Source organism: Lampetra fluviatilis, chromosome 6 (assembly GCF_964198595.1).
Source record: "Lampetra fluviatilis chromosome 6, kcLamFluv1.1, whole genome shotgun sequence".
Classification (NCBI taxonomy): Eukaryota; Metazoa; Chordata; class Hyperoartia; order Petromyzontiformes; family Petromyzontidae; genus Lampetra; species Lampetra fluviatilis.
The window spans coordinates 12,007-153,739 of NC_136280.1; the positions used below are offsets into that span (position 1 = coordinate 12,007).

Genomic DNA, 141,733 nt, shown 5'->3' on the forward strand with positions numbered 1-141,733 from the left:
GCTATACTTTATTGAAGGGATTTTGGAATATAAATAAATCCCCCCTCGTGCTATCCTATGCTTACCTATGTTTTTAGTACAATTCTTGGATGTAGAAATTGAAAATGCTTTTGGCCACTAACTTCACGGTGGAAATATTTTTTATCAAACCCTCCGGACAATTTGTAGCCTACAAATGGTGCAGTCAGGAAATGTAAAAACTGACGCTGTCTTTTGGTTGCAGTGTTATTGACTAGTAAAATAAAGGCTTTTTAGTAATATTTTGCTTCAGGTTTGACTTTTCCTAAGGGAAATTGTATTGACAAATTGTCAACAATGAACCTTAACAACATTTATTCTGAAATACATTTCGGGAAATTTTTTTTGGAGGGGGGGGGGTTAAGATTGACAATCACTGTCAGATTACACAAAATGAACAAAACGATCGTAGGGAAGTACATTTTTTAAAACCCTCGCAAAAAAAACAATATTCAACGAGCATGGACTTGCCTAAATTACGCATAGGCTGCGGATAATCACCACGCAGGCTGCAATCTCAACACGTGTTGATGCACGATGTTCAACTTCATCCCTGTTGGGGATGTGTTACAGCCTCCTCCTCGCCTCATTACAATGAAAAACAATCTGAGGATTTTGCGCTTAAAATAGCTTAAATGTTTCGCTTAAAAAAGCAAAGGTCTACGGGTCTAGCTATTACTAACTATAAACACAAGACAGGCCTCGTGACTTTGTGTTGACAAAACATTCCACCGAATGAGCTGGTAACTCACCTTGAGGAGCTGGGAATCCACCTTGACAAGCTGGTAATCCACATGGTCGAGCTGGTAATCCACATCGTCGAGCTGGTAATCCACAACACGAGCTGGTAATCCACATGAACGAGCTGGTAATCCACATGAACGAGCTGGTAATCCACATCGTCGAGCTGGTAATCCACAACACGAGCTGGTAATCCACAACACGAGCTGGTAATCCACATGGTCGAGCTGGTAATCCACATGGTCGAGCTGGTAATCCACATGAACGAGCTGGTAATCCATATGGTCGAGCTGGTAATCCACAACACGAGCTGGTAATCCACAACACGAGCTGGTAATCCACAACACGAGCTGGTAATCCACATGGTCGAGCTGGTAATCCACATGAACGAGCTGGAAATCCACAACACGAGCTGGTAATTCTCATGAACGAGCTGGTAAGCCACAGGGTCGAGCTGGTAATCCACATGAACGAGCTGGTAATCCACAACACGAGCTGGTAATTCTCATGAACGAGCTGGTAAGCCACAGGGTCGAGCTGGTAATCCACATTGTCGAGCTGGTAATCCACAACACAAGCTGGTAATCCTCATGAACGAGCTGGTAATCCACATGGTCGAGCTGGTAATCCACATTGTCGAGCTGGTAATCCATATGGTCGAGCTGGTAATCCACAACACAAGCTGGTAATCCTCATGAACGAGCTGGTAATCCACATGGTCGAGCTGGTAATCCACATTGTCGAGCTGGTAATCCATATGGTCGAGCTGGTAATCCACATGAACGAGCTGGTAATCCACATGGTCGAGCTGGTAATCCACATGAACGAGCTGGTAATGGAGCGTCTATTTAAGCTGGGATGGAGGGGGGAAGAGCGCCTTGACAAAATAATTTGCATATCAACAGGGATTTAGCATATTTATGGGAAATGCAGATATGCGATTAGTACTACTTTTGAAAAGCGTAGGGGGTTTGGCAGGGGGTTTAAAGTCATATTATGCCCGTGCATTATGCAGGATTAGCAGCATCAAATGGAGGGGATAGGGGTAGCATTAATAAAGCGAAGGAATGTTAATAGTATGTAGCTGCAGTAACTAAACCACCACGTAAAAAACTAAAGTATAAACTACATAGTATCATCAGTATACTAAATATACTCTCCAATAAGCTGAGCTACTAACAGTAATACATTACAATTCTATGTCGCAAAAAATATAATATGCTTCCAGCTAAACTTTATTCTCTTACATCACACGGGTCTACACCGTACTATATACTGCCATAGACAAACCCAACATTAAATGATATACTGTATTACGATACACCACCCTATACCTTATACATTGTAATAGTGTATAGGCAATGGTATAGTGTATAGCAGATTGTATAATAATAAATAGTATAAAATTGTAATGTTTAATACAATGTATAAGGTAATATATAGTATTATAATTGTATAGTGAATATACAGCCGTGGGATATACAGTAGGGTGGGTAGAATAATACATAGTGTAATACAGTGATCCCTCGTTTATCGCGGTTAATGGGGACTGGAACCCCTCGCGATAGGTGTGTCATTCAGACTGTCTTTTCGACAGACCTGTTCTCCACCTGAAGACGGCTGCTTGCGTTGTGGTTGAAACGTCGTGAGAATTATTGTATTATGTTATATATTTTTTATATTTTTATTTCCATTCTACATGACTTTACCGAAAGAACCAAGAAGATGCATCCCTGCAGTTACGAAAGCTTTAAATCGAAATCTTAACACCAGTTTTGTTGCCAGAAAAAAAGGTGAAAACCCTATTATCATATTTTGGTACTGGCAAAGGAGATCCCATGATGAATTGTGTTATGTTTTTAATTAGATAATTTTATTTCTTCATTAAAAGCTTATATCTTTTACATCTGGAAGACTTCATTGAAAAGGACATTTCACGTGAATTTTCTCTCGTCGTTAAGTAGAAGGCCTTCCTGGGGGTTCAGTTCGATGTGATCGAGATAAGGCGACATGGAGCTGGCCGTGCGAGAAGACCGCCATCTGCATTTCATTAATCTCCATATATATAAAAGGCAAAGTTGTGATTATGTGTCTGTTCAAAATGTTTAGCGTACTTCCGGACATGCAACAAACTTGAAATTTTCCAAGTGGGTACTTTCCAGACTGTACACCGTGTAAATTTATTTAAAAAATACATGTGGAAGCGTCACGCAGTGTGCCTGCTCATGTCACGCACCCTCCCTCCAACCCTCCGCGGGTACAGTGCCATACAAATGTGTTGCAGGTCTAAGGCGTTCTTCGCGCAGCATTGCTGCTTTATTATTTCAGTCGTTCACTGCTGTACGCACCCTGAACGTTGTGTGTCTGCAGCAGGCGCGTGTCTGTGTACCTATGGACGTGTGTGTGGGGGAACGGTAGTGTAGTGGTTAGTGCGCTGCGCTACGAACCCGGCGAACCGAGTTCGATTCCCGCTCAGGGCCACCACCGGTGACGATTTGAACCGGTCCTGGGCCTCCCCTAGGTAGACTGGTGTGGGTGTGTAGCAAACATCGCCACTGGGGAGACAAAGGCGGTAGGGCGTGGTGAATCCAAGTCCCGGGTAGTAAAGCTAGTTATCCATATAACATTGTTTTTTACCCAAAGTGTTACACGTGAATGCAGCTGCGCTTATACAATACACCACTAGAAATAGCAAAAATGCCGATACATGCAAATCATGTAACGAATAACATGACTCGGTTACTTAAACGTATTTTTCCGCACCGTTTGTTTAAAAAAAAATGTTAAACTACATTAAATACAAAGATGTCAGATCTTGTCATCATCATAACAATCGCACGGATAATCAATGCAGCATATTAAGGTGCAGCAATGCATTATGTCAATTAATATTTCTTTTTTGGTCTCGTCACTTATTTTCGTTAAAGTACGCATCTTTGTTTTTCTCAAAAGGCAAGGCACATGATGTGGGTGCCTTTCGTTTTTTTCCTTTAAATTCATTTCCCGACTACTTCGTGCAAATAAAAAAAAATTGCTTTTGTTAATCCAAATCCATCATATAATAGTGCCATTCGCAACTAGAGCCCCAACATCTATATATCGTACATATATTATACATATATAAAATAAACTCCTTAAAAATTTTTTTTTTTTTTAAACAACGCTTTTATTCACAACTTAGTTCAACTCACGGTCGAAAAGTACGCCAATGATGCGGCGCCTGCTCCCACATCAACGCCGACTTGAATTGTTTGATGACTTTATAACTGCATCTTGAATGTCCAACTTCTGTGCTTGTGTGGAGCGATGGCGGCCGTAACTCGACCACGCGGCGCGTGCGCGCCTGAGGCACGCGGCGCCGGCTTATTGTGCGAGCCGATTCCACAGTTTAGGGACCGCGGCGTTTTTTGACCTACACAGATATATAGTTAAAAAGCCGTCCATACAAACATTGCTTGAAAGCAGGCATGCATTGTCTCCGGATCTGAGTACTTGTGCAACATTTGAAATTGATTGGAGAACAGGAAGTAGACTAACTTTTGATTACAAGATTTGATCACGACAAACACAAGTGAAGTTAAATAAACTCCTTAAAAAAAGTAAAAAAAATACGGTTTTATTCACAACTTAGTTTAACTCACGTACGAGAAGTATGTCAACGATGCGGCGCCTGCTCCCACATCAACGCTTACTTGAATAAATTGATCTTCATGGTTCTTTCGGTAAAGCAATGTAGAAGGGAAATAATAAAATAACAAAAATTAAACACAATAAAATAAAAATTCTCACGACGAAATGTTATAAATGAATCTTCAATGTAAAACTTTTGTTTGCGTGGAGCGAGGGTGCCCGTAACTCGTTGACACGGAGCGTGCGCGCCTGAGGCACGTGGCGCCTGCTTCTTGGGCGACGCGATTCGAGAGTTTAGGGACCGCGGAGTTTTTGACCTACACATATATATATATATAAATAATAAGGCGTCCATACAAAATGTAAATTGCTTTAAAGTAGCGAATTAATTTATGAATTGATGCCGATTTAGATACAGGCATGCATTGTCACCGGATCTGAGTCCGTGTGCAACATTTGGAATTGATTGGACAACAGGAAGTACACTAAATGTTGATTACAATATGTGACCACGACACAGGAATAAAGTTAAGTAAAACCGTTGAAAACCCTCGACTTTGTACTGTAGTTGTGCATTTGTCCACACGAGGGAGATACGTGACTTGTGTAGAACCTCTCGCCCTGACCATAATCTGTAATGCTCATATAGCCACCTCAAACCATATGGCCTTGATTGAATTGAATATCTGGCTTGCATGCCACAATGATTGTTATAATTTCAGTTGCTATACTTCAGTTATTTGAGGAAAGGGATTTTGAAAAAAAAATGTCCCCCCCCCTATGCTATCCGATGTTTGCCTCTGTTTTTAGTACAATTCGGGGATGTATAAATTGCAAATGCTTTTTGGGGGCTCATTTCACGATGGAAGTGTTTTTAAAATCCCTCGGGACAATTTGTAGACGACATATTTTTAAATCAGGAAATGTTAAAACTGACTCTGTAAACCTTTAGATTGTTCAGTAGTCAATGCCCAACAATCTTTGATCTGTCAATGAAAGTCTGTGAAAGAGAATGTCATTTTGAGCACAGAGCCCCCCTTTTTGGAAAACCATTCAACTCAGTGGCTCAAATGCAACTGTTTTTGACTCGGGGGGCTTCGTTGAGACAAGGGGTGACTCGGTCAACATCAGTTGCAGTATATACAGATCTTCCAGACCATGTGTAAGTATGTTTTTTGTGCAATTTTGGGACGCAGAAATTGCAAATGCTTTCGAAATGTTTTTCGTCAAACCTCTGGACAATTTGTAGCCTCCATATTCTGCAAGCAGGAAATTCAACAACTGGCTCTCCATGTCTATTGGTTGCAGTGTTATTAACAAGCAAAATTAAGGGCTTTTTAGCAATGTTTTGCAACAATTAGACTTTTTCCAATGGAAAATTGCATTGAAAAATGGTCAACTTTGCACCTTCATAACCCCTAAAAGCTAAACCTACCCCTAATTCAATTGGGTTAGTGCGTTGATTTTTTTCTCGAGAAAAAATATATTTGTATAATCACCCAATTTTATTTTATATATAGCATAGCATGTCTCAAGGCATTGGAGGAATGAGCTTCTAATTGTAAAATGACATGTTAAAAATGTGGCAATTTTTTTGCAAAAAAACACGTAGTACGTTTAATGTAACAGTTTTTGTTTCATACATCACGTAGTAAGACTAACGTCAACGGAATAATTCACAGTGGCAAGAATGTAACGACCTTGCCTGGTATACAGGAGGTCGTAGGTTCAGCCCCGTCCCTCACACCTGCTGTATGTTTGTAGTTTGAATGTTCTCCCCACGGTCGTGTGGCTTTTCCCCTCCACATGCGTTTAGTGTATTTGACTGCTATGTCGATTTTTCACGCAGAAAAATATACATGTTAAATTCCCCAGTTTGTATACAGCATTGTAAATTCAATGGAGGAATTCACTTCTCATTGACCCCTAACCCTAACCGTTTACCATAACCCTGACTAGGCTAACAGGGTATATGGATTATTTTGAGAGTCCCTATTCCATTTCCGTGAGCCCCATAACCACTTCCTTGGTATTCATATTCCCGGATGAGGAATCGGAACTCCGAGATTTAGCATTGAGACTCCTGCTTTGGGAATTATGACTTCTTAGGATTGCAAGTGAGATGTCTCAAATATGCCTTTAAACGCGTCTCAGCGAGATTAGTTGAATCGTATATGGCGCGACTCTGTCGAGTAGAGTCTCAGGGCATATACCACTTGCCTGTGTGACTTGTTGGACCAGGGCGGCATTTTGCTTTAAAGTCAATGATTTGAAGCGCACTGTTTGGGAATGCAGTGCATTTCACTATTTAAGCACCGATGTTCACCAAATATTCAACGGTGTAAACGTATGGAACAGCTTGGGATGTCAATGCAGTAGATTGTTACTTGAAAATCCGTGAAGAAATACAGAATTGCAGTGCGAATCGGCCGCAGAGTTTCGTTTATTTTACCGGCGCCGGACGTGTTACGTGTGTCCTCTGGTGGACAAGTGCAGTACTACAAGCATTCAATTTGTGGTTTCGTCCGCTATGTGGTGGACATGTGCAGGTGTAGGCCAACAGTTCGCCAGCAGTTGCCGCTGTCAGAAGTCACCCCGCGCGTTCCCCGCAGTTGTGAGTCGCTGCTGCTGCTGCTGCGGCGTCCTGGCGTTAGTCCCAAGCGGGTTGGCGGCGATGAAGCCGTGAAGACGCCGCACAGTGACACTGCTGCTGTCACCGCGCCAGGCACTGCAGTGGTACCACCTGACCACACGGTGGCGCTACAGCACCATGTTGGTTAAGTTATTTAGCGAGTGTCCATGTTGGTTAGGTTATTTAGCGAGTGTCCATGTTGGTTAGGTTATTTAGCGAGTGTCCATGTTGGTTAGGTTATTTGGCGCGTGTCCAGGATGGATAGGTTATTTAGCGAGTGTCCATGTTGGTTAGGTTATTTAGCGAGTGTCCATGATGGTTAGGTGATTTAGCGAGTGTCCATGATGGTTAGGTTATTTTGCGAGTGTCCATGATGGTTAGGTTATTTAGCGAGTGTCCATGATGGTTAGGTTATTTAGCGAGTGTCCATGATGGTTAGGTGATTTAGCGAGTTTTTATGATGGTTAGGTTATTTAGCGAGTGTCCATGTTGGTTAGGTTATTTAGCGAGTGTCCATGATGGTTAGGTGATTTAGCGAGTGTCCATGTTGGTTAGGTTATTTAGCGAGTGTCCATGATGGTTAGGTTATTTAGCGAGTGTCCATGTTGGTTAGGTTATTTAGCGAGTGTCCATGTTGGTTAGGTGATTTAGCGAGTGTCCATGATGGTTAGGTGATTTAGCGAGTGTCCATGTTGGTTAGGTTATTTAGCGAGTGTCCATGTTGGTTAGGTTATTTAGCGAGTGTCCATGTTGGTGTGTGTATGTTGATCTTCTTTCGCACCGTAAATAGCCAACCATGCTCATTGGAGGTGCGGGTCAAGGACAACAAACTAAGCACAGAAAGCAGTTCTAAAGAAAATGAATTTTCAATTCAGATTTTGAAATGCGTAGCTCCAGAGACTTTCTAATATCGGAAGGAAGAACATTCCAGACGGCTACAGAAGTGCATCTGAAAGCGTGCGATGCAGCGACCGTCTTTGTTCGATGGTTAGCCAAAAGCTGCTGGGAGGATGACCAGAGTTTGCTTGATGGTTTATGCTCCCTGATGATATTGTGAGGGTCGCTCGCCCCCGAGATCCCTCCCTCGATAATGCTAACGGCCGGGCTAACATCGTCACTCGCCCCCCCGCTGCTATGCGAACCGCTGCTGAGTTCCTCACCCATGGTGTGGGAGCCGTCGCTCGAGGATTCCCCTCCCCCGCGGGTCCGCGTAGTAGGCATGGTCAATTACATACGCGCACACCCACACACAGCTCTGCGCGGCACTCACTCAACCCTGACCACTCACGTTAGGATCGCGCACCTGGGGTACGCCGATTACGCACGCCGCGAGCTTACGCATACACAGTACCACACGCGTTCGCACTTATAACACGAGATCACACGAGGCCACGATCAGCTATTAATGATTTATTATCCGCTACCTGGAACTAGATGTTAAATCAGTGAGTCGACGAGGCTGGCCTACGCTGATACCTCTGAATCTATTCTCTATTTATCTGCTATGATTATAATTCACCTCCTTACTCACTGTTAGGTGCTCACGGCGGTCCGTTGATCCCCTGCTCGCAGCGTACCTCGGTGCGTCTCACGGACGTCCGGGTCGCTGGGCTGGAGCTCGTGATGTCGCCTGGTGCTGGAGTCAGGAGAGAGCCCGATTTCCCCTTTGCGCCCACTATTTATCCTCCCTACCTCAAAGGGATGTGGCTCTGAACAATGGGCTCGCGCCCCTCTGGCACGCACACCGCGGTTCCGGGCGCCTGTGATATGCTAATTAATGCTCAACCTGCGCGGCGCAAATTCCAATCAATCCCTTTCTCACGCAGCCCCCCCCCCATTATCGCAGTTTATGCGGCGGCGTCCGTCACAAAGGTGCGCCGTGGGAATTTGTGCACGGCTCCCCGCGTGACCCCGCTCTCCCGATTACTCATACTAACAGCCTTATCCTTTAACTCCCCTAACAATGGTGCCTGCATGCCCGCGCGTAATTATGCCGTCCCTCCGCTCCCTGTGCGGGGGGTGCCTGATTATGCAATTCAGATGCGCTGCGTGTCTTCTAATAATGCTCCTCCATCACAATGCTTATTCCCTCTGCCTGCCCCGTCGATACTTGCGTGTGTGGGGTGTGTGGGATGCGTTTCACCCGCGGTGGCCGAGTGGCCCCTCGCTGCGACCTTGCAATCTTAAGGCCGGTCGCAGCGCCGCGGTGCAAGGTAGCGTCGGGGGAGGTCGTCCAATTCCCTGGTCGCCGGAAACCGTGAAAGTTTAATCCCGGTAAGGGCTTCTCGGATAAAAACCGGTCGGCCAGGTGACCTCCCCTAGGAGCTCTATGGGGGGGGGGGGGGAAATGCGTGCGGGTGTGTTCATGTGAGGTGAGGTGAGGGGGACGCGGGGTCGGCTCCGTCGCTTGGTGGTGGCGAGGTCGGAGATGGGGCGCCTGCTGAACGGCTTCGTGGCGGCGGCATGACAATATTGTGGTTCATTTGTGGCAAGCGCTTTGTATGTAATGCGCGCAACCTGAAAATGCAGCTCGATGAGCACTGGACAGACATGGTCGGATTTTGCAGTACCCGTCATGACGCCTACCAAATAGTTTTGTACACGCTGCAGCTTGCTAATGTTTTTTCCAGATGTGTCGGAAAGTAGTGAGTCGGAATAATCGAGCCTTTGCGATACTATACTACTATTTGGCTATGTGATGTCTCAATAGTGGTCAAATGTGTCGTAAAGACCTAATATTAAAACATAGATCCTCCCACAACTGTTTTCGCCTGAGCACCAACCAGCAGAACCTTCTATTTTACTGGATTAAGCAGCATTTTGTTTTGTGAAAACCACACGTGCACCGCTAACGTGCAATCTTCAAGGTTACCAAGGCTTTGACTTCACTGCAGTGTACAATTGTGCACCATCAGCATATTGATGGAACTTTATGTCATGCGATGAGATGACATCAGCGATTGGAGAGACGCATGTTGAGGATGGACCCCTGTAGTACGCCACCGAGGCACAGCAAAGGTAACGACTGTTCGTCACCCAGCTGGACGAACTATGATCGACCATGTAAGTGTAATGACGACTTGACACACTACTCCTGAGATAGCACTTTATTGAAGACACGTTCACTTGACATCAGGCGTAGATCCCACTGAAACAGCCCCAAGTCTCCCGCGCATATCCCATCTATATACCAACCGAGGCTACGCTACCCTTCTCGATCATTCTCGCTGACTCAAGACGCTCTACCGGCAGACTCTACCGTGCTCTTTCCGTCGTCTCACCACGCTCCCTTCTCGAACATTCCCGTAGCCACCAGTCCCTCCGCACTCACAACTGATACCCATCATTATCTCCCGTGGCCACGAGTGCATTTGTACTGGAGGCTGACCTCCCTGTCATTACACCTCCCGTGGCTACTAGTCCCCTCACACCGCATGCAGGCTCTATTGTCATTAAATAAGTATGACTCAATCCACCCAAGTACCATACCTGATACACCGAACCTTAATCTTAGCTGCCCGATGAGTATCTCATGGTCGTTGATGTTGAAGGCGGCTGAGAGATAGTGGCCAGCCAACTATTCAGCACACCTGTCATCCATGATCTTGTAGAGGTCATTGGAGATCTTTGTGCTGTGGAACTTCCGGTATGCCAACTGCAACAGGTTGAATCTCCCTATCGGAGCGATGTGGGTAAGTAACCGCTCAGGATTGAGATCGGACGATAGTTTACAGGATCACAATAGCTCAAGCCAACATTCTTCAGGAGCGGTTTTACCTGCGACCTTTTAAACCATATTTTTTTTTTACCAGTTTGGGAAACAGCCCCCACTAAACAAAAACATTGCCAGGTGGACAATTAGTGGCACGAGCACTTCCGAGCATGAATGTAAGGTTAATGACTGGCCCCGGAAGGTTTAGGGTTATGACTGACCCACAAAAGCGGATATCACATCTTTTATCTCTTTCGGCCACCTCTGATCCACAAATGGAACAGCGTCACTTGCCAACTCTCTTTGCGCATTAAAATATTCAATAGCATGCGAAAGAATTTCAACATTCATACGTTAAGTGATCATTGTTGACCAAGATGAGAGTATTAACTCACGACATTAGAGAACCCAGTTTAATAACTGTTGGCTGCCTAGATTTGAACTTTGATCCTCCAAGCCACCTCTTCTACTACCCATCATAGTGATGAACAGTGAAAAGGGAATTTAATGATTCTAGCTAAGCCACAGATGACCTAAGTCTTGACTGAGGGTTAACATATCCAGACATTAGCATTAGCTCTACCCCTTACAATTATTATCAATTATACGTGTTTACCGAGGAAAACCACACCGAGTCTCAAGACCCTTTTTCAGGAGAGTCCTGCCAAATTTTACCAGTCGGGGGGAAATGTTGCTGCCGCTATGCATAATCCCAATTGAGTCATTTGGAGGTATGTTTTCAGCATTGGGATGTTTGGCCAACACCAAATGCATTGTGGGGAGTGTTGTTTAGGTATAGAAGGAAACGCATGCTGAACAGGGGGAGAACATATAAACTGCACAATGAAAGGTACCCAAGTTGAGCATTTAACCCAGGATCTTCTTGCTATTACCCCATGTACCACCCATCAAAACAAACTTCAAAATAAGCCCTGTCACTGATCCTAATTACACTCATCAGAGGCTAACCTTAACCACACTATTCAGATTTTAGTTTGAGTACCAACCTTCACCATACTTAAAAAACAATAATCTCCTCTGGCACTTTCCCTCTTCCTAATCCTTAGCACATAACCAAGCCCTATTTTACCTTTCGTTTACATTGGGTGGAAAGGTGGTGTATTTGGTAACACGTTGGCATCACAACAAGAATGGTCTGGGTTCGATTCTTAATTTCACTGCCTTCCTTCGTGGAGTTTGTTTGTTGAGAGTGTGAATAAGTGCGTGTGACTATAAGACCTACATCTCTGCTTTATTGACCTGGTCAACGCCTTATGATACCATCAGTAGGCCTGGGCTCTGATTTGTTCTTCGTGCTTTGGGAGTCCCTGACCCGCTGCTCACGATCATTAAGGACCTTCATGATGGTGAGCGGGCCTGGGTAAAACTACGTGGCCGGGAGTCGGAGCCATTCCCTGTTCACTTTGGGGTGCGACAGGGATGTCCTCTGGCTCCCACATTAATTAACATCTATTTCGACCACGTAGTTCGTGAAACCTTCAATCGCTGTACCGGAGGAATTTCCATCTGGTACAGATACAATGGGAGGCTGATCGATACCCCGGGTGCGGTCAAGGGATGGCTCCCTATTGCTCAACCATGTTATGTATGCCGATGATCTGGTAATTGCTGCTCACTCAGAGGAGTTGGAGGCGCTGCTGCTGAACCTGGAGCTTTCCACTAAGAGGTGGGGACTTACCATCAGCCCCACCAAAACTAAGCACCTGCCTGGGTATTTTGTACCATCGGACACTCCACCAGGTCCGTCGCCTCGACGGACCTGGTTTTCACCTGAGGACGGCTGCTTGCGTTGTAGCCGAAACGTCGTGAGAATTATTTTATTATTATTTTATTACTTCCCTTCTACGTGACTTTACCGAAAGAACCAAGATGAACAAACTGCATGTACAACATTCTTTGGCACGTGTTGTGACGGGTACTGCAAGATCCGACCATGTCTGTCCAGTGCTCGCTAAGCTGCATTAGCTTCCAGTTGTCCAACGAATACATAAGGTCGCACTCAGATACAAAAAGTGCTTGCCACAAATGATCCACAATAATGTACTTTATCTCATCAAGGAACATAAACCCCCACACAGATTCTGATCCTCGCAGTACTTTGGGCTAGCCATCGAACAAAGATGGTCACTGCATCACGTGCATTCGAATGATCTTCCTTCCGATATTAGGAAGCCACTGGAGCTATGCAATTCAAGATCCAGATTTAAAACTAATTTCTTGAGAACTACTTCGTGTTTAGTTTCTTGTCTGTCCCCTGCAGCTCCGATTAAGACGGTTGGCTACGTACGGTGTGAAATAAGTGAAACATACATACATGCTAAGCCTAAGCATAATGGAGGAAATCACTTTTTTGTTAAACGCTATGAGAATTTTGCAAGACAATGCTTCTTCCTGGTTCTTTCGGTAAAGTCACGTAGAAGGGTAATAATAAAATAATAAAAATACAACATAATAAAATACAAAAAAAGACAATGCTTGTCGGATAAATGCTTTAATGCAAGGACAGCAGCAGCCAGTGCTTTGAGAGCACGCCACAAAGTATACGGCAGCACATGAATTAACAGGGTTTCTTCACCGAATTTCTTATTAAGTGTGGATCACAAACATAGATACTGCCAACAAAACACAACTTGGAAAGTGTGCCAAGCACGGAGAGATGCACACTTGGATTTATACTGAGGCAGCAAGCCTGCGAATGTCCAATGAGAGACGGAGTGAGGACCACGTTTGCGGGAGCGAGGTCCACTGTAGCAGCAGCACCACCGAGCGGCTGTTGGTGGTGTGGGGGGCCATTCACCCGACAGTGGAGACCACTGTTGGAGGTTTAGTTTACACTGCTCATCACAACACTGCGAAAGACTAGCCACTGCGGAACAGTTTACATTCCCACAATTCCATATACTGCAATCACATAACCTTGCACAATTCACTAAAACCGTTTCGTTTTTAATGTACAATCGCCCCAGATTTAACACGTTTGGACATTTATTATCGTGCACAGGAATGTTATATTTGATTTCGCATCAGTTTAAATTTGTAGCATTTATACATAGATTGATATCAGTTCCAGAAACAAAGAATGTATATAAACTGTGCAATTATTCACATTATAACATTGTTTTAACCGTAGTGTATCGACAGAGATTAGGGTCTCCTTATGTATCCACATATCCATGTGTATGCATGTTGAAATGCTTTCACATCATATGTAGCCAACCGTGCTAATTGCAAGGAGTATATATACATGTGCAAAACTCCTTAACGTGCAAATGTGAGCCCTGTGTCGGAACCCGCGTCGCACGTGTGCATCACGCACGCACCGCCCTCCGGCCATGACGAGACTAAGCCTCTAGCTCCAGGCCCAGCCCAAGTTTGTGACCGCCAGAGTTGATATTCTTGACATCGAGTAGTCCACAGAAACTCAGTTTCACTCCTACACGCACACAAATACACAAGCACACACACACACAAGTGAACGTCCGATACGAACACGCTTCACCAAGGCACGTCGGCACGTGTAGGCTGTGGAACCGTGCACAATTAGAAGTTACCAGGCCGCAGGGCTTGTGTGTAGCTCAGTCCCAGCAGGCTTGCACTGTTCATCTTCCCCTGCAACACAAGCACGACTGCTGACATCGTTGTAACAGATGCAGATGTTGTGCGAGTGAGTTATAATTAAATATTTAAATTTGATGAGACTGGCGGCACATGTCGGCGAGTCTGGGAGATCGTTCCATGCTGAAGCAGCTCCGTGTCCGAGCGAAAGTGCCTGTTCGGGTTTTTATTCTGGCGACAGTTAAAACGTTATAATTTTTGGACCGAAGAGCTGTTATCTTGTGTTTTCATGTCTTTAAAATCACCTGAATGTTCAGCAAATAAAACTATCATGCTGCATCCCCAAGTGTGTGCCAAGTCCATTTCAACCCTGCCTAGTGCAAGCACCCTTTACAAACGTGCGGTGCATGCGGGGCAGTGAGTACCGACACGGAGGCATTCTGGTCGATCTTGTAGGTGCCCCCCAAAGTGAAGCGTGGGTGGGGGGCACCGGCACTCCAGGCGAGACGCACAGCCGTGTCGAGCCGCTCGCTCACACGCTGGAAATAGGAACCCGAAAACTCCACTCCGTCAACTCTGCAAACACGCGTAGTGGAAGCCAAGCACATGTGTTGGCTACAAATGTTAACAGCAACAATAGCATGGAGCAGGGATGATTTTCATGAACATAAAAAATTAGGATTTTAAAATTTCTAAGGAAACTTTGTAACCCATTTGTATTTTTGGATAATTACCATCGTGTACTATAATCTGACTGGATGGTTCAGGAGCAGAGCAAGTGCCTAACAACTAGAACGATGCCAGTCCAAATCCTGGTTGGGGGTTGAGTTGGCCCATCATACTGCCAAGGCAATACAATTAGTACCCCTTTGTGGGGTAAGAAAACAGTGGTTGTCTTAAAGATAGACTTAGCCCTGCCATAAGAATGAGTAATTTCCACTACTGGGTCAAAATTGTAAACAATAGATGAGCAGTGGATAAATGGTCATTTGAGTGGGAAATCACGTGACTGATGTAATGTGCTTATGCTCAAAAGCGATGTCACCCAATGTCACGTGACGCCCGCAGAACTGACGCAACATCAGTGGCGTAACTTTGGTTTTCAGATTAAACCAAAACATTGTCTAATCATCAAAAATTTACTCTGTAGGCCAAATTAATAGATTATCAAGATCATTCTGAAATCAGGAACACATTCCGAGTGTGTTACGGGTGTACAATAGACATTGTATTGCATCACCCTGCGCTGAAACGTCCTGTATTGTTACTCTTGAAACCACGTCACATTGTGAGAAACCAGCGTTTCCCATCCAATTGAACGTCATCCTGCTTCCGTCATAGAACACAACATGTCTCAACACACAACTTGGCCACGTGGCAGACGCATACTGGGCGTACACGTTGGTAAGAAGTTGGAAGTCCTCGGTCATGTATCCCAGCGAAATGCGGTTAGAAGTGATCTTCCTTTTGCCAACGTCGAGCCCCATGTGGTACCCGGCGAGCCAGCCTCGGGCTGCGAGCACCACGGAGCTGGCCACAATGGGCCCTTCCAAGGACACATTCACGTCCGTTGTGGCCGAAACAAATGGTCGTGCATACAGAACCTTCACCAGCCCAGTCTTCTTGCTACATTCACGGACAAAACACAAATTAACGACAGCAAAATCACTGGAGAAATGCAGGTCTCACCACCATCCATAATTATAAATACACTTAACCAACAGTTTGTTATTATTGCACTTGTTGATCCAGGAAAGTTCCACTGAGTCTCAAGACAATTTTTCATTGAGGGTCCTGCCAAGTTGTCGTGGTAGTAGGCGATGTTTCTGCTATGTGTTATCCCAATTGAGTAATTTGCAGGTATTTTTTTAGCATTTGGATTTTTGTCCAACACCAGTTATGTTGTAAATTTTCAGCTATGGTAGGAAACCGGATAAGCGAGAAGATCCACGCAGAACAGGGGGTAGAACACACTCAGGACCTTCTCGCTGTGCGGTGCGGGTGTTGCTCCTGGCTGCCACCATCCTGCTGCCCACTGCTGAGTGGAAGCTCCCCTAAGCCACTGCCATCACTTCTCACGGTCTTGCACTGCCACAATACACCCATTAACTAAACTTGAACTTATTTCATCGCTGCATCTCTTCGGTGAATGTCCCGACGGATGCACTGCATTACTTGGCTGCCACTTATTATTTCTGACCATCCTTCATCATCCCTTGCCGCCAAGCTGCATCCTTCTCAAGCTCGCTGTGTAGCACACGACCATAGGAAGGCCACAACCGATTACTGCTTCTGCAGTCGCAACTCAGCTTCTTCACCGAACAGTTTGTTAGGCTTTCCAAAGTTGGATCAATAAAATATTTCATTAAACCTCTCAGGCATTAAAGACTGTGAAGACTTCAATATAAACACACATACACGTCACTTACCCAGTGTTTGGAGAAAAACTTGTGTCAAAAACCAACTGCAGCCCCTTTGCCAACTGCAAGACAAACAAGCACTTGAAGTACATAGCAGCTACACTTTGCATGTACACACATGGCAGGTAAGCCGTGGCCTACTCACGAGGTTGGATAAGTTTGGTGTCATGTATCCTTCGGTTTGTGATGAATATCCACAATTCAAGGTAACAGTTCAATTCAATATTCTCTAAAATTTCGCATAATGTTACTCTGGTGTGCCTTGTCTTGTATTGCGCTTGAGGGTGAATTTGTTTAACAAAGAGACCAGGATAAGCCACATTTCCAAGGGCGACCTGGGTCACCAAAATAACAAAATACACAAATGAAGCAAATAGAAATCAGAACAAAACCACGTGACAGGATAAACTGAAACCAGTGCAAATGCTTAATAATAAACACGATAATGTACTAAACAAGACAGTAATGAACAAAAAACAATATAAACACATAAAACATTGTAAATGTTGTGGCTTTGCTCTCCAACACCCCAGTGTGCTGTACTAGTGATGACTTGGCACGCTGTTTATGTGACAACCCTTACTAGTTGGCTGTGTCGGGCAGTGGCGGGTTTTAACGACACATTTATATATTTACGCGATCTAACCCAAAAAAACTATATTATGGACATAACACATAATAAATAAACACAAACGCGATGTGTATTCGGCAATGTGCAGTTTTTGGATGGAAGTTGGCTCAGGCAAGATAATCCCGGAAGCCCGCGCCACCCATTTGTAATCAGCGTTGTTGCCCCACCTGTGTTTAGAATAATGTAAATAATGTTTAAGAAATGTGCACACAGAAAATGATGGATGTTTACACATATCCTTGTGCACGTGCTGTGCGACGGCTGCTTGCGTTGTGGCCGAAACTTCGTGAGAATTGTATTTTATGTTTAAAATTTTATATTTTATTATTTCCCTTCTACGTGACTTTACCGTAAGAACCAAGAAGACGTACGTGTGTATTCGTGAGTAATGCGTGGATGGATAGCGAGCACACGAGGTATGCCTGTGATAGCGAGCAGCGCCGGCGTGATTAGTCGCTGGGCCGAGTCCTTGCACCGCCAAAATGTCCCTTTGCCCCCAGCCGAGTTCGCACTGCTTAGCGGTGAATCGCTGCTGTGTGTGTAGTAGTGAGGCGTGTGTAGCGGCAGCGGTGAGCAGCAGTGACGTGCGGTGAGGTCAATGGCTGGGGAGGCACTGGCTCGTGCCAGAGACAGATTCACACAGAGGGGGGCGTGGCCTCACTGAGGGGGCGTGGCCTCACCGTGGGGGGCGTGGACGCTTGTTGCGCCCGAAACGTCGTGATTTATTTTATTTTATACCTACGTGACTTTACCGAAAGAACCAAAGAGTATGAAGGGGTCTACAAACATGACATTGGTGACATGCAGAGATAGTAACAAGCACGCGCTTATTGCCTGCGCTCCATCCAGTTACTGAGGGGTTGCGCAATCAGAGGGGAGGCTGAGCTCGTCGCTGCCTCACCTCTCGTCTCTTCCTGTATTTGCAGCGGCGCTCCGCAAATTTGGCGATTTTGACTATAAAAATGATTGTAATCGTACAGAAATTACATTTATAACACAGATCAGTGGAAAAATCTTAATATTTATTTTATTAATCTTTTTTACACTTTTCGTAACAGCTATTTTCATTGTCGCATGGCAGGTGAGGCTCTGCCTCCCCCTGCCTCCCCTGGCCGCACGTCGCACCTGGTCGTCCACCGAGATGCGGGTCCCCAGGCAGTTGTCGGTGCTCCAGCACTCGACGAGGCGCAGGCCGCGCTCGGGCCAGCGGTAGCGCGTCTCCAGGGCGCCACTCACGCGGCCAGACTCCGTGTGGGACGCCCCGCGGGTGTTGAATTCCTGCCCGGGGGGGTGGGGGGGGTGGGGGTGGTGGGGGGCACAGAGAGAGGCGGTGGAGCCGTCGTCATCTCGACACCCTCCGCAGAGTCCGATGCGAAGCGCTCTCTCTTGGCGAGGCTTCGTGCGTCTTGGCGCATTTCGCTCGCAAGGGAAATACATCGCTCATCCCCTCTTCCCCATATTGCCTCGTCTCATCACATAGTCTCATCAGCATAGTTCAGCTTGCTTGCATTGCGTGTGATGGGCTGTGTACGATGTACGTCGCTGTGTCTGTATACAAAGACGTGGAGTCTGCTTGTTCTTGTTTCTCGTCTTGCCCACAAGGCCGCCAATGATTATTTTGTGTTAAATCCGCTCGGCCATTCCATGGCGCATCAGCCCTCACCACTCCACTGGCCGCCCTGGTCGTGAAGTCCACCCTGACGAGCCCGAAGCCTGCGGCGGGAGAGAGAACGGCAGCGCCGATTAGTCGGTGCCACGGCCTCCTCGGCTGGCTTCGTCAGAGACGAAGCTTCGTCACTCGCTGACGAGACTTCGTGAGTGAGTGGCGCCGCTCACCGTAGCCCTTGGTGAAGACTTCCCGCGCCGCCTCGCCCAGACTCTCGAAGAAGGGCGGCGCCTTCTCCTCGCACCGCGCCATGACCCCGCGGGGAGGGGACAGGGAAGAGAGGAGAGAGAGAGAGGGGGGGAGCCACAGGAGGGGGGAGCCACAGGAGACCCTCACGGGGCAGGTGGTGGTGCCCCTGGCGGGCGACGTCCCCTCGATGCCGCGGGGTTTCCTGTCGCCCCGTCAACTCGCGCTCCCGACACCGACCGCACACGGACAAGGCGCAGACGCCGCGACAGCAGCGCCTCGCCTGAAGGCGGCCGCAGCTCCTCCCCAGTGCTCGCGTCGGCGCCGTGTTGATGGCGATCGCGAGCGGGGGGGGTCCTTCTCACGCGGCGCGCCACTTCCGCCGCGTCAGAGGCGGAAGTGGCGCGCTGCGTCATCACCCCCCCCCCCCCCGTGGCGCTGCGTCATCACCCGCCCTCCCCGCGGTCTCCCTGCTCAGCACGGACGGCAGCACTCGTGCTCCTCCTGCAGTACAACTGCAGCACTCACACGCTCCTCCCTGCAACACACAACACGCTCCCTGCAGTACAACTGCAGCACTGCGAATTGTGCGTCCCCGACCTGCCCTTGCAAACGAGATGCTCTGTCTCAAGGGAGCAATTGAGTCGCATTTAACTAAAAACGATTGCACCCACGCGTCGATGATTACGGGGCCCAATTGGTTCGAGTGACAGGGAAGCAGGTTGCAGGCTGTAATCGCTCTCAGAACAGAAATGGCAAGTTGGCACGGGATTTCACACAGACGCGCTCTCGTGCCTCCCACTGGCCACTTATGTAACCCCCCAGGTATTATTCATAGCGACGTCAAAGATCACCACCACCATCACCAGCAAGTTATCGTGGCGCCAAGATCGATGATGCCACCACACCTCGATCCTCCGCCAAATCCCGCAGCTACTGCAGTTGACTCGTGAACCCAAAAATCTGCCCCAACAAGTCTCCCACCATATGGCCTTAGGTCTTCTCTTCCCCTTGATCACCGGGCTCGATAATAAAACAATAATCTCTACAACACTTGGGAATCATCTTCTTGGTTTTTTCGGTAAAGTCACGTAGAAGGGAAGTAATAAAATAATAAAAATAAAACATAGTGTAAATGCGTTTGGTATTACCTTAGAGTCGCGGCATCTCTTCAGAAAGGTGAGAGACTCGATTAGCTGAGCCTTCTTATCACGGAGCTTGTTGAAGGATCTCAAAGTTATGTGGAAACCCTCCCGTAGAGGCGGTTAAATTTCGATTTAAAGCTTTCGTGACTGCAGGGATTCTCACCTTTCTGAAGAGATGCCGCGACTCTAAGGTAATACCAAACGCATTTACACTATGTTTTATTTTTATTCTTTTATTACTTCCCTTCTACGTGACTTTACCGAAAAAACCAAGAAGATGAATCCCTGCAGTCACGAAAGCTTTAAATCGAAACACTTGGGAACGTTAAAACGCTGCAAGTCCAAAACGCTGTAAAGTGATTTGACCTCCCTCTTATGTACTGCACACATCTCTCATGACTCAAATGTATTCGAGCCTGGTGGTTCAATACTTTGCATTCTCCATGAGCCCAGACCATCCGAAGGCAGTCTACTTTTATTAATTTTTTACCTACGTGACTTTACCGAAAAAACCTAAGAATATGAATCCTTGCAGTCACGAAAGCTTCAAATCTAGAAATATATTCTTAGGTTTTTTCGGTAAAGTCACGTAGGTAAAACATCAAAATTAATGAAAATAAAATAAAACAAAAATCACGACGTTTCGAAGGCAACACAAGTCTCCGTCATCAGGTGGGACCGTCACAGCCGAATTAGCTGCATCAAGTGAGGCAATGATTCAAGATGTAATCCCTACTGTTAAAACATTTTTTTAACAGTACTCTCTTCATTGTTCAGCCAGCATTGGTATAAACATGGGCATTTTCGTTCTTTTGTCTATCATGTGTATCAGACCTCCCCTCCCCCTCTCTGTCCATTGTGTTGGCGTGTGCAGCAGCAACCGCGTCCAAGCCGTCGTTCAATTTTTTGGTCCCCTCCCCCTCCCGATGAGTTGTGCTAACATTCTGATGAGCTCCCCCCCCCTCTCCTCCCCCCTTCAACTTGCTTATAAGGGATTACATCTTGAATCATTGCCTCACTTGATGCAGCTAATTCGGCTGTGACGGTCCCACCTGATGACGGAGACTTGTGTTGCCTCCGAAACGTCGTGATTTTTGTTTTATTTTAATAAATTTTGATGTTTTATCTACGTGACTTTACCGAAAAAACCTACGAATATGAATCTTTGCAGTCACGAAAGCTTCAAATCTAGAATCTAGAAATATGTACACGGCTCGGGTATTGACCCATACGCAATGTTCACTTATCCACACCAATTGGATCAGCTGTATTGCAACTCCACGTGCAGTACCTCCAATCAGCAACCACGCTATATCCACTGCTGGATGCATTTCTCTCCAAGCGGTCCTCATCCCGATGCAGCAATCCATCTCGCACACGTGCTCATGTCATTGCTCCATCTCAACAGCAGTCATTCTCTCGAACGTGTTCGCTCATTTGAATGCCAGTCCTTAGTTTCGACCACTGGCCATCACGCCTTCCAGAGCACCGTGTCCTGGCCTAGGGAACTGTTATTAAATCAGAATTATGGCTCTAACTTGTGTCTGCTCTCTGATCAGTGAGTTTATCTGTTTCAGTGAAATTCCAATCATTAATTTCTCCATGCTGCTTTGTCAGTGCCCATGTTTCCCATCCACGTGTCACAAGGTAATATGCAATGATTGAAAACTTTCTTCTGTAGACAACCAGATGGTGTAAAAGTCAAAGGAATATCAAATATCATTGTGCCTACACCTTTGCAGACTAGAGGCAATTTTACTTTGTGTAAATGTACGCAGTCATCCAAGCTCTCAGAAACCAAGGTGTAAATAAACATGTTTACAATTAAACCAATTTACAAATATATAATAGCTGCACTAAGGTTGTATGAAGACAACACATCCTTGAAAGGGAGTCAGACAAGGAGATGAAATTTACCACATATATTCAGAGCAAATGTACGCTTTTTTTATTGGATTGGAAATGTAAAGGTATAAGTTTAAGTGAAAATAAATATTAACCATCTCGTGTACCTCTCATGAGATCAAACTATTTTTGATAGATAGTATTATAGATGTAAGTGTACACAATTCATGTGTTGTGTTCTTTGCAGACCAGTAGAATCAAAGCAGACCAGTGGAGTATACTGTCAAGTACAGCACACTCGTTTTACGTATTATCGTTGCAGGATAAAATTTGGTTTTCTATGAATTCCAAATGAATTCGCTACACCACTGGCTTAAATATTTCAGCAGTGACAATTTAACAATGACGGTTATTCCGTAATATTACAACACTGACACTTGCAATGTTAAGAAAAAACTAAACTTTCAAAAACGTGTCACAATATTTAAACGAGAGCAATGAACACAAATGCTGACGTGAGTTTGATCACGGAGGGAACAAAGTGTCTCGTCATGTCGTCTCAGTCTCTGCCACGTCCCACAATAATTCCAAGGCTCCAGGATTCTCCTCTGTCTGCTCTTCCTCTGATTCATATGCCGATGTCGCTGACATGAATACACACAAATATACATGAATGTGAAACATTTGTTGAAATCCCTATCATACGTACGAAAATAAAATTATGAGTCTTGACTTACAGCTTTCGTTACTGCAGGAATTCATATTCTTTGGGTCTTTCGGTAAAGTCACGTAGATAGAAAAAATGAGAAAAAATTTAAAATGAAAATAAAGTGAATACAAAATATCACGTTTCGATCGCAACACATTTTAATTATTTTTGTTATAATTTTTTCTATCTACGTGACTTTACCGAAAGACCCAAAGAATATAAAATTGAGGTTTCAGAATATGTACACAAATCCCTTATAGTATATCTTGGGGCAGGAATGTGGTATATTTCAGAGCGCTCTACAGAACATGACATTAGGACTAATTTCGAGTGAACTCAATAATGCATTGGGCTCGAATTGATGCAATTACTGTACTAAAGTACAAATAACGAAGTCTTCAAAATTATCGTGAATAATACGTCAATGCTCATGGTGATATTGTTACATAGTCCTCCTCCTTAATCGTACCGGACTTCCCACTCAGTTTTAATAGAACATGAGATTACTCAGAAGTTTCTCAGAAAATGTGGACATCGCACCCAATTCTCTGCTTACCGGTCGCCGTATGCACGGATTTGACGTCACTAAAGAGATCGATCAAAATCCTCCACTCGTTCTTTCCTTCATCCAGCTTTTGCCACTGCTATGAAATCATGTTTACACACACGAACGGTTAAATGTTAATGTTTTTTTCTATATAATTCATGAAGGTAAAAGTTAAAGGGACAGTTCTGCTGGTGGAAGAGCCTCCACTAGAGGGCAGTTGGTCTACTCTTCCACGCTGACCAGACGTGTTAAAGGAAGTGGGAGTACCTACTATACCTTACCTAATCGACTGTGGGGAACCCATTTAGACGACTGGGTCGACAGAGGCAGTGGGTAGATCTTAATAAACTTGGCCCATTGTTTAAACTGCCACACCAGAATAAGAAATTTAGCCGATAACCTCTTTTTTGTAAAACCAGTGAACAAACCATTACACCACGGCAGCTCTCATGAAGATACTGTGAATTAAATGGTGAGTGTATACGTACCAAAGCAAATATACAATTGTATCAATGATATGTTGAATAGTTAGTCACGCCTTTCCCTTAAACGTCATTACAGTATTGTACTTTTGACTTGAATAGAAAATTTGCTGATTGTGTTATGTCAACAGTTGCAGTACTTTGTTACCACATCATGTTCCACTTCGTGCGTCTCATTTTCCCAAGGCACCCAGTCATCCATGTGCTCTTTGATTTCTTTAAACTCTTCCAAGCCTTGGTTCTCTTTGTCCACTTCCCGAACATCTTCCACATGCGACTGGTAAAGTTAATGTAAACAGTCATTCGTACACTAACATGAAAGCAATTAAAGTAAGGATTTTAATGTGTATAGCTTTAGATGTTGTGCATACAGGCGACAAGTATTTAGTGATAAAATTTCAGTACTTAAATGGATGTATAGTTGAAATTCATTTAACAAAATGAAAAACTCCTGTATCACTTACGTCTGAGTCTGTCGTGGAGAAATTAGAGCTCTGGGAGTCTATGTCCATGTTTGAATCATCTGCATTGCATGTTTCTGCACACTGTCCATGAAGAAAATAATTGCAACTGTCCTGGTCCGGACCTATCAGAGTCTCACATGTATCCCAAGGCGCCTGTGTGTGTTCCCGGTCAGTACACCGCATCTGCTTTTCGAAGAACCCACCAGGAATCATTTCTGTGGCTTGCAGGATAGTATCTTTCTGGTACCCTTGGTTCTTTCTATCCTGTGATGTTTCTCTTTTAAAATCCTCATCTTCTGTCACATCTCCGCAGTGCCTGGCCACCTGAAGCAGTCCACTGTCACCTTCTGCTGCCTCACACACCTCGTCTTGCTCACTGATGTTATGTTTTTTATCCTGACCTGTTTGGATCTCATTATGAAAAGGAACAGAGTTACTTTTATCATTATTGCTCGTTTCATGACATATTTTTTAATCTTCCTGAAAAAGCACTAAAATAAGGAATTTAACCAATAACCTCTTTTTTGTAAAACCAGTGAACAAACCATTACACCACGGCAGCTCTCATGAAGATACTGTGAATTAAATGGTGATTGTCTACGTACCAAAGCAAATATACAATTGTATCAATGATATATTGAAATGTTAGTCACTCCTTTCCCTTAAACGTCATTACAGTATTGTTCTTTTGACTTGAATAGAAAATGTGCTGATTGTGTTATGTCAACAGTTGCAGTACTTTGTTACCACATCATGTTCCACTTCGTATGTCTCATTTTCCCAAGGCACCCAGTCATCCATGTGCTCTTTGATTTCTTTAAACTCTTCCAAGCCTTGGTTCTCTTTGTCCACTTCCCGAACATCTTCCGTATGCGACTGGTAAAGTAAATGTAAATAGTCATTCGTACACTAACATGAAAGCAATTAAAGTAAAGATTTTAATGTGTATAGCTTTAGATGTTGTGCATACAGGCGACGAGTATTTAGTGATCAAATTTCAGTACTTAAATGGATGTATAGTTGAAATTCATTTAATAAATGAAATACTCCTGTATCACTTACGTCTGAGTCTGTCGTGGAGAAATTAGAGCTCTGGGAGTCTATGTCCATGTTTGAATCATCTGCATTGCACGTTTCTGCACACTGTCCATGAAGAAAATAATTGCAACTGTCTTGGTCCGGACCTATCAGAGTTTCGCATGTATCCCAAGGCGCCTGTGTGTGTTCCCGGTCAGTACACCGCATCTGCTTTTCGAAGAACCCACCAGGAATCATCTCTGTGGCTTGCAGGATAGTATCTTTCTGGTACCCTTGGTTCTTTCTGTCCTGTGATGTTTCTCTTTTAAAATCCTCATCTTCTGTCACATCTCCGCAGAGCCTGGCCACCTCACACAGTCCACTGTCACCTTCTGCTGCCTCACACACCTCGTCTTGCTCACTGATGTTATGTTTTTTATCCTGACCTGTTTGGATCTCATTATGAAAAGGAACAGAGTTACTTTCATCATTATTGCTCGTTTCATGACATATTTTTGAATCTTCCTGAAAAAGCTGATTGTAATATTGCGTTTTAAGTTCTATATCTTTACGAGTCACTTTTGGTGAACGAGTGATAAGAATTGATTGTTTTTTGAGGTGACGCTCAGAATACATCTGTCCAGCCCCTTTATGAACTATACGCACTGGTTTTCTCTTTTGCATTTCCCCCAGTTGGCTTTTCATCAGATTACTCACATCGGCATTCACGTCCATAGTATGCAAACCTGCATCCATTTGCATTCTGCAGTTGTGGAACTTTCTTGTGAATTTACCATTTTCAAAGTTTGCAGTCCCTATTTTTTCATTTTCGGAGGAAACTTCGTCATGATTCCTCATGGCCCTTTTAACTCTTGTTGCAAGATCTATCACTGGGACATTATTTTCATCTTCCTCGAAACTGAAGGGTGTATTCATGGCCGTGTTTGTACAGGTCGAGGTGGCCAGTGACTTTTTACCACACTCTTTCTCGTCCAGCTCCAGGAAAGCCTGTGCCACCGCCGGTGAGGTGTTCTTGATTGTTGATCTTTATGATTATGTACAGAAAAAGAGAAAACTCTCATTGTAGAAAAACAAGTTGAATTGTAAATGTGATTGAAATGTATATTTTAAATCTTGACTTGAAGCTTTCGTTACTGCGGCAATTCATATTCTTTGGGTCTTTCGGTAAATTCACGTAGATCGGTTAAAAGGAAATAACAAAACAATACGTTTTGACCGCAACAAGACGACCGCTTGTGTTGAAACGTCGTGGTTTTTTGTTATTTTCTTTGAACCAATCTACGCGACTTTACCGAAAGACCGAAAGACCCAAAGAATATGCATATTTTAAAACAAGTGTTTTATGGGAATTTGCAGTGTTAGCTTTGCCACCTTTTCTAATGCAGACCAAACCCAGACACAACTTTCAGTTAGCCTCGGTCTTAGTAAACTGTAATAGAGTTCAACACACAAGACCGGAACTCGATCTCAGTACAACTCAATTCTTTCTTCCCACCTGGACACGAGAGCCAATTCGCGGACCCCACGCAGCCGCCACGAGCTCACCCACCGGCGGGGTTCGCGTGAGCCGGTGGAGGAGAGGGCCGCCTCTCGGGCCGCCTCCTCGCGGGCGCGCCAAGCCAGGCGGAGCCGAGCTCGCAGCTGGGGTCTTCTCAGGAACGGGAGCCATCTCCGGAGGCGGCTCAGCTCCTTCCCCTCGAACTCGCGGAAGGCGGCGCTCTGCATTCTGCCAGCAGCGTGAGGAGGGCAGTCTTAGTAGCACCAACTAACACCAACACCACCACGACCACACGACGCGTTGGCTGGGCAGCGATCCACAGCACATCCTTCCTGCAATGACGGTCTCAATAGGAGTTAAATGAACACTTCACTTGGAGTTTATGTTCTCTACCCCTGTTCTGCGTGGGTTTCCTCACACAGCGAAACACACACACATATATATAATGTAATGGCACAAATACCTACAGATTACTCAATTGGGATAACACATAGGATCAATGTCGCCCCTAGTGCGACCACTTGGCAGGATCCTCCTGAGGAAAGTCTCAAGTTTTCCCGCGGAAACAAGCGACGTGATAATAAAGACAAGCTAAGTGATGATAAAGGCAAACTAAGTGATAATAAAGACAAACTAAGTAACAAAGACAGCTAAGTGATAATAAAGACGAACGAACCCGTCACACACACAGAGGGCGACCGCGTGCAGTGCCGCAGCGCCCCGTGTGGCTGCAGGGCCGCGTATTTATACTAGAGGGGGGGGGGGGTGTTAGAGCGAGTAAATATAAACACAAGAACCCTCCCTGCATTATGGACATTGGTCGCGAAAGCCTTCGTGTCCCCCTTGTGCCCCCATTACAAGGATCGACATCGACACGTGAACCCAACGCGGCGCTCTGCGGCCTCCCTCAGCCCCGCGGCGACTCCGCGGGTCGCGAGGCAGCTTCGTTGCGAGGCGCGGGCTGCGTCAACTTCAAACTCCGCACGATCAACGCCGCTTGCCGCTTAACGGGGTTTCATACTAATTGTACAATGCGGTTTATCACCAAGTCGTTTTAACACAATTCTCTGAAACTACAATGATTATTAATTGCGCTTAACGTAGACGCGAGCTCGTTACCCCTGAGACGCCACGCGGGCCACGCGGGGTCCACATCACGTGTGCCCCACGTGACGTGCCACGTGACGTGTGCCCCACGTGGAACAGCGGCGATGAGGTTTAGGGGACCTCTCAAGTGCCGCACCACGGGGACCTTGGCCACGGGGACCTCACGGTGTGAACCTCACGGCGTGGCCCACGGGGAGGTCAGTGTTGACCACGGGGACCTGACCCCCACCTCGCTGCGAACGTGAATCTCGCCAAGGCCCACCACGTTGTGTGCGTGCGGTTGCAGAGAAGAAAGGCGCTCAGGGGACGCGAAATAAACGTGACACGGCCATCGTTGACCACATGACATTTAATGCAGCATTAAATAGTGTAAGCGATATTTACACACACACACACAAGTGTGGCGGCCACACCGCCCAACAAGGTTGACATGCCGGCATGTGCTGGCCAGTGGGTAAACCTGCCCATGGCGTCAGGGCACTTGCACATGCACGACCAGCACTCCACTAATGGCTTGCATAAGGGTATCAAACAAAATGTTACTACGTCGCATGAGCACTCTTAAGTACTACGGTTCGACAAACCAGGGAAATCGCCAATGCCGACAGGTGGAGTTCACCGAGATGTCACTTCCACGCAGGTCAGATCCAGACCTGTTCCGCTCCCGGCCTCCACCACCCTCAGCATTGTGAAGGTTCATCATCAACACGTGACTTTTTAAAACATCATTTGACAGTAAATTAACATGGGGCATGCATAACATATAAAACTATTAAAATATACCTCTGCAGGATATACAGTTGCTTATGCTATAGTTGCCGAGACAACAAGAACTAGCTTTACTCAGTAGCATAGGAATTCCCTTTCGTCAGTTTCCATAAGAGCAAAAGTGTCCAATGAACCTTTACGGGTTTAAAAGGGACAGTCAGGCCCGTGTTGCTCAGAGGGGTTGTCGGGTATGAAAAATAAACACTTAATATATAATAACTTTCAAACCATCACAAGCAATCGAATATAAAATGTGGTCAGGTGTGCAGAGCCATTCAATAAAATCCAATTTGTAATCATTGCAGATGCATCCGGAGGGAACAAAGATCCCAACAGGCGAATGCGTCTGTACCGCCCAAAGCGGGCTACTATTGCACATTGCTGACAAGAAGAAAGCCGACTGCGGCGGCCTTGGTGAGGAACCTGAAATAATACTGGCCCTAACAAACACAACCACACACACATGCTGGAACTGGGATACTTTTAAGAGTATTGTCCCTCAATATTTACCATTGCAACTGAAACTGCATAAACATTGACGTAATGAATGCTAACATACAGAGGAGGAATGTCAGGACGATGAGCCAGAAGACGACCATCGCGACGCGTTTCCAGAAAGCAGCGGCAATGAAAGAGCAAGTGGTCGACGATAGAACACGTTTCCCGTCAAGGTATTTGCACCCTGAGCTAAATAACATCTCTCCAATGGCTATTGTTGGGCCTCAGACTGCGCTGATGGTCACCATTTCCTCATGGAGTGTTATTTGGCAAATTCAATACGACGAAGCCTGACATTTTACACACAACTCACAAGATGACAGCAGCATAATAAATAACCGCGAGTGGGGTGGGTGGACTAGAAAACAGAACGCACCAAGGTAATCGGTTTCCACACGAGGCAGTTGCAGAATGGAACAATTCCATCTTTTGCCATGAAGAACACGGCTGGGCTCCCCACCTGTTTCTGTCGCATTGCCATCTGTCCCATGGCTCGAACCGGACTCGGCGGTTACAATGCCAGCTGCCCCCATTGGCAGGAGATTCTTATTGTTCAGACGCTCAGCGATGAGTCGTGTGGCCACATGACACAAAAAGGGACGTCTCCACCGTGCACACCAGTAGTGTTGCATGTGTACACACGCCACACTGCATATGCCCAGCACTGCCTAAATGTACGGTGACCATTTTTGGTAGTTTAGATTTTACACATTTTGACCATAATTTGACTGGTTAAGATAAATGCTCCAATTTATCACCGTTTTTACACAATCGTGTATTTTTATTCTACAAACGTGACGAGGCATTTTCATTGCAAAGAAATGCAGGATATTTTTTTCTCATGCTCTTGCAGACAGAGAATGACACAATTGTCGTCAATTCGTGAACGCAATACGTGCAGCAACTGCACTGGCTGCTTTGCTGTAATGGGCAACATTTTTTGGCAACGTGCAGAAAGTGAATACGCGTCAACCAAACATTTCCATTTTACTGTATTTTTACAAAAACCCCAAAACGAGTAGTGACTGTGTTTTAACGAGTACGCGTGAATTTGAGCTTTTGGGAAACATCACCTTGACTCGTAGCAGGTCATGCTCATTACACAGTAGTTAACTTAAGAGATGCAGATATTTTAAAATTAAATCACGACATGAGTGCACACCGGGGCCCATTCTCGTGCACACTGTGACCTGGCCACGTCCTCCTTCACGCACGCCGAGAGGGCCGATCGAGCGGCAACGGCACGGGCGGCGTCGAGCGCCGATGGCTCGCGACCGCGTGCAGGGTCCTGGGCAGGAGTCTGGACGGCAGTGGCCGCCGCACCCTGGCGCTCGCCCCGCTGCACCGTGCACACTACGCGTATATACAATTATACTTTACGCAAACCATGGTATTGATGCAACATAATGACATTAGTGACAATAATAATAGAAAACGGAGATTATATGATATAAAACTTTAAAAATGTCAAACCCGTCATTACCCCATACGAGGTATGCTCCTGCAGGTGCCATGCAAATTGGATCCAGGTGATCGGGCTGCGCAGAATCGTTCGTTAAGAGGTTGAAGCGCATAAACTGTACACGTACGCGCTTATACGGGTTACTATATATAATCTCACACACATATATATAGTATGTATAACATGTAGGCTGTAGTATATGGTGTTGGGAAATTACTCTTGATGTTTACCATTAACTTTGCGGTCTCGTACACCGGTAGCCATATAGTTTTGCATCTCTGTTCTATCCAAAAATCAGTTCACGTCCACATTCACGTATTCTGCCAAATGAGTCTACCGAGTGCAGACACGAACTATACACACCAAGCCAACTTGTTCCTTTGGGGTGACCTTGAAGATGGAACGCCAAGTGAACTCGATTGTTTTTCTCCCAACACCAAAACCATCTCCCATATTTAAAGACTCGGAGTTTTGCGACATCATCACGAGGGACTGGCAGCGTCGCGTAAATACTTTCAGCTGTCATCAAATATTCAAACACAAGAGATAGAACTCGCGCAAGAAGCATGACTAATTCACTTTTACTCTCATTGGACATCAGAATATAGTTATTGAATACAGTACTGGACTTCTAACCGGGGACTATTTCACGAGAGAGACCGCCCCAACACCTCCTCCCAGGCAGCAGATCATCATCACGGCAACATGCGACAGTGACCCACCACTCCCTCCTTCCCCCACTCTGCCCCCACAGTGCCACTGGGCTGGCTCCATGGTACCGCGTGTCTTCTGAGTCCATGTAACGAGGCTCCATGAGTCTAAAAACCTTCATTCTCCACGCACGTTTCTGAATCCTTCAATGTACTGGCTTTAAAAAAGATTGTATATAAACCATAAATAAATTTGTAATGTCACGAGTTTGTCGTGCTAACATGACATCGTTAGTGGTCACGGTCACAGAGAGGAATGTACTGCTGTGTAAGAGCGACGGATCCATTGCAGACATCAAGTTCTGCAAAACACCATGCGTGAGGAGCATTCTACTACCAGAGTTCTCAATTTAAATGTTCCCAGTGCAACGTGCTTCCAGCCCAACGTAAAGACAATAAAGTGGTTCCTATGCTTTGTGATTTTGGCTCCTATCCATGCGACAAAAGCACTCATTTACCTGCATCACAGCAGCACAGATCTACTGAAATACCTCCACAGCTCCCCAGCCCATCCGTTCACCATGTACTCCCCTGCTTAAACGCTGCTCTCCAGCCTGGGCCCTCCGGCCGCCCCCGGTGGTCCTGTGCCGCTCCCTGCAGGTCCGGACGATTTGCTCCAGCAACCCGCGGCCACGATGCTCATGCTCCGTGCTGTCACGCGCTCCTTCTGTTCTCGCTCCGGCTCGCTCTGGCTCAGCGCGCGTTCGGGTGGCGCCTTCCCAGCCCCCGGGGTTGCCGGCACTCCCGGCACCACGGGTCCGGCGACCCCGCCAACCCCAGCGGCCTGGTGAACAGATACGGCTCGGCGCAGGTGACCACGCTTTCTAAAGGCGTCGCACTGGCCTGGCAACCCGAAGCTGCCCTTGCGCAGCACCATGCGCGCGTTGCTCTTGGCTGGCCGCGAGCGGTGGTGGTATTCCAGCTGTGCCAGGTGTGCTGCATATCCGTCGGCGAGGAACTGTGGGTACACACCGCGAGCAGGGACAGCTCAACGCAAGTCATGGGGAATGCTGGCATGACGCTGAGAAGCCCACGAAGAGCATGTTTGAGACAGCAGGTTCAGAGCGCAGAGCCAAGTTTATTTCGCTTCACTGGGGGAGAACTCAAGAGATCGACATCATCTGTTTCATAAGTCACCTGGGTCAGCAACATGACAAAACAAATAACATAAAAACATTGTGTTACAATGAAAAAAATAAAAATCAGAGCAAAATTAACCGAAGTAAAATCAGATAAAAAGATAACTATGTTAAAGAAATTCAAACAGTGGAAAGACACGCATTGATATTACATTAAATTAATTATCCTGCAATGAAATGGGTTCAGATAAATTACTTTAAAAACCTTTCATTGTAAAGGTGTCTGTCATAGAAACATGAACACTTGTCAGGGTGGTGGGAACGTACCTGACATAGGTGCTGGTATTTCTTGGTGGGGCGGCCCACAATGTAGATCTGGTTTGGGGCCAGGTTCAGAGCGCTGTACACGGCAATGTCCTTGGTTGATCCATAGGCAGCGTGCACACGCACATGCTTCTGCACACGCGAGCACACAAAGAGCACAGACTGTACCCACACAAGCACTCTCCGGCATCTCACATCATCTTGGTTCGTAGGGTTTCTGCCGCCGTGCAGCGCGAATTAAATTGCTGCACCGCACTGCGGCCCGACCAGTGTGTGGCTGGTGTGAGCGTTGTTGTATACTAACCCCTTCTTCCAAAATTGATATTAATAATATTTGATGATATTTTTATATATTATCTTTTTACTTGTTTTTTTATAATGAATGAAAACACACCAAAGCGCAGCAAACTGCAAAACACCAGGGGTTGTTAAGTAATGAACTGGAGGAGGGCTAGGATGGCAGAATTTGCAACCTTGCTTCAAGGAAAGATAAGGCCTGATGAACGGGCACATGTCACCCGTGCAGGCGGCAGAGACAGTGGGAGAGTCAGCCAGACATAGTTAAGGCAAAAAGCCCAACCATCCTGCATGGTTTTAAAGTAACGTCAAAATTCGAAATTCAACAACAGAGTAGGCTAAATTATCGATCCTCGCGCTCGCTCAAATTGGAGACCAGGCTGCGAGCTACATCAATGAACCATTGCCCATTTGCTAATCCAATACTGAATGTTAATATTACTGAAGTCAAAACGAATTCTATGACCTCAGCACATGGGCGAATAATAGGGCAGTGTCAACTCAAAGGCAATGGAAGGAAGCAGAGGCGCCTTTGTCTAAATCACAACCACAGAAAGCCAGGAATCATCACTGATTGTGTGTTTAGGGATTCCGAGCTAGTTGGAACACGTGCACACAGGGAGGAGGTAGAAATACGCCTTGTCCTCCTGCAGCTGAGGGAGCAAAGATAAACCCAAAAAGGCCAAGGAAGTGGGTCAGCTCAAGGCTGTGTGCACAGGGGAGGGAGCTGATTAAGAATAACACTCCCAGAGCAGAAGGTTGGATGGCCACAGTGAGACGAGAATAAGAGTGTTGTGTATCTCTCAAGGATGCAGACTCAGCTGAACAACACGGCTGCGGGGGTCACCAGAAGTTCGCGTTCGCCTAGTTAAGACAAAAAGCTCAATTATTCTGTATTGCTATTAAAGTAACGTTAAAGTCGGAATTTAACAACAGGGTAGGCTAAAGTTATTGATATGAAATGTTATTTCCATACTTTAATACTTTCTATACAACTCGACCCGAAGCATATGCGGGATGAATCACCACCAGGTCGAAATAAAATACATAATAAAAGAGCGATGTTAAACCCAGGGTCGGAGAGAAAGGGAGATCCCGGCCGTCTTTGTATCCCCGCAGCGCGGGATAGGAGTGTGTATACGCTCGGGGAAACACCTCCACTTGAGTCAAGCACCACGATGGGAAACGACAGACCTTAGGTTACATACAGAATCATAACTGTGAAATGGTAAGGGACAAATGTTAAAACTTTTTAACCATTTCTTTGTGCGTCGGTGAGGGTCGGAGGGAGTGTTGCCCCTCCCTCCAGGTCGTGCAACACGGACAAAGACGCCTATGAGACGATTTGTAACGTCTGTGTTTTGGTTCATGAAGAAGGCCAGACAAGAGATAATATCGCACCCAGACAGAGAGACGACTTCGAGGCAATTTGTAACATCTGATTGTTTGCTCGTGGATTTTATGGAGGGAGTATGACAACGGAATATACCGTGGGTGATGCACACAAGGACATACGGACGTACGGACACACACATGGACACACCTACCTACAGACAGATCCTGACACAGCAAAAATCGAAAGAAACCCCGCCTTGTGGGCAGGATCCAAAAGGGATTTTTCGGCATAAAAGAGAGGACCCTGAGCATTGGAAACCAGCTCGACCGGGAGGGTCGACTCAGGAGCGAGCTGCGACCAGCGGGTCGGCTCGACTCATCTTCAGCTCGTCTGGGACTCAGCCGAGTTCGATCGGCTCACCGGAGCCGGCTCTCGGGGCTCGACTCAAGCGGCTCCCCATCTCCTCTGCAGGCGGGCAAGACCCGCTTGACAGCTCAACTCGGCCTGCGTGGGTCAACCTCTGCCGAGTCGGAGGTCTCTGCTGCCGCCGGAGTGGTGAGGGTCGCGGTTTGGCGACGAGGCTCCGTGCTCACCCTGGTCGACGACCCAACACTGCACGCTGCGAGCGAGCTGTGGGCGCCACCTACCGACCGGGTTCCGAACTGCGACAGCGTATCAACGGGCATCCGAACCAGTTCACCACGGTGACAGGGGAGCGACTGATACGTATGACGCGCACCGCCCCCTCACCACACGACCACCAGGCGTCTGTTTGACATAAAGAACCGACTCCGAACACTGACTATTCAAGACAACTCTTACCACTCAAACACACTCGAACCCATAAGCCATCCGTGGCTGTGAAGGCATCACAACGAGACCGAGTGATGGCCATCCGTCGTTTATAAGTGTATTCGTAATTTTTATCTTTAATATTTAGTGGGCTGTACTCTTAATCGCATAAATTCCCAACAGATCCATCAATACGAATTGATTCTTGGCACCTCCTTCCGCCGAGCCACGCTCACGTGGGGAGTGGTGGCCCACCAGATCCTTATCAGGTGATCTGGTCCCCAATTAGTAAACTTGGTATAAGATAACGATCTTCGGGAAAGGAGCACCGTCGCAGGCCCTTACTCCGAGCCATTCTGTTGTCAGATAACCTGCCGATGTATCTGTTGAGATTGGTGTCTTTAAGAATAATAACTGTTTTTGATTGTGTTTTTTTTATCGCCGTACAATCTTTCAAGTATCTTTCAGTCATAATCGCCGCACGTACTCGCATCCTCTACAGAATATTCAACTGTCCCGTGACCCAAGGTGCTAACAACGTGATAAGGGTTGCGTATGATCAATAAGGAGTGCGGTACTGCGTGAACAATATTGAGTATAATCATTCATTAACGTTAAGGTTTTTCTTAGCATAGTATTTGCATATTTTAACGACTCTCTCTCTCACTAACAACCATCGCGTTATGCGGGATCCATGTGCCGTTGTCAAAGTGAAATCAGACAATCGTTGATGATACTGTATTGATGCCGTGTTGACGTTCCGGGATTGAGAGTTCGCATACTATATCATAGTTGAGGTTGAATTAGTAATAAATTGATTAATACAGAAGTGGTTGTGTGATTCTTTCCTGAAATCTATGCATAAGATCTGCTTCTGCGTTGAGATCTGAACTTGGTGACCTTAATAAACACACTAATACATACTCAGTAAATGTTAAAGCGATAACGGGGTGAACCGGGGACCTAAAAATAACCACGAAAACCCACTCTGGGAATGTTAAAGCGAGAATGAGACGAACCTAGACAACGATGCCGAGTTAATCTAAGTTAATCTTGCATACTTACACCACACCTGCATAACTGCATACGATTAATTGCCTTATTCCGATCGATAACCCACCCTCGTCACCGAGGCGGGGTCTGGTTATCATAACGACTTGCATTATCATAATTACACCCACTCGCATAATTACTACGATTACCTCTCGAATTGGCATAATTAAATGTGCATAATTACATAAATTAACATATTTCCGGATAATTACACATTTGGCCAAATTTCATTTGATTATTATTATTTTCACCGAATATTCATAACCCACATATACAACATAATAATTTCACCCACGCACGCATACAACATAACAAATTTTGATAACCAACATATACAATAGCGTGATTGACCCGTGTCCCATGCTCGACGTGCACCTCCATCATGAGCGATCGCAGGAAGTTGGCCTTGTGCCTTAGAGGGTCGTGCACCAGGCCATCGCAGAACGACACCAGTCCGTGTGGGAAGTTGTGCTGCGCCAACCAGGCCACAACGCGCTGCTTTTGCATGTCAGGCCGGCCGGTCACATAAACTATGAGGTAGCCCAGGTCTTGCCAGTGCCTAAACGAACCACAGCACATATCAACGACACAGTGGACAAGAAAAACCGTTGCACCCCAGTGCTTTAACGTGCAAATTTTCCTAACTGCTTATAATCCGAGTTCATTATTGGGTTTGACTGTGTATTGTGCATTGCTTCTCTTAAAACTCGCACTACGCACCACTGCGGGAAACTTCAGGAGTTGAACCTTGGCACTGCCCGGCATCAAAGTGCGAACAGCAGACTGTACTCGGGTCAGGATTCACCTTCATTGAACAATTCTAACTCTTGTTGCACTAGATTACTCATTTGATTTGGAGCTTTCGTGACTGCAGGAATTACTCTTTGGTTCTTTCAGTAAAGTCACGTAGAAAGAAAATAAATTAAATAATATAATACGACGTTTCGATTGCAACACAAGCAGTCGTCATCAGGTAGAACTACATTTGAGAGACAAACACAGACACGGAGACACACAGACATACACACAAGCAGAGAGAGACAACACCGAGAGATAAACACAACATAGACACAGAGACCCAATGCCTCTGTGTCGTGGCCTTAAATAGAGAGAGAGGGACGCTGTGGGGCAGAGAGAGAAGTGGGTCTGCTGGAGCAGAGAAATTAGCATGTCAATGAGAGAGCTGTGTGGAAATCCACCCGCGGCAGCAGGGGGAGAGAGAAAGACCCAGCAAGTCTGGTACATTTTTTAGAGAGAGTTGTGTGGAAATCCCCCCCCCTGCTCTCTCTATTTAAGGCCACGACACAGAGGCATTGGGTCTCTGTGTGTCTATGTTGTGTGTCTCTTTCTGTGTCTCTGTTGTGTTGTCTCTCTCTGCTTGTCTGTCTGTGTGTCTCCGTGTCTGTGTTTTGGCTCTGAAATGTAGTTCTACCTGATGACGACTGCTTGTGTTGCAATCGAAACGTCGTATTATATTATTTAATTTATTTTCTTTCGACGTGACTTTACCGAAAGAACCAAAGAGTATATTACTAATCTGCAGCACACAATGAGTACATATATAGCTGAAAACAAACAACGCCTTTCCATCATAACTGCGAGCTGTCATGGTGTAGTGCGGTGGTTGGTGGCCAGAACAATCCATTACTGCAAGCGACGCTTCGCACTTCCTAACAACCCGTCACAAACTGCTGAGGAATCTAGATTTGAAGCTTTCGTGACTGCAAGGATTGATATTCTTAGTTTTTTTCGGTAAAGTCACGTAGGTAAGAGTTACTTGATACAGCAATCGTGCTGTGACGGTTCCACCTGAAGACGGAAGCTTGTGTTGCCTCCGAAACGTCGTGATTTTTATTTTATTTTTTATTTTACTTTTATTAATTTGAATTTTTTACCTACGTGACTTTACCGAAAAAAACCTAAGAATATGCTGAGCAATCTGCCTGACTCGTTGCTTTGACAAACTGAGAACTACCTCCATCCAGGGCTGATCAACACGGCGATAAGATACACCACGAAGGCAAGAGCTTGGGTCAATGCAGTCAAATAATTCACAACGAATTGCAGTATCGCACCATTGAGAAACTGTGAAAGTGTCTGCTTCGGTCGTCCGGTACGTAGCGCAACGTGCCAACTACTACAACAACAGTTGTCATTTGCCAACGAGTGCCGGGAATGCCACTACGGTGCTCATTCCAGGCTAGATGCACATTGAGGCCACGTGAAGTGTGGAAGGCCCACTACGGACAGGAGGTCACGGGACAGAGATTCAGTGTCATTGTTTAACTAAGATGACTGGCACATGCACCACCTGTGCTCCCTACTGTTGTAGCTGCCCACACTCCACTCGTTATTGTGAGGATCGTTCCTCTGCCCTCCGTTGTTACTGGAGAGTGAATTCCTCCAACCGTCCAGTAGCAAACTTCACGAGCCTCCTCTATAGAAGTCGATCATGACACCACTTGTACCGGTCATCAGCAAGTGCACTCAGCTCCACATTCTCCTGTACCGCATCAGTCCATCTCTCCTCTAACCTATGCCGTACTCATTTAGACCCCTCTATCCGAGTTTGCCTACTGGGTCTCTCTATATTCACAAATACAATACGGATGCCGGTTATGTCACCCAACGCCCACGCCGAAAAAGCAACTGATACCTGACAACGTCGACGGCGCCGGCGCGCACTTTGGGGTCGCTGCCCATGATGGAGACGCTGGCCGCGAAGGAGCCATCGATGCTGAACACCACGCACTCCGTGCCGCGTGGCAGCACTGTCAGGTAGCAGTCAGCAAAGGTGTGGTCTCCCCTGAGAAGCACAAATGCACACCGAACCAACACCACCACCACGGCCATGAGACAAAACTGCGCTCCACAGTAATCACCAGGCAGCTGCATGGATGAAACCAAGGTCAAATGTGAAAGTGATTTCCTGCTCAAATGATGAGGTCGAGACACATGTAAGTGGTGGGAAAGACTGCTCAACCACCATTGTCTCCCCAATGTTGGTGGTTATTGTGTAGTTTAGCATGAACTGACCTCAGAGGCCAGGTGGCTCAGCGGTAAAGCAAGTGTCTGGCCACGCTGGTGGCAAGTGTACCAACCACCAGGAGATCTGGTCACCCCAACGCGTGTAATAGATACAAACATGCATTCTTACCTAACGACCATCTTGACCGGGTACATGCCGATTCCTAATCGCCTCGATTCTGGAATCAAATAATTTATCCGGCCGCTGCTGTTCGTCACCTCCGTGTCAAAATGCACCCACTCGCCAGCGGGCGGCTGAGTCATTATGTGAACATCAACCTACCCAGGAAACACAAGGGTCAACCAGAACGTGGATGATGCTAAGTCAGCACACAGCAGTCAAACCCAACAACGGATCAAATTAATAATTCGTATGTTCGGTATTCGCGCCATTCTTACAGTGAAAGGCTATGGCGTACGAAGGCACTGCTGCATTTCATCGACGGGTAGAGGCTGCAGCGGTTTTACAGGAGAGAGTGATGTTGCAATGTAGCTTTACCAAATTAAGTCATTTGTTAGAAAACTTATTTTTTTTTACTCTGATGTCGGAACACAATTGCCAATTCTTTTAGAATGACGTCACAGGATCTTTAACATCCACTGTGAAGCAGACGGCTCTGCAATAAGCTCTGCAAAACGACTGGAGACTTAAGGAACACACATTCCACTGCGCACAAGTGTAAGGCAGTGTGCGCCAGTGTGCTGCGCTTGGCAGCAGCGCCCACACTCACCTTCTCTCCGGTGAGCGTCACCATATCAAGTGGGCCGTACATGAACCGTCCAGCCAGGAGCTGCGGACCGTCCTCCACCACCAGCACGTCGCTCGCTCGGTGATTCGCCGTCACATTCTACACGACAACATTACGATTAATACATGGCCTACATCCAGGCGACAGCCTAGTGCATGAACATAAAGGAATCGAAATGCTTCGTCCACGCGCATTACCTGCGAGAACAGGGTTCAGAAACGCCGCGGTCGCGAACGAAAAGTGCAACTGAAGAGTGCACAAACAAATATGGAGAGACGCATGCTTTGATTTACACTCGCAGATAGAGGAACACGTGGATTAGAGAACACACATGGGATAATGACATCATCCAAATTGTAAAAAAAGTGAGTGGGGCTTTGGCAGGATGCATCCTGGCCAGAAGGGATGAAGGACGATGGTCAAGAATAATAACAGTGGCAGTCAAGGAATGGAATGCATTCGAGAGGACGTCCACCGAGAAAATGGAGCGATGAAATAAGTTCATGCTCAGGTCCTGGATGGATTATTGCATTGCAAGATTGTGAAAGGTGATGGTGGTGGCTTGATGAAGCCATCATTCAGTAATGGACCGATTGTGGCTGATGCTGATGAGAACCCAGTAGATTTACATGAACTGTTTTGGAAATACAGGCAGTCCCCGAGATACGAACGTCACACTTACAAATATCGACACTTATGAATGAACCACCATAAGATCTTATTATGTTTAAAAATCCAGCTTGTGAACGTTCGATTGTACTCATGAACCGAACCGCAAAACTATTTTGTCCGGCAGAACGATCCTCCGCAAGAGGGAATGAGTCCGAGCATCCCGCGTGATGCACACCCCCCCCCCCCCCTTCTGACAAGTTACTTTATTTTTTGTTTAATTTTATTTACTATACCGTATTTATTACAGTATTATATGAACGTACAATATTTCTTCATATTTATGAATTTAACAATCCTTCCCTTTTTGTTGAACCGTAATACATTTTATGACACTGACTTTATGTAAAATTAATTATTGGGTTCTGAGATATAAGCAAATCGACTTACGAACGGATCTCAGGAACGTAACCCGTTCGAAAGTCGAGGACTGCCTGTAGTACCAAGGTAAAAAAAAAACCCATGAAGATTAGTCAAGGATGCATCTCACAGCAACATCTGTACAATAATTATGAATAATTAAATGTATATTTAAAGTGTTCTCTCGTGTAATTTCATGCAATTCACATTTCCACGCAGATGTCTGTCAGCGTGCATGTCTGCGTGCGTGTCTGCGTGCATGGACGTGCAATTGCGTACCCGCAGCTTTACGTGCGTGCGTCGACGGAGCCACTTCTCTCTTGGTTGACTCGGACTGAAGGCTGACGTCTCTCGCCCATCCTGCTCCAGGACACCCCCGCTCTCATGGCGCACGATCTTCGGACGCCCGTGAGTGCCCGCACACACAAACACATGCCGCACGCACACCGCCAGCACGCAACCACGCACACAGGGGCTCCAGGTCATGCGGCAGCAAATGAGCACAATCACTGTGCCTTGTGCCAGGGATTGGGGTTAGGGTTATGGCCACGTGCCATTCTTGGTTGACGTCTAACTTTGGATCATGGAAAAAAAGCCTTGAATCCTTCACTGCTGGCGCAGAGCACAAGCCCAAAGGCCCAAAGGTTCAAATCATCAGGCATCCAGCAACAAACAGCATCTCGTTGTTGTAATCAATAAGTCGACACGTTTCATGAATTTTCCAAGATTATTATGAGAGTTTGGGCAACGAGACGATGATGGGAAGGAGTTCCAAAGTGGAGATATGAAGATGGGCTGCTGTTCGAATACCTGTGGTTGGTGTTGACAAAGCAGTCCCCCCCTACGAGTCCCAGCTGCTCAAATGGATGGGCAAGGAATCCTACGGCGTCCGGCTTGCAATCTCTTCGTGGACATTTATATACACCCGGTATACCATGCACCCGGTATACCGTGCACATAGGTAAAGGTGCAGTGCTGAAACTGCTTGCTCACACTACTTCTGGCAGAAGGGCCTCCCCAGGAAAGGAAACTCTCGGGCTTATTTGGTCTACTCTTCCTCGTTGACCAGATGTGATGGACGAGGTGGGAATACCCACATTTTACCCCACCACGCGCGACCTGCCCATCGACTGTGATTAACCTTTGTATGCGGCTGAATGGGAATTTGAAAAAACTTGCATAATTGTGGCAACTGCTCCGCCAGCAGATGGAATTGAACCGCGATTTCTGGCACGCAAGTTCAGTGTGCCGGCCTGGTAGCTCGCATTACACTAAAGAAATGCAAAAGTTAACACGTCAGTGAAACTGAATGGCCAAGTGGTTTACGCCATTATCTGGCAAGAGGCATGATATTAGCTGGAATAGAGGGGAATGGAGGGGAAGGGAGCAGAGCAGAAGTGATGAGTGGGGAGGGGAGGAGAGGGGTAAGGAGAGGAAAGCAAGGGAGCCAAGGAGAGGGCAGTAGAGGGGAAGGGAGTAGAGGAAATGGGATGAGAGGGGAGGTTACCTGCCGTAGGATGAACGCCACGACGTCTGTGGACTCCCAGTAGCTGGCGTGGAACAGATGTGGCAGGGCCATGGTGGGAAAGGCGGTGAGCGCGTCAGGACAGTAGAGGGCGAAGTCAAGGCGCTTGGTGCCCCACCAGCGCGCCGTGACTGCAACCGCACACACACGCGATACACATGCGTGTATACACACGTGTATACACGAGTGTGTATGCAACACAGCCGCTATTCGTCATTACGTGGCTGTGAAGTCGTCAGCAGGCAAGGCGCACTTTGAGGGTGTCATGTGAAGGTTGGAATTCTCACTGGGAGGTCATGGAACAAACCCAGGTGTTACGAGTCAACGCACGCATAAAAATAAAGCTCCCCATATAGCCTTAAACAGGCTGTTAGGGCAAGCGCTATTAGCGAGCACCTACGAAGGCCGGCACGGCACGCAAAGGGGGTGGGTGGCCAATACCACGTCTGGCCGCCTTTGCCTACCCAGTGGTGATGTTTACACACCACACCAGGTATTCATTTGAGGTTGAGTCCACCTAGGGGAGGCCCAGGACCAGTAAAGATAATCGTCACCGTTGTTGGTCGTAAGCGGGAATCGGTCTTAGGTTGCCGGGCTCATAGCGCAAGGCACTAAATGCTGCACTACCAAACGACACACATTCACACACATTGAGACGAGACAGGGGATGAGCCACACACTGGAACAGACGCACACACGGGGATGAGCTGCACGGGGGGAGGAGGCTGCTGTGGTGCTGTGCGGTGGCGCCACATCTCGTGGTGCGAGCCCATGCTCACCATTGGCGATATTGCACGCAGTGACGCTGTCTGCCAGACCCGACACTTGGCTGGCGATGCTGACCTCGCTCCCACGCCTCGCGCACACGCGGATGCTACCGCTCCCGCCGGAGCCACCGTGCGACGCCACTGCCCCTGCTTCGCCAAACACCGGCGCGTTGCACTGGATTGTGTCAACTTCAACACGTCACACGCGCACACGCACAGGCATAGAAAGGTTATCGCACGCCACGACACGGCCAACTACGGCACCGACCGCACAGAGCATCGTGGTCACAGCACACGTATTGATGTGAAACATGCGACATATCGGTCGAGGAAGCGCATCATGCACACCGCACCACGAACAAAATCACTCCATGGCCTACAAGGGCCTTTGGCCATGCCGGAACATTGGTCCCCATCAGAAATCCGTGTTAATGCACGGCTATGGTGGGGACAGCCACTCTTCAGCAGTCAAGGGGAGGCTGCACGTGCTGCCGCAATATGTGCGAGGTCACCATCTCCTGACTTGCCATAGCATGGTGGGACAGTGAATGGATTAAATCCATCTGTACAGGGATTGAGCGTTACCCCCTCCTCGCATTCGTGGGTTTTCTCCGGTTCCCTATCACATGTATAAACACTCATTCATCGGTGGAGTTGGCCAAACATCTCAATATAGGAACAGAGAGCTTGGGTTATTGTTGGTCACCTTGGTTCTGGCTGCCTCCGCGCTTGTCCCACGCCTCTGAGCAAATAATTTGCGCGTGAAAAATTCTGCAGCATTTTGAGATGCATTCATGATGTTAAATAAAAAACTGAATTTATATTTCCGTGCTCTCACCTCCTCCTCAGTGTTCGCCTCTCGTCTCCAAAGTCTCACATTTGCGGACATCTTACTCTGCTTCTGAATGGGCCCTACAAGGGCCTTCTCTGGGGCTCTCCTCTCATGCCGGGTCCTTGACTGTCACCTTCTCCATCCATCTCTGTTCTCTGCCCTTCTCTTCAATTCCACAAGCACTCCTTCCTTCAGCATCATAAACCTCGGCCATTTTTTCACTCTTGTCCCTTCCATTTTTCCTTCTACGATGTCCTAAATCAAATTGCAGGGGGAGTAAAAGCTAAAGTCTCACACCAAAGGAAACATGAGTGGATAGTCCGCAAATTACGGGAAGATTGACGCCGATGTATTTGGCTCGTGCGGACACAAACTCAGAGGCACACGGACAGATGAACAGACAAGTGCACCGACATGCAGCAGCCATGCAAAGATGTGCAGTTACATGGCAATGACACGAGCTACGAAGAAGCAAGTGGGCACCGAGTGGCAGGCAGACAGGCACACACGTGTGCACGGAGGATTGCGGGAAGGCAGAGGAAGCAATCTGCAGGCGAGCGCATAAACAGAGATGGGCGTGCATGTATGGGGGCGTGCGGGAGAGGGCGTTACAGGCGAGGTCGGGCCAGCTAGGCACGGGGAGGCAGACCACTGCCTCCTGGGGGCGGAAAGCGGCGAACGCGCTCTCCACGAAGAGAGATGAATTCGACTGCAGCGTGTCGGCTAGAGACGCACACGGGTTGGGACACACACAGGGATGCACAATGGGTGGGACACGCACAGGGGGCGGGACACACACACGGGAACAAATACAGGGAAGCATGGGAATGAGACACACATGGGAGCACACAAGGGGGGCACATATGAGACACAGGGGGGAACACATGGAGACACACACACACACAGGGGACACAGACACACACGGGAATAAACAGTGAGTACAGAAATATCATGCCAAGTTTGGACATGCTCAAACAAATGAGCGGAACAGAAAACACCGGAAGTCACACAGGAAACGTGAAACACATCGCTCGGTGAAATCTTGGCGGCGAATTCATGACATCTGACAAGAGTCAAGAGGGTTAATTGTGAGAGCAGAGTGACGAGGACGAGTCGGTGCTCCCGGAGAGAGCAGTGGGAGTCGCGGTTTAGGAGGCTGTTGCTGATGGTTTAATCAAGATGGTGCTAGAGCTGATTCCTGAGCACAGACTGTGGTGATACAGAGTAGGCACACGACAGAGACACACAACATAGATACAGAACTGAGAGAGACGGACACACGACAGAGGCACAAACGAAAGATGGAGACACGTAACAGAGAGAGACACACAACACAAGAAGTTACCGAGTGTGGCGGTCTTGCCATCGCCTAGCGGGAAGCGCTGGTAGCGCGCCACGGCAAACGGGGCAATACGGTGAAAGCGCCGTTCCAGGAGGGGCTCAAGGCGGCACGCGGACGGATCGGCGGGGTGAAACAGGTTGAACACCTGCTGGCACGCCGGCCTCAGCGCAGACACTGCGGTGGCACAAACGCCTCGCATCAGGCCGAGAAAGTGGGGAAAGGCTGCCGCAAGCAAGGGCCCCTCATGGCCGTGCCAGCTCTGGAGGGGAGGGTGGATAGCTTGGACACTAGCAGGTCCCTTCCGTTTACATTGGTTGTCAAGACCACACCGTCATCGTGGCCAGAGCTGTAGATGCCACCACCGCACCTTCTCACTACCAACACTGTGACCTCCGTCAGATCCCGCAGTAGCTGCACAGTTTACAAACAGCAACTTCCAAGATCTGCTCTGACGGTCTCCCATCAGACGTCTGCCCTTAGGCGTCCATAGAAACATATCTATTCACATAGAGAGCCATAGACTCACACAGAGAGCCATAGACTCACACAGAGAGCCATAGACTCACACAGAAACCCATAGATCTGCCTTAACAATATCCCACACATGATACATTCCCACCACTGCTACGCATCTCAGCGATTGGCCCTCCCCATCCTGCACACACACATCCCACCCATGCAATCATTAATCTTGTAGTCTAACACACTCATTAGAAACGATGTCAACAGCTGCGAATCGAGAAGTTATCTTATTGTTGTTCCTTGGCGACCAGTGTTTCACATCACGAGGCAGTCTCTGCACTACTGCCAAGCTAAGGACCGACCGCATCAGGCGCGCCACATCGTTACCATCGAGGCCTGGCAGCACGGTGCGGCGCAGCGCCAGCACCAGGCCCAGGGGGGAGCCGAACGTAAAGAAGTCAGAAACGTCAAAGTCGAGTTTGCTCGCGTGTCCGTCCAGCATGGTGGAGCTGGAGGATCGGCGCGACACCGCGTCGCTCCCACTGCCACGCAGCAGCACACTCGCCTGCAGGCTGTGACGCACGCGCACACACAGGCACACGCACACAGGCACACGTGCACGCACACAAGCACACGTGCACGCACACAGGCACACGCACGCATATAGGCACACGCACGCACACAGGCACACGTGTACGCATACAGGCACACACACGCATACACACACAGGCACACGCACGCATACACGCACACGTGCATGCACACACACACACACAGGCATGTGCAAGCAGCGCAAATGTCAAGTTTGTTGTTTAACCAGGTGAGAACTCAAGAGACCAGGATGTATCATATGCAAGAATGATCTGGGTCACCAAAATGACAAAATCAAAAACGTTAAATAAAGTGCAGCAATGATGCCATAAAAATCAATACCAAAACAAACATAAATATGAATAATAACAATCACGTCACAGAAGATATCGATATTGAACAAAATAAATGTTATTTCATGGAAGTCGGCTTGAACAAATTACCATCAAGCAACTACATGAACAAACAAAATACGAAAATCCCCCATATAGCCTTAACAGACTGTTGGGGCAAGTGATGTTAGCGAGCACCTATGAAGGCCGGCATGGCACATGAGGGGGTGGGTGGCCAATACCACGTCTGGCCGCCTTGGTCTACCCCGTGGTGATGTTTACACACCACGCCAGGTACTCATTTGAGGTTGAGTCGACCAAGGGGAGGCCCAGAACCGTTAAAGATAATCGTCACTGTTGTTAGCCATGAGCAGGAATAGAATTTTCCAGGTTTGTAGCGCAGCGCGCAAACCACAACACTACCACTTCCCACAAGCGCAAACACACCAACACGCACACGTGCACAAACACACGCAGCAGCTCCGCCTTCAGAGTCGTGGAGGGACACACGCCAAGTATCGTCTGATTATTTGATTAATATTCTCCACATTGATGCAAATTATTCTCTTCAATTTGCATGGAGCTCGATTCATCTTCGATATGAATCGTTCTCCATGTGTGTGGAGACCGCCTGGGCCTCTCTCTTCCCCCAGTGCCTTTATCCAAACTTCCACCTCGGTGACCCTGGTCAGCCAGGCGAACCCGGTGAACACGGAGACCCCAGTGACCTATATAGGCCCAGTGACCTCTATAACCCCAGTGACCTCTATAGGCCCAGTGACCTCTATAACCCCAGTGACCTCTATAGGCCCAGTGACCTCAGCGACTCCTATGAGCCAGGTGAGCTCAATGAGGCCGTGAAACCCGGTAACACCGGAGACCCCGATGAGCCCAGGGAGCCCTACCTGGACAGGAAGGCGTGGTGCTGGCGGATAGTGTCCGGCTCGTAGGTGGAGGAGTCGCTGCGCTTGCGGGGCAGTGCGTGTTTTGGGCTGTCCAGGCTGCTGTGCGGGATGTCGATGTTGCTCTTGCTCAGGTGACGGCTGCAGCCCAGGCCCAGCCCGGCTCCCTGGCCCCCACCGCCCCCCCCAGGGCGTGCCCCGGGCCCCCCACTGCCCCCCCCTCCCACGCTGTTTACGACGATCCCAGGGGACAGGAGATCCGTGTCCTGCAACGCCATCGTGCAGGGTGTGCTGCAGGGTGTGCTGCAGGGTGTACTGCAGGGTGTAGTGCAGGGTGTGCTGCAGGGTGTACTGCAGGGTGTGCTGCAGGGTGTGCTGCAGGGTGTGCTGCAGGGTGTGCTGCAGGGTGTAGTGCAGGCTGTGCTGCAGGGTGTACTGCAGGGTGTGCTGCAGGGTGTGCTGCAGGGTGTGCTGCAGGGTGTGCTGCAGGGTGTACTGCAGGGTGTAGTGCAGGGTGTACTGCAGGGTGTAGTGCAGGGTGTACTGCAGGGTGTACTGCAGGGTGTGCTGCAGGGTGTGCTGCAGGGTGTGCTGCAGGGTGTGCTGCAGGGTGTACTGCAGGGTGTACTGCAGGGTGTACTGCAGGGTGTGCTGCAGGGTGTGCTAAAGGGTGTAGTGCAGGCTGTGCTGCAGGGTGTACTGCAGGGTGTGCTGCAGGGTGTGCTGCAGGGTGTGCTGCAGGCTGTGCTGCAGGGTGTGCTGCAGGGTGTGCTGCAGGGTGTGCTGCAGGGTGTACTGCAGGGTGTACTGCAGGGTGTAGTGCAGGGTGTGCTGCAGGGGGTGCTGCAGGGTGCGCTGCAGGGTGTAGTGCAAGGTGTGCTGCAGGGTGTACTGCAGGGTGTGCTGCAGGGTGTAGTGCAGGCTGTGCTGCAGGGTGTGCTGCAGGGTGTAGTGCAGGGTGTGCTGCAGGGTGTAGTGCAGGGTGTGCTGCAGGGTGTGCTGCAGGGTGTGCTGCAGGGTGTGCTGCAGGGTGTAGTGCAGGGTGTGCTGCAGGGTGTGCTGCAGGGTGTGCTGCAGGGTGTAGTGCAGGGTGTGCTGCAGGGTGTACTGCAGGGTGTAGTGCAGGCTGTGCTGCAGGGTGTAGTGCAGGGTGTGCTGCAGGGTGTGCTGCAGGGTGTAGTGCAGGGTGTGCTGCAGGGTGTGCTGCAGGGTGTACCGCAGGGTGTGCCACACCTGCACGCTCATGAGGCTGCCTCGGCGGCTGCTGCTCTGGCTCTCCGAGACGGCCGTTGCGCTCGTGCACAGCGCGTCAAACCCCAGGACCCCGCCAACACAGTCGCCGATGAGACACACCTAGCGCACGCGCAGGCACGACACGCCAACCACAGGTATCCACACGCGTGACGGGGTGTGGGGCCACTAACTGGATTACACATCCTGAAAAAGTGTCCTGAGAGTCGGTGAGGTTGGCCTGGCTAAAGAAGCATAGAAATGTGAGAATTACACAAATTTTTAATTGGTAAATATTCCCATCACATGCATCAATGATGTCCTGCTGAATTGGGCATTTGAGCATTGGTGCTCATTTCCTGTTTTCAATCCTGAGCCAGTGATGAGAATTCCACGTTCCTAAAGAGGGGGTGAGTCCATCCATAAGACTACCACTGTTGTTGACTTCTCCAAAAAGTGGTGCTCGTTTTATTGATGCCAGAGGAACGAATGATGGGCCGAATCAACCCCGAACCAGGATTTGAACTCGTAACCTGATTGCAAGCCGCTCGCTCTGCCGTGGAGATACCTGGCCAGATACTGAAACTCGGCCTCTGATCCTAAATATCAGAATCAGAAACGGTTTTAATCGCCATGACAGTTTACACATACAGTACACCCTGCAGCACAGCATTAAGCCAAGCACAAAAATTTAGTTTAATTGCACGGCCACTTCTCTCCGGGATGGCGTGACTGGCGTACGTGCGACCAGCATGCCCGCCAGTGCTCCACCCACCCCGCACTACCTACCCGCCCGTTGAAGGCATTGCCCTCAGGGCAGCGCAGGAAGTCGGCGTGGGCCTGGTTGGCACGCGCAATGACGGCCGCCACGGCCTCCTGGTACCCGGGGGACGACGTGGCCAGCAGAGGGAGCGCAGCCAGCGGCACGTGTTCCTGGCTGGAGGAGAGGCCGCCCTCCTCGCAGCTGTACGGGCTCAGGCTGCGCACGCCGCGCGGGGCACGGGTAGAGACACGACGCGCAGACAGAAAAACGGGATTGGCACGGCCTGGAAACGTAGCGGTGTTCGGCGAGGTTGGCGAACGTGGCCGTGGCTGCGGTCGGTGGGTGTAGCTGACCCCACGCACTTGGACACGAGGGAGAAGGCCTCGGCGCACACCGGCGGGCAGGGCACCAGTCGGATGGCGACGTGCCCCAGCGCAGCCGGGAAGTGAGCACGCATCACCGTGTCGAACACGGCCCAGAAGGTGTTGAGGTCGGCCTGCTTAGAGGACGGGTCCCCGCCGCCGCCGTCTAGGATGGTGCCGCCGTGAAGCAGCAGCACCAGCATATGCACCTTGCATTGCGGCGCCACGGCCGCCTGTACGCCGGTGTCGGTGTCCTGAGAGTAGCGGGGGTGGCACGAGGGGCAAGGTGATTGGGGGGGAGTGGGGAGAAGTGGAGGTGAAACGCACGAGGGATGAGGAGGTGAGGGTGAGATGCTGAGGAGGGGTTGAGGTGAGGTTGAAGTACATGATGGGTGTGATGTGCAAGTGGGCGCTAGGGTGGCAAGATGTTAACTACCTCGCCTGGTATACAGGTCATGGGTTCAATCCCTACCCTGAAGCCTGTATATTTGGAGTTTGCATGTGTAGTGACATAGAATGGTCACTACTGTGTCGGCCTGTACGAGGGCTGGGGGCCCCAAGGGGGTGCCTGGGGGGTCACGTGCTGGAGGGATCCGGACCTTCCCAGAGGTGGGGGAAGTGAGGCGTGTCCTGGGAAGGGAGGCGTGGCCTGAAGAGAGCCAGCCACGCCGGGGCGGAGCCAGCCATGCCAAACCAGATATATAAGCGTGGTGTGAACGCAGAGCGAGGCTGTTGTACTGTACTCCAAAGTGAAGACATCATCGGTCGTCAAGTCCCGAGTCATCGTCCTGGGCCAGGCAGGCCGTTGCCTGCCTGGTCCAGTCTGTGTCGTGTTCCAGAGTGTTAGTGAGTTGAGGAAGGTGGTTACCACCTTATGTACAGTGTTATATTACTTACCGTTTAATAAATAGTGTTGCCTCCAAGCTGCGTGTGTGTGCACCTAATTCGGTCTTACTACATTTGGTGTAGAAGTGGTTATCGAACTTTCGCTGATTAATTTGAAGAAGCTGTACCCTTCGCTGCCATGGTGTAAAAGCTGGCAGCGAAGTGCAAGACCCAACCGGAGGTGCGGATGGACGGTGTGGGTTGCACCTGGCCTCTCCCTGCGACGACCCCGGAGTCCGGGGCCCCGGTGGTGTGCCCCGGGGGATGGGCGACTGCAGCCTGCATGGGAGGAGGCTGCGGGCCCGGGCTGGTCGCCATCGACGGCGAGTTGGAGCGACGTCGCTCGTCAACTCGACCAGCTGCTGGTGGCAAGGGAGTGGCCGGGTGTTGGTGAGTGATGGCGAAATTGCAAGATGACGCAGCTGTGGCGTTCGCGCCGTTTCGGCGGTGCCGGCGTTCCTGCCATTTCACTGCGGCGGCGTTCCCGCCAGTTTCACAGTGCCGGCGTTCCCGCCATTTGCACCATGCCGGCGGTTCCCGCCACTTCAACGTGCCGCCGTTCCCGCCATTTTTTTACGTGCCAGCGTTCCCGCGGCGGCGGCGTTCCCGCCATTTCAACGTGTTGGCGTTCCCGCACTTCCCACAGCCGCGTTCCCGCCATTTTCACCGCGGCAGTGGTTTCGCGGTGGCGGCATTCCCGCCTTTTGCGCCTTGTGTGCTGCGCCGGCCTGGCGGCGCGCCGCTGCAGCCCTGTGATTACGGGCCTCCGTCCCCACATTGAAGTAAGAAGAGCGGGGGAGGGCATCGGTGGTGAGAGCGAGAGGGGCCCGTGATTGAAGAGAGGGTTTCGACGTTGGAGACACTGCTGGGAGGGACTTTTTCAGTTTGACTCTCCGGTTTTGTGTTCCTCGCGGACGGTTTTTCCCTCTGTTCTTTTTGCATTTTGGCTTGTGCGAGTGTTATTTGGTGTTATATTGTTGTTGTGATGTTGTGGCCAGGAAGAGGTTGGCTTAGGGCTTTTGGTTTGCTATTCATAGGGATGTTAGTTGGGTGCTTGGTGTTGTGGTGTGTTGCTGTGTGGCGTTTTTGATGCTTGGCGTAGGGGTTTAGGATTGGTTTGTTGTTGCGGTTGTCTAGGATTGTTGTTGTTTATATGTGGGGACTGGAGGAAGCATTGCGCCAAATGATTGACTGTACGAACTTCGTATACTGCATATACTGTATTAATCAATTCGGCGATTTTGGACGTTTGTGTCTAGTTTTTTTTTGCTCTCAAAATTCGATTGCCCTGAGTCCCATGGTTAATGTTGAAGGGGATTTTGAAATGACAGGTTCGGTTTGTTTCAAACTCACTGGTTGGTTCCTGTCCGTTGTTGCACAGATGATGTCTTTTGTGCGGGAATGCTCCTTGTGTTCTACGTGGATCGGGGGTGCGTTTCCGTTAATTGCCGTCAAATTGCGTTGCTCTCTCCACTCGGTTGGTACAGCTGCATGCTGCAATGCGAGTCTCGGAGATGATGTGTACGGATACGGGATGTGAGGTGTATTGTTGTGACCATTGAATATTCGGGATCGTCACAAATTGTGCGTACCTGTTCGGCATTGGATCAGTTCTGTGGGGGATCATAATTCAAATTGTATGTGTTGTGATCGTGTTAAATTGCGATGGTGACATGCTGCCAGGGATTTGGAATTGTGCTGCTGGCTGTCACCTATCTTGGGGCGCAGGTCCTGACCAGGATGGCCCAGTGAGAGTTGCGTGTCTAACATGAACGTTGTGGTCCCGTCATGCTATGGCTGACGGCTTGACCTGACAGCCCGGAGATTGAAACACTCCGTGGTATGTCTAGCCTAGTGGGCTGTGCGCTCACAGGGCTCGGAGAGTGTGGTCCCGTCATGCAATGGCTGACGGCTTGACCTGACAGCCCGGAGATTGAAACACTCCGTGGTATGTCTAGCCTAGTGGGCTGTGCGCTCACAGGGCTCGGAGAATGTGGTCCCGTCATGCAATGGCTGACGGCTTGACCTGACAGCCCGGAGATTGAAACACTCCGTGGCATGTCTAGCCTAGTGGGCTGTGCGCTCACATGGCTCGGAGAGTGTGGTCCCGTCATGCAATGGCTGACGGCTTGACCTGACAGCCCGGAGATCGAGACACTCCGTGGCTTGTCTAGCCTAGTGGGCTGTGCGCTCACATGGCTCGGGGAGTGTGGTCCCGTCATGCTGTGTCTGACGGCTTGAGCTGACAGCCCGGAGATCGAGACACTCTGTGGCTTGTCTAGCCTTGTGGGCTGTGCGCTCACATGGCTCGGGGAGTGTGGTCCCGTCATGCTATGGCTGACAGCTTGACCTGACGGCTCGGAGGTTGAGACCCTCCGAGGCGCGTTGAAACAGTGGGCTGGAGATTCGTAAGGTTCAGGTGGAGTTGTCCTGTTACGTTGAGACTGTATCCCTCAGTTGTTAGGGTGCATGTTGTCCAGTGAGTGAACGATGGGTCGTCTCAGCTTGGTCGGTACAGCTATATGCTGCGATGCGAGTCTTGGAGAGAGACTGGGTCGTCTCAGCTCGGTCGGTACAGCTATATGCTGCGATGCGAGTCTTGGAGAGAGACTGGGTCGTCTCAGCTCGGTCGGTACAGCTATATGCTGCGATGCGAGTCTTGGAGAGAGACTGGGTTAAAATCCCACCGATATGGCCGACGCGTGCTGCTGGTTGTGACGCCGCGTCGGAAAGGCGGTGGGGTGGTAACATGGAAATTCCCCCCCCGATATGGCCGACGCGTGCTACTGGTTGTGACGCCACGTCGGAAAGGCGGGGGGGTGCTAACGGGTGACTGTCATTGCATGCGTGATTCTAACGGGGGGGGGGGGCTGTGCTGGAGCGTAAGTGGGTTAGCCAGTTTTCATGTATATTTGTTGTTAATTCCCCGTTTTCTATGCGGTTCCCTTTTACCCTCGTCGATTCTGTATATATTACGTGATTGTATTTCTTATCGGTCGCCGGTCATTTATTGATGTTGCTGGTTCGGAGGCACACCTTTTCGATTTTTCACAGTTGTGTTACAGCCGGGGACGGCTGTGTGTTTATACAGGGGGGGGTGATGTAGTGACATAGAATGGTCACTACTGTGTCGGCCTGTACGAGGGCTGGGGGCCCCAAGGGGGTGCCTGGGGGGTCACGTGCTGGAGGGATCCGGACCTTCCCAGAGGTGGGGGAAGTGAGGCGTGTCCTGGGAAGGGAGGCGTGGCCTGAAGAGAGCCAGCCACGCCGGGGCGGAGCCAGCCATGCCAAACCAGATATATAAGCGTGGTGTGAACGCAGAGCGAGGCTGTTGTACTGTACTCCAAAGTGAAGACATCATCGGTCGTCAAGTCCCGAGTCGTCGTCCTGGGCCAGGCAGGCCGTTGCCTGCCTGGTCCAGTCTGTGTCGTGTTTCAGAGTGTTAGTGAGTTGAGGAAGGTGGTTACCACCTTATGTACAGTGTTATATTACTTACCGTTTAATAAATAGTGTTGCCTCCAAGCTGCGTGTGTGTGCACCTAATTCGGTCTTACTACACATGTTCTCCCCATGGTCACGTCCTCTGGTTTTTACATCCACATTAAGAAACATGCATTTAGAGCATTTGGCTGCTATACATTTCCACATGATAAACCACTTCGTTGTGGCCAGGTCACTTCTGAAAAAGACCAGCGATATCGCTGAGAGGGCCTTACCTGGTAAAATGAAAAATTGTTTAGTTTTTTTATTTAGTTTAGGGTGTGGAACGTAAGGCGGATGTAGTGGCTGGTGAGGTGGCTGCATGTGGGTGTGGTGTGTATGATGTGTGCTGTGGGGTGTGTGGTATGAGTGTCGGGCGGAACGGTCGGTGTGGTGAGCGTGGCGCGTGGTGGTGGGCATGGTGTCAGGAGCAGCATCCTCACCTCTGGCTCCTCCTCCGCCCCCTCCATGCTGCTCTGCGTGCTGTATTCGGGCAGCTCCATGCCGCTTCCAAATAGAACCGTCCCTGTCGCACAGGAGTGGAGCATCGCTCACTCACCCATTTATTCTTACACAGTTTCTGAGCACGGGCCCAAAGGCTCAAAATTCCAACAACAAACAGCACTTTCAAAGTCGTTATAGGTGAGAGTGAACACACTTCTTGAATGAAACAAGTTCATGATAAGAGCTTGGGAAAAGAAAAAGATGATCGGAGGGAATTCCAAAGTGTAAGTCGGTGGGTGGGTGAGTGTGACCTGCATTGTGGTGGTTGAACACAGTGTAGATAAGCCAAAACACTCAGTATGGTAGATTGAGTTCTCGACACAAGTGGAAGAATAAACGGAAGATATTTACGTGAACATCAGCCCCTGTAGTAGCGTTAGAAGAGAGCCGAGGAGGCAACTGACCACCGGAGTGTGTGTATGTGACTGGAGTGAGTCATGTAAACGGAACCGAGAAATGCATTTTTGAATGCTGACACGGGGTGAGCGGCTGTGCTACCAGAGTCCTGATCGCGCTGCACGGTGGCCTCCATCAAGTCCATGAGTTCCGTTGAGCTCCATTTGCTGATCTCGGCAGGAAGGAATGGCTCCCCTTCCCCCTCTACATCCGACAGGTCCTCTGCTCACACCGCACGAGACACAACAGCCCACAGCATTGGCGTCACCACATCTCCCACACCCACACTGCCACGCGGCACTAGACACTTCGGCTAGCTCAATGAAGCGGCCACTTATTGGAACGACGAGTACCTTGAGCATCGAAGAACTCCTCTTCTGAACTGTCTTCAGACTCCCGCGCGATACTTTGCATCCTCCACTCGCACAAGCTCTGGCTGGATGGACTGCCTGTCCACGCACGCACCGCCACACATCACAACCCTTACATTAAATCGAACCAGTGTCCAAAAAACCTGCAGGTGCACTCGGAGCGGACAAAATACCAGATGTGCTAACATGATATCTTCAAATGCACTTTCTTATGTCACCACAGGACGGTGATGTAGCCGAGGGTAGTATGTTTGCCACTTGTTACAGAGGTTCTTGGATTCAATCCGGTATGGTACCATGGTTAATAATGCAGGGTGCAGTGTGTCTGCTTCACAGTGAACGTTACAAATCCCGTGATGTCATTTGAAGAAAGGTGGGCCATTGTGTGCCGGAATTACAGTCCAATCTTCCCAAATTTGATGATACTGCAACTCACTGCTTTTGGGAAATTGGTAACGATGGTCGACCCTAAACTGCGAAAACTTGGCAGGACCCTCCTGAAATAGTCTTCAGACCCAGTGAGGTTTTGTTAAGTGTCAGAATAAAAAAAATAGTGCTATATTTAACAGTGCCAATCCTACAAATCACATCTCATAATGCTGTAGAATTTGTAAGGAGCAGTTTTTGCATGGAGACATGGGAAACCAGAGGCCATCAGGAAGGCAGCCAGAACAGATGCCAACAATTGTGCAAGCTCTGTGGTGCTATATTAGGATGTTTAGCAAACTCCATTAGCGAATGAGCTTTTGTACATTCTGGAAAAAACCCCACATGAGCTATGACAGCCTCAGAGCACACAGGCAGGGAGGGAGTTGCACGAGTGTGATCCGCCAAACGTGAACGTAACGATCACTTGCGGTGCGCAAAAGGGGGCTGTGGACGACGCACCCCCTCGCTTTGAAGAGCGCGAGGAGCGGGACGAGGACGACCACTGCTTGGTGAGCGCTCGCTGGGTCCTCTTGTCAGATTCGCCAGGGGGGGTCAGGGCACCCTCCTCGGTCCGCTCAGGGGGGGGGGGACCCCGTGCTCGGCTTCTCCCCCTCCCCCTCGCTGTACTGCGCCATCTTCTGGGCCAGCGCCAGCTGCGTCTCGCGCTCCAGGCGGCGGATGTCGGCGATGGTGAGGCCGTACCACTCGTCCTGCCAGCACCACGCCTGGCGGTGGGCCCGCACCATCACCTTTCGCAGACCTGTTCACCGCATAGAAACCGCAGTGTGACCGCACGGCAACCACAGTTCAACCGCCATTGGCGCAGTCCATCGTCCCTCTGGGCCCTCTGGGTTATATAAAAGGGAAACCACATTCTCTTTGGTTCTTTCGGTAAAGTCACGTAGGTATAAAATAAAATAAATTAAATCACGACGTTTCGGGCGCAACACAAGCGTCCGTCATCAGGTGGGACAACCACAGCAAGAAACACTTGATGAAGTGGGCAAAAGGGCTGCCGTGACAAGAGGCTATATAGGTAAGAGAGGGGGGAGGAGCAAGGGAGGAGAGATAAAGAGGGGGGTATGGGGTAGGGGAAGTGGAGCGCTGCTAGAGGGATTAGAAGACGAGCAAGGCAAAACGCTGGGGGGGGGGGGGGGGAAGTGAGCGGGGCTGGGAGTGGGAGGCTAGTTTTCCCACCTGATGACGGACGCTTGTGTTGCGCCGGAAACGTGATTTATTTTATTTTATACCTACGTGACTTTACCGAAAGAACCAAAGAGTATGGATCCCTGCAGTCACGAAAACTTGAAATCTAGATTGGAAACCACATTGTGAAGAAGTCAACGGTGGTTGTCGTATGGAGGGACTCGCCTCATCACCGGCTCAGCAGGGCTGTGAACAGGAGATGAGCACCAATGCCTCAAAACGTATTTGAGTAGCAAATCACTCAGACGTGACTTGTAAGACATTCTGATTTCTATAACTCTCCAACGTGAATCTGCGGTGCCTGCAGTGTCTGCCCGACACGTGTCGTGTGTAACGGGGTAGTACCTGCAGCATGTAATTGGGTGGTGCCTGTATTGTGTTTGTGCAATGCCTGTGTTCCTGTGTTGTGCCTGTAGTTTGTTGCTGTACGATTCATGTAGTCTTACCGTATGGTGGCTGTGCGGTTTGCACGTGCCTGCAGCATGCTGCTAAAGGTGTTTTCCTTTCTGGCTGATCGTGTATATTTTCCACTCCTCTCTAAACCCCTTACGTCAGTGCCCTCCTCCCTCTCGGGTTCCATGGCAACAGCGTGACCATGGCGATGGGGAAAGCTGCCTCGTGCTGTGCAGACAAAGCAGCGGCCGCGCAAATGCCAGCACATGCCAACTCCTGGCACTCACCTCCACAGACTCCTCCCTGCCCTCACTCGCCGACTCCTCCCACTCTCCTCCACCCTCACTTGTTGACTCCTCCCACTCTCCTCCGCCCTGACTCGCAGACTCCTCCCACTTTCCTCCACCCTCACTTGTTGACTCCTCCCACTCTCCTCCACCCTCACTTGTTGACTCCTCCCACTCTCCTCCGCCCTGACTCGCCGACTCCTCCCACTTTCCTCCACCCTCACTTGTTGACTCCCTCCCACTCTCCTCCACCCTCACTTGTTGACTCCCTCCCACTCTCCTCCACCCTCACTTGTTGACTCCTCCCACTTTCCTCCACCCTCACTTGTTGACTCCTCCCACTTTCCTCCACCCTCACTTGTTGACTCCTCCCACTTTCCTCCACCCTCACTTGTTGACTCCTCCCACTCTCCTCCGCCCTGACGTGGCTAGAGCTGCCCCGCACCCTGCCTCCCACCGAATGTGCTCATTCATTCTAGATTTGAAGCTTTCGTGACTGCAAGGATTCATACTCTTAGTTATTTCGATAAAATCACGTAGTTAAAAAATTAAATAAAAATTAATAAAAATAAAACAATTAAATCACGACGTTTCGGATGCATCCGAAACGTCGTGATTTTATTTTTTATTAATTTTAATTGCATTTTTACCTACGTGATTTTATCGAAAGAACTAAGAGTATGTGCTCATTCATGATCCTCATTAATGACGACGCACTGCTTAGTCATTTATTCTTCCCAAAATCATAACTTTTTAACTGTCCCGATATGCACTCTCGCTCAGACATCGAGTTGCTTCAGCATGGAACGATTTTTTCGGTAAAGTCACGTAGGTAAAAAAATACAATTTAAATTAATAAAAGTTAAATAAAAATCACGACTTTTCGGAGGCAACACAAGTCTCCGTCATCAGGTGGGAACGTCACAGCTAGATTTGCTGTATCAAGTGAGGCAGGGATTCCAAGATGCAGGTTCTTAAACACAAGTTAAGGGGGAGGAGGGGGGGGAGCTTATCAGAATGTGGTAGCCAATGAATGGAACGTATTGGGAGGGGGGCAGGGCTAAAAGAGAACAAGAGGTGTAGGTGAACGTGGACGTGTTTGTGTGCAATCACCTGTTGGTGCACATGATAACGTATTGGAAGGGGGGGGCGGGGCTAAAAGTGAGCACGAGGTGTACGTGTACATGGACCTGTTTGTGCACAAGCACCTGTTGGTGCACATGATAGAAGAAAACGAAAATGCCCATGTTGTTTTTACGCAGTGTTGGCTGACAATCAAATACGATTCCTACTTGAAACCTGATTCCCACCACCACCCATCTCAAAAGAATTCTCTTATCAAAACGCTATACCACAGAGCTCATGGCATTTCTGACCAACACCACCTGGCCAGTGAATTAAGACATGTACATCGGGCCCTCAGGATGAACGGATACTCTGACCGCACTATCCGCCAAGCTGTTTCTCCCACCATACAGAAACAGCTACTTGAAACTCTGATCAAAACTATCACCTTGCCATACATAACAGGCGTGACCAAAAAGATCTCCAAAATTCTAAACAAACATAAGATCCAAGTCCGATTCAGTACAGTACATAAAATCCGTGATCTAATTCCATCTGTGAAGGATGTCATCCCTGACTTGCAATACCCTGGAGTCTATAAACTGAGTTGCAGCTGTGGTGATTGTTACATTGGGGAAATGAAACGTCATGTCTCTGATCGTGTCCGCGAGCACAAGTCAGATTTGAAACACGGCAAAATTGAGTCTTCCGCCGTTGCCGATCATTGCTACAACGCGGTGGGCTCTCATGATATTGTTTTTTCCGAGACCAAGGTGCTCTGCAAACCCTCTGGCTACCATCAAAGGTTTGTACACGAAGCCATTCAGATATACAAACAGACATAATTTCAACCGTGATGATGGGTACAAACTTAGTAATCATTGGAAAGATGGTATTAACCATGCAATAAAAGATTTAACTACACATTTTTGGACCATCTTATTTGACAGGCACTATTTTACTTTAACGAGTGTTAACATTCCCAGCGTTTAACAGTACTCTCCTTTTTCATATTTGATTGTCAGCCAACACTGGGTAAAAACATGGGCATTTTCGTTTTCTTCTATCATGTGCACCAACAGGTGTTTGTGCAGGTCCACGGACACGTGCACCTCGTGTTCTCTTTTAGCCCCGCCCCCCCTTCCAATACGTTATCATGTGCACCAACAAGTGATTGCACACAAACATGTCCACGTACACCTCTTGTTCTCTTTTAGCCCCCCTCCGAATACGTTCCATTCATTGGCTACCACATTCTGATAAGCTCCCCCCCCTTCCTCCCCCTTAACTTGTATTTAAGAACCTGCATCTTGGAATCCCTGCCTCACTTGATACAGCAAATCTAACTGTGACGGTCCCACTGATGACGGAGACTTGTGTTGCCTCCGAAACGTCGTGATTTTTCTTTTTATTTTACTTTTATTCATTTTTATTTTTTACCTACGTGACTTTACCGAAAAAAACCTAAGAATATGAATCCTTGCAGTCACGAAAGCTTCAAATCTAGAATGGAACGATTTCCCAGACTCAGAGATGTGTCACCAGTCTCACCTTATTTCAATATTTAATTAAAACTCAATCCCATAAGACCTACATCTGCTACCACGACAGTGTGGTTTCCACAAGCCGGCAAGGGAGCTAAATTGAATAATGAATGCATGCATTAATTTCTTGTGTTTGATAATGGCAAATTGGATGTATATCACAAGATAAAGATTAAAAATGTGCGTATGTACATGTCCGCTATATACGTACGTGTGTGTGGATGAGTGTGGGCGAGTGAGCATCATCTCAAGCAGTCAACCCATGAGACCTGGGTCTGTTCCGTGACCTGCCAGCCGGCCTTCACGTGGCCTCCAAGTACACCTCGCATGGCACAAGCGCCGTTGTGACGTCACTGCCACTGAGTGGCGAACAGCAGTTATTGTAAGTTGGTAAGTGTATGACTCAATGTATATGTGTGTCTGGGTGTTTGAGTGTGTCTGGGTGTTTGAGTGTGTCTGGGTATTTGAGTGCGAGTGAGTGAGTGGGCATGTGTTGAGAAACGTGGACCCCCCTAATGGAGCATCTTCGCCGGTTAGAAACATTTAGGCTGGCCTGCCTACGATCCATCCTGGGTTTAACCAGGCTGGATTGTGTGAGGAGCTCACAAATCCTTGAAGGATCTGGGCAAAGTCCCATTGGTGAGCTCGTCCGGCAGGCAAGGCTGCGTTGGCTGGGTCATGTAGCCCGCATGCCCAGCCACCGCATGCCTAAATAGCGTTTGTTCGGCCGGATCGAGGGGGCTAAACGGGCGCGGCACGGGCTAGAGAAGATATGGAGTGATGTAGTACAGGAGGACGTGGAGCTGAGTGGACTTGCCGATGACTGGTACCAGCGGTGTCAAGATCGGCCTCTGTGGAGGAGGCTCGTAAAGGACGCTACTGGGCAGTTGGAGGCAATCGCCCTCCAACAACAACGGAGGGCGGAGGAGCGACGCTCACAACAACGAGCGGAGCGCCGGGTGGCTAATGCACAGCAAGTTGGCACAGTAGGGGGCACAGGTAGTGCATCAGCCAGTCATCTCGGTCATCTCAGTCAGTCGACCCTTGGCATCTGGGTCTGCCCCATGACCTCCTGCCAGCGGGCGTTCGACACTTCACGTGGCCTCAAGGTGCACATGGCCTGGCACAAGCGTCGTGGTGACGTTACCGCCACTTAGTGGCGAATGGCGGTTGTTGTTGTGTGGCTGAAATTTTGCGTTAACGCAATTGACAAATTATGGACACTTTTCGATAAACTACATCGAATTTCCACATTAAGGAAAATTCACACGGCACGCACGATGCGGTCATCAAACAAGAAGCACCCGGGAGGATCCGTCACCCACCCTTGACAGCGTCACGGTGTCCCTACAGTGCAACAGTAATGCCTCACATCACCTTACTCGTCATTCTAACATGCAGCAGATCTTTTGGCGAGTTTCCATGAAAATATAAATAACTTTCGTTTTCAATGAATTATTATTTAAATCGTTTTAATATTTACATTCTTTATTGGTATTTTGTATTGTGAAAGTGAGATAGATTTATATTTTTAGATTAGGAGTAGAATTAGAATGACTGTCAGTAACACATTCCTAATTGCAAGACTTAAATTCATGGGAAAAGTTATTCGGATTCACAAAATTGAGTTTTACGGGTGTTTTTTAAAGAACGCATTCTTTTCGTAAATCGAGGGATGTCTGTACTTACGCCAACAGTCTGTTAAGGCTATATGCGGGATCTTTGTCATTGTTTTTTTTTCATGTCATCAGATATTTGCTATACATCTGCCAGTTGATACCCGCACACCCATGTAAACAAGATGCTCCTCCATCTCACGGGATTGTCCAGGTGAAATTAATTAGTTTTAATTTCTCACACATGGGTCTTCAGTCCACTCCAGTGTAATGCACTATTAATCCTCATTCATACAAAAGCATTAGTCAATCACTAGTGCCGGGGCTGCACTGAGCACATGTAAAGCGAAGGCTTCCCATGCTGTACACCCACTCTGCACGCACACACATCCACGTGTGAACACTCACGCACGTTTGTTAATAACCACCACCTTCCTTTCGTGAAAACTTCGACTTTGGACATCCGGTAGTGCATTCAACTTCTCTAGGTAGGTGGGGTGTGGTGAGTGGGTTGGGGTGTGGGGTTGAGATATGTCATGTGAGTGGTGATTGTGGCATTATGTGTGGTGGGTGTGGTATAAATAGTAGGTGTGGAGAATGTGGTGAATGTTGTTTGTGGTAAGTTTCGTCAGTGCAGACCGTGTGGTGGTAAGTATGGTATTGCGATGGGTGCAGTGTGATGGGTGCGATGTTGTGTGTGGTGAGTGTGATGTGAGCGGTGGGTGTGGTGGTTTCTGTGGTGAGTGTGGCGTTGGGATGGGCTAGTGGAGGGATCGGGAAGGATGGAATGTTGTTGGTGGGGGGGTGAGGATTGGAGATCAGGTTATGGGGTGGTTTGGGATGTGGGGGGGGGGTCACGGTGAAATGGGGGGGGGGTGGGAAGAATGGGCTGGTTGGGGAGGAAGGCTGTGGGGCCTCGTGGTTCGTGCTGGATCAATATTTTTCTGCTGCGATGGGTTTTCCTGTCGTTTATCGATCTGACCGTCACCCGTCCGTCAAACTCTTGAAGTTTGCGGACGACACCACCCTAATTGGGCTCATCTCTAATGGGGATGAGTCTGATTATAGGAGGGAAGCTGACAACCTGGTGACCTGGTGTAGCCAGCACAACCTGGAGCTTAATGCTCTTAAGACCGTGGAGATGGTTGTGGACTTCAGGAAGAATACAGCCCCACTCACCCCCATCACCCTGTGCGACTCCCCAGTGAACAATGTGGAATCCTTCATCTTCCTGGGCACTATTCTTTCCCAGGACCTCAAGTGGGAACTGAACATCAGCTCCCTTATCAAGAGAGCTCAACAGAGGATGTACTTCCTACGGCAGCTGAAGAAATTTAATCTGCCAAAGACAATGATGGTGCGCTTCTATACAGCCATCATTGAGTCCATCCTCACCTCCTCCATCGCCATCTGGTACGCTGCTGCCACTGCCAAGGACAAGAGCAGACTGCAGCGTATCATCCGCACTGCTGAGAAGGTGATTGGCTGTAATCTACCAACCCTTGAGGACTTGCACACCTTGAGGACCCTGAGGCGAGCGAGGAAGATTGTGGACGATTCCTCTCACCCTGGATACTCTCTGTTCCAGATACTCCCCTCCGGCGGAAGGCTGCGGTCCATCAGGACCAAAACCTCACGTCATGAAAACAGTTTCTTCCCATCCGCTGTTGGCCTCTTCAACAAGGCCAAGGGCTTAAAATGACTTTTACACTTAAAATTACTTTTACACTTACTATAACATTTTATCTACATAATTACACCTAGTCAAACTTACAACGTGTTATCTTATTTGTATTTTTGTATTCTAAGATTGTATATTATGGATAATTCACATTTTACATTTCACATTTTACATTGTCTACTTATTCATAATTTTAAATACTTTAGCCCGTTAGTATTAGTTATACTTTGTAACGTTAGTATAGTTAGACTGTATATCACCTATTCGAGTTTTTAAGATTGCTCAATGTTGAATGTATGCACCTTCCGGCCATAGTAAATTCCGTGTATGTGTAAACTGTCATGGCGATTAAAACCGTTTCTGATTCTTTGCCTTGTGCAGGCAGCGGCACTGACCCACGTCGTGGATGAAGCGCTCGATCTTGGACTGCATGCCCCAGTAGCGAAACTCCACCTTGCACAGCTTGTACGCGCACATGATGGGGCTGGGATTCAGGGAAGCCCAGTCGTCCCCGAGAGGCCCGCGGCCTGTGCGCTCCGAGCGGTAGACGCGCGGGTCCTCGTCCACCACATACTCGTGGGGGGCCATCGGGTCCCGCACGATGTCTATTGTGTCTGCCACGGGACCCGCACACGCACAGAGAGAAAGATCCTCCATGTAGCCCACAAAGGCTGTTGGGGCAAGTGCTGTGAGCATCTATGAAGGCCGGCACGGCACAGTGCCACGCCCGGCTGCCTGTCTCCTTAGTGGCGATGATTACACACAGCACCATGTACTCATTCGAGGCCGAGTCGACCACAAACGTGAGCATTCAAGCACTCAAGTGGGCATACACGCGACAGCTGAATAAATGGGTACACCACAGTTAATCGATTGGCAGGTCACGTGTGGTGAGGTAAAGTGTGGGTACGCCCACCTCTTCCACGACGCCTGTTCAGTGTGGAAGAGTCGACTAAATACACTCTACAGCTCCCTCTAGTGGAAGCCCTTCTGCCAGCAATGGCACGACCAAGGTAATTGCAGCGCTGTGCCTGTGCCTTTGAACTGAAAGGCAAACATACCACACGGTGACTTACACCGCCATGCTGTTTATACGTTCCTAAGAACCGCGCGGTGAAATTGTTGCTACCATTTAACTGGAATATTTTGCGAGTTACTGACCGTCGGAAGAGATAATCGATTACTAAAATGGTTACTGGTTTACCGGTTACCGTTGAACAATGCTAATTCAGGGGAAAACTTGGCGGGCGGGTCGGGCGAGTGAGGCAGGGAGCGAGCGAAAGCGGTGCTGACCGACGCTGCACTGGCGCTTCTCTGCAGCGCCGAGGTTGAACACGTTCAGCTGGTCTCCGCCGTCCTGCTGGTAGTGAGTTTCGATGTCGATTGAAAACTTCTCCACAAAAGGGCACGTGTACCTGCACAGCAGCAGCACAGCAGCAGTACGTTTAGTTGTATTTCTGCACAATTCAGGAGACACAAGTTTTAGTACGTAAAATTGTGCACGTGTTTTTGTGCAAGAGGGTGCCTTTGTGTACATGAGTTGTATTACTTTTGTGTGTGTAAGAGCATACATGTGTTGAGGTGCAATTCACGACTCCGAGGCAGGTTGCTATTAGGGGCTCACGCCACGTTTATTTAAGGGCTTCCGCCAAGTTGATAAGGCTTACGCCGAACCAACACCCCCCTAGACAATAACTCCCCAGGGGACAGGGTACTGGGATCCCTATACCCCGGCTAACTCGCCTCTCCACCCTGCCCCGGCCCGGGACCACCCCCAACCTCGGCCGGTCGGGCAGAGTAGCCTCCCCTAGCCTCGTGTGAGGATCAACTCACCGAGTCCCCACTTCTACCCCCGACGAACCCCGGTTCCATCCCGGGTCCCCATTTAAATACCCCCCTGGGGGCATGACGTCACCATCCTCCACGGCCCGCCTGACGTCACGTCCCGCGACGCCACTCTTTCCGACGGTGCGCGTGACGTGATGTCACCCACTACACCTCTACACATGTATCTGTGAATTTGCGTGGGGAGTGGTGGTGGAGCGTTTCACGCGATTCGGTACGAACCCGACGACCCGAGTTCAAATGCCACTCACTGCTATCACTCATGACGATTATCTCAATCAGTCCTGGTTCTCTCCAAGGTCGACTCAGCCTCAAATGAGTACCTGGTGCAACGTGTAAACATCGCCAATGGGTAGACAAAAGTGGTTGGGGACGATGCTGGCCTTAGTAGGTGTTCGCTAACAACCCTTTCCCAACAACAGTCTGTAAAGGTTATGTTGGGGGATCTTTTACTTTTATCTTTGTGGGTGCACGTGTGAAGCTCACCGTGTGCGTGTGTAGGGGTAAGCGTTCCACGACTGCTCCTCTACCCGCAGCGCGGCCTTGGGCAGGATGGCGCGGAACCAGCCAGGGATGTGCATGCCGATGTGGTAGAGCTTGTGCGTGTACTGGCCCCTGCCCCCCGGGCCATCCTCATATGGCCGGTTTTCCAAGATCTCCACTCCGCTGCCCTCGCCGCTCGTCTCATCTCGACTCTTTTTCTGAAAGCCACACGGTGTGCTGTGAGAGGGACTGAATGGCTCCGCAGTTCTGGGCCTCGCAAGCAGACAGCGTGTTGGGCAGCAGGCTGGCACAGCGGCAAAACTCGTGCCTCGCAGCACTCAGTGCCTGGGTTCGATTCTCGACTCTGGCACCTTTCTGTGTGGAGTTTGTATTTTCTCCCCCTGTTCTGCATGGATTTGCAACGTGACTGGCATGGGTTAAACATCCCAATACTGAAAAATTACCTGCAAATTACTAAATTGATACTACACACAGCAGCAACATTGCCCCCAACGATGACAACTTGGCAGGATCCTCCAAAAAAAGTCTTGAAAATCAGTAGGGCTTTCCTGGGTAAACACGCGTCATAATATTACCATATTTGACAACAGCTTTCACCGTATCCATTATAACCAAAGTACAAACACAATAAGGTCAAATGCAAACACAGGACCCAGAAGCTGAAACTACCGGGGAAAGCGCCCGCTCAGTGCGGTGCAGCAGAACCGCACTTTGTGTATCTGCCAATGCTGGTGTTTACACTACACCAGGTTCTCATATTTGGCTGAGTCGACCTAGAGGAGGCCCATTACCGGTTCAGTTATTCATCATTGATCTTGGCTGTGAGCACCATTTCAACGTGGGTCACGGTATTTGTAGGCCAGCAAGCTAACCACTGCACTACTGCTCCCCAGAGGTCACAATCAAGTACCCGATACCTGTACCTTACCCGAAACCCGGCTACCCATACCCGATACCCATACCCTACCCGATACCCTACCCGATACCCGTACCCTACCCGATACCCGGCTACCCGTACCCTACCCGATACCCGGCTACCCGTACCCTACCCGATACCCGGCTACCCGTACCCGATACCCGTACCCTACCCGTACCCGATACCCGTACCCTACCCGATACCCGGCTACCCGTACCCTACCCGATACCCGGCTACCCGTACCCTACTTGATACCCGTACCCTACCCGATACCCATACCCTACCCGATACCCGTACCCTACCCGATACCCGGCTACCCGTACCCGGCCGGGTACGGGTAGCCGGGTACCCGTTTGCGACCCTGGTGCAGCCGGGTACGGGTACGGGTACGGGTAAGGAATCAAAACCCGTTTGCGACCTCTGCCGCTCCCCTACCCGGGAATACAACCGATAAGCACATACACATACATGAAAAACACATAACACACGCGTGCGCACGACACGCACGCACATACATGACACACTCACGCCCCACCTGAATCATGTAGAGCTGAGCAATGCGGTACTCCTCCACACTCATGGGCAGCGGGATGCGGTACTCCTTGATGAGCATCTTCTCTGGCGAGCAGACGAGCGAGAATGCGCGCGAACGCACGCACGCACTCTCAGGCACTGCCTGGACCAAACCGCGATTAGGACGACGTCTGCTCGAGGCTCAGTGTCCGCCGGCAAGGACAGTCTTCACCCCTACACACAGAAACACAGGCAGCGCACATGCGCGCGCATACACGCACAGCACATACACCACTTTAGCATGGGCATGCGGTCAGCCGGCCATTGCAGCGCAGCAGATGACAGACCACTCAGCTTTAACCATTGGGATCTATGGATGGAATGAAGCTTACAAATTGAAATTATTACGAGTAACAATTTGTGGGGAAGAACAATAGTGGTTGTCCGATGGAGAGACTCGCCCCCACCATAGGAATGTGGAGTTTTCACAAGTGGCTCAGTGCCGTAAAGAGGAGTTGAGCACTTAGCTTCAATGCTCATTTGAGCAGGAAGTCACTTTGACGAGATGGCAAAAATAAGCGCAACACCACCATACACACAAACAAGCAAAAAATGCCGGTATGCTGTCTTAAAAAAGACATTCATACAAACCACCCGTACCTATCTAAGAAGCTGTCGTGGTGTCACAGTTCGCACACTGGGCTTGCAGTCCAGGTTCACCGGTTCTGGCAGGGCAGTTGAACCGATGCGGCAAGTTTCTCAAATCCCCCCACCGCCTCTGTCCACCCTGCAGTATTACTGGGTATGCCATACTTAGTTGATCAGCAGACCGCGTGTGGTGGGATGTATGTATATTGAACTTCTTTCGCACCGTATGGAGCCAACCGTGCTAATCGGAGGTGTGGGGGAAGGACATCAAACTAAACAAGAAAAGCTATTCTAAAGAAATTAGTTTTTAATTTAGATTTAAAAGTGCATAGCTGCAGTGGGTTCCTAATATCGAAAGGAACAGCGTTCCAGATGGCCACAGAAGCGAATCTGAAAGGGAACAAAGCAGTGACCATCTTTGTTAGATGGTTAGCCAAAAGCCGCTGCGAGGATGACCGGATGAGATCAGCAAGGTGAAAAAGTGTGGGTATGCCCACTTATTCTAACCCTGTCTGGTCAATGTGGAAAAGTAGATCAAACAATATCTAGAGATCGCTTTACATGCAATAAGCAACTTTCATTTTATCTCAAGCGTTTTAAAGGGCACCCCTAGTGATAGTTGCACCTGTGGCCACAAGGTGACTCAGTGCCTGGCCTGGACTCAGACATCAGCCTGCCAGTAGGGGGGCAATGATTGCTGTGTGCAATGCAGTTTGAGTTATTTTAATCTGCAATTGCAGATTACCTTTACCATCAGACATCTAAAGCCGAGCAGAGTCAGCCTAATGTTGGTGTCTGTCCTGCGCCCCCTTGCTGTCGACACCACGACTAATGCTGCGGTGTAGTACACGGTGTGCATCTCCGCAAGTGCCATGTTCCAGGTGGACGGCAGACAGAACTGGTCTCGTAAACATGTTAATGACAATCTTTGTTTAAAATATTCACACGAATTCATATTTCTTCAACCCCACACAAGAATGCAAAGGAACCGGTCTGTGCACTGTGCGGCTGAGCACCCACCGTGCATCCAATACACGACACACACACCACATATACTGTATAACAACAAACACAAACACGCCGTGTGTAACCAACACTAAACACATACCACAGATACAATGCACTCAATACATACAATACACACCAACATTATATATCTATATGCACACACACTCATTCGAGTTGTTTTTCCTCTTGCTTCATTAGTGTAGGGGACTTTATTTCAAATGTTTTTATTTTATTATTTCGGTGCCCAAGGCCACTCTTGCGAATGAGACTTCCATATCCTCTTCTTCTGAGTTCTCACCGTCTGGTGATACAAACTGGATTTGACAAGCTCCTCACACCACATCAAACCCCACACGCACATCCACCATCACTCCCACACTGAAAGCATCCTATTGGACCCGAACATCCCTGCTGATTAATGTCCCATCTCACGCCTCATTTACTGTGAGAAGACCTGGAAAGGGTCATCTTCTCCCAGCTCTCCAAACCTCTCTACCTTCATGGTCTCCACCACCCAGAACAATCTGCCACCAAGGCCGTCCTCCCGATACCGCTCTCCTGCCTGTGGTGGGAGGCTGCTCTGCTGAGAACATGGATCCCCCTCCTCACTGGGTTCGCACCCACACGCGTCTGCTGCTGCTGCTGATGGCACCACGGACCGCCTCTTCCTCGGCAGGCGTCCCTACATGACGAAGTGGATTCCACACATCCCCCGTGTAGCCTTTACCAGACTGCTGGGGCAAGCCCTGTTAGTAAGCACCTATGAAGGCTGGCACGGCTAACAAGGGGGTGATTTAGCCAACACCACACCAAGCCGCCTTTCTCTCCCAAGTGCTGATGTTTACACACCGCACCAGGTACTGACTCGACCTAGGGGAGGCCCAAGACCAGTTCATATATTCGCCACTGTTATTAATCTTGAGGGGGAATTAAACTCAGGTCGCCGGGATCGTAGTGCAATGCGTTAACTACTCCACTGCTGCTCCCCACTTACACACAAAACACGCCCCTTCACACACACCATACATACCTGTACACAACACAATTTCACACATACCCACACAAAAGCAAAGATCCCACATATAGCCTTAATAGACTGTTGGGGCAAGTGCTGTTAGCCAGCTCCGAAACATAGCACACATACACACCATCACATACACACCATCACACACCCACATCACATGAGACGCACCCACCATACGTCACACAGCACATACAGCATGTTGTTGAATATCTGCCACGCAAACCACCAGAATACATTACCGTAGTAAGGCCGCCTGGCATGAACTCAAACCGAAACACCGTCCCAACGGAACGCAGTGCGAGCCACGTTGACCCCAAGCCAACCCCCCCACGCCGTCACACAGCGACCTGCTGCTCGTCCTCGCCGCCAGCCGCTGTCACGAGCCTCTCGCACGTCCAATTCCACACGCTCCAGAATCGTGTCATTTTCTCCCGAGCCGCACACACCGGCTCGTGATGAAAATAATAAAATAACGTCCCATTTATAACGTACACAGAATTGGTGCCACATCAAGCCACTAACGCAAGCGAGGGGCGTGGATTGTCGTCATTCTAGCAGCATGTCAGCGTTTACTCTGCAGCACAGCAAAGAATGCTGGGCAGCTTCTTGCACCAGTGATCTGGGAGCATTTTTTTGGCTAAATATGGCCTAAGGCGAGGAGCACCGAACGCCGTGTCGGCATGGCAGTGGTGGGAGGAAGGGATGGTGTCGGCTCCACTCCCATTTTGTGCTGCCACCGGTGAACTCGACCCGCATGTCTATCGAGGTCTCCCTGGTTGAGAGGAGGATGTGTGCGTGTGTGCGTGCGTGCGTGGACGTGTAAGATTAGGTGGAAGCAGGAAGACACATCTGTCTAAACATGGGCGTGTATTCATGTCTGGGCAGTGGCTGTGTGCAAGTTAACTTACGTAAGCGGACTCGAACACGTGCACGCCACACGCACGCTTTCGCACGCGTCCGCACGCGTTCGTGCGTTCGTGCACTCACGCCGACCGCGACTCCCCGTGAGTGCACAGAGCAACTAGGAGATGACCAAGCCCCGGGTTAGCCCAGGAGGAATCTCAGAAGCTCGTCGTGAGTGCAGCGTCTGTCCTTCTTAAACACCGCTTGAATTATACATGCAGTAATATGCATTACAAGACATTGGCTAAGTCTACATGAATAATGTATCCGGTTCACCTTGCCCATAGGCTCCAGGTGCATTATTTAAATGGAACCGGGGCCTGTGACACGTGCCCGTCACGGGAGGACGCGGCACTCGAACGCATCACCCCGAGCCCAGAAGCGCCACTGCGCTCCTCCTGTTGACGACGGTGCAACGGGTGACGGAGGAGCCAGCGTCGGGCGTCATTTCAGAACGTACCCTCACGCCTCCGAGACGATCCTCCAAAACACGTGGAATAAAAATAGCACCAGCAATTCTGGTGTCCAGGCCCCGTGCTCTCCGATAACGACGCCATCCGTCGCCCTCGTCTCCCGATGCCACGGCTCCCCCTCCTCGGGTCCACATCTCGCCACAAATCCTCCGTGAAAAATGCCACCAACGACGAGGCAGGCAGCCGGCCGCCTCAGCCGCCTTTCTCTGCTCACAAGGTCACCGCTGCGGCAGTGCACTCATTGTTAATGCGTTTCTAAAGCGGGAGATTATGAACCTTGATCATTTGAACTGTACTGTGTTCCTAGGAACCCTGTAGTGAACCAGGAAGGCAAAGGTCTGCAGGTCCCCATCGGCGCCGTGCAGAGCGGCCGCCTGGAGGCGGTGGTTACGCGCGGCCACGTCACACGAGCATCACCCGGTGGTCGCCATGGAAACCTCGGCTCAGAGGCAGCTGCGAGAAGCTGTTGCAGGAAAACACCCCCGAGCAGAACGCCCCCCCCCGCCCCCCACAGAGACAGCGGCCACACACACACAAACCCACGGGCACCACACACATCCACAATTGCATGCACGCGCCCCCCGTCTAGCGAAATCCCCAAGTGGTGGTCCTCCTGGTCCCCGTGGGTAGGTTGAATACCCACGGCCACCGATGGGGCCACTGCCCACTCACGCAAGCAACCACTAATCCACTGGCCACTGTAATCCTTAGCAGTTACCAAGGACAGTGCTCACACGCACATACGTGCATGTGCACACACTCACGTGACGCTAACCCCTTCTGAGGACAAATAATGTTCAAAGAGACGGCATCATATACAATCACGTGGATGAGAGTGCAGTCATCATTAACCTTGCTCTGACATGCCCTCCCATCACACCTGCACCCATCACAGCTGCCCACCCATCATGCAAAAGGTGGGGAAATGACAGGTGCCAGAGGCGAACGAATAAGCAAAGCCAAATTTGCACTGGATTTTCTTGAAGACAGCTCTGCAATTCCAGAGCTGGTTCCCCACAGCACCAGGAGGTAACACAAGCTGACGGTCGCTCCATCAGCGAGGACAAGCACGGTTCTCGACAAACATTTAAAGTGGCTGCACATGCAGCGCTGTGGCACCAGTCACTGCCATTCCCCACAGAAATGCACGAGGTTGCAGTTTGTGCAAATTTAGTAATGTTTATTGCAATGTATTTTTAACTTGGTTATAGAAACACTGGCAAGTTAGAATGTTATTGGTGAAAACGCAAGAACCATTCTGTGTTTTTTGGTGTACGCAGACCGCAGTGTTTACATCGTCAGCTTTTGAGCCCAGAAGATGCCATTCCCTTACTGACCCCTTGTCCATTAGCATAATTGCCTCTTGGGACCTAATAGAGCTTAATCGGGGCGCAGCGCCTGATCCCACGTGCACGTAGGCCCCAAATGCAGAAGGGCCTCCATGCAAGATGACGTAGCGAGTCTCCCTAGCATTCTGCAGATGCATGGGCCCTCTCGGGTCCCATGCTGTAGTTGAGACGACCAAAAGGGAGGTCATTAGAACCAGGGTTGAGCAAGTCACCGGCCGCTCTACGAGCTCGTTTTACAGTCGCAGCGAGGTTAAACATTAAATTGGTCAGAGTAGCGTGCTGGACCATTTCCAGGACACAGTAGCAATCATCCGGCGTGGTAAGTGGGCGCCACAGCTGTCGCTCTGGCACAGGGTCAAACACGCGGGGGCCGCACGTGGGTTTACACGAACAGCGGTAGGTACTGCAGTGCATTAACACTGTCATCGTGCCTAAAATGTTAGCCCATGTATGAGGCTCAGAGCGATTGGGCACGACCACCATGATGATCACAACAACCGTAAAAACCCCACACTCCTCCTCCTCCCGGGACACATTTCAGGAACTCGGCCAATGCATGTATGTATATATGTTCAACTTTTTTAGTACCGTACGTAGCCAGTGTTATGTGACACGGAAACAAGATCGCTACGCATTCTCCAGGACACATCTGTCGTGAGCTGCGTCTGGCTATAAATAACGGCAGAATTTTGATTTATGTTAGTTTCTACCACAACAACCCAATCCAAATGTTCACTATAGCTGGTCCAAAATACCACAGCCCAGGTTATTTTCTCCCATCTCCATGGTCTCACTATACCAGCTTCCATTCACGACGGTGTGGACGACAATATCTTTGAGCTCACATTCAAATTCATCCACGGCCTTGACCCTCCTCCTCACTACCCCTGCAGCCTCCTCCACTGCATGTCCTAGCAGCTCCCTCTGGTCCATCTGCTCCACGAATTCTGGCCACCTTGTTTCCAGGATCCACTGCTTTGCCATTTGTGGAGGCTGTTTTAGCTGTAAGTCTCTGCGAGTGTATTTGCCTTAATGTGGGTATTTGCGTCTCTCGTGAATATACTTGCCTCTGGGTTGGTGGGTTGCTCCTTTAACCACGACACTCCCCCCATCCTCTGGAACTCCCTTCCCAGGCAACTCCGCCTGGTCCTCTCTCTTGATTTCAAGTCTCTCCTCAAAACGTCTTCGTTTAATCCTGCCTTTTGGACCCCATTAATTGCTTCCTTTTGGTGAGTGGATAAGTGAATAGGTGAACGTGTGGGTAAGTGGATGGGCATGTGGATGAGTGTGGGGTAGGTGTGTAGGTGAATGGGTGTGTGAGTGAGCGTGTGGGCTTCGCTAGGTATGTTGAACTTCTTTCGCACGTCGCCTACCGTGCTCATCGGAGGTGCAGGACAACAAACCCAGCGACCCGAGTTCGATTCCCACTTATGGGCAACACCAGTGACAATTATCTGAACCGGTCCTCGGCCTCCCATAGGTCGACTCAGCCTCAAATGAGTACCTGGTGTGGTGTGTAAACAACATCACTTGGGAGACAAAGGCGGCCAGGCGTGGTGCTTGCCACCCACCCCCTCATGTGCCATGCCGGCCTTCATAGGTGCTCGCTAACAGCACTTGCCCCAGCAGTTTAAGGCTATAGGGGGACATTTGGCATTGGTGAGTGGGCAAATTGCTCTCAAAATCTCTGACTTAGTCGCCTGCTTACACGTGGAAGTCTCTGGTTGAAGAGGCGTCCACATAAGCGATTCAGTTACATGCCACGAAGTTGTGCAACTTACTGCTCAGGTGTCAACCTGCCAATTTACATCCCTGACAAGTCAAGTCCTGCACCCAGCTCACGCGTCCATGAGTCAGCTCAGGGCGGCTCAGCAACTATGGGCCGGCTACACCAAGCAGCAGGAGGAGCAGCAGCAAGAGGATGAGGAGCAGCAGGAGGAGGATGAGGGGATGCCTCTGCAACAGCACGGGGCCTTGCACCGTCCACTGCTGCTGGTTGCTCTCAGCGAGGGGGCGCGGGTCCCCAACTCTCAATTTACAACAACAAATCGGCACCTGATTTTGCTCCGGTTCCACAGCGATAACCCTGGACCTGGCGGCCTCCCACTTACAGCTCTAATCTGATTACGCGGCCATAAACTTCACTTTAACAGCCTAACAGCCTCGCGTCCCATCACTCACACCGCGCTCGACCACTCTCACACACATTCACCTCGCTCCCACGCATCCCCATGCACCCACCCCTCACACAACGCGATTCACTCTCCACGCCAGTCCCGCACAGAATTCACACCTCAACGCCAATTCCCAGGAACGCCTCCTGACCACCCCCCCCCCCAGGTCGCCCCCTGTATGTCAGATGCCACAGGTCCCCCTTGTTTCCTAGGTCCCCCCGACTTCCAGGAGGTCCCAGGTCCAACCCTGACCTCCCAGGTCCAATCCTGACTTTCCAGGTCCCCACTGGCTTCACAGTCCCCCCCCCCCCCCCCAGGCTGACTCCAGCAGACAGCGACAGGACACGGCGGGGGGGGGGGGCTCTCTATGGCCCCACGGCTCCGCCACGCGTGGACGAGACGATGGGAGAGACGCTGGGGACAGGGGCCGCGCCTGTCTTTCCTGTGAAGGAATGATGACCCCCCCTGTGAGATGATGACCCCCCCTGTGAGATGATGACCCCCCCTGTGAGATGATGACCCCCCCGTGAGATGATGATGACCCCTGTGAGATGATGACCCCCCCCTGTGAGATGATGACCCCCCCTGTGAGATGATGATGACCCCCCCCCTTGTGAGATGATGACCCCCCCTGTGAGATGACCCCCCCTGTGAGATGATGACCCCCCCTGTGAGATGATGACCCCCCCTGTGAGATGACCCCCCCTGAGATGATGATGACCCCCCCTGTGAGATGATGACCCCCCCTGTGAGATGATGACCCCCCCTGTGAGATGATGACCCCCCCTGTGAGATGATGACCCCCCCTGTGAGATGACCCCCCCTGTGAGATGACCCCCCCTGTGAGATGATGACCCCCCCTGTGAGATGATGACCCCCCCTGTGAGATGATGACCCCCCGTGAGATGATGACCCCCCCTGTGAGATGATGATGACCCCTGTGAGATGATGACTCCCCCTGTGAGATGATGACCCCCCCTGTGAGATAATGACCCCCCCTGTGAGATGATGACCCCCCCTGAGATGATGATGACCCCCCCCTGTGAGATGATGACCCCCCCTGTGAGATGATGACCCCCCCTGTGAGATGACCCCCCCTGTGAGATGATGACCCCCCCTGTGAGATGATGATGACCCCCCCTGTGAGATGATGACCCCCCCTGAGATGATGATGACCCCCCCTTGTGAGATGATGACCCCCCCCTGTGAGATGATGACCCCCCCCTGTGAGATGATGACCCCCCTTGTGAGGGGATGACCCCCCCTGTGAGATGATGATGACCCCTGTGAGGGGATGACCCCCCCTGTGAGATGATGACCCCCCCTGTGAGGGGATGATGACCCCCCCTGTGAGGGGATGATGACCCCCCCTGTGAGGGGATGATGACCCCCCTGAGGGGATCAATCCGTGCATGTGGCGATCAGCGGCCCTGACCCACGTAGGAACGGCATCCCTGCTCTCCGGACTCTCCTCTTCCATCTCCGCTCCTCCCCCACCTCCTCCTCCACTCTACCAACACCAAAACCCCTTTCCTGTCTCCCAATGGCTGCTGCCCCTACAGCCCGCGCCCCCCGCTACCCGCTACTCCACCACCGCCGCCGAGCCCCGTTATGATGGTGGCCGTCCACGTACCGAGATCCCGGGGCCGCGCCTGACCGCCTGGAGCGACCCGCGCCTCCCGGGCCCCCAACCCGCGGGGCCCGAGCGCGGAGCGGCCCCGGCCGCCATTTCAAGCCGCAGGCTCAGGGATGGCTGCCGCTGATGATGCTGCTGCTGATGCTGATGCCGCTGCTGATGATGCTGCTGATGCAGATCCCGCTGCTGTTTGTCGGGGCGGCCCCGCTCGGCGGCTCCAGCCCCGACTCATTCAGGCGGGGACTGAAAGCGACGGGGATAGAAAACTCCCTCTAGTGGTGCAAGTGTGTGCACTCACCCAGCGTGCAGAACACACCCCCCCCACTCACTCCCCCACCACACACAACACTCACCCCCACCCGCAACACTCACCACGCAGTACACTCACCATACGGTACTCACCACACAGTACACTCACCATACAGTACACTCACCACACAGTACACTCATCACGCAGTACACTCACCACACGGTACACTCACCATACAGTACACTCACCATACAGTACACTCACCATACAGTACACTCACCACGCAGTACACATGTTTGTGTGACGTCACGTCCGTCCCGGCGGTTGTTTCCGGCAGGATTCTTAGGTTCCCCGAACTGGTTTCCCCAACCTGTGGTCGGCAGTCTCCAAGTCTCCCTCCCGCGTCTCGCGGCGTCTAACCAGCGCCCTTCTCTCCCCGGTGGTGTCCCAGTCCCAGCGGTGTATCTGTCGCAGGCTGATCTAGCCACGTTATCGGTGACCGGAGGTGGCCTCCATGCCTCCCCGCATTCTTTGGTGGGGCCCTTTGGCCTCCTGCCGCGCCGTCTCCTCGTTCTTCAGCTTCTGTTCCGTCGCGGCCCGGGGCTCGCGGGGGGCCCCCGTGTGGGCCCCCCTCGGCCCCCGAGGGCCGGGGGCCCCCCGAGGGAAGGCGTCAGGGCCGAGGTTGGAGGAGCTGCGCGAGGAGGAGCTGAGGGAGCAGTTCGTGCGCGGGAGCGGCCCCGGGGGCCAGGCCACCAACAAGACAAGCAACTGCGTGGTGCTCAAGCACCTGCCCTCGGGCATCGTGGTCAAGGCACGCACGGCCACCCCCCCACCTCTACTCTGACAGGGGCTCTCTCGCCTGTGACATCGGTGCATGGTAGTTGGCACCGGTGTGTCCGTGTGTGTGGTGCATGGTAGCGTGTTGTGTATCGGTAGATGTTCGTGTCTATTGGTCACCACACACAAACGCGCTTGTGTGAGGAGCGGTAGTGTAGCGGTTCGCGCTACGTACCCGGCAACCCGAGTTGGATTCCTGTTCACGGCCAATACCAGCGACGATGATATGAACTTGTCCTGAGCCTCAAATGAAAACCGCGTGCAGCATGTCAACAGTCCATTACAGCTATACGGGGGGATCTGTGGCAGTGTTTCGTGCACAGTTGCATTAACTCTAAGCCTGCAGTACGAGTTGGTGTGACCGGCATTGACCTCTACTGGACATGCTAATTGCAGGACACGCCGCACCATCAGCCCCACGAGCAGCATTGGGGGAGGACGCAGGCAACCCACTCACCTGGCCAGGGAAATTATCGGCTCTCCTGTCCACTTCCTGGCCACCGAAACTTAACCGCAGGCCACACTGTCAATCCAACCTAAAAACTTAGTCCAGGTATCTCCTATACCCACTCTTGACTCAGACCATGATCCCTTTCTCTGGGGTCAATAAAATGACTGCCATTTGTATATAGAACTTCATTTCGCACCATACGCAGCCAACAAACTTTGTGGGAAGCTAACAGTGGTTGTCCTGAATATTCTCACCCAGCCATAGGAACGTGGAATGTCCATCACTGGCTCAGGGCTGTAAACAGGAGAGAAGCACTGCCGTAATGCTCATTTAATTAACAACTAAATTTGACTCTTGAAACTGCTGATGGGTGTCGCTCGTGACGTTTGCTCAGGTTTTTATGTCGTCAGTAGCCTGCTGTAGGTGGCACGATAGCTCGTAAGAGCAGACGTACGAGCCTCGGCGAGAGGAGGAATATTGGATGTGGTGTGAAACGATGGCTTGCGTGCACCCCACAGTGCCACCAGACACGCTCGCTGGAGACCAATCGCAAGCTGGCACGCGGGATTCTGCGCGCGAAGCTGGACGAGCACACCCATGGGGACGCGAGCGCCGTACGGCTGCAGCGGCTGGAAGGCCAGCGGCAGCGCGCCGCTGCCAAGGCGATCAGCCGTCGCTCGCTCGAGCGCAAGCGGGCATTCCAGTCGCTCGACCCAACCAGCACGAGCCCCTGACGGCACCTGCGCTGCCGGGATGTCACTGTGGGCAATGAGGCCACAACGTCCAAAGAACTTGATTGAGAAGTATATTTTAAGGCAATGTGATCTCCAATATCCCAAATCTCAGAAAAGCATAGGAACGGCTAAATCACTTACAATTCAGTCTCTAAAGGTTGCACTTGATTTGCCGTATGTGAGAAGAAGAGTGAATAGTTCACTGGTCAACGCAGAGAGTGGGGCAGCCTATGAGAGCAACATCTCTGAAGAAGCACCGCCGTGTAGCCATGAACTGCGCTGGATAGGAACCGCCACAGTAGTCTGTCCTCGGTGAGACGCGAGACAAAATGTGTTGCGACCCCGTGACATTGGAAACAATCGGCCACGTGCGCTTGCGTCGCAGTCCAAATTTGAGAATGACCGGCAAATTCCAGTTGAGAAACAGCAACAGCCGTCCCCGACTGCGTCGCAAGCTTGCGAGAGGTGGCGGCGACGTGGAGAGGGAGGCCTTCATGCAGCAGTGGATTGCTCGTGGCTGATGATGAAGGCATAAAACTTAAAAGTTGGAGCAATTTATTTGTATGGTTAAGGGCATTATTTGATAACGCATTTGAATATTTACGTAATTCACTTTTACCGCATAAGGATATTGGAACTGCTAAAGTGATGCCAACAAGGGAGATATCTGGTCTGAGCCCTCGGACTTAGGCTGTTGCCTTGCTTTGGAGTTATTGCATAACCATGTTGGATATTTACCCAGGAAAATATCACCAAGTCAAAAGACCTTTGCAGGAGGGTCCCTGTATCAGGATTTGATCCCAATGTATTGCATGTGTTAGAAAACTGGAGCCAAAATTGAAAACCCATACGGGGAGGGGTAACGCAGAATAGTGCAACTTCGTGGCCAACCTTATGGCCCCAAGCCCCCTTCTGGCCAGACCTGCGTATCCTCTAAAATATGACAAAATCATGCACATTTAATGCAGTGTGATCGTAAGCAAAAGCATAAAAAACAATTACTCATCAGTATTTGCAGTTGTTAGAATATGTACACGTATTACACATGTACTTCATTTCCTTTAAAATTTTCTTAGGTGTTCATGATCGTACATGATATCTCCAAATGTGTCGAAATGGAGCGAAGAAAACAGTCCCATGACGAGTGTATACACAACAATGTCTGTGTAATGTTCTTCGTAATTGTTTATGACCACAATGTTTGCAACTTGTTTGTGATTCAAGCAATCCAAAACATGCAGAAAAATAACGACTCTTCACACCTTGATGCAACAGTGAAATAAAAGGAACGTTTGAAAGTATTACTTTATTTTGCAAAAGGTGTTGTATAAAAATGAGACAGACCGGGCTTAAATTACACAACCCTAATTAACACAACATCCACGGTGGTCGGCAGTCGCCTCTCAAGGCTGCAGGAGCTCCGAGCTGGTACCACGTGCCATCTGCGAGTGCACTTCCCGCTAAGACGGTAGGGCACCCGAGACCATAAAAAGATTGGCGCTTGTGGCAAGACGTCGTGGAGACGGTGAAAACCGGTACCCAAGTGTGTGCCGAACCTTGCCTCGATGGGCGCTGTTTTAGGAACGCGCGGATCGTTCCGTCTCGGCCAGACACTCGCGCACAAGCGCGCGCGCGTGCATGATGCCTGGAAAGAAACAACAAGATCCCTATTTGCGAGTCCATGGGTTTTTGAGTCTTTGCAAGTCTAATTGTGACGACGGTGGAGTGAAATCCATCGCTCGGATTGCTGATCATGGCCAATCACACACTTGCAGTTGGCTACGAACGGAACCATCTGGCGTCCCCAGATACGAACGAGTGTCTTCTCCAAACTTGCATCGCACAGCTCCAAACTATATTGCTTTCAATAATACACGAACGCAATCCACCCAAGTGGCTCAGCGGTATTGCGAGCGGCTCGCAACTGGAAGGTTCTGAGATCAAAACCTGGTTGGGAAGGGACTGACTTAACCCATCATCAACTCCCTCTGAGGTCAATAAAAAAATGGCATTTTGTGGCAAAGAACTGTTTTGTGCTGTCAGGTTTTCCTCCAGTGTCTCAAGAGACGAGCAAAAATGCCTTCTCACTTCAGCAGGTACTCGCTGTGACTTTACATTTGTGAAGATGCGCGATTGGTGAGTGGCGCTGGCCATGCGAGTCGCACTGTGCTCACCGCGCTTGAGCCGCTCCGTGGCGCTCTTGCTCCCCGCGTACGTGGGGCGGATGTCGCGGCCCAGCTCCTCGATGACGGCCAGCAGCTCGGCGTATTTGCTCTGTGGCGGCTGCTGTGGGCCCCCTCCAGCCTCAACACACGCGGTCAACACGCGCGTGTGAGCAGCACACCAACCATTCCACATCCCCCAACCCCGCGTGGCGACCGGAGCTCTTTGGCCGATGCACACCACCACCAGCTCAATAACTGTGGCCATGTTTTGTCTTTCAGACAACCGACTCCATTGTGTGTTGAAAAATCGGATTTGCCTGCAAACATGTTTTTGTTGCAATCGGTTCTCAACTGATCGATTTACTCATTGGACTCGCTGGCCGCTGCCAACCTGCACCTCCGATTAGCATGGTTGGCTACGTACAGTGTGAAAGAAGTTTAACAAACATACAACCTCCATCAATAATTACTGTGTCAGGGCCCATCCGTGCATTAGCAGCCTACAAGTCTATTGGACGTGACCGTCTCCCTCCTTGCCAACCAGCCACTGACGTCCACGAGAGCACATCCCTCGCATGTGCGTGGGATCCAGACACGGAGGGGGGGGTGTGACGTCACTATGACGTACGCGCACCTGGCAGGCAGACAGGAATCCAGGGCGGAAGTTATCCAGCAAAACTTGTTTCTCTTATCGTATAAAACTGCTCTAAAAGCGCAGTCATTGTATTTATTTAAAGGGCATGAGAATGCCGAACTTGCGTGTTACCGACCGATCTAAATAGCTGTGAAATGGGCAATATAAATTATTTGGTTCTTTCGGTTAAGTCACGTCTAAAGATAAAATAATAAATTAAATTATTTAATTTAATTTATTATTTTATCTTTAGACGTGACTTAACCGAAAGAACCAAATAATAATTCCTGCAGTCACGAAAGTTCTAAAATTAAGATTGGGCAATATAAAATTCGGTGTCTTGTGAAAAAAAACGCTCACATTGACTTGCCGGAGAGCAGATCCATTCGTGACCCGCGACTATGAATCGGTTTGGCAGCCTTGTGACGCATTCGGCCAGAGGTAATTACAGAGGTCAAACTCCGAATTGTGATGAGGAATGACCCGTCAGGGTCCGCGTCACCAGGGACTCACCACGGAGAGGTACCCCAGAGAGGGGGGGCCGTAGTCGCTGAAGAGGGGGCGAGGGAGCGGCTGCGCCGCGGGGCCTGGGGACGGGACACCGCCCCCCCCCCCTGCAGGGAGACCACGAGAACCAGGACCAACCGCACTCACCAACCACGTCTCTAAATGTGGAGGGAAAAACCGGAGGACCCGGAGAAAAGTCAACGCGGACCACGGGAAGAACACGCACACCCCAAATACACAACAGGCGTCAGGTTCGGGATCTCACCCACGCGTCCTGCATAACAGGCGAGGGAGTTCACATCCCGCCACTCAACATCCACCAGGCGTCCCACACTCACCAACCACCACCATCACACCAATCACCACCATCACACTCACCAACCACCACCACCACCACCACACTCACCAACCACCATCACCAATCACCACCACCACACTCACCAACCACCATCACCAATCACCACCACCACACTCACCAACCACCACCACCACCACACTCACCAACCACCACCACCACCACACTCACCAACCACCACCACCACCACACTCACCAACCACCACCACCACCACACTCACCAACCACCACCACCACCACACTCACCAACCACCACCACCACCACACTCACCAACCACCACCACCACCACACTCACCAACCACCACCACCACCACACTCACCAACCACCACCACCACACTCACCAACCACCACCATCACCACACTCACCAACCACCACCACCACCACACTCACCAACCACCACCACCACACTCACCAACCACCACCATCACACTCACCAACCACCACCATCACACTCACCAACCACCACCACCACACTCACCAACCACCACCATCACACTCACCAACCACCACCACCACACTCACCAACCACCACCACCACTCACCAACCACCACCACCACACTCACCAACCACCACCATCACACTCACCAACCACCACCACCCACCACCACACTCACCAGCCACCACACTCACCAACCACCACCACCACACTCACCAACCACCATCATCACACTCACCACCCACCACCACACTCACCAACCACCACCACACTCACCAACCACCATGATACTCACCAACTCTCCCACTCTCACCTTGACTGTTCACCGGGAGAGGCGCGGGGGACGATGAGTTGGGCTTGAACGACATCGCAGCGCAGAGCCGGGGCGAGGCGGACGATGATGAAGGCGTCAGATGATGAATAATGGGAGAGAATGAAATGTGGATGGGATAGTGAGACAATGGTAATGAAGCGCGAATCGTGGAAAAGCTGGGTTATATTGTTGCTGCTGATGTTGTTGTTGATGATGCTGTTGTTGATGCTACGGCTGTTGTTGTTGATGATGCTGCTGTTGTTGATGATGATGCTGCTGTTGTTGTTGCTACGGCTGTTGTTGATGATGCTGCTGATGTTGTTGATGCTACGGCTGTTGTTGATGATGCTGTTGATGCTGCTGCTGTTATTGTTGTTGATGCTACGGCTGTTGTTGATGTTGATGATGCTGCTACGGCTGTGGGTGTCGCTGGCCCCGCAAAGCCCCCGGGTCTCGGCTTTGTCGCCGGTAGAAATGGCGGCGTGACCCCGGAAGTCGGCGCGGGGTCCGCGGGAGAGGAAACGAAGCTGGGCACGAGGAGGAGAGGAGAGGGAGCGGAGGACGACGCGAGGGGCAATGAGGAGAGGGACTGACATTTAATAAAAATAACAGAAGTGAAACTCCGAGGCACGCGTTCAGGGTTTATCTTCCGCTTCCGGGTGGCCCCACCCCCCCGGGTGGCCCCACCCCCCACGTGGCCCCACCACCCTGTGGGATTTAAACCTCGCACGGGGAGAGGCAGCGAGCTCCAGGGAGCGCTCTTTGAGGTGGTTTTGGTTTCCTCTTCCACGTTGGCCAGGACACGTATTGGAACAGGTCTCCCACTCTACCCCACCACACGCGGCCTGCCGATCAAACACTGCCAGGAAACCATTTGGACACCGCGGCAGACGGGGTGAAGTGTGAGGGGGGGGGGTTAAATAAAGAAGAGTTGGCTGACTGTGTTGTGATCTGTAGTTGTTAGATGATCAGTGACGATGAAACGAAACAAGCCTGGTATAGAGTTTCTCTGGGCCATTTGGGAAGAGGCGGCATGGAAACATGGAGCGTTTAAACCCTCGCGCATTTAACAGTGCCTGTTGGAGGCCCCCTTACACCAGCGTAGGCCTCGGCAAGGCAAGGTAAAAACAACGAGCCTACCTTTTACCCTTACCCCATACAAATTACCCGATTACATGGTAATTACTGCGGTACTACTACACATGAAAAAGGTTTAACACATTCCTGCGGAGGGAGCTGGTAGGAACGTTGGGTTGCTCGGTCAATGGCCAGGGTCAACGGCGGCGTGGTGTATTCCGCAAATATGGCCGACTGAGGGCATATAGTTGTATCCTCAAATCTTGTAACTCAATTGTAACCCACTTCCCAATGTGGTATCGACTGCAAACTTGGTATACTTATGTCATACTGATGACAACACTATATTCTATCATAAAAATAAAACATTTAAGCATTATTTTTTATGTTATGCTTCAGCTTGGGTCAAATTGTCCACGGTCAATTGACGGCTGTAATTGGCCATGCTCCCTTACGTTATGGCGAGCTTCGGGGACCACTTCCTGGAGTTCTGCCATTACTAGTACATTTAATAAAAGCGTGTTTTAAAAAGTTTTTAAAAAATATTACTTATTAAATGGAGGCCACGGACTGCGCCACGGAGCTTTTAGCGGTAAACAAGGCACCGTATTTACCTTGAAATACTTCGCGCTACCTTTACCCTACCGGGTAATTCTTCCGAGCTACCTTTACCCTACCCTTTACCTTACCCCTTGGCATGTCGACACCTTTACCCTTTTACCCGGTAAAAAGGGTAAATTACCTTGCCGAGGCCTACACCAGAGAGACCTTGGCTCCTCTCGAGAGGGCTCGCCTGGTTAATAATACAAATTGTAACATGCACAATATTTCAGACATAAGTGAGGCACGGAGCCAAGCGATGTCACTCTAAAGCCTAGTAAGTGTCTCTACTCTGCAGACTAAACACTGCGGATGTGAAGCAAGGCATTAAATAACCTTCCTTGACATTTGGCCAGCATGGAAAAGTAGGCCAAAAACACCCTCTAGAAGGGCAGGTCGGGTACCGGCTTCTGCGAGAGCCGCTGTGTAGAGCACCACTATGACAGTGATTCACGACTAAGGAGGGTGAACTCGGGAAGGGGGGGGGCAAAGGGACGTTTTGTGGTGCATGGCCCAACCCAGCACCCCCCACCCCCCCAGCGCCGGCCTTGCACGCGGGGCTCACTAGAGCTCGGTCTGGTCGAGGACAAGGTGCACGGCTGCACCTTTATCTGAGAACATACAGACGCACACCATGGGAGCAAAACGGGCAGCATCTTTTATTCCACGGATTATCTTACAGACGGTGGTGCTGGGAAAGGGGCAGCATGAGTCGAAAATTTACACAGAAAACCTCGGGCAGCTCCAGAGCGAGAGCACAGTGGAGGCGCTGGGGGGATGGTGGAAGGGGTGGAATTAACTTAAACTAAAACGGGCAACGAACTGGACTGACCAACCCAGCCATGGCGACTGGGAGCTGCGGTCGAGAGCTCTCCTCAGATGATTCCCCGGCCTGGCAGTTCCACTCACTCGGCCAATAACTATACACATTCCAAAACAGCCATAGTACTTACCACAGGGCGACTGTTAACGCCGGAGTTTAATTTAAACGAGGGCATAAGCCTTACGATCTCTGCCATCCGGCACTACGGGGACGTCGATTTCTACGCAAGGCGGGCTCTAAGTGTGCGCGGGCGTCAACGCGTGCGATGGCAGCGAGCCAGGTGCAGCTTGCTGCTGCTGCTGCTCCACAGATGCCAGCACGCAAGCGAGAAGCGGCACGCAGCTTTGCGGGATAATCAGCCCTGTGAAAAACACACGCGGAAACATTGAGTCGTTGAACATTGACAAACGCGTCCGGGGCGGTGATATGGCCCACCCAAAGCGCGGTCATCGCCTGCTGCATATGTTCGGGGTTCTAATCCGGTAGGTTGTCCTGGTTAATATTGCGGTGTGTGTTAACCGTAATATACGACGCAGCATCTGCTTCACTTCCAGTGGACGTTAAAGATCGTGTGACATCATTTAAAACGAGGACATTGTGTGCCAGCGTCACGGCCCATCTTAATTGGGAATCGTCGCAAAAAAAGCACCGGCAGGACCCTCCTGAAAACAGTCTTAAGACTCGGTGAGGCTCTCCTGGGTAAGCAAATAGGAGTAACAATAATTATCCACCAATAAAGGACCAGGTGTTTGAGCAGGTCAAGTGGCGAGCGAGTGGGGACGTGACCAGCTGACTTACCCACGATCCTCTGGCCGTCCTCGGTCCGCAGACGCACAATCTGCATCTTCAAGTGGGAGCCACTCACAGAGGTCATGACCCCTTCCACTCGGCTCCACACGCTCAGCACGGAGCCGCAGAGCACGTGGTAGGTTCGGCAGCGCAGGCCCACCTCGCACACCATGCCCAGCGCCGCCTTCTTGCAGTTTCCCCGCCTACGGCACAACCCGACGCGTCACAGTTCATAATCGATTTGTGGGTTAAGCCACGCAATGCTCATTCATTAATTGAGTTCGCCAAACACCCTAATTTAGGACCAAAGAGCTTGCGCAATTGTTCAATATCGAGTGTCGTTGCCCTTGCACGCATGGTTCTTGCAGTGCATAATTGTTTATTTTTTAGTCGAGGGCAGGGGTCCCTAACCCCCAGGCCGCGGACCGGTACCGGTCCGTGGGTCCGTGGCCTGTTAAGAACCGGACCGCACAGCAAGAGGTGAGAGCGGTGAGTCCGCGCGTGGCCCGCCCCCATTGTTTTATTATTGACCACTTCCATCCGCGCCTCTTTCCCACACTGCGCACTCGTCTCAGTCACAGTGTTGGTGAGCCCACAAGCTACTAACCCCTAGTAGCCACAATGAGTACAAAACAAACGTCGCTGGAGAGCTTCTTTGAAAAGGTGGAAAGACCCAATGAAGAACCCCCCCCCCCCCCACCGGTCCCTGGTGCCAAAAAGGTTGGGGAGCGCTGGTCTAGGGGACCCCATAATGGCAGCGATCTGTGTGGCACAAATGCACATTAATTAATCTGTGAGTAGGAGGCGATGGTTTCTGTGCGAGCCGCAAAGCAGGGAGTGTGGTGCTGTGGTCACCAGTAAGCATGAGTGCAGGTGTCCTTTGAGGTGTTGAACTGTTCCTCCCAGTGAGGCATCGCATCGTCCGACGACACCTGAGGTCACAACACAGAGGTCCCAACGTTTAATCAGACGGTGAAGAGCACTGCGTGATTATTTAAGTCAAGGCTCTTTTTGAGCAGGGTCCTGCCAATTTTTCATAAAAGAGATCGATGTTGCTGCTGTGTATAATCCCAAATAGGGAATTTGCAGGTAATTTTTCAGCAATAGGATGTTTTGGCCAATGCCAGTTACATTGGCTTTTTTTTACTATCGAAGGACACCAGAGAACGCGGAGATAATCCACGCAGAACAGACTGGAATCAAACCCAAACATGCATTGCTGTGCGGCACGAGTGTTACCAATGCACCACCCTGCAGATCAAATAAAGGGAATTGTCTTATTCAAGACTGGTTCAGATATCACGCGCCACTGATGTCAGCCGTCAGTGGGTAATCGAACTCAGATCCCCGGGTTCACAGCACAATGCGCCCACCCAGTGGTTCTCAATTTTGTTAATAAAATGGCCCCCCAGTCAAGACCACTGGTCCCTCCCCCCCCCCACCACAAACGTGACACCAACGTGACACCAACGTGACACCAACATTCCACGGCCATATTCAAAATTTCTCCTGCACGGTATCCACGCCACAGCCTGCGCAACCTGTAGGCTTCCGCACCCCCCGCCCCAGTGTGCAGAACCGCTGCACGAAGCGCCGCGTCACCATTCCCACACGCCAGCACACAGCACAGATAACGAGCACAGACAACGTTATGCAAAGCATAGCCGACATTAGGCACGTCTTGCAGGTCCCCCCCCCCACGCACCTTCTTGTACTTCTTCTTGAGGTCGGCGTACATTTCGTGCCGCAGCTGTTTGCCAGTGTTGGGCCGGTAGATGAGAAAGAGTCGCTTCCTGGTGCTCACCTCCCGCGCCAGCACAGCCGTGCGCTTGCCGTTACGCACCTGACGCACGCCCAATGCATGTACAAAAGGCGGTCTCAGGCTCTGACGCGCTTTAAGGGATAACAGCCACGCTGGTCTGGGAGGCAAATCTCACGTCAAGAATCCCAGCGATTTATATTCGAATATGCGGTGGTCGACTCTTGTTTATAGCCCCCGCCATAGGAATGTGGAATCACCACCGCTGGCTCTGGGCTGCAAAGATGAGATAAGGCACAATGCCTCAATGCTAGTTTGAGTGGGAAATCACTTTGGACGTTGACTCACTGAATTGGCAGTAGAGGCAAGTCTGGAACTCTGGGAGGCTGTGGTGCCCACGTGTGTGAGTGTGTGCGAGTGCACACCTGCAGAGACAGGTAGAAGCCGTCGTCTGGCCCGGATTGGTCGGCCCACACCTCGGTGGCCTCCTCCCATGACATTCCCCGCTCCACCAACACCTAGTAGCACCAACATACCCGGCAGACACCGCATCACCGTTACACACAAAACACACCGCCTCACCATTACGACTATCGCGACGCTCGTGACACCGTTGCTCTGCAGGTCGAGGCTCGAGCATCGCTCACCGTGTACATCTCCACGTGGCCCGCACCCGAGTGGCCGCGCGTGTTAAACCTCTTCACTTCCAGCTTCTTCACACGTTCCTCCCCCGAGCCCAGGTCTATGCACACACGCACGTGCAATGTCAGTCGGCGCCTATTTAGAAGGACATGGTTGAGAGCGTCGCCCAGGCCAGCTTCACTATCCCAGTGCCACAGACACGTCGTGTCAAGTTTTAAGTGGTCACGATGACACCGGAGGGGTTGTAGAGTGTGCACAAAGCTAAAGATCCCCCCGATAGTGTCAACAGTCTGTTGGAGCAAGTGCTGCAGCAAGCATCTAGGAAGGCCGGCAAGGTACATGAAGGGGGTGGGTGGCCAACACCATGCCCAGCTGGATTTGTCTCCCAAGTGCTGATGTTTACACATTGCACCAGGTACTCAAGGCTGAGTCGACTTCCGGGAGGCCCCTGGAATTTTTCAGAAATTCTTCACCGATATTTGTCATGAGTGGGAATGGAACTTGGGTGGCCGGGTTCCTAGCGCAGCACACACAAATGTATTTGACACATACGCATGCTCGTCTGCTTACATACGACCGCAATAATAGCCCCAAATATGCACAAGTTGACTATGAATGTTTTTTACGAGTAATTTGAGTCGACTTTCATGACATAAAATGCATTTAATTTCATAATGATGTATGTTTGTGCCATTTTGTTGTGTTCTGATTGAAATTTACTTCATTGCTGTAGGTTACTCTTGCAAATGACTCATCCTAGTCTCAAGTTGTCACCTGGTTACACAAAATGAAGATAACTCAATAGATACACGCACGTACCAAGTATGCCCATGTCGTATCTCCCCGCACGCTTCGCGTTGACAATGACCGCTTGCAGAGTGTCGGAGAAATACTGGAAGAGCGAATTCTGCTGCGCCACTTCCATTCCCAGAATGCGGTTCAGGAACTTCCCAATGTTGTTGTAATCTGGCAAACGAGCACCGTGCGGGCAGGGCACGACAGACACCGCTCGATCACAACGCCGCGACGTCGTGGTCAACGCCGCCGATGCCCCCACAACCACATCCCTCACAACCACCAACTCTCTCAACCTCTGTCAGTTCCCACAGTAGCTGCTGCAGTCAACATTCAACCTCTTAACATCTGCCCTGCCAGCAGTCTCTCTGCGCCTCCTCCTCTCAAGTCTCCTCTTCCCTTTGGGCGATCGGATTTGTGGAGACCGCTCTCCGATGCCCGTCTTGGCGATCGGCCCTTACCCATCTTGTTCACGTCCCACCCAGCGTCCCACCCAGCGTTCCACCCAGCGTCCCACCTGCGTCCCACCCAGCGTTCCACCCAGCGTCCCACCTGCGTCCCACCCAGCGTCCCACCTGCGTCCCACCCAGCGTCCCACCTGCGTCCCACCCAGCGTCCCACCTGCGTCCCACCCAGCGTCCCACCCAGCGTCCCTCCCAGCGTCCCACCCAGCGTCCCACCTGCGTCCCACCCAGCGTCCCACCCAGCGTCCCACCCAGCGTCCCACCTGCGTCCCACCCAGCGTCCCACCTGCGTCCCACCTGCGTCCCACCCAGCATCCCACCTGCGTCCCACCCAGCGTCCCACCCAGCGTCCCACCTGCGTCCCGCCCAGCGTCCCACCTGCGTCCCACTCAGCGTCCCACCTGCGTCCCACCCAGCGTCCCACCTGCGTCCCACCCAGCGTCCCACCTGCGTCCCACCCAGCGTCCCACCCAGCGTCCCACCTGCGTCCCACCCAGCGTCCCACCTGCATCCCACCCAGCGTCCCACCCAGCGTCCCACCTGCATCCCACCCAGCGTTCCACCCAGCGTCCCACCTGCGTCCCACCCAGCGTCCCACCCAGCGTCCCACCTGCGTCCCACCCAGCGTCCCACCCAGCGTCCCACCTGCGTCCCACCCAGCGTCCCACCCAGCGTCCCACCCAGCGTCCCACCCAGTGTCCCACCTGCGTCCCACCCAGCATCCCACCTGCGTCCCACCCAGCGTCCCACCCAGCGTCCCACCCAGCGCAGCCGTTTTTACTGAACCACTTCCACTCGGGGAAACTCATCTCATCACAAGTGGCGTTTGACGACAGCACAAAGTAGTCAGCATTGTGTTATCAGCTAGAAAGAATGCCAAACCATGCAACTGCTATTGGCTAAAACATCCGAATGATGAAAAACTCCCCAAAAATTACTCAATTGGGATGACACACAGCAGCAACATCGCCCCCCCCCCCACTCCTAAAACCTGGCAGGACCCTCCTGAAAAAGATCCTCGAGATTCAGCGAGGCGTTCTTAGGTAAACACCTCGGAATAACTACGTACGGTGGGAAAGAAGTAAAAAAAGTTAAGTTCAAGTTCAAACAAGTGAAACAATAATAGCACAAATTCACAATTAACTCAGTTCACACACCTTTGTCCAAAGTGGGGAGACCCATTCTCTCATCGATGTTCACCATGCCGACCCCCACCAAGCCCTTCAGGATGTCTAGGGGAGGAAACAAAGATGAAGTCACGCACGGACAGACACACTTGCGTAGGTCGATGTCGTGTGGCCACAGAGAATGGGGGGCGCGCGTGTGTAGGGCACCGCGGAAAGGGGGATGGTGGGGGAGGGGTCACCTCTGAAAAAGTCACCGCAGTAATCGCTTGGGGGCGGCACCAGAGGTGCGTCGAGGCCAACGATGGACTTCATGACCATCTCCAGGGCTTGCCGGCCATACTGCAGGCACACCGGGCCAGCGCACAGGAGAGACACAAAGCACAACAGTTGTTGTTGTTGCTTCTACGCTTGTTCACCCACGAATGCCTGAGTCTCAAGACTCTTTCAGGAGGGTCCTGCTATATTTTCACAGGAAGGGGTGATGATTGTAATCCCAATTGAGTCAAATGTGTCATTTTTTTAATTTGGCATGTTTGGACTGTAACGCTGGCACACAATGGCCTACTCTTCTTGAAATTACACCGTGGGGTCTTTAACGTCCACTATGAGCAAAGCAGACGGCACGCAGAATTTTATGGTTGCTAAGCACCGCAGAATTCACCAGGGCGGCCTGCCAAAATTGCTCAGAAATATGCCAAATGCAACTCAAGATGTTTTAAAACTTAACTTAAAAACGACGCAATTGTGCAGGGTTCCAATCCTGATCGGCGTCAGATTGGCGATAGTAGGGTAAACGTGTCGATTTAGGAGTTGCTTGACCTCTGCCCTGGTTTGGCTGCAGACCGCAGGATATCACTGCAGAGGCTACGAGACATTAACATGGCACAGTTGTTGCTTCGGAATGGTTTCTTCCGATCTCTAATCACGACTCTCAACGCGCCGCCGCACAGGGTTTACTCGCTCTCGAAGAGACAACAGAGGCGCGAGAAACCACAGACAAGTGGGAAGGCAGCAGCCAGTCGGAGTGCAAGTGCTATCAACAATTGCCCAAGCTCTGCAGTCCTCTATGTAAACCCACGTGCATGGAGAAAACCCACATGCAGGAGGGGAGCAACGCTATCCCCGTATAGATGGAAAGAGATGGATATTACTCCACTTGCTGTACTGCCTTCTGCCGAGCCAGGGTATGGCACCTCAAAGCCCACGTGATGAAGGGAGGTTCACTAAATTTGTGCAGTGACCCACCAACCCTCGCCTCCAGAGCTGGACTCCAGTCAGCCGCGTGCAGCAGTCACCAGCACTAGATGCGCTTCACCTTCAACTTGGCATCGCTGGCAAGACGAGGGAATTGCCCCGACCCTCAACCACCCCCCCCCTCCCACGTTGTGCGCCGCAGAGGTGAGCTTTGCTCACCTTGTTGTCAAAGTTGTAGCGGCTCAGATCTCTCGATTCCGTGGCTCTGCGATCGCCGTGCGTCAGGGCACCCTAGCACGCACGCACGCACAGAGGCCAAGATTCCGCACGTAACCTTTCACAAACTGTTGGGGAAAGTGCCGTTGGCAAGCAGCACCTGCAAAGGCCGGCACGGCACACGAAGGGTTGGGTAACCAGCACCATGCCCCACCGCCTTTGGCTCATCAGTCCTATTTGTGTTTTTAGCTATGGCAGGAAACCGGAGAACCTGGAGGAGACCCATGTAGAATACAAACTCCAGAGTCAGGCACGGAGTTGGGAATCAAACTCACTCGTTTCTTGCTACAGGTGTTACCAATGCTCTGCCATGCTGCCCAAGTTCATCAAAATTGATGCTCGCACAATTTTTGTATCAAACCCAATGTGTTCCATATCTCACTCGATGGGCGCCGATTCGTGAAATAAACCACAGGGCCCTCCGTTGCCCCCAATACTTTGCCACAACCGATGTTTCAGGGGCTTTGCGATTCTGAATGCAAAGCTTCCGTTTGCAGGGGTGATTCAAACAGGGGCCAGCATTGTGGTGATGCAGTGGTAACACATGCACCCCACAGTAAGAAGCGCCTGGGTTGAATTGTAAACTCGGTCGCCTTCTGTGGCACCTCCGCCCGCCCCCACGCGACACCTCCTTCCGCCACCACCACCCACCAGGCTCTCGAGACGCTTGGCGACGATGGAAGCGAAGCGCTGCTCCCCGGCGAGCTCGGAGATGAGGAAGAGATACTCGGGGGCATTCACCTGGTTAGAGCGGTGAGTCCGGCCTGGGAACAGCCACACCCGTGCACACTCAAACTCTCACCGGGCACCAACACGCTCTCGCCGGCACCAACACGCTCTCACGAACACCGTCTGACTAACGCTCTTAGCACGGTCCCCGTGGGTGTGCCCCCTGGCTTGTGCCCTCCTCCTTGTCGACTCGTGCCCCCGATGGTTGTCCCTGGTCCGCCCATACCGAATTGCTGAATGGCTCTGTCTGCGCTCCAGGGCAGCTCGAGCGTCATGTGCACGCGCCGCCGCTGGTTCTTGGCACGGCGGTCAGCCTGGAGCGATATTCCAGAGCTCGCCGCTTCCGAGATGATCGCGATGTTCTGCAGCGACACCGCACGGCACACCGTCACATCGGCAACACACTATGCCAAGCCTCACTGCGCAGGCACCGCTTCGCAACCACATTCCGAGGGCACATCTCCAGAATCTATCAAATATTTTAAACTATTTTTATTTTACCAGGTAAGGCACACGAAGCTATATGGCTCTTTTTCAGAAATGCCCTGGCCACAAATGATAAGAGCAAAAAGTGACTTATCATGTGGACATTTGAGCATGTTTCTCTAGTATCCACTCCCTCTCGCCATAACGCTTCACTGCAGCTCTAGGGGGTTGGGGGGAGGGAACTGGGTTAGACTTAGATCAGGGTGATGGCAGGAGAACTTTGGGGGATGGAGGGAGAGACCAAGAGGTTAAGAAAATCCCAGAGGATGAGAGGCCCTGGGGGAGTGAGAAGGGGTCCCATGGCAAGCCCGCACCTTGTCTCCGTCCATGAAGCGCTTCTTCTCGGTGACGTTGAGGATCTCCACGGGCACGTCCAGCTCGGAGCGCGATTCGTACGCGATGCTCCCGTCGTCATTGCTGACCACGCGGCCCTTGCGCCCAGTCATCTGCACACACGCACGCACACACACGCACGCACACACGCACGCACACGCGCACACACACACGCACGCACACGCGCACACACACACGCACGCACACGCGCACACGCGCACACCCAAGCACGCACAAGCACACAATGTATACACACAGCAACAACTGCTGTTCGCCACTAGGTGGCGGTAATGTCACCACAGCACATGTGCCTGGCCAAGGTGCACTTTGAGGCTGTCAAGTGCGAAAAGCTCACACCACGCACGCGTGTTCAAGCAGGCGCACAGCCTCCTGAGCAATGGCAGCCAGCGCCTAAGGGATTGATGCACAGGAGAGGAGGAGGGGAAGGGGGCACCTCAGCCACGTTGTCGGTGCCCCCCAGCTCGTCGATGAGCTCGTCCAGCGTGTTGGGGGGCAATGCGTCCGCCAGCTGCTCCAGGTGGTCGAGGAGTTCGCGCTTCATGGCCTGGGCTCGCTCCACCGCGTCGCCCGCGGGGGGGGTCCCCGCCAGGGGGGGGGGGCCCCGAGGTGCCCACCGAGCCCGACAACAGCCCCCCCACACCTACGCACGCGCAGGTGAAAACAAGGGCAAAGACAAAGGTTCCCCTTAGGAGCCATCCATTTAGTACGTACGGGGGGAGGGTCAACCCAAATGCGTACGCTTGCGTATGGGGCGTCTACTGACAATGTACGTACGCATAGGAAACGGGGGGGGGGGGGGGGTGAAGCCTCGATAATAATTTGTCTACATTGGCCTTCAAATGAGCCACAGTTCAGTTTCTTCAGCTGTCAGACAACAAGTACTGCCGGGAGAAGTGGGACTGTGGGAGAGGTGTCACTTGTATGCCACCGCACCCCTGACTGCAGCCATCACGCAGCTCAGTAAAATAAGGTACGCAACTTAATTATTTAATGCAGCCGAAGGTGGACTATGTTTGCTTAAACACGTTCATATTATTAATCCTTGATCGTTTCTGCATGGATTAAATATCGGCCGTTCTATAGGATGTAGGGGGGGGGGGTCAAGCATACGTACGCAAGTGGGGGGGGGGGTGTAAAAAGTACGCGTGGGTACAGGGAGGGGGGGAGGGGTCAAGTTTTGACAGATTTTTGCGTACGTACTAAATGGATGGCCCCTTACAGAACGGGCGAGTGTTCTCGGCGAGCCTCTATCGAGGCTGGCACGGCACAGGGGGCGGTGTTGCCAACGTTGCACCCGGCCATCTTTGTTAGGTTTAGATAATCACCACAGAGATCTTAGCCAGGTCCCCGCTGGCTGCGAGGGACAAGTGTTACCACTGCGCCACCCGACCACCCAAATGGGTGATGCGAGTGAGGGGCCCCCGCACTGCACCTGCACTTGAGAAGCTGCTCTTTCGGAGGCCCAGGCCGGAGGCAAGCAGCGCGCTCTGGATGGAGTCGGGGTCGATGTCGGCATTCCGCTTGCTCCCCTTGCTCTTCTTACTCTTCCTTTTCCTCTCCTCCTCCTTTTCCACGGACTTCTTCCTGCGCTCCTTCCTCACCAGCCACGGGTCTAGGGAACGGCACGGGAGCTCCTCACCCGCTCCTCCCCCACCCCTTGCGTGCATGTCCGCCCGTAACGACGTAACCGCTCGGCTACTCCCGGACGGATATTTGGGATGAACTGGCACAATCTGCTAAGTGTGAGGGAATAGCCAAGAGCAATATCACCCCCTACTGGCAAAAGAATACCGACGCTACGTCACCTTGTTCTGCACACGGACAGCTGCCATCAGGGTGTCCCCTCGGCTGGAAGAAAAACTGCAGCCGGGCATTGTATTTATTGACATGAGTTTGTTCCAATATTTCACAGCTGATGCGGCGAGTGGCGTGTGATGTGGATGTATGGCGAGTGTGGGGTAAGTGGCGAGTGTGGGGTGAGCGGCGAGTGCGGCGAGTCCCCTCACCACCCTCATCGTCGGACTCATCGCGGAAGGGGTTGAAGTCGTCATCTCCAGAGCTGACTGACTCGAACGAGGAGGCGCTGTCCCTGCCGCCGCCCTCGTCCTCCTCGTCCTCCTCCTCGCTGCTGGAGCTCTCGCTCTCGCTCCTCCCCGCGCGTGCGCGCTTCACCTGCCCCCGCGCATCCTGGCTCTTGGCTGCGAGGCACATGGGGGGGATCAACACGGGGGATTAGGACACGGGTGATAGCGAGGGTGATGGCGAAGGTGGCGGCGGTGGGGCAGTATTGCCGATGGTGGTGCGGCGAGGGCACCTTTGCGCTTCTGGGCAGGGGTTGTGGTGGCAGCGTTACTCCGTGCCGGCTGGGTGCCACCCCGGCTCAGGCTGCCCAACTCGAAGCCCAGGAGACTCGACAACTTCTTCCGGTCGGGGGCGGGGAAGTGCTTCTCAATTAGACACTGGAACACTCCCCTGGGAGGGGTCGGGGGGAGAGGGAGAGCGGGAGTGGGGAGGGAGTGGGGGAGCAGCATAACCATCACAGCAGGGCAGGGGAGAGGACACGCACGGCACAGTCAAGCGGTGGGCTGAGCATTCCACACACACACATTGTCACTTGGCCCCTTGCGGTGTTGTGGTGTCTGGCCACATCTACTCACCCTCTCGCCCATACTCCCACTCTCCTACTCACTCACCTACACATTCACTTGGTCACCCAACTCGCTTACCCACCCATTGCAACTTGATAGTGCTGTTTGTTCCTGGCCACTTAACGTTTTGGGCCCTGCATGTCGCACAGCCCAGGCAGGCAGCTACGAGATAAGAGCTCTGTTACTTGGGCTGTGTCGTCCTTGAGACAAATCCATCATCCCCACTATCCGGTCGGGTCGGTGCGCGTACTTGGCGGTGGAGACAAAGTCGTTGAGCTCCCCACCGCCCTCCTCCAGCGCCTCCAGCGTGCGCGCCTCTCCTGTCGACTGCAGCCCGATCACCACGCACTGCACGAGGGCACAACCACAACACGTCAGCGGGCGGCACGAGAGCGCAGAGAGACACGCCGACCGTGTCATGTGAACGCATCATTGTGCGTGTCACGTGAACACGTGTGCATCGTCGCGAGCATCACGTGAACGCGTGCGTATCATTGTGCGTGTGCACGGATACGCGTGCGTGCCGGCATTGTGACACGGCCCAGCGGTAGCGCATTCGCCGCTCATTGCAAACATTCACGGTTTGAAACCACTGGCCGCTGTGCCCATTAATACTGCAAATTCATTGACCATAAAAAATAACCGAGACATCATTCAAAGAAGAGTAGGCCACTGCGTGCTGGTGTCCTTGATCAAATTCGCCAAATCTTAAAAGTTACACCACAAATAGCTCAATCGAAATCTACACGGAACAGCGATCATCAGCCCCTCCTCCGAAAACCTGGCAGGACCCTCTCCCAGAACAGAGAACCCGAGACTTGGAGAGGCTTGCCCAGGAAAACGAGCAGAGTGACGACACGAAGAACGTTCTCACCTTGCCGTTCTTGACCTCCTCCCTGGCGAGCTGCACGAGGCGGCGCACCTTGGACGCGATGCACAGGTACTTGAAGAAGCGCTGGTGTGACGACCAGAACTGTCCCCACATGGACTTCTTCATGCGCTGCTCCGCGTCAATCAGCTCCGCCGCCATCTGAAACTTCTCACGCGCCTCCACCCACTGTGCGTACGCACACACGCGAGGACAAACCTCGTCACCATCACTCTCGCCACACCGTCGCCATCACCACACCGTCACGCTCCCCGCCCCTGCCATGCCATCATGCTAACGACACCATCGCGCTCACCACTCTCCCAGACTCTGTCAGTGGGGGCAGCGCGAGCCCTGTGGAGGTGTGAGCAGACCTGCAGGGGGGCCCCCCCTCTCACCAGGTGCACGGCGCGGTTGTACATGGAGATGTATTTGCTGTCGAGGGGGATCTCCTCGATCTTAAAGGTGACGCCAGAGAAGCTGAGCTGCCTGGCGATGTACATCCCCCGCAGCTTCATATCCATGGCAACGATCTCCATGGCGCCCACTCCCCTGGAGGGCGCAGTACCACCACCACCAGTGTCACACACGGCACCACCACCACCACCAACGTCACGCACACAGCACGACTGTCAGCACCAACACCGCCACCGCACGTGGCCCCCGCGTGGTGTGCTGGCTGTGACGGCAGTGTCGGTGCTCGCTACCTCCTCTCCACGGCTTGGATGAAGTCGTTGAACTCGCGGAAGGGGGTCCCCTCCCCCCAAATCCCCAGCCGGTTCATGTAGGCCATGTTCCGGGGCTCCGATGCACCTGACCAGGGCAGCATAAGATAGCAGCGGTCAGCACTGCGCGCGAAACAAAACAACAACACGCCCACACCCCCCGTCCCCCGCCCCAGAGTTTACTTTCACGGTTCTAATTATTTACCCAGGAAAGTCTCAATATGCTTTTTAAGGAACGTCCTGCCAAGTTGTCGCAGTGGAGGGGTGACGTTGCTGTCGTTGTGCGATTGATTCATTTGCATGTAATGTTTCAGCATTGTGATGGTTGGCCAGTGCCAGTTACATTCTGTGATTTTAGCTGTGGGAGGAGACCAGAGAACCCAGAAGTAGCCCACGAAGAAAAGGAGGGAGAGAACATACAAAATCTACACAGCAAGGACCGAAGGCAGCAATCGAACGTCGATGCATCTTGCTGCGAGGAGCGAGTGCTGCCACTGCGCCGCATCGGCATTAAACCGGCGATGTTGAAATTCTGCACCCCATGAATGCCGCACGTGTGGCCTGCCATGAGTGAGAAAAACCACTTGAGAGGGAGCCACGAGCAGGAGGACAATTGTCTGCTTATGGAACAGGGAGGTGACAGACGAGCATGGAGCTGGAGATGACGGGGTGGGGAGGGAGGGGAGGGGCAGAGGGGATGGGGGAGGGGAGGGGCAGAGGGGATGGGGGAGGGAGGGGGCCCTCACCAGTGGCGCTGGCGTAGATGACGCGGGCCTTGGGCAGACGGTTCTGCAGCTCAAGCACGGCCAGGCCCGTCTTGGTCGGCTTGGAGGAGCCCACGGGACATAGGTTCTTGGCTTTGTGGCACTCATCAAAAATTATCTGACGTGCGGGAGTCAAGGATTGCATGACGCCCATCTCTGCTTGCGGCGGTGAGCGTCGCCCTCCCCTCGATCACGCTCCTCGGCTGTTACACCGACGATCCAAGCACTGAGTCACGCGTTTAAATTATCACAAGATCGAGACGTCATCGTGACCACTGCCGCACGTCCAACGCACTCTCGTTACACTGCACCAGGTCCCGCAGCTGCCACGCAGTCAACACGCGACCTCCACCAACTGCCTTGACCGTCTCCCATCATCTGCTCTTTGGTCTTCTCTTCCCCTTGCTCGCCAGATCTATCACTGACCATTTACGTAATCTATGCAAATGTGTATATGATGAACTTCTTTTGTACTGAACGTAGAAATCCGAGGTGTGGGGGAAGGACGACAAACTAATATCCAAATGATAGAGCAGTGAAAAATCCCCCCAAAAATGTAAAAGCCAACACAAACGAGACCGGAAACACGACACCGACACAAACCGATCATCGGATCAGTCCACAACCTGAAATCGCAACTCGTGGAGGCGCTGAAGGGGTGGGTTGGGGGGTGGGACGCGGGTGAGCATTCACGCACGGTGAGTGCGGGGTCGCGTGGCGAGGATACGACGCCGTCGAAATCGTCGCTGCACCAGTGCAGCAGCTGCTTGATGCGCGTGCGGTACTTGCCGCCCGACTGGCTCTCCCCGATCAGCGCCGAGTATGTGGCAAACACCACGCCCTTCTTCACCGCGCCATTCTCCTTTGACGTGATCTTGCCATATTTGAACTACCAACATGAGAACAGCAGCATCAGCAACTGTAGTAGCGGCATCAGCAGTAGTATCAGCAACAACAGAAGCAGCATAAGCAAGAGCAGCATCAACAACAGCTGCCATTCGCCAATTATAACGAATATCCCGCTTGTTTACACAGGCATGCCTCACCGAGTCGCAAGACTCTTTTTCAGGAAGGTACTGCCAAGCTTTCAGAGCTTGTATGTTCTTCCCTTGTTCTGCATGGGTTAGGTTCCCCGGTTTCCTTCCATAGCTAAAAAACCCCACTATGTCATTGGTATTGGCCAAAAAAAGTATGAAAAATTACCAACAAATTACTCAATTGGGATCACACACAGCTGGGTAAATATGGGGAATCTTCACGAACAATAAGATGGTTGGCTACATACGGTGCGAAATAAGCTCAAAATACATACAACCTTCACAAATAATTAGTGTTGGGGACCACCCTCATGGTCAACATGCCAGCCCGAGCCTTCCCAATGCATCACGCACGCCACGTCGCAGCATCATTCCGGGCGATTCCGACCGCGTCCATGGATGCTGCCTCACTCGGCGCTCACCTTGCTCAGGGAGTGAACCGTGATATTTTTCGCTCCGATGTCCTTTAGATCCCTCTCCGCGTCGTACTTGAGGTCGTTAGAGACGCTGAACCTGTGGGCACCTCCGATTAGCACGGTTGGCTACGTAACAACTACACTCGCAGCAGTTGGGCAGAGCGCACTCACACACAGCGCCTGTGTTTGTACTACCTCCACATTATCGTTATTATTCTGCTTGTTTACCGAGGACAGCCTCAGTCTTAAGACTCTTATTCAGGAGGGTCCTGCTAGATTGTATTCGTAGACTGCGGTGCGCTTTGGAATCGAGTAAGTCGAGAGTACGATTTCAAGTTTTCACTGTGGCGCCTACACAGGATGGCCTACTCTTCTTCGAATGACGTCACGGGGATCTTTACCATCCACTGTGAGCGAAGCACGCGGTGCGAAGAATTTTACGGTTCACCTCCAGCGCGGCATTAACCAGGGCGGCCCACCGGACAGAACTGCCGCCTCCGCTAGGCCACACATGTACGCATCGCAGGCACAAGGTGGGCTCGTGGAGGGCACCAATTAAACATTCCATACATTCACGAGCTAACAGGGTCGGCGACAGACGGGAGGTGAACGGCGAGGGTGCAGGCCTCACCAGACGGCGCGTTTGCGCCCCAGCAGGTAATTCTCGTAGATGATGCCAGCGATGGTGCGGCCTTTACCAACCCCGGCGCCATCTCCAATCAAAAACCCGGCGCGTTCCCCATTGGTGAGGTACGTCTCTTGTTGCTGCGCACACCACAACACCACAGCACAGATGCATGGCGCACGACTCCGGTTGTGGTTGTTGGAGTTTGTGTGCATGAAGCACAAGTACAGGTCTCATTTTTACACAGGCCAGTGCTCACCTGATGTTTACAGCCCTGAGCCAGTGGTGGAAATTCCACATTCATATGGCGGGGGTGACTCCATTTTAAAAAAACACTGTAGACTTATCCACAAAGATCAAGACGACATCATGGCTAAAGCCATTGATGCCCCCACACCTTCTCACCACCAACGCTCTCTACAAGATCCCGAAAGGCGACCTCCAAGATCTGCCGTGAGAGTCTCCCATTATCTGCGTATAGACTCGCACAGAGACCCACAGATTAAGAAACCCACAGACTCGCAGCTGTGAGCCGCTCACTCAACTGGCCAGCCACTTCACCATTACGACCGCTCAGCTGCACGAGCGCCGCCAACGACCTGCCACACCACACGGGATCCGAGCCGGCCTTCGGCCGTGCCGCCGGTGCCCGCGAACGCCCCGGCGGGCCACGGTGCTCGCCCACCTGGCAGCCGTAGGTGATGGCCTCGAGCTGCAGGGCGGAAAGCCAGCCGCTGTCCACCGTCTCTTCGGGGATGCTCAGCCGGTACCAGATGTCGGGCGGCGTGACGCTGGACAGCGAGCTTGTCTCCACCACCGCGTCCGGGTGCCGCAGGCCGATGCGCACTGTGGCACGCGCCAACGCACACACGCAAGCGGGCGAGTACTCACGCACGTGCTTGGGCGAGTACTCGCAGACACGCAGGCGAGAACAAACAGACGCTACACATGCATGACTACTCGAGCACATGCAGGCGAGTACTCATGGACACACCGGACATGGCCACATGGACTGGTACTCGCACGTAGGCAACTCGCTACTCCCTCACACCACGTGCACGCTTGCGTGTGTGTGTGCGTGCATGACGCTCACGCTTCAGGGGCATGTACTCGGCATACGTCTCCGTGTGGCCCAGCTCCTCCTCCTCCTCTTCCACCTCCTCCTCGTCCTTCACGGCTGCCTGGAAACATGCCCCGGCACACCCTACTGAGTGCAAACGGCCGCATGGAGGAGTTGTACCGACTGCACCGGTTCAAGGCTCCCACTGTATCACTGGCGTAGTGGCGACACTCGCAGCTCGCAGGGCATGGATACAGATTGTATGCTCTCCCCCCTGTTCTGCACAGCGTGTGTGTGTAGTTTGCATGTTCTCGCCCTGTTCTGCAGAGCGTGTGTGTGTCATCAGCTGCGTAATGTTGGAAATGCACGCACGAAGCTTCAAATCTTCCAGGCCACAATCATGCCCTCCCTTCTCTGTGCTTGTGAAACGTGGACCCCTGTAATGGAACATCTGCACCGGTTAGAAATATTCAAGCTGGCCTGCCTACAATCTATCCTGGGTTTAACCAGGCTGAATTGTGTGAGCTCACATATCCTTGAAAGGTCTGGACACATTCCCATCAGTGAGTTCCTCCGGCAGGCAAGGCTGTGTTGTTGGCTGGGTCATGTAACCTGCATGCCAAGCTACCGCATGCCCAAGCAGCTTCTGTTTGACTTCATAGAGGGGGTTAAATGGGCATGCTATGGGTGGGAAAAGAGATGGACTGATGTGGTTTGGAAGGATGTGGAGTTCAGTGGACTTGCTGAAGACTGCTGCCAGCAGTGTCAAGATCGGCCTCTTTGGAGGAGGCTTGTGAAGGACGCTACTGGGCAGTTGGAGGCAGTCGCCCTCCAACAACGAAGGGCAGAAGAGCGACACTCACAACAACGAGCGAAGTGCCGGGTGTCTAAAATGCAGCAAGTTGGCACATTAGGGCGTACAACTGGTGCATCTACCAGTCATCTCAGTCAACCAAACTATGGCACCAGGGTCTGTCCCATGCCCTCCTGTCAGCGAGTCTTCGACACTTCATGTGGCCTCAAAGTGCACCTGGCCTGGCACAGGCACAGGGGTGACGTCACCGTCACTTAGTGGTGAATGGTGGGTATTAATATTGGACTTTGTACGTTCTCCCTGTTCTGCAGAGCGTGTCTGTGTGTGCAGTTTGGACGTTCTCCCCGTTCTGCAGAGCGTGTCTGTGTGTGCAGTTTGTGCGTTCTCCCCGTTCTGCAGAGCGTGTCTGTGTGTGCAGTTTGTGCGTTCTCCCCGTTCTGCAGAGCGTGTCTGTGTGTGCAGTTTGTGCGTTCTCCCCGTTCTGCAGAGCGTGTCTGTGTGTGCAGTTTGTGCGTTCTCCCCGTTCTGCAGAGCGTGTCTGTGTGTGCAGTTTGTGCGTTCTCCCCGTTCTGCAGAGCGTGTCTGTGTGTGCAGTTTGTGCGTTCTCCCCGTTCTGCAGAGCGTGTCTGTGTGTGCAGTTTGTGCGTTCTCCCCGTTCTGCAGAGCGTGTCTGTGTGTGCAGTTTGTGCGTTCTCCCCGTTCTGCAGAGCGTGTCTGTGTGTGCAGTTTGTGCGTTCTCCCCGTTCTGCAGAGCGTGTCTGTGTGTGCAGTTTGTGCGTTCTCCCCGTTCTGCAGAGCGTGTCTGTGTGTGCAGTTTGTGCGTTCTCCCCGTTCTGCAGAGCGTGTCTGTGTGTGCAGTTTGTGCGTTCTCCCCGTTCTGCAGAGCGTGTCTGTGTGTGCAGTTTGTGCGTTCTCCCCGTTCTGCAGAGCGTGTCTGTGTGTGCAGTTTGTGCGTTCTCCCCGTTCTGCAGAGCGTGTCTGTGTGTGCAGTTTGTGCGTTCTCCCCGTTCTGCAGAGCGTGTCTGTGTGTGCAGTTTGGACGTTCTCCTCCTGCATGACTTTCCTCTGGGTTCTCCAGTTTCCTCCCAATTGGTTAAACACCCAAATGCTCGAGTGCCTGCCAATTACTCAATTTGGATCACACACAGCCGAAACATCACCCCATACTGAAACAACTTGGCAGGACCATCCTCAAAAAGAGTTGAAGGCGTGCTGATAATAGTAAAACTCAAGACAGTGTTTTTATGAAAGTCAGAGGAGTGGGGGGACACAGGCAGCAGCAGCAGCAGCGTCTCAAGCTCACACAGAAGGCCCTGGGATGGGCTGCGCAAAACCAGGAATGCTGGAAAGGTACATTCGCTGACTTGTGCACACAGAGACACACGGGCACGCAAAGGTTCACCCAATCACGCGCACACACACGCACACACAGGTTCGCAACAGGTTCATGGACATGCACGCACATGCAAACTCACACCCACATCCACAGGCACGCATATTCACACGCACACAAAGGCTCATTACACAGGTACACAAGCAGACCACACACAAACCCACAGGTGCACACGCGTGCACACACCTGCACCGTGGGAGAGAAGCTCCTGATTTTGAGCTCCTCTGTGGCCCACACACGTGTCGCCACCGCCTCCTTCCCCGGAGCGGCACCCATCCCCACGGACACCGGCCCCTCCTTCTTCAGCAACCCGTTCGTGGGCTCCACTGGGCACAAGAGAGAGCGAGGGAGAGTGAGGGAGAGCGAGGGAGAGCCAGGGAGAGCCAGGGAGAGCCAGGGAGAGCCAGGGAGAGCGAGCGAGAGCGACATCACAAACGCCCAAGGGGCCCCACGCTCCATCTGCTCCGCCGCTCTTGCGAAGCAACGTTTGCTCGTTCGCGCTTTCCACCACACCGATGAGAAGAGGGTCGACAGGCGGGCGACCACCGCACTGCTCACCTGTCGCGGCGGCCACGGGGGCGGTCACTCCCGGGGGCGGCTTCAGCTTGAGCAGTTCGGAGAGGCTGTTCAGATGCAGCAGATCCTTCAGTCGCACCTACGCACAGACGCGTCCACATGCAGCGACGATACCCTCGAGACGCACGGCAGGGCTCGCGCAGTCTGCTGCGCACGCGTCGCTCAACACCCTGAGACCCCCCCTCCATCGAGTGGCTGCATCTCCAGGGGTTTTCCACGTGAAATACCTCAATGCTCAAATTAAAAATATTGCACGTTTGCACCAGGATGCGCAGCGCACTCGCGGTGCCAGCCAAGTGGCCCGACGGCGCATTGCGCCAAGGGTGGAACAGAGGGGAGGGCGGCAGGCCTCTGCAGCGATAATAATTTAAAGGCTTATCATAATACATTTTTATATATTATTGTCTATACAGCAAGATTTGTGCAATCTGCATATCAAAACGCTGCAGATTTTGTAACATGCACAAAGGTGCGGGACGCCACAGACAAGAGCTGGGGAAAGCAGCCAGAACCGGCACCTGTAATTGCCCCACCTTTGTGATGTTTGATCAACCCCATTAATTAGTACGAGTATAACACGGAGAGGATACCCGAGAACCAGGAGAAGACCCATGGGTGCAAGACGGCTAATCACCTATTGCGGCATCGAGCAAATCCTGTACGTATCATCCGAAGCTGCTGCGTGGCCGTCTAACTTAAATGTCGAATGATAAGTTGCCGACCGTGATGCCATGCGTAAGAAGTAGAATCGCCTAGTCACCGTCCTCGCACTCGCCGGCGGACGCCGCACCGGGCACTCTCCGTGCGTCGCACGTGCGAGCTCACGGGATGCGGGAGACCGGCCGCCGCACGAGTTACCTTGTTCTGAGCCTGCGCGGGGTTTGCCGTGGGCCGCAGTTGGGCCCCCGCCAGCTGGGGCAGAGTGAAGGGGGCCATGGCCGGCCTGGAGGGCTGCGGGGCCCGTGAGGGGGCGATGATGCCTCGCGTGAAGGCCACGGTGGCGAGGGCGGGGCGCGGCGACTGAGGGGGCCGCGTGGCGAGCGGGGCGCCGGGCGCGGCGGGGCCCAGGAGGAGCGTGGAGCCCACGATATGATCCAGCAGCTCGGAGCCTCCCATCACGGCGCTCTGCGGCATCACAGAGCCACCGTCACGTTTCGCGCTCGCCGACATCGGCTCCTCAACCGCTCCACACGCTGGACGTGAACTAAAACCGCCCTTGTCCGTGACGCACGTCGCCGCCCGTTTACATACTGGTGGCTCGGCGGGAGAGCGAGCGGCTCGCCGTCAGAAGGTCCCAAATCCTGGTTGGGGATTGACAGCCCGTCAGCTCTCTAGGGTCGGTAGACTAGGTACCATAAACAGTGGTTGTGTTATGGATAGACGACCCTCGCCAGAGTTTCCACGACTGCTGAGCTGTGAAGCGATGATCATCAAGTCCTCAATCCTCTTGAGCAAGAATATTCACTATTTTTACTTATTTACGTACTAGTGCAATAATCATCCTGAAGCAATTTTAATGTTTCATTCAGTTCACTTTGCTATGTTTATTTTAAGTAATTTGTTCAAGCAAACATTCATTTAAGGAAATCGATTTTGTTTAATATTAATTTACGTTTGTGCAATATTATTTCTTCTGTAACGAGGTTGTTATCCGATTTATATTTGCTTCATCGTTTTGTGCTACTGTTTTTGTCTTGTTTGTGACCCAGGTCACTTGCAATTAAACCAACCTGGGGCCTGGTTGGTTCAGAAAATGTGTCAATCTAAGCAGGAAACGATTTGCATTCGCTACCAAATGCATGGTGCAAAAGGCGGGATTCTGTGCGCACCGCAGCCGCTTCACAGACATGGGCAGGGCACCGCGGTTGCCGTGGATGACATCAACACGCCTGCTCCCCCGGACAATCAGCTGCAACAACGATTTTGGCGCCAGTTTCCATGGATACTGCCTCTCCTCAGATAGAAGAGCGCAGTTCGCGTCTGATGAGGTGAACACCTCGTTTATCGCGTGGTGTTCACCTCCGAGAAATAAACTGGACATCTCGCGGCGGCAGCAGCGGCAGCTACGCAATAAAGGAACACGTGTGGCAGAGGTGAGCACAGCTATAAATAATGTGAGCCATGTTCGAAAGGTTATCAAAGTTGATGACATAGTAGAATACAATGTATAATAACCATTATACCATTATAAATACAGATGTCAACAACTTCAAACAACTACAATGATAAACAACCATAAAATAATCATGCATCACCAAAACTACACACGCAAATACAACTGCTCCAATACAACTTGAAACACACAACAACAAGATCCACAGAGAAGACACACGCACAACCGCTCAAGCACCACGACAAACACTGAGATATCTTCTTCCACGTACTAGCCGTGTTCAAGTCATGGCGGACGTATGACTGCTTGCTACCATTTGTACATTCTTACGGAAATGTATACATTGCGTAAATCCTGTGAATAATCAGAAATTCGAATAAATTGTGGCCTCTTCAATTTAAAGAATTGTGTAAACCGTTCGGTACACGGGCCCCTCGTCTCTTGAGTTCCCACCTGGTTAAACACAATCACCACATCTACAACCACCACCAAACCTCGACCCTGACCCCAGCGCCCACCAGCACTGCCGTGTAGCATGCAAATGTGTGTTGGCTCACGTCTTGCGAAGGCAAGTTGGGCTCAGAGAGGTCGCTGTCCAGGTCACTGGGGAAGATTCCGCTCTCGCTGAGGGCCGCCAAGAGGAGGTCTTGCTCGGGGTCCGCCATCTGTGAGGGACAACACGCAGAACGCTCGCCGCTCAGCGTCTCGCGCGATTGGTGAGCAGGCGAGAAAGCCTCTCCACTAAAACTCCATGCCGCTCCAAGGCGCCGCTCGCCTGCCCTACTCGCCAACCCGAACGATTCTAGCAAACGTGGGGCACTGGCCCATCGTTACTGATGAATGTGTTGGGCTTTGGTGTTTGTGCACCACTACTAATGCAGTATCTACAAATAATTAGTTTCACCGATTTTAGGGGTGAGCTGACGATTTTATCATGGAGCTCAGTGGCAGAGCGAGTAGCTCGCAATTGGAAGATTGCAAGTGGAGGTTGACTGTCCATCATCCTTCCACTGGGGTAGGTAAAATTAGTACCGGAAAACATAGGTCTCCGATGTAAAAACCAACTAAGACCCATATCATTGGGTTATGCCACACGGTAGTTTATGGAAAGATTGCTGTCATTAACCTTTTACCACCCAAGATTGTCACAGTTAATATTGTTGATTTTTAATTCAGTCATGAAAAATCTTATGGCATCAGTGAGGAGTGTATTTGGTCAGATATTGATCAATACGTAGGCATGTGTAAACACTGTGCAAACATGACAAACTTGTTGGGTGGTGTACGGTGAACGATAATATGTTTGGCAAAACTCTACCACGTGGCCTAACTCAAACACAAACCAAAATATATTAAGTAGCACAATCATCTCTGAAAGTCCGGTTGCGTTAAAGAGGATTTAAACATCGACGGCTCACCACCGAATCTGGTAACGTCGAGTATGCGTCCCGCTGTCAGAAAACAGGGACTCGCCAGAGGGCAATAACGCGCAGATGTCAACAGACTCTGTCTGCACTCGTCACCAAGAGAAGCTTCCCCGCTTTCTCTCTGCTTTAGGCAAATTACTCAGGTCCACTATAGATGGGAATCGTATAAATTACGATTACTTTTGTATCCATAAAAAGAATACCAAGGAGCTCAAAGACTATTTCAAGAGGGTGCTGCTGCACTGGGATTGTTGGACAACACCAATGAATGACACCGATGTATTAATCGATGGGAGGAAAATTGAAAAACCAGAGAAAACCCAAGCCGAACAGGAGCATAACATACAAACGCAGAAAGGCGACCGAGTCAAGAATGGAGTGCATGCGCATTTTGCTCTGAGGCAGTGTTACCACCGAGACTTGAAGCAAGGTAGAACTTTAACTTCACGCTGTCCGTAACCTACGAAGGAAACTAACAACCATCTGGGATGTACACTTTGGAGGTACGTCGGTGTTCAGCTTTTCCTGCTAAGGATGGTGAAGAATGATGAGTGGCAGCCAAGGAATGGAAGGGGGACCCTTGAGGACGCCCACCAAGGAGATCATCAGCATCATCAGTTGTGGCAATCCACTGCTGGATGAAGGCCTCAAAGCTGCCGCCACCTCTTGGACACGTTCCGTTCCGAATGGAGCGATGGAATCAGCTCGTGGGCAGGTGCCGAGTGGATTGCTGCGTGGCAGAAACCGTGAGAGATGGAGCCGCTTGGAGAGGTCTTCTATCCAGCGGTGGACTGAAAAAGGTCTTTACATCATTGCGATTAAGGATGGAACAAATATTCATCTCCCTATGAATATAACGTAGTAGTTAGTGACGTGGTAGTGACGTAGTGGTTAGTGACGTGGTAGTTAGTGACGTGTAGTTAGTGACACGGTAGTTAGTGACACGGTAGTTAGTGACACGGTAGTTAGTGGTTAGTGACGTAGTAGTTAGTAGTTAGTGACGTAGTAGTTGGGGACGTAGTAGTTAGTGACATAGTAGTTAGTAGTTAGTGACGTAGTAGTTAGTAGTTAGTGACGTAGAAGTTAGTGACGTAGTATTAGTTAGTAACGCCGACTCCAGGCCGCGCTTCCGGGTCCGAGGCCGCGCGGTCCGCGTGCCCCGGGCCCGTGGGCCCCAGCCGGGACCCACGGGCCCAGGCCGGGGTCCACGGGCCCCGGGTCTCGCGTGGCCCCGGGTCAGAGGGTGGCGCCTCCCGCCCACCGCGGCCTCGGCGCGGGCTCCGCGCCGTTGCCAGGCCGCGTTGCGCAACGCGGAGCCGAGAGGCGGAGACTCCCGCACGGGGTCCCGCCCGCCGTGACCGCCGTGACCGGGGCTCCAAGAGGTATCGGGGCCCCCCGTGCCTCGGGGCCCGGGGACCTCAGCCCCTCACCCCAACCCTGAACCCGACTCTCACCCTGAACTCGACTCTCACTGACTCTTACCGGCAATCGCACTGCGGTGGCGCCTCCTCGCCCCGCCGCGTCCCCCCTCGTGTTTCTCTCCCAGCGGCTCTCTCCTCGTGTCTTTGCTCCCCGTATGCCCCGCCGCGTCTCTCTCCTCGTGTCTGACCCAGTGTCTCCCTCCTCCCCCCTCCTCCCGTCCGTGTCCCCGTCTCCTCGCCTCGCTCGCGGTGTCTCTCACAGTGTGCCCGTGTCTCTCACAGTGTCTCTCACAGTGTCTCCGTGTCCCTGACCCCCCCGTGTCTCTCTGTGGCCCCGCGCGTCTCTCCTCCTCCTCGTGTATCCCCCCGCGCTCCCTGCCCCCACCCCCGCGCCCCGTCACGTGGTCCAGCCAGGGGCGGGCTCGCAGAGACGTCACGCGCCGCGCTGGCCAATTAGCGCCCGCCTGCGATGGCCACGTGCACTCTCAACTGCCGGTTACCGATTACTGATTACTCATGGTCAGGAATTACTGATTACTCTTGACCAGGGATTACTGATTACTCATGGCCAGGGATTACTGATTACTCGCGGTCAGGAATTCCTGACTATTCGTGGTCAGGGATTACTGATTACTCCTGGTCGTGGATTACTGATTACTCGTGGATGGGCATTACTGATTACTCGTGGTCTGGAGGACTGATTACTCGTGACCAGGGATTACTAATTACTCGTGACCAGGGATTACTGATTACTCATGATCATGGATTACTGATTACTTGTGTTCCGGGATTACTTATTACTCATTGGGGAGGGACACTGGTAAACGCCTCGGCGACAGAGTTGCCCAGCAACTTCTATTAGCTCGCCGTGCAGATGTCGTGTCCACGCCAGGAAATCAGAATTTTAATTTCCACTGCATGGAGAAATCCGATTCGCTATAAAGCTCTTTCCCCAAAATTACCAGTAGGGGTGGGTGAAAAGTTACAAAACAATACAAAAACACGTTAAGTATAGAAAATCACAAACGAACTGAAACTAAACTTGTATTTACCAGGTAAAGCCCATAATAATGATGATGAGGTAAAGCCCACTGAGCGATTAGCTTCTTTTTACGAAGTGACCTGGCCACAACTTATAGCTCAGCGAAGTGGCTCATCATGTGGACTTGCATAGCGGCCACACAACCTACATAATCTAAGCGCAGAGTTCTCTATACGTGGAGGGGAAAAAACGGAGGACCTGGAGAGAAAAATCCACGTGCAGACTCCAAATATACAACAGGAGTCAGGGTCGGGATCGAATCCCCGACCTCCTGCACACCAGGCGAGGAAGATAATATCACGCCACCGTGTCGGCCCTTCAATAAATAAAAGTATATAAAAAATCGAATTGCGTAAGTACATTACATCAATTTACAAGCTTGGGAAAGGCAGTAAAACAGTTAAAATTGTCCCAAATAACACCAAGACAACACACAGTCAATAAATTGTACATACACATTGAACTATCGATATATGGGTAAGGATCAAAGTTACACATCACATTGTCAGAACGAGACCAAAAGGAGGACGGAGCTCGGCCGCCTCGTGTTTAATCATCTGACACCGCGCAAGGAACGGGGCTAAATGAATGCTTCGCGTTCACTTAAAGTCGTAAACCATCAACGGCGCCGCGGCCACTGTGTGCCGACGCCGTGGCCCGACTCCCCCGTTCGGATTCGTCGCAATCATCGCCCCCTGGTGGCAACTCTTAGAAAGAGCCTCCTGGTAGCCACGAGAGCCGGTAAGCACGCGGAATGCATTCGCGAAGCCGAAGTGCTTTCCCACTCAAATGAGCATTGAGCCATTGGTGCTTATCTCCTCTTTACAGCCCTGGACCAGGGGTGGAAATTCCATGTTCTTATGGCGGAGGTGAATCTATCCTTTGGACAGCCACTGTTGACTTGCAAACAAAGTGGTACTTACTTTGTCGATCCAGGATTGACGATGGGCTGAGTCAATCCCTCACCAGGATTTGCGCCGCAACCTTCCCATCGCGAGCCGCTGGCTTTCTCTACCGCTGGACTACTGGCCCGGACCCGAACCAATACGTTCGAACGCAGTTTGTTTGACATCGTTACTGAACACAGGCCGAAAGGCCTAAAATGTTGAACGGCCTGCAACAAACAGCACGATAATATATGTGATGATTTTTTTTTATTTAATGCATAAAGCCTCCTCATGAAACCACATCTGACGGCGCCGTCCAGCAAGTGAGAGATGCAAATTCTATGGCAAGGATGCACATTCATCATTATCGAGTGAGACACAACCGGCACAGCAGAGGGAGGTCTCGAGTTTGGACTGGGGCGGGGAGTCGAGAGCACGACTGTCTGGGCGAGCGGAGTTCCACATCGTCAGCGTGGAGCGGCGAAGAACAAGCGACCTCCCCCCCTGAGTGAATCAAACGAATTATTTAGGTGATGCTGCGTTACTAGTGGTGCACAATCACAATCAAATTTTGTCAATAATACTGCCTTACAAGAAGATTATAACATTCGATGATTTGGGTCATGGTCCTTCTTCATAGCACGGAGATTGAGAGGTTAGAGAATTCCAGCCTTGGTTGCTGGAGCAGAAAGTGTGTGGAGGGGAGTAGAGTGCGATTAGGTTTGCTAAACGACAACCATTAAACCGGTAACCGTTTTCAAAATGTATTGCCGGTCGCGAACGTCGGAAAGAGTGTCCAGTGGGTGTGAGTAACGAATGGCACCGGGGACGAACAAACCGCACGGCAGCCTGAGTCACCGCGTGGGACATTTGCCCTCTTTTTTGTTCCAAACGGTGAAGTCGCAGCCGTGAAAGTTTCTCGCTCGCGCCGCTGATGAGGCAGAGGCGGTGGGGAGGTCTTCAGAAACTCGCCCCATTGTTTCGACTCCGCGCCGGGACAAGGAATCAACCCGATGGCCTCTGGATCGATGATAAGTCGAGTGCGGTGCTGCCGACGACTCCACCCGCCGTGGTGGCTCCCTTCGCGTCTCAGTTACAGAGGTGCAACCTTTGACGTTCATTGCCAAGATTATAGTTTTGAGGCAAACCCGTAACCGATTTTTACACGCGGTTACCGGTAATGTAAAAAAACCGAATCAACAACTGCGGTTTATAAGTGTCGTGACGGGACCTCGAGGGGACGGAGGGGATAAGGGGACAATTTTAGAAACAGGGTCTGGGGTGGGGGGGTGACACACCGGGCTCGCGAATGGGGTGTGCACAGAGCCTCCTTCATCCTCCTTCTGGGGAAGCCAGAGTCCTCGCACGGGCTGTTAAAAGCACCCTCGTCGGGGTACAAGGGCCCCCCGTAGAGGTCCCGAGATTTTTACCCCTCGCTCGCCATGCAGGGCTGCGGGGCGCTGGTGTGCAGCGCGTTTGAGTACAAGACGGAGAAGCTGATGATCGCGCGGGACCGCTCGGTCGGGGTGGTGTACCGGCTCATACAGCTGGTCATCCTCGCCTACATCATCGGGTGAGCAGGGGTCAGTCAGGGCGAGTCGGGGGCGTGGGTGAGTGATGTGAAGGGGTCACTGGGTGCGTGGGTGAGTGAAGTGGAGGGGTCACTGGGTGCGTGGGTGAGTGAAGTGAATGGGGTAAGGGGACCAGAGTGAGTAGGGTGAGTGAGGTCGGCGAGTGACTCAGGGGGACAGATTGAGGGTGAGAGTGTGTTTAAGGTAAGGAGGGGTTCGGGTTTAGCCGGGCCAGTGAGGGGACCAGCGTGAAGTGAGGTTATGCGACGCGGGGTGAGTAAAGAGAAGTAGGTTGACTGAGTGGGGTAAGGTGAGGAGCTCGGGGTGAGTGAGGGGGGGGGGGTCCGAGAGCCACACACGCAAGCTACTCGCATCGGGGTGAAGCGCGGTCAGACGCGGCAAGGGGGAGACACGAGGCACGGGGCGAATGAGATGGTGAGGGTCTAATAGTGAAGGTGAGTGTGGCGAGAGAGTTCTTGGTGGTGATGGTGGATATTGGGAGCACACAGACACGATGGTAATTTTGAGAATATAATTTGCCATGGTGGTAACTATCGGGATATTAATGATTATAATGATGGTGGCGGTGGTGATGATGATGTCGCAGCTGCTGTAGAGGCCAGCTCCTTACTGCCTCCTCGTGGGAGGATCAGAATCCTGGGCCTCCACGCCTTTTACATCTCTGTCTCCGTGCCCTGGGTCCCAAAATGGGTCCCCGGCGCGGCCGTCTTTGTTATTTTCACCAAAGAATATAAATACTCGCGCGTGGGCCGCCTCCGGTATTAATAGCCGCGCTCGGGTGACCTCTGCATCGGATGCCTCACAATGAAGTCGCGACGGCGATGCGTGGTATGGCAGCAGCTACACACGAGCGGAATGTCTCGGCTGTGTCACGAGTCCCTCCTGCGCGAGGGCTGCACCGCACCGGCGAGCAGCTGGGGAACACTGGACACGCCACCACCACCACACTGTCACAGGAAGTCTCCATAATACTCAATAACCACCCGTAGGAGTACCGCATCGTGGGCGGAATATCCGAGTAGGACATGGGGGGTGCGAGTTTCAGCAAATTGAGGTTGGCACCCGGACGGACTCACCGTGTCCCCCCAAGGAGAAAGGGGCCATGCGCCTTGTTTGCATAATTCCTGCCCACACATCGGGGTCGTCACCTGTCGGGGTTGCTGGCGACCCCCCCCGGTGTGTGGGGGCATCAGGAATTGGGTTAGACCCAGACAGTCCGGGAACTGGTAGCTGTGTTTAGGCGGAAGCAATTGATTAGTACTGAGATATGGTGCTTGTTCTACGTGGAATTTTATTACAAGACCTTACACAGGTATGTTACACCCAGGCTGACTTGAGAGATTTGTCCGGATTTTGTTTGTGAATATTGTTTGAACTCTACCACATACTGACACTGGGGCTGGCATGTGTGGTGCCTACAGGGGGATTAGAGTCACCCTGATCATGCAAGTGCGAGTACCGACTTTTTCACCAGCGTGAGATGAGCGGCTTCACATCGACACCCCCTCTGCATCGTCACAAATCATAGTGCAGAACTCACTGCGGGGTTGATAACCTCGCTTTTCATTGCGCCTGTCCTCAGAGCCGCGTAACGATACGCGGATATTTTGAGAAGCATGCCGCATGATTGTGTGAACCGTGCCAGATCCTGCAGAGCTCTCCCCACTGACTGGTCCACTCGACGTCACGGCTGCATCAGCACGTGGCACAGTTTTCTACACCGACACAATTGCCGGTGCACAAGTGTGAATGCATGGTTCACCTTTTAGGCAGGGCTTCATTTCAGCTGAATCTGCCCGACTCCGTAACCCAGTAACGATATATCCGTAACTGGCACACCACGTCGAGTATAGTACACCTCTTTCCCTGGGCGTAACTACGTCAAAGCCACGTCCCACCTACTCGAGTGCACCAGCGACCTGGGCAATATTCAGTGAGATTAATCCCTGGTTTTAGGCAAATTACTTTCTCATGTTAAACCTGGCGAATGAAGCTAACCAATCTGTATGAACAAGATGATGACAAATACAGGCGAGATTGAAAGACAAAATGGAAATCGACCGGTGGACTAAATGGTTCTGGCCGAGCAGCCGCGTGAGTGGATCGCCGCACCTCACGTGCGCCTTTCCAACTCGACTACGATACATTTTCAGCATTCATCCGAGCAAACTTTTGTTCCAGGAATGTATTTGATTTAATATACTGTACAGGGTGTTTCAAAAAGATGGACCCGATTTGAAATCGCTATATCTCTGCAACCACGAACTGCCCATGAATGAAACTCTTATCACTTGAAAGGGCGGGGCATAGAGAGGGGCGGGGCATAGAGTTTAAAATGATGACCGCGAGATGCCTCTCCCAGCGCACAAACAGCCCCCAGCCTCAGTCATTCGCAAGACGGTGACCCCGCACAACACAAGGGGCGTTTTGCGTTCTGCAGTTGAGCGAGACTGAATCCGTAATTGCGGTGCAGCGTGCGTTTCAACGGCGTTTTGGCCTTGATCCGCCAATGTTAAAGAGCGTTCGTCGTTGGTACCGACAATTTGAGGAAATGGGCTGTTGATGTAAGGGGAAGAGCACATGGTGACCACGCACCTCAGAGGAAAACGTAAGAGAGGCGTTTGGGACCAATTCAACTATCGTCTCGATGTTGTCCGTACAGCAGGTGGAGGGCACATAGAACATTTATAAAATGGTTAGTAAAACGTGATAACTCATTAAACCGTTTGTAACTTTGTGTAATTGTAACATGTTGGCATCGTGAAATATACTGCTTTGAAATTGGGCCCATCTTTTTCAAACACCCTGTATTATTGTGTATGATTGTGCACTTTTTGATTCTCCTGTAATGCAGTTGATTTTGTTCTGATTTCTGTTTGTTTCAACTTATCAGTTCTATTTGATGCGTTGCTTACTTGTTGTTACATTGTTGCATTTGTCACTTGGGTGACCCCGGTGACTCTTGCAAATTAGACTGTCCGTGTCTCTCGAGTTCTCACCTGGCTAAACAAAATGAACTCGACTAACGAGCGAGTGACTGCCGTGCGATGGCTACGTACTCACAGGTGGGTGTTCGTCGTGAAGAAAGGCTACCAGGAGACAGACCCTGACCCCGAGACCTCGGTCATCACAAAGGTCAAGGGGGTCGCGCTCACCAACTCGACAGAGGGGCCTGGCCAGCGGCTCTGGGACACGGCCGACTACGTGATCCCGCCGCAGGTGAGGCCCACGTGGTGGAGAGGCCCAGACCACACCGTTCCTAGTGCAGCCTGCTCCATGAAGGCGTTACTCTGAAGATACCCAACGTTTTGGCTTGACCGGGCGAGTCCCTAGTGAGACGATTCATAGCCATCTGCTGCTCACGTGAACATTGAGACATCGGTGCTCAATTATCGTGAACAGTCCTGAGTTAGAAGTGAAAATTACTCATTTATATTGTGGGGACAAGTTTACCTATTAGACGACCACTGTGACTTGTCCACAAAGTTGTAGTCATGTTATTGACTCCAGGGAGATGATGGGCCGAGTCAAGCCCCAACCAGGATTTGAACTCGCAACCTTCCCATTAGGAGTTGCCCGTCCTATCACTCAGCAACCCCCTTAGGGTTCCCCTCATGACGCATCGGTGGGAATTGGGACATCGACGTGGTGTAAGATTTAGAGCACTGCTTTGTGGGGAAGTGGCTGTCCTACGGAGATTCACCCCCACCCACCAGAAGAAACCAAAATCTACACTCGGTTAGGCTGTACATAGATGATCATCAATCTCTCAATAATCATTTGAGCAGGAAATCATTTCCACTTTGACTGAATATTTTCTGCCCTCGTGCTCAAGACTCTGATCACTCTTGCCAAATAGACTCGTCCTGGTCTCTTTGAGTCCTCTACTGGTTAAACAAAACAAGCTTGACACTTGATATGTGATGGGTGGGCTAAGCTGTGAGTGGGCAGGGATAATAGGGGGAGGAGCTGTCAGCTCACCACGTGAGCCAGTTGAGCTTCTCAGAAATGTACACGATGCGTGTGCGATGAGTGTGCGTGTGTCCATTTGTGCAGGGAGAGAGCCGCTTCTTTGTGATCACCAACCTGGTGAGCACGCCCCGGCAGCGCCAGGGTCTGTGCGCTGAGGTGAGCCTCGGTCACCCCTTACCTTCAGCCTCACCATACCGGCCACAAATGCGCAGCAGGAAAATACATGAGGGTTGCCACCTGTCCAGGGCTTGATTGCGGTGTTGTTCACGTGCCTGGGATAATTTCTCTAAACAATTTACGAAGTGTTACATATTAAATCTATATAGGACAGGATAAGCAATACAGAAGAATGGAAATGAACGTGGCAGGCGAGTGTTGGAGATGGTGATTAGGAAAAGTGGCTGTACTCGGTGGGACGCTGGTGGAGGATGGAGGAGCGCGATTGCTGACAGAGAGGTATTGAGGTGGTCCCCACGAGTCTGGTCGCCAAGGGGAAGGCAGAGGGAGACCGTCGAGGCATATTTTGGAGGTCGCGTGTACGGTGGCTGGCGGAGGGTCGAGAGCTTTGATAGCGACGCGTGGGGGCATCATCAGCTGTGGCCACGATGTCTTCAGCTTTAGATTGATACAGGATCCTTAATCACCAGAATCGCTCCGAGATCTGCACTGTGTCCTCACCCAGTTCACTCGCCTTGTGTGGTGTAGGTGCTCTTACGCGCTAATCTGGCGGCTTCAGGCTCTTGGCCACCTCTAGAAATAATTCTTTCCTCAATTAAAACAGTGGGCAGCTGCTGCCTACTCATCATAGCAACCTCCAGGATCAGCGTAACTGCTTCCGACTCCCCAGCATCTTCAGCAATCTGGGCAGCAGAGCAGCACAGTGGTAAAAGTAACACCTCAAAGTAAGAAGCACATGGGTTTAACTCCTGACCGGGCACCTTACGAATTGGGATCAGATAGCAGCAACATCGCCCCCTACTGTGAACACTTGGCAGGACCCTCCTAAAAAATAGACTCGGAGAGGCTTTCCTGGGCGAGTGTTGGGGAGGTTGTGAAAGTCGCTAAATTTGTCGCTGGTCGCTTTCACGAGAATAAACGTTGCCAAGAGTTGCAAAGAGTCGGCGAATCTCAGGGCGAAACAGCTGGGTTGGCAGCACTGGGCGTGTAGCCCCTATGGCCCCTATGGGCCATGGCTCGAGGCCTGAGCTCAGGGCCTCACGCTCGCATCTCCGCCCAGAACCCCAACGTGCCCGGTGCACGATGCCAAGAGGACGGGGACTGCCCGGCGGGGAGGACCTTCAACACCGGCAACGGTGAGGGGAGCAGCCGGGGCTGCCCGCGCACGCGTCCTCTACCGTCCACCACGGCACTCCCCTCACTGCCAATCGCACCTCACCCACACTCGTGATGCTCACCATCTCCTCCCCCTCCTCCTCCCGGGTAGGGGTGTGCACCGGGCGGTGCGTGCCCACGAACGGCACGGCGCGTGTGTGTGAGGTGCACGCCTGGTGTCCTGTGGAGAACAGCCCAACGCCCAGGTGTGGGAACCACACCATCACTTCATCACCATCAACTCATCATTACAATGTCATCAAACATCTACTTATGTGTACAGACAGTCCTCGACTTATGAACTAATTACGTTACTGAGACCAATTCATAAGCTGATTTGTTCGTATCTCGGAACTTATGCGGTCAGTGTTCTAAAACGTGTTACGGTTCAACAAACAAGTGAGGCTTTGTAAAACTCCGTGTCGAACGGTTCACCGTCATTGTGCATCACGTGGGATGCTGGGACTAATTACATCTCGCAGAGGGTCACTCTGCTGAACAAAATAGTTGTGCAGTTCAGTTCGTAAGCACGACCAAACGTTTGTAAGTTGGATGGTTAAAAATAATATCTTATATCTCGAGGACTGCCTGTACATCACATCACCACCTTCACCATCTGTTTAAGCCCATCATCATCAACCTCATCCACACCGTCCCCTTGTCTGGTTGCGTCTCAGCAGTAGAGCGAGCAGCTCGCGAGCGAAAGGGTTCGAGTTCAATCGTTTTGGGGAGGGGGGAGGTTGCGAGTTCAACCATCCCTCCCTCGGGTCAATAAAATAAGTACCACTTGGTGGGAAAGTCAACAGTGGTTGCCCTGTGGATGGAACATTCTCCACCATTGGTTCTGCAGAGCTGTAAACAGGAGATGAGCACCATTTGAACAATAAGTCACTCTGGCTTGATTTGGATCTGTCCACATGATCAATTCCTTATCCTCTTTTCGACCTTTAGTGGCAAGAGGACAGGGGAGAGAAGAATAGTGTGGAGGGAAGCCGACTGGATGCGAGTGATGAGTAGAGAGTGAGGAATGGGGAGCACGGTGCCCTCAATGTGAAAGTGAGCGGTGGGGAGTGAATAGGGAGTGTGGTGCCCTGTGTGAGGAGCGGCGAGTGCGGTGCCCTCACTGTTCTGCCATAGGGAGGCCGTGTTGCGAGAGGCCGAGAACTTCACCGTTTTCATCAAGGTCAGCGTCAACTTCACTCGCTTCAATGTTCACAGGTGAGGCCACCTCCCTCCTCGCCGGTAAGCTCACTCCTTTCTTCACTGGTGAGCTCACCTCTCTATGACCTCCCCGCACCACGATGACGGCCAGAGCTAGGGGGCGCTGGGCTGGGCTCTGCACACCAAATGTCCCTTTGGCCCAGTTAAGTTTGTTCCATGTGGTGGTCGGAATCACCATCCTGGTGGCTCCCCACACAACTGCTCTACAGGGCACCCCGTCTGGGAGGAGCCGGAGTGGAGCCCGAGTACGATTCTCAAATCCCACATTTACCATCTTCGCCTGGGCTGCGTCAAATATCACGAGACCCCTTAACCCCGTGACTCCACGACACCTGGGGCAGGACCAAGTGTCTCCGTGGGGCTGCACGGGGAGGGAGGGGGAGGCCGGCAGCACACAGATGCGGCGGCGGGGACGGTAGCACCGGTGCCGCCGCCGCCACGAGTCCGTTTGCATCGGAGTCGAAGTGCGGCACCTGGCACGACCTACGCCCGTCTCGCCACTTCTTAAGTCAGCACCGCGTAGTAGCACAGGGCGCTGAAGCGCAGGGCACGCGCGCACTTGTGCCGTTCCCGCAGGAGGAACGTCCTGGAGGAAGGGGACAGCTCCTACCTCAAGTCGTGCGAGTTCCATCCCGAGCGGTCTCCGCTCTGCCCCGTGTTCCGTCTCGGAGAGCTGGCGGTGCGCGCCGGGGCCTCCTTCAGTGACATGGCCACGCGGGTGCGAGCGCAGCCGCCCAGACCACTGGCATGGGCGGGGTGGTGATGCGGCCTCGTGGTAGCGCGTTCCTCGCTTGTTGCAGAGCTTCACCGTTCGAATCCGCCAAGCTGCCCTGATTAATACCGTGGGTGTCAGAACCACGATAACCCTAAATGCTGTCCACTTTGTTTAAAGTGGAAGTTTAAGATCCTGTGACGTCATTAAAACTAGTAAGCCATTGTGTGCCGGCATCAGCGTCCAAATTTGAAAAGTTACACCGCAAATTTCTCGATTGTGATTACACAGCAATCATTGTCCCCATCGTCAATTTATCGCCACATAGTAATCACCGCCCTGAGGAAGAGGGCCAATAAATATTCTTGGTTTCTACCAACCCACTGGCTCGCTCTGCATCAGTCTGGTGAATGTGGAATGTGCCCTGGATTCCTGGGGTTGGAGCATGGCGAGCATGATGAGCATGATGAGCATGTTGAGCATGGCGAGCATGTGTGTGGAGGGCACTGTGCAGCGAGGGTCTGGCACAAGTCCTCGTCGGTGTATTTAACCATCCGGCCAGTTGGCTCAGTGGGAGAATGAGCGGTTCGGAAGTTGACGGTTTGCAAGTTCACATTCACTTAGTGGGAAATCACCATTAGTTGCCCGAAGGATAAATTACCCCTGCCATAGGAATGCGGAATTTCCACCGTTGGTTCAGGGCTATATATAGGATATGAGCACTGGCTCAATGCTCATTTGAGCAGCAGGTCACTTTCACTTATTTATGTTCTTGTGCAGTAATTCCACGCTGATATTTCTGTAACTTAACGTAGCTATGAACAGTTTTTTAAAGCATTTTTTGTAAAACAGGAAATTGTATTTGGTATTGATTTATGTGTGCACAGTGTTTGATTTCTCTGTAATGCAGTTGTTTGCTCAGATTTATATGTGCTTGCTTGCTGTACTTGATGTTGCATTCTTCCTTTTGTCATTTTGGTGATTCAGATGCCTTGCAAATTGTATTTATCCTGGTCTCTGGAGTTCTCACCTGGTGAAACAAAATAAACTTCACACTTGAGCTTGTGTGGACTGGAGGCTCTGTGTACGTGCGTGCGCACAGGGAGGGGTAATCGCGGTGCACCTAGCTTGGGACTGTGACCTTGACCGTGACCTCTCCGCGTGCGCCGCGCAATACCGATCCTCGCGGCTTGACAGCGAGCGCTCGCGCGTGGCGGCCGGCCACAACTTCCGGTGAGTGCCCGGCAGGGCTTCACATCAACTGGGTCCATCCGGTGGCGATCCGGAAAACATTTCCACACTCGGCACATCGCACTACATTCAGTATACCTCCCCCTAACTACAGATGCTTCAGTCTACCAGTAACCTGTCATTTATTCAGTGAACCCGGTGACTCTGCCCGGTCGCGCTGTAAGCCGTGGTATTGTCAGTGCGGTGTGGACCTGCAGCTGGGCCCGGTCAACGCCAACGCGTCTGTGTCGCCGCAGATTTGCGCGCTACTCCTGGCAGGATGGGGCCGAGACGCGGAGCCTCTTCAAGGTGTATGGAGTGCGATTTGACGTCATGGTGTCAGGCAAGGTAACCGCGTCCTCTTGTCGTCCTCTTCACACTTGGAGACTCCACCAGACGTCTTTCCCATTCACATGATAATGCTTACTCTGCATTGAAAGGGCACTTGCATAATCTATCAGCAACTCAAAGTGCCTACATTACATCTCAGCTCTTTCAGTAGAAGGCAATGATTCAGACTGCGATGTGTAATCCCAATTGGGTAATTTGCAAGTTTCAAATCTGTAAAGTTTGGACCGGGACGCAAGCACGCAAAGGCCTACTATTTTTTAAAGAAGTCGCGGGATCCTTAATGTCCACTAAGTGGAGACCCCCCAATATTAACCAAGGCGGCCTGCCAGATTCAAACCGTGAATCTCTGCATAGAGCGGTGAACGTGCCGGCGCTGGGCCACGTCACCAATATGAGGTTTGACGCTTGAGGAAATGTCTCCTGTGAGTGACAGAGTGTGTGTCCTCTGGCAGGCCGGCAAGTTCAGCATTGTGCCCACGCTGCTGAACCTAGGGGCTGGGCTGGCACTTCTGGGAGCGGTGAGCAGACATTCAGGCCTCAACACATCGACACCCACCCCACACCTCACCCACACACGCACCACCCAACACACACTACATCGTGTACCACGTGCACTGTGCTGAATGTAAAACGTACAGCCCCCCCTAACTCTCAGGGCCCCCCTTCTCTCTGTGCCCCCCGCTCTCTGCGTTGCCCCCTCCCCGCGCTGGCTACAGGGCTCATTTCTGTGCGACCTCTTTCTGCTCTACGCCAGCAAGGAGAGCCCCCAATACCGGCAGCGCAAGTTTGAGCGCAGCGAAGAGGACGGGCCTGTTCCACCCCAACAGGGCGCCGTGCGGGCCCGTAGCTCCTCGGCAACAGGCACAGCCAACTCTAGCTAGCCCCTATCACAGCCCCCCAGTCTAGCTAGTCCCTGTGATTTCCCCTAACACACCTCCTTCGTCCAGCTTGTCCCTCTAGCCCAGCCAGCGGTCATCCTCTTGTCCCCTGACACAGCCCTGCAATATCATCGGGGAGTGTGATGTGGACACAGCCACAATGAGAGATACAAGCATACGAAACCAGAATTGTAAAAGTTAATTTTGACGATGATAGAAATAATTTCAACTCGTAACGGTGTTCGCTCGCTTTCGAAGGCAGAGAATGACTCGGAGGCATAACCACAGACAAGCGGGAAGGTAGCAGCCAGATGGAAAGCCGGCGCTACCAACAATTGCTCGAGCTCTGCAGCCCGCTATATATTAGATGTTTTCAGTCAATTAATGTGTGGGAGGAAACCAGAGCACCTGGAGAAAACCCACACGTTTAAGGGAGCAAGCAGAACTCTCCCCGTACAGATGTGACAGAGAGATTTCTCCACATTGTTGTACCTGATTATGGTGATAATGTACCGCGATACACATTTGAATAAAATAAGACGCAACAAAAAAACCTCTTTCAGTGCATAAGATTATTTTACCAAATAATATCATAATACATAATTCATTCAAGTGGTCATAATTTAAACTAAAATACACCGGCCAGCAGAGGTAGGGCTTGGGGTGGGGGTGAGGGTGGGTGGACGCGGGGTTGAGTGGGAGCCAGGGTGGATGATGCACGTGGCGATCAGGAAGGGGGCAACGGTATTGGGGGAGCGCCGGGGCAGAGGGGGGGGCTAGCTCTGGCTGGTTTTTTCCGCGATCACCTGCTTGAGGAGCTCGGCGAGATGTAACCGGTCGACTTTTTCCGTGAAGCGCATCCCTGTGGACGGAAATATGACTTATTCACCACTAGTGGAAGCATCCATGGCTGAGCAACAGCCCCCCTTCACCCCCAGGTGCCCCCCCTTGCACGTGACAACCTCCTGCACCCCTCCTCACACACCCTTCCCTTTTCCACCCCCCCCACTGCAAGGGGTGCTGGGCCTCTCCCGCCTGATGTCTTGCGCCGGATGTGACATTAGTTGGGAGGAAGCTGATCAGAATGCTGGGAAGAGACAGTGACTGACAGACATGTTTGTGTTTTGTACAACATGACGATTATGATTCCGCTTGTTTACCCAGGAAAACCCTACTGACTCTTTTTTAGGAGGGTTTTGACAATTTTTTGCAGCAAGGGGCGATGTTGCTGCTGTGTGTAATCCCAATTGAGTAATATGCAGATATGTTTTTGGCAATGCGGTTGTTTTGGCCCATTCTGGTTACATTATGGGTTTCATTTTAGCTATGGGAAAAAACGTAAACTGGAGGAAACCCATGCATAATAGGGGGAGAACACAAAAACTACACAGAAAAACACCCGAGCCAGGAATCAAACCCAGGCCCTTCTTTCTGTGGATGTCTTGCCACTGTGCCACCTTGCCACCAACATGTCAAGGTTATGGTTGAACCAGGTGAAAACTCAAAGAGACCAGGAACGTTGTGTATGCAAGAGTGAGCTATGGAACTGCGTAACTCGACGTTACTCAGTGCTGGATCCCAGCTCGGCCTCTAATTCGTTCCGTCGAGGCAGTCGTTCCCGGACGCCTGCGGCTATGAACTCCATATTAAAGAGTGTAGAACTTCGTACTGCCCAAAACATACACGTGAAAGCAGTGGGTATGTATGGTTGAGTGTCAATCAGTGTGGAGGATTAATTGTGGTTGAGTCTGGTTATGTGTGTGTGTGGTTCTGTGCAGCCAAACTCCTGGTTGAGTGAACAGTTGAATGTGTGTGGCTTATTATATGTGGTTTAAAGTGTGGTTCAGCATGGTTGACCATGGTGCAGTGCATGGCTGAGTGGGGGTGAGTGTTTATGGTTGAACGTGTTTCATTGCGCGTGGTTAGTGTAGTTGAGTGGGTGGTTAAGTGTGAATTGGTGAGGGTGTGGTTGAGTGAACAGGTGATCGAGTGGTTGAGCGTGGCTGTACCATTCCAGCTGGCCTCGTGCAACGCATCTCGCAGGAGGCGACAGTCTCGGTTGTAGCTCCAGGCATCGTGCAGCGCGCGGACGACGCCTTCGTCACCGCCCTCATCCTCATCTACGCAGGAGTAGCAGCAGCAGTGGAAGTAACAAATCGTGAGGTGAAGTCGTCTCCCCCCTCTCGTCGTGCTCGCTCGACTAGTTCAAACAGTCGAGTGAACACACCAAGTGAATGTGTGAGTGTGCTGGAGGTGAGCATACGAGTGGTTCAGGGGGAGTGGGTGTCAGGTCAGTGTGCAGGTGATCACGTGGGTCAGTGTGTGGGTGATCATGCAGGTAATCATGCACGTGAGCACGTGGTTGAGCATGTGGGTAAGGTGAGCGTGCAGGCGATCATGGAGTCGAGGGTGTGAGCTTGTGGGTGAGCGAACACATGTCTGTAGGTGAGCGAGTGAGCGTGTCGAGTGCATCCGTGCATCGCACCTCCTTGCGGGAGGATGCATTGCGCGATGACATCCCTCAGTTTCTCCACCGCCACGTCCTCCACCCCCCCGGGGCAGCTGGCCCCACGGTCCGCGTCAGGGGGGCACGGGGCCACTGTGGAGGGGTCCTCTGGGAATGGGGCCCCTGAAGAGGGGCCTTCGGGGCAGCTGCAACTATCCTCCTTGCCCTGGGGGCACTCTGCTCCCCCAGCGCTGCCCTCACACAGCTGGGTCCTGGTGGAACGGTACACGGCGCACAACGTCTTGAGAGCCGCACCCATTTGTGTGTTGTTTTGAGCTGGTGGTCTGGATAAGGCTGAAACTGTCAGTGTCTCAATTAATAAGAATTAACACGTTTCTTGAAGCAGTGTGAGGAAAGAAGGAGAAACAGAAGTGTTGTGACCTGCAGTGTAGTGAGTGTGGTGAGTGTGAGTGGAAGTGATTGAGTGGGTGTGTTGTCGTCACCTGCACAGTGGTGAATGAACACAGTAAGGAAGAGATGAAACAGTCAATTTGGTAGACAGGGATGGTCATGGGTGATGCAGAGAAGTGGTGATGCTCTGCAGTGGATGTTAGGCTTGGGGAGAGGTGGCGTTGGTGGTGGAAAGGACCAATGGCAAAACTCGCGCTGCACCGGCGCCAAACCCACGCCAGCGCACGGACGAAGGAGGAGTGCTGGTACCGGAGTAGCTTGCGCTTGCGCAGGATAGGGTTGTTGACGCAGGTGAGCGGCTTGAGCGAGACGCTGAGCTCGGGCATGCGCATGCTGGCCAGCGCGTCTGCGTGCGCCTGCTGCAGCTCGGCCATCGCTACCTGCACAAAGACAAAGGTCCCCCACGTAGCCTTTAACAGACTGTGGGAGCAAGTGCACTAACCACTGTGCTTCGCTCCCCATGCTCACATACATCTACATACCTTCACATGCATACACCTGCACACACTCACTCGTGAAGGCCGGCACGGCACACGAGGGGGTAGGTGGCCCCACATCCGTCCGCCTATGTCTCCCCTGTGATGCTGTTTACATACTGCAGCAGGTCCTTATTTAATGCTGAATTGAACTAAGATAGGTCTAGGACCGGTTACGATATTGATCGCTGATGTTGACCATGTATAAGAATTGAATTAGGGTCGCTGGATTTGCAGCAAAGTGCAGCACGAGCCACTGCAATTCTGATTCCCATCTCAACCTACACAGGCACATGCGCACACAGGGTTGGGGTCTCTCCCTCCTGCCACACCGACTCCGGCAGCCCCAACACGCAGCAAACAGCACCTTCAATACCCACTCACTAGCAGAGGAAGATGGCACCAGCTAACATTGATTACTGGACTGATGAGTCCTAATGAGGAAGAAACCAGTCGAGAATTGTGTCTGTTTCACTACTCTCTTTTGGGATGGCCTAATGTTTGCAACTCTTTTAGCTGGTGCTCCATCTGACATGGCCACGTATTAGGTTATTTTGAGCTGGTGGTCCGGATAAGGCTGAGATATTCTGTACACACAGTGCTGTACACCATTGTGTGTTACTAAAACTACCAACACACACGTACGCACCAAAACAGAATCGTACTAACGCACACACCAACACAGGATCGTACTAACGCATGCACCGACACAGGACTGAACAAACGCATGCACCAACACAAGATCGTACTAACGCATGCACCGACACGGGACTGGACGAACGCATGCACCGACACGTGATGGGAGCCTGTACGTGCCTTGTCCATGAGGAGGTGGAGGGAGGGCAGCACGTTGTCCATCGCCTCGGTGGACGTCAGCCAGCGGTGGGCGAGCACGCCCTCCACACTCAGCCTCTCCTCCGCCTTCACCTTCAGCAGGCTTCACCATGCGCACACACACACACACGCACAACAACACAGACACACACAACAAAGACACACACATTGCTTCGTCAATTTACAAGCTTTACCTTTAGATTGCGTGTGCGTCAAAATGTCTGACTGTGCATCTGTATGCATGTATGTGTATGCATGTGTAAGTGCCTTTGTGTGTGTGTGGCAACATAAGCACATTGCACTACGAACCTGGTGATTTCAGTGTGATTCACGCTCATGACCCATAAGTGGCAAATATTAAACCCGTTCTAGGCCTCCCCTAGGTCGATTCAGCCTCAAATGAGTACCTGGTGTGGTGTGTAAATATCGCCACGAGGAACACAAAGGTGGCCGGGCATGGTGCTGGCCACCCACCCCCTCGTGTGCCGTTCCGACCTTCATAGGTGCTTGCTAATAGCACTTTCCTCAATAGTCTGTGAAAAGCTCTATGGGGTATATTTGTCTTTGAATATGTGTGTATGCATGTGTGTGTGGTCACCAGCGCATGACGTCCTTGGCCGTGCATGAGAGTGAGTCTGTGCGTGTATGTACACGCATGTTTTTTTCTACGTGTGGTTACAAGCAAATGACGTCCTTGGCTGTGTGTGTGTTTGTATGTACGTATGCGTACGTGTGTGGGCACCAGCACAAGATGTCCTTGGCTTTGTAAAAGTTTGTGTTTACGTGTGCGAGTTTGTACGTGATGTGTATGTACACGTGTGTCTTTTTGTGTGTTCACCAGCACACGACGTTCTTGGCTGTGAAGGGTGTGTGAGTTTGTGTGCATGTGCGAGTGCGTGTGGTCACCAGCGCACGACGTCCTTGGCTGGCTCGGAGATCTGGCTCCATCCCTCCTCTGGAAAGTGGAACTTCCCCTGCATGATCTTGCGCCGCATGTCGCGCGGCATGGCCCGCCCACGCTGCTCCGAATGGAACGGCGGATACCCACAGAGCATCACGTAGATGATGACGCCCAGAGACCACAGGTCACAGCTCTGCCACGCATGCACGCATGGGGAACAGCATTAACAGTATCAGTATAAGCAGCATCGTAATCATCGTCAGGGCATATAGCATAGCAGCATCATGATTATCACCACCATCGCCATCTTAATCATCATCAGCATCGTCAGCACCGTCATCACCACAATCACAATTATCCCCATCATCTATAGCGCTGGGACACAGCCCAGGGAGCCTGAAACAGGGGTCAGAGCTGCATCTTTGCGTGGGTGAGGCACACACAAGAGGTGAGGAGTGAAGGGGATGCAGGATGAGAACAGCAGGGTTGAGATATAGTATCTTGTTGAGAGCGATGAGGTGTGAGGGTCAGGGGCGGCACCTTGTTGTAGGTGTAAGGGGTGGCGTTTGGGGAGATGACCCCAGACTTCTCTTTGCGATGCTGTTTCTGTGCTTCCAGTACCTGCACCACACACACAGCTCCCACGCTCACACTCCTCACTACAATACTCCTACGCTCACCAAACCGCTCCCGCTCACCAAACCACTCCCACGCTCACCACAATGCTCCTACACTCACCACCTCGCTCCCATCCTCACCACTGCTCCCGATGTTTACATGCTGAATAAAGTTCTTATTTAAGGCTGAGTCTACTCAACAGAGGCCCAGGATGGGTTTAAGTATCACTCTCCCACAGATGTTATTTGTGACTGGGAATGGAACTCAGGTTGCCAATGTTGTGGTGCAGCACACAAAACACTGTTACTGCTAATCACAATGCATACAAAGACCTACCCCCAAAATCCTTAGCAGACTGTTGGGGCAAGTATAGTGTACTAACCACTGCATCACCTCTCCCCCTATGTGCACACACCAATCACACACACAGGAGTGCACAAAAACAAATATCCCCCGTATAGACAGTTGGGGCAAGTGCTGTTAGCGAGAGCCTATGAAGGCCATCATGGCACACGAGGGGGTGGGTAGTCAACACCAAGCTTGGATATCTTTATCTCTCCAGTACTGGTAATATACACACATTACCAGCTACTCATTTAAAGTTGAATCGACCACTCACTCACACACGCACGCATATGCCTGTACCTGCGGGGCCACGTAGTAGGGTGTGAACTGCGGGGTCATGAGGTCGCCCTGGTCCACCTTGGCAAAGCCGAAGTCGCACAGCTTTAGCGGCGCATCCTGCAGATCGTGGAGGTCACATGCATGAGGAGCTTCATTTAAATCCTATGAATGCCTCATTTGCAAGGGTGTCCAGGATGTTGATACTTCACACACCCACCCACACACGCACCCTCCTACTCACTCACCCACCCAAAGACAAAGATAACCCGTATAGCTTCTAACAGACTATTGGGGAAAGTTCCATTAGCGAGCACCTATGAAGGCCGGCACTGTACACAAGGGGGTGGGTTGCCAGTACCACACCCGACCCCCTTTTTCTCCCCAGTGGTAATGTTTACACATAGTGCCAGTTACTCATTTGAGGCTGAGTCGACAAAGAAAAAGCCCAAGACCGGTTCAGATATTTGTCACTGGTGTTGGCTGTGAGCGGGAATCAAACTCGGGTCGCCGGGTTCGCATTGCAAACCGTTGCACGAACGCTCCGCACACTCACTCACCCACTTAATCAACTACCCTCCGACACACTCACCCATCCCTGCCACACACTCACCCACTCACCCTCCCACATGCTCACTCACCCACCTTCCCACTAACTCCCTCCTTCAATTAAAGACAAAGATCCCCCATATAGCATTAACAGACTGTTTGGGCAAGTGCTGTTAGCGAGCACCTATGAAGGCCAGAGCGGTACACGTGGGGTGGGTGGCCAGCACCACGCCCGACTGCCTTTGTTTCCCCAGCGGCGATGTTTTTACACACCGCACCCGGTTCTCATTAAAGGCTGATTTGAACTCGGGAAGGCCCAGGACTGGTTCAGATAATCGTCACTAGGATTGCCTGTGAGCAGGAATCGAACTCGGGTCGTTGGGATTGTAGTGCAGCACACCAATCGCTATACTACCGCCGACTACCACTCCCGCACTTACCCACACACTCACTCATACATCGAATCAAAGAAACGCACCCTGAATTGCAAGTCCGGTGTGCTGCTGACCATTACACCACTGTGGGGGCAGCGCCCGTGTATTTTGTTTTATAAACAATGAAACTATGAGCAATGTATCTGGAGCAAGAATGGTTGGCGTGGTGTGGGGGGTGAGTGGGGGGGGAGAGTAGACTGACCAGGGAGTTATCTTTGAAGAGGAGGTTTTCTGGTTTGAGGTCACGGTGCGCGATGTTCAGAGAGTGGCAGTGCTGCAGTGCCCGAGAGATCTGTGGTGAACACACGCACACACGATCACGCACACGCACATACAAACATGGAGGAAGGCTGGGGTCTCTCTCTTCAGCCACACTCCCACCTGCTGTGTCACCTCTCACCTGCTGCGTCACCTTGCTGGCCTGCTTTTCAGTAAAGTGGCGGCACTGGCTGATCCTGTTGAATAACTCCCCACCCTCCATCATCTCCATCACCAGCAGAAGCCGTGCCCTAGAAAACACCACACACAGAACTATCATGAATAATTTAGACTTGTACTGTTTGGAGTATTCACTCAGTCTCACAGAGAATGACTCAGAGGCGCGAGGACGAACCACAAATAAGTGGGAAAGCAGCAGCCAGGTGTTGAGTCGGCATCAACATTTTAAAAGATCTGTGATCCTCTATATATTAAGATGTTTTCAGCCAATTAACCATAACCCATTGCCACCAGGTAGAGTCAATCTCAAGAGGAATACAGGGCAGGTTTGCGATGGGCCATGGAAACCACTTTGGGAGAGATGGGAGATGAGTGTGTGATGAGAGGGGTGTTTGATGAGGCAGGAGTGTGCTCTCTATTACTGTGTGGATCAGAGTGCGGAACCCTGACTAAACTGCTCCAAGAGAAGTTGTTGGCATTTCAACTCTGGTGTCTGAGATAAATGCTGGAAATTTTGCGGAAAGATAGGATCAGCAATGCAGAGGTCCAGAAGGGAACATACGGCAGTTGAGTTTTGTAGTTGTGATTGGGCCAAAACGGCTGTGGTGGGTAGGACCCGTGTGCAGGATAGGGTACGGCCGATTACTGAGACAGGCATTGGATTGGTCTCAACAAGTCTGGTGAGATGTTGGGATGAGGCTGTCGGCGCATGTAGTGGAGGTCGCCGCGTGTCTCTGGCAGAGGGCAGAGCGCGCTGGTAACGACGTGAGGTGGTGGTGGCATCGGCTCTACCCAGGCTGACGCCTTGAATCACGTGGCTCGATGCGCGAAACACACTTTGACTGAATCGATTAATAGATTTGAATCGAATATATTCATCATCATGGGTTAGGGGGGTGGGGGGATGGTGCAGTAGTAACACCCATACCTCATAGCAAGGACAGGGGTTCACCTTCTGATTCCGGTGCCTTTCTGTGTAGTGTTTGTATGTTCTCCCTCTTTTCTGCATATTATTAATTTGGGATTGCACATCGCAAGATCACTCCCTTTCTGCGAAAAAAAAAGACTCGGCGAAGCTTTCCTGGGTTAACACACATAAAGATAATAATTATAATAATGGTAATGATCAGGGTTTATCTCACCTGGGCGTGGCCTCGTGTGGTAGCTGCATGGAGTTGGCGAACACCTCATGGACCTTGACCACGTTGGGATGGCCACAGCACTGCAGGTGCAGCTTTATCTGGTCACCCACATCGCACACACCGGCGTCACATCACCATCATGGCCCAGTGGCAGTGCACGTCCCGCTTGTTGCAAGAGGTTCGTGGTTCGAACCTGGTGGGCCACCCTGGTTATTACCACAGTATTAACCGTAAAATGATGCGCACTGTATACTTCACAAGTAGACATTCAAGATCCACTCATGTCATTCAAAACGAGCAGGCCAGTGTGTGCCTGCGTCATGGTGCAAATTTGACAAATTCTAAAAATGACACTGCAAATTAATCAAGTGGGATGAGAAAGCAGCGATCATTGCCCCGTATTAACAGATGAATGCCTGATTGCCGGCCAAGTGCAGAGTCATCTTTTGTGATACAAGGACAGCTGCTACTGCAGGTGCCCTTCGAAAATGTGTTGAGATGTATGCAAGTTGCTTATCACGTGAGAAGCGCTCCAAGACGCCCAACGTTGTAAAGCAGGGCGGCTCAATAAAAAAACTCACTCCCGCTACCACCACCATCACCTCTGCTGCATCCTTAGCCTGTCACTTCATGCACAAAGCTGCCTAGTAAGTTCCACGTTTGCATGCAATGCACCACGGTTTACTGCTGTGTGTGGACTGGACTGCAGCGTTTACAATATAGACCAAGGACGGTACATGTACAACACTGAATACACAGGTCATAGAGGTTGTTTGACTGTACTTCACCTTGTTGGTTAGTGTGGGTTCATTTTTTTTATCAGGTGAAAACTCATGGAACTAGGAGGAGTCTCATTTGCAAGATTGACTGATGTACACCACCAACATCACAAAATCAATAACATAAAAAAATTTCGAGATACTAAGTTGACACTGTTGCATAAGCACAAATAACAAAAAATGTTCGTCAATGACACTGTGGCCTTGAAAGGTGGCGTTTCAGGCAATGGCCTTTCTTCATCACACATACAGGCCAGAGAGATGGAGTGAATAACGGTTGGAGACTGCCGTATATAGAATAAAAATCAGAACACCACTGCATTCGTGAAAAAAATAAAACAATGCACACACATAAAACAACATTAAATCCAGAACATTTTTTAAAATGAAAGTCGGCTCAGACAAATTACTTTTAAATGCAATTTGTAGTCAAATTACATTACATAAACATCAAAATGTTTTTGGGGCGATTACTGTACAGGTATTTTTAAACAGACAGTAGTGTGAGTCAAACACAGCTGCAAGTGAATTATCACACAGAATTGATGGCTTAGAATCAATTTGTGATTTAGATGGAGGAGAAACCAGGGAAATTTTTGTTGTTGTAGAATTGCAGGTGTTATTATTGATCTTGTTAACCCAGGACAGCCGAGTCTCAAGACTCTTTTTTCTGGAGGGTCCTACTAAGTTTCTGCAGGAGAGATCGGTGTTGCCGTCATCCCGCACTTCCAATGAGCATGGTTGGCTATCTATGGTGTGAAAAAGTTCAAAATGCATACATATATCACAATTGAGTAATTCTTAGGTAATGTTTCATTCAGCATTGGGATGTTTGGCCAATACCATTTATATTGGGTTGCGTTTTACTATTAGAGGAAACCAATGAACACTGAGGAAATGCAGAACAGGGGAAGAACATACAGACAGACAGGAGCCCGAGTCAGGAATCACACCCAGGCCCTTCTTGCTGTTAATCCCATATGTTACCACCATGCCACCCTGTTGCCCAGTGTTTGGGGCATTAAAATCAGTAAGCGTAAGGCATCTCCAATATAATGAATATGAATAACAAATAAGACACCTCATTGCGGGCCTTGGGCCGGTCCGGCAGAATCTTGAGTGCGAATCTCTCCCCGGTCGCCTTCTTGACGCATGGCCTGTGGGACACAGCGCAAACGTTTCCAACTGCAACGCAAAGTCCGGCACTCCTTGCCAATTGTGTCGATATTGTCTATTCTCAGGCAGTAGCACGTTCGCCACTTATTGCAGAGGTTCGTGGAACGAATCCAGCAGATCACACCGGTTAAGTAACAAAATAACATGTATTTGTTCTCCATATCTAAATGGGAAGGAGGAATATTGACTGCATATTTAATGTATTTACATTCTCCACAACAACTCTAATGATTATTTTATGTTGTGTATTGTATAGTTTTGGGTCAAACTAGGATCAATATCTAAGAGTGTCCTTGTCGATAAATATCTGGATGTTCACCAACACTAGTTCAAGCAAGCCTTGACTGCTGATACGACAATGAATTATAAAACCGGTCCAGACATTGCTTGTGTTGAACCAATACTGCTGAAATGATGCACTCCCAGAAGGCCGTGCAGCTGAAGGGATGTGTAAAAAAAATACCTTTTTACGTGGAGGGGCAAAATATGGGTCAAAGTGAATTCCTGCTCAAACGATAATTTATGCGCTGCTCATCTCCTGTTTACAGCCCTGCGCCAGTGGAGGAAATTCCCCATTTCTATGGCGGGGGTGAGTGTTTTCCAGAGGACAACCATTGTTGAGTCCCGCACAAAATGTAACTCATCTTATCGACCCTGGAGGGAGGGATGATGGGCTTAGTCAACGCCAACTGAGATTTGAACTGTAAACCTTCCGATTGCGAGACGCTCGCTCTCCCGCCGAGCCACCTGGCTGGTTGCAGACACTAGAAGGAGGCGTGTTGATTGTCCACCTATCTGGAGAAGAGAAATCGTCGACAGGCGGCCGAGCCGGGTCGACGACCTCGCTTGGATTCCAAGTGACTGTGCAAAGCCATGCGTGAAACGAGAGACCGGAGGGAGAGGAGGATGGTAGAGCGATGAGCAGACACACGGGCAGTACCTGACGGGGCCGCTGATCCCCGAGCCGAGTTTCTGGTTCCACACGATGGTGTAGTCGTCGAGAATCGGCGTATGCTGGGAGAGGCGAAGCACAAGTCAGGAGGGACCCGATGCCCACAAAGTAATCTCCAGATTCAACAACACGCAGTGGTGTGTGGCACGGCGGTCTACTCTCAGTCCTACCCAGACCTCCAGCTCAAGAGATCTTCGTGTGGCAGTTTAGACCATCAACTCTTCGGGCTAAGAAAAACGAGCTGTCCAAACATTTACAGAATTCAATGAATGATCTAAAGTGTGCGCGACGGTTCACACACCCACGTACAACATAAAAACACAGACGCAACATACAAGCACTCACAACATAGCATGCATACAGCATGTACTTGCATAAAGACCACACACATACAACACGCACACAAACGTACAACACATCACCCACACAACAAACGCTCATGCAACACAACTGCAAAGCGCCTCACATGCAGGTCTAAGCACGCATCACACAACACATTCCAATATCCCCACACAAGACGTACAACACACCACTCACATTACAACACAACACACACACGATTGACATCACCCCACCACACAACACACTACATAACAACACACTACATAACAACACACTACATAACAACACACTACATAACAACACACTACATAACACCACACTACATAACACCACACTACATAACAACACACTTTATAACAACACACACTCCACTGTACCGCATCGCAGAACAGTACACAGAGTACGAAATACCTCGGCCAAGTAAAACGACGCTCCCACCAGACATCTCGTTACCCCACCAGACATCTCGTTACCCCACCAGACATCTCGTTACCCCACCAGACATCTCGTTACCCCACCAGACATCTCGTTACCCCACCAGACATCTCATTACCCCTCCAGACATCTCGTTACCCCTCCAGACACCTCGTTACCCCACCAGACATCTCGTTACCCCACCAGACATCTCGTTACCCCACCAGACACCTCGTTACCCCCCCAGACACCTCGTTACCCCTCCAGACATCTCGTTACCCCACCAGACATCTCGTTACCCCGCCAGACATCTCGTTACCCCACCAGACACCTAGTTACCCCACCAGACACCTCGTTACCCCACCAAACACCTCGTTACCCCACCAGACACCTCGTTACCCGACCAGACATCTTGTTACCTCTCCAGACATCTCGTTACCCCACCATACATCTCGTTACCCCTCCAGACATCTCGTTACCCCTCCAGACACCTCGTTACCCCACCAGACACCTCGTTACCCCACCAGACACCTCGTTACCCCTCCAGACATCTCGTTACCCCTCCAGACACCTCGTTACCACTCCAGACATCTCGTTACCCCACCAGACACCTCGTTACCCCTCCAGACACCTCGTTACCCCTCCAGACATCTCGTTACCCCTCCAGACACCTCGTTACAACTCCAGACACCTCGTTACCCCTCCAGACATCTCGTTACCCCACCAGACACCTCGTTACCCCTCCAGACATCTCGTTACCCCACCAGACACCTCGTTACCCCTCCAGACATCTCGTTACCCCTCCAGACACCTCGTTACCACTCCAGACACCTCGTTACCCCTCCAGACACCTCGTTACCCCACCAGACACCTCGTTACTCCTCCAGACATCTCGTTACCCCACCAGACACCTCGTTACCCCTCCAGACATCTTGTTACCCCTCCAGACACCTCGTTACCACTCCAGACATCTCGTTACCCCACCAGACACCTCGTTACCCCTCCAGACATCTCGTTACCCCTCCAGACATCTCGTTACCCCTACCAGACACCTCGTTACCCCTCCAGACATCTCGTTACCCCTCCAGACATCTCGTTACCCCTCCAGACATCACGTTACCCCTTCAGACACCTCGTTACCACTCCAGACATCTCGTTACCCCACCAGACACCTCGTTACCCCTCCAGACATCTCGTTACCCCTCCAGACATCTCGTTACCCCCACCAGACACCTCGTTACCCCTCCAGACATCTCGTTACCCCACCAGACACCTCGTTACCCCTCCAGACATCTCGTTACCCCCAACAGACATCTCGTTACCCCTCCAGACATCTCGTTACCCCTCCAGACATCTCGTTACCCCACCAGACATCTCGTTACCCCTCCAGACACTCGTTACCCCTCCAGGCATCCCGTTACCCCACCAGACATCTCGTTACTCCAGCAGACACCTCGTTACCCCTCCAGACATCTCGTTACCCCTCCAGACATCTCGTTACCCCACCAGACACCTCGTTACCCCACCAGACATCTCGTTACCCCTCCAGACATCTCGTTACATTGCCGAGGCCCCGTTATCTGCGTTATCCTCGTCACCCGTTACCTTTATGAAGCCGCATTACCCCAATTACCCTCGCCACCAGCGTTACCCCATTACCCTCACCACCAGCGTTACCCCCATTACTCTAGTTACCCATTACTCTAGTTACCCGATAGCTTGATGAGGCCTTGCAATACTCGTTACCCGCGTCACTCTCGTTGCATGTTACCTTGATGAAGTCGCGTTACCATCGTTACCGTGATAGAGCAGCGTTACCCTTGATGACGCCGCGTTACCCTCGTTACCCTCGTTACCTTGATGGAGCCGTCCGCGTCGTCCCCGGACATGGTCGCTCAGCTGACGGGGTCGGGGGTCACCGCGCAATGGCGGCGCCGTCGCTTATACAATTCCCAGTGCGGATAAGCAACGTATTTGTAATCCCCAATGTGTATAAGAGTATGAGCGCTCTGTCTTGTATTTCCCAGTCTGTATAAGAGTATTATCTTATATTTCCCAATATGTAAAAGTATTGCTATGTTATCGCGTCTAACTCGAGGGATAATGTATATCCAAGTCTACACAGGCATCACGTTATACTTGCTAATCTGGATGTCTACTTATATACGTGTCAGTCTATATAAGCATCCTGAGTCACATCACCGTTTTACCATTTAAACTCTGAATTTAAATTAGTGTATTCGTAACTTTGGCTCGTGAAAGTTTTGTCAAAAGACATCCAAATGTTTAACGTTTAATGAGATCGTTTATCTTGATGCGTGAACTTGACGTGTCCATCAGGGCTCCATGGGGCACGCGGGTGTCGCTTCGTGCAGACTCGCCTCCTCGTCACCCTCAGGCCCACTTTGAAGGCTCATTGCCCGAAACGTCGCACGCTGTAATTTCCATCTTAAGGCCACAATATTAGCGAGGGATAAAGAAGAGTAATTAGCGAGGGATGTTTTGTTTTATTTCCCGGTCAGCAAGCCTCGTACGGACCGCACATTCTGCAACGCCGCCGACCCCAACCCACTGTTGAATGGGGCACGTCTGTGCCCCACATTTGGGTCGTGTAGGGGGGTATTTGACCATACCTCGCCGCGCTGGTCAGCACGGGCTGAGGGCGGGCAGCATAGACTCTAAAGCACAGCACTGTGGATGTTTCTGCCGTGGCCTGCTGCCCGGCAGTGGACCCCTCTCGCTGCTGCTGCCGCTGTTTGCTGCGCGGGGGAGCACCACTACGAGAGCACGGCTCAACCCCACACAGATTCACAGATCTGGCGAGTGAATAGGTTTTCAAGTATGGACCTATCTTCTCTTTATAGACTGTGTAGGACGACGTTCAGAGGAACTGCACTGGGTGGATGATAGTGGTATAAAGTTCAACACAAAGCCACCATATTTCGTTACGGAAGCATTCCCGTTACCCGAACACGGCAGATGCTAGTTCTCGCACAGGTGGCACCCCGAGTGGATGATGATCACGTCGCTCAAGTATCGTGAGAGGGAATGCAGCTTGGTGGGGTGGCCTCGTCCAGCCGTGGAGAGACCACGTGCTGCTGCTCTTGTTGTTGACTCCGCGGGGATGGGCGGCTTGCCCGGATCGATTTCCGGCTCCACTCGCCACTGCCATCGATTCCCGCGCGTCGATCCGGGTCTCGTGGCGCTTGCTATGCCAAGTGCCGGATCGAGTGGAATCGATACCAAGAGGCACAGACCGATTCCGCGTTTGTCTTGTTAGGACGGATTCGCGGCACAGTTAATCGATCCGCGTGGATCGGATCGCTTGTGTGGAGCAGGGATTGTAAACGCAGCAAGGGAGACGTCTTCCGTGGGTCGGGATCCAGGATCCAGCCTCGGAACCTCGATCCCAGATCCCAGGATTTAGTCTCCGAGTTGATCCGGGCCGTGAGCTCTCGGTTCTGTGCTCCCGGCTCCAGATTGAAGTCGGACTTGAGCCGCTGGAATCCATATCCGCGCTGGTTACGTCTCGAGGACCCAGCCCCAGCAGGGCTCAGGGTTCAAACTCAAGGCTCCGTCCGATATCCCTCCTCCAGTATCAGACCTGCAACAGGTTCTGTGCTCGCGGCGCTTGGAGGCCGCAGTTCCCGGGCCCTGGAGCCCGGGACCCGCTCGCATCCCGAGTCCCCGCGCGGCCATGTGAGGCGGGGGGGGGGCCCTGAGCCGAGCCGCGGCCTTGCCCGCCCGGGCCGTCCCCCATGATTTCCCGCAGGATTTTGCGCAAGCGCTGGCTCCTGTCCGTGGTGCTGGGCGCCTCCCTCATCTACTTCCTCAAGAACACCATCCGGCAGGCGGTGAGTCGTCCTCACACCGGCGCCCGGACTAACGCCAGCCTTGCCTGTAGCTCCGAGCACGACAGTTCCCAAACCGAGCCTTGCCAATATCTTCCAACAATAACCCTCACCCCGAGTCCGAGCGCTTGTCCAAACGCTAAACCCCTTAACCCTCTAACTCTAGTCCCTAAATATAACCCTACCTCTGAACGCTTGTCTACTAAAACCCTAGCCTAAATAAAACATATACCAGTACCTACATCTCAATCATTAACCATCATCCTGCACATACCCTGACTTGACCCAAAACCCCCAACACCCATCAGTCAGTGCCACACCAACTCTGCTACCCATTACCCCAAACCGACTACCTGGACCCCAAATCCCCTCGGCCTATCCCCCTACTCCTAACTCTATCTCAAACCATCTCGATGACTCCACTCATAACTGTACACACAACCCTCGCCGCATTTATGACCTTTTTTTCAGTAGTCCCCCCCCGCCGCTTTACCCTAACTCCCATGTCTCCCACACACTGTCACGCTGACGACGCCGTCTGTCACGCTGACGACGCCCTCTGTCACGCTGATGCCTTGTGACCCTGCATCACTCACCCTGACCCCTGAATCACTCTACCGCCCCCCCCCCCTTATGTCCCGCAGCAGGATGAGCTGACGGGGAAGGAGCGGTCCCTGCTGCAGGCGCAGGACCCCCAGCGCCGCCTCGACTGGCGCGTCCGCTTCACGCCCCACAACGGCAGCGGCGCGGGGCCTCCGGGGGGGCCTCCGGGCCGGTGCCGCAACTCGGTGCAGGGACGCATGCTGCTCACGGACGAGAGAGGCCCGTGGCCCACAACACACGCACACGATGGGCCCACGCAGCAGCCTCTGCCTATGTGTCTGCTTTGTATGTGTCTGTTGACCAGGGGCGGTTTCTTCATTAGGGCGATTGGGCGACGCACCACCAATGTCATTCAACCACAGAGTCACGCTAGCCGTCACTGTGCCTCTGGATATAGTCCAATCAGCGTCATGTCACGTTCTGTGGACTACCGCCTCTTTTTGGGCGATTTCCCTCCAGCTGAGAATCGCCCCGAGTGGTCCCATAGACTTACATTCAAAGATGTTTTTTTTCGAACGGGGGCGCTGCAATGCATTCTCTATGGCTTCCAGGAGGGCTCGCCCTAACGTGCTTACGTCATCCTACGTGCTTACGTCATCATACGTAAGCACGTTTCATCCAACAATATAATTTGTCGCCACCTAGTGGAATC

At 51.2% G+C, this 141,733-nt stretch overlaps 8 protein-coding genes and 1 long non-coding RNA gene across 15 annotated transcripts in view; 3 read left to right on the plus strand and 6 right to left on the minus strand.

The window, feature by feature from the left end:
- Positions 1 to 13,229: 13,229 nt before the first annotated feature.
- Positions 13,230 to 19,598, minus strand: LOC144932970 (non-selective voltage-gated ion channel VDAC2-like). Its single transcript, XM_078857372.1, has 8 exons — positions 19,197 to 19,598; positions 19,024 to 19,073; positions 18,486 to 18,638; positions 16,739 to 16,791; positions 15,708 to 15,935; positions 14,735 to 14,885; positions 14,306 to 14,363; positions 13,230 to 14,187 (listed from the first exon to the last, which is right to left on the minus strand). The coding sequence occupies exons 1-8, from the start codon at positions 19,276 to 19,278 to the stop codon at positions 14,096 to 14,098; spliced, it is 867 nt and encodes a 288-aa protein (XP_078713498.1). The 5' UTR covers positions 19,279 to 19,598; the 3' UTR covers positions 13,230 to 14,095.
- Positions 19,599 to 22,369: 2,771 nt separating this feature from the next.
- LOC144932881 (uncharacterized) lies at positions 22,370 to 28,156 on the minus strand. Of its 4 annotated transcripts, none has more exons than XR_013636956.1 (7): positions 28,060 to 28,156; positions 26,938 to 27,168; positions 25,467 to 26,466; positions 24,405 to 25,280; positions 24,089 to 24,217; positions 23,468 to 23,555; positions 22,370 to 22,846 (listed from the first exon to the last, which is right to left on the minus strand). It is a non-coding gene; the product is annotated as an uncharacterized LOC144932881 (long non-coding RNA). The 4 variants fall into 4 exon arrangements; XR_013636958.1 differs by lacking the exon at positions 28,060 to 28,156 and having other exon boundaries at positions 24,405 to 24,485; positions 25,152 to 25,280; positions 26,938 to 27,246; XR_013636957.1 differs by lacking the exon at positions 28,060 to 28,156 and having other exon boundaries at positions 26,992 to 27,246.
- Positions 28,157 to 28,381: 225 nt separating this feature from the next.
- Positions 28,382 to 77,222, minus strand: LOC144932940 (membrane-associated phosphatidylinositol transfer protein 2-like). The gene is made up of 27 exons (XM_078857340.1): positions 77,127 to 77,222; positions 72,267 to 72,344; positions 71,812 to 71,895; positions 67,937 to 68,077; positions 66,468 to 66,682; positions 65,430 to 65,551; positions 64,509 to 64,750; positions 56,804 to 57,089; positions 55,898 to 55,993; positions 55,647 to 55,766; positions 55,088 to 55,170; positions 50,280 to 50,533; positions 49,944 to 50,133; positions 49,158 to 49,277; positions 47,928 to 48,190; positions 46,487 to 46,671; positions 45,641 to 45,811; positions 44,908 to 45,018; positions 43,476 to 43,652; positions 42,679 to 42,827; positions 41,451 to 41,567; positions 40,125 to 40,241; positions 39,524 to 39,672; positions 39,023 to 39,172; positions 36,742 to 36,925; positions 32,892 to 33,020; positions 28,382 to 32,443 (listed from the first exon to the last, which is right to left on the minus strand). Exons 1-27 carry the CDS (start codon positions 77,220 to 77,222, stop codon positions 32,021 to 32,023), a joined length of 4,452 nt encoding a protein of 1,483 aa, XP_078713466.1. The 3' UTR covers positions 28,382 to 32,020.
- Positions 77,223 to 77,711: 489 nt separating this feature from the next.
- On the plus strand, positions 77,712 to 80,700 carry MTRFR (mitochondrial translation release factor in rescue). The gene is made up of 2 exons (XM_078857373.1): positions 77,712 to 78,190; positions 79,186 to 80,700. Exons 1-2 carry the CDS (start codon positions 77,894 to 77,896, stop codon positions 79,399 to 79,401), a joined length of 513 nt encoding a protein of 170 aa, XP_078713499.1. The 5' UTR covers positions 77,712 to 77,893; the 3' UTR covers positions 79,402 to 80,700.
- CDK2AP1 (cyclin dependent kinase 2 associated protein 1) lies at positions 80,672 to 84,311 on the minus strand. 2 transcript variants are annotated; one of them, XM_078857374.1, is made up of 4 exons: positions 83,816 to 84,311; positions 82,714 to 82,865; positions 81,567 to 81,705; positions 80,672 to 81,046 (listed from the first exon to the last, which is right to left on the minus strand). In XM_078857374.1, the coding sequence occupies exons 1-4, from the start codon at positions 83,868 to 83,870 to the stop codon at positions 80,979 to 80,981; spliced, it is 414 nt and encodes a 137-aa protein (XP_078713500.1). In that variant the 5' UTR covers positions 83,871 to 84,311; the 3' UTR covers positions 80,672 to 80,978. The 2 variants fall into 2 exon arrangements, with proteins under 2 accessions (XP_078713500.1, XP_078713501.1); XM_078857375.1 differs by having other exon boundaries at positions 81,576 to 81,705; positions 83,816 to 84,307.
- A 1,829-nt stretch (positions 84,312 to 86,140) lies between these two features.
- SBNO1 (strawberry notch homolog 1) lies at positions 86,141 to 111,199 on the minus strand. Its single transcript, XM_078857376.1, is given in 33 exon segments — positions 86,141 to 86,676; positions 87,114 to 87,307; positions 87,960 to 88,036; positions 88,810 to 88,947; positions 89,289 to 89,381; positions 89,511 to 89,605; positions 90,325 to 90,471; positions 91,922 to 91,996; positions 92,131 to 92,230; positions 93,305 to 93,376; positions 94,013 to 94,125; positions 94,317 to 94,452; positions 94,891 to 95,022; positions 95,364 to 95,531; positions 95,533 to 95,570; positions 96,363 to 96,542; positions 96,937 to 97,128; positions 97,245 to 97,402; positions 97,829 to 97,926; positions 98,453 to 98,635; positions 98,845 to 98,998; positions 99,154 to 99,259; positions 99,918 to 100,053; positions 100,663 to 100,824; positions 101,395 to 101,485; positions 102,020 to 102,153; positions 102,699 to 102,859; positions 103,107 to 103,194; positions 105,467 to 105,606; positions 105,839 to 105,935; positions 106,715 to 106,981; positions 108,527 to 108,634; positions 110,879 to 111,199. Coding segments are annotated over 32 exon segments (4,158 nt in total). The 5' UTR covers positions 110,879 to 111,199; the 3' UTR covers positions 86,141 to 86,551.
- Positions 111,200 to 114,067: 2,868 nt separating this feature from the next.
- Positions 114,068 to 124,056, plus strand: LOC144932976 (P2X purinoceptor 5-like). The gene is made up of 11 exons (XM_078857379.1): positions 114,068 to 114,319; positions 117,404 to 117,557; positions 118,395 to 118,466; positions 119,548 to 119,623; positions 119,755 to 119,848; positions 120,780 to 120,860; positions 121,440 to 121,581; positions 122,678 to 122,808; positions 123,063 to 123,153; positions 123,609 to 123,674; positions 123,873 to 124,056. The coding sequence occupies exons 1-11, from the start codon at positions 114,189 to 114,191 to the stop codon at positions 124,035 to 124,037; spliced, it is 1,203 nt and encodes a 400-aa protein (XP_078713505.1). The 5' UTR covers positions 114,068 to 114,188; the 3' UTR covers positions 124,038 to 124,056.
- Positions 124,057 to 124,588: 532 nt separating this feature from the next.
- Positions 124,589 to 138,592, minus strand: MAPKAPK5 (MAPK activated protein kinase 5). 2 transcript variants are annotated; one of them, XM_078857378.1, is made up of 14 exons: positions 138,484 to 138,592; positions 135,860 to 135,933; positions 134,825 to 134,900; positions 132,965 to 133,062; positions 131,785 to 131,893; positions 131,587 to 131,676; positions 130,426 to 130,521; positions 129,703 to 129,783; positions 129,168 to 129,355; positions 128,240 to 128,364; positions 127,201 to 127,327; positions 126,520 to 126,752; positions 126,044 to 126,154; positions 124,589 to 124,896 (listed from the first exon to the last, which is right to left on the minus strand). In XM_078857378.1, the coding sequence occupies exons 1-14, from the start codon at positions 138,514 to 138,516 to the stop codon at positions 124,811 to 124,813; spliced, it is 1,527 nt and encodes a 508-aa protein (XP_078713504.1). In that variant the 5' UTR covers positions 138,517 to 138,592; the 3' UTR covers positions 124,589 to 124,810. The 2 variants fall into 2 exon arrangements, with proteins under 2 accessions (XP_078713504.1, XP_078713503.1); XM_078857377.1 differs by having other exon boundaries at positions 127,201 to 127,331; positions 128,244 to 128,364; positions 138,484 to 138,590.
- Positions 138,593 to 139,927: 1,335 nt separating this feature from the next.
- SPRING1 (SREBF pathway regulator in golgi 1) overlaps positions 139,928 to 141,733 on the plus strand; it is a 3,331-nt gene continuing 1,525 nt past the window's right edge. For both annotated transcript variants that reach the window (XM_078857382.1, XM_078857383.1), the window contains exons 1-2: positions 139,928 to 140,481; positions 141,123 to 141,300. In XM_078857382.1, the coding sequence (XP_078713508.1) occupies positions 140,386 to 140,481; positions 141,123 to 141,300 (274 nt within the window). In that variant the 5' untranslated portion in view covers positions 139,928 to 140,385. The remainder of the gene's footprint in view (positions 140,482 to 141,122; positions 141,301 to 141,733) is intronic.

What these genes read in the sequence shown, in the direction of transcription:
- LOC144932970 (XM_078857372.1), bottom strand. Translation starts at nt 19,278, where the DNA reads ATGGCGCGGTGCGAGGAGAAGGCGCCGCCCTTCTTCGAGAGTCTGGGC. An exon ending in AGTTTTTCTCCAAACACTGG is followed by an intron (nt 15,936 to 16,738) that starts GTAAGTGACGTG and finishes CCGTGAATGTAG; the next exon opens with CAAGAAGACTGGGCTGGTGA. An exon ending in ACCAGAATGCCTCCGTGTCG is followed by an intron (nt 14,364 to 14,734) that starts GTACTCACTGCC and finishes CTTGTGTTGCAG; the next exon opens with GGGAAGATGAACAGTGCAAG.
- LOC144932940 (XM_078857340.1), bottom strand. Translation starts at nt 77,222, where the DNA reads ATGGCGGCCGGGGCCGCTCCGCGCTCGGGCCCCGCGGGTTGGGGGCCC. An exon ending in GCGCTCTTCAAAGCGAGGGG is followed by an intron (nt 55,994 to 56,803) that starts GTGCGTCGTCCA and finishes GTGCGTGGACAG; the next exon opens with GCAGTCCATCCAGCCAGAGC. An exon ending in GCAGCCTCATGAGCGTGCAG is followed by an intron (nt 48,191 to 49,157) that starts GTGTGGCACACC and finishes ATGGCGTTGCAG; the next exon opens with GACACGGATCTCCTGTCCCC.
- MTRFR (XM_078857373.1), top strand. Translation starts at nt 77,894, where the DNA reads ATGCCTCCCCGCATTCTTTGGTGGGGCCCTTTGGCCTCCTGCCGCGCC. An exon ending in CCTCGGGCATCGTGGTCAAG is followed by an intron (nt 78,191 to 79,185) that starts GCACGCACGGCC and finishes TGCACCCCACAG; the next exon opens with TGCCACCAGACACGCTCGCT.
- CDK2AP1 (XM_078857374.1), bottom strand. Translation starts at nt 83,870, where the DNA reads ATGTCGTTCAAGCCCAACTCATCGTCCCCCGCGCCTCTCCCGGTGAAC. An exon ending in TCTCCCGGTGAACAGTCAAG is followed by an intron (nt 82,866 to 83,815) that starts GTGAGAGTGGGA and finishes CTCCACATTTAG; the next exon opens with AGACGTGGTTGGTGAGTGCG. An exon ending in CTCTGGGGTACCTCTCCGTG is followed by an intron (nt 81,706 to 82,713) that starts GTGAGTCCCTGG and finishes GCGTGTGTTGAG; the next exon opens with GCTGGAGGGGGCCCACAGCA.
- LOC144932976 (XM_078857379.1), top strand. Translation starts at nt 114,189, where the DNA reads ATGCAGGGCTGCGGGGCGCTGGTGTGCAGCGCGTTTGAGTACAAGACG. An exon ending in ATCCTCGCCTACATCATCGG is followed by an intron (nt 114,320 to 117,403) that starts GTGAGCAGGGGT and finishes ACGTACTCACAG; the next exon opens with GTGGGTGTTCGTCGTGAAGA. An exon ending in GACCTTCAACACCGGCAACG is followed by an intron (nt 119,624 to 119,754) that starts GTGAGGGGAGCA and finishes CCTCCCGGGTAG; the next exon opens with GGGTGTGCACCGGGCGGTGC.
- MAPKAPK5 (XM_078857378.1), bottom strand. Translation starts at nt 138,516, where the DNA reads ATGTCCGGGGACGACGCGGACGGCTCCATCAAG. An exon ending in CCACACGAGGCCACGCCCAG is followed by an intron (nt 131,894 to 132,964) that starts GTGAGATAAACC and finishes GGTGTTTTCTAG; the next exon opens with GGCACGGCTTCTGCTGGTGA. An exon ending in CCCCTTACACCTACAACAAG is followed by an intron (nt 129,356 to 129,702) that starts GTGCCGCCCCTG and finishes CATGCGTGGCAG; the next exon opens with AGCTGTGACCTGTGGTCTCT.